The 119,061-nt window shown below is 38.4% G+C and overlaps 7 protein-coding genes and 1 pseudogene across 9 annotated transcripts; 5 read left to right on the forward strand and 3 right to left on the reverse strand.

The window, feature by feature from the left end:
• Positions 1-6,401: 6,401 nt before the first annotated feature.
• bub1bb (BUB1 mitotic checkpoint serine/threonine kinase Bb) lies at positions 6,402-12,309 on the reverse strand. The gene is made up of 9 exons (XM_088355069.1): positions 12,187-12,309; positions 10,841-11,010; positions 10,717-10,776; positions 10,498-10,642; positions 10,224-10,420; positions 9,799-9,959; positions 7,787-7,971; positions 7,608-7,708; positions 6,402-6,770 (listed from the first exon to the last, which is right to left on the reverse strand). The coding sequence occupies exons 2-9, from the start codon at positions 10,996-10,998 to the stop codon at positions 6,485-6,487; spliced, it is 1,293 nt and encodes a 430-aa protein (XP_088211195.1). The 5' UTR covers positions 10,999-11,010; positions 12,187-12,309; the 3' UTR covers positions 6,402-6,484.
• Positions 12,310-12,356: 47 nt separating this feature from the next.
• Positions 12,357-20,427, forward strand: zfyve19 (zinc finger, FYVE domain containing 19). The gene is made up of 11 exons (XM_088355059.1): positions 12,357-12,517; positions 12,601-12,722; positions 13,159-13,212; positions 13,293-13,435; positions 13,517-13,659; positions 13,737-13,845; positions 14,768-14,986; positions 16,836-16,912; positions 17,775-17,876; positions 17,967-18,136; positions 18,304-20,427. Exons 1-11 carry the CDS (start codon positions 12,464-12,466, stop codon positions 18,380-18,382), a joined length of 1,272 nt encoding a protein of 423 aa, XP_088211185.1. The 5' UTR covers positions 12,357-12,463; the 3' UTR covers positions 18,383-20,427.
• A 1,283-nt stretch (positions 20,428-21,710) lies between these two features.
• Positions 21,711-30,606, reverse strand: ppp1r14d (protein phosphatase 1 regulatory inhibitor subunit 14D). Its single transcript, XM_088354132.1, has 4 exons — positions 30,197-30,606; positions 22,661-22,741; positions 22,222-22,254; positions 21,711-22,108 (listed from the first exon to the last, which is right to left on the reverse strand). Exons 1-4 carry the CDS (start codon positions 30,503-30,505, stop codon positions 22,040-22,042), a joined length of 492 nt encoding a protein of 163 aa, XP_088210258.1. The 5' UTR covers positions 30,506-30,606; the 3' UTR covers positions 21,711-22,039.
• A 7,160-nt stretch (positions 30,607-37,766) lies between these two features.
• Positions 37,767-53,980, forward strand: spint1a (serine peptidase inhibitor, Kunitz type 1 a). Its single transcript, XM_088354531.1, has 10 exons — positions 37,767-38,534; positions 44,130-44,287; positions 44,369-44,510; positions 48,096-48,263; positions 51,003-51,047; positions 51,161-51,289; positions 51,370-51,420; positions 51,507-51,677; positions 53,130-53,189; positions 53,273-53,980. Exons 1-10 carry the CDS (start codon positions 38,147-38,149, stop codon positions 53,458-53,460), a joined length of 1,500 nt encoding a protein of 499 aa, XP_088210657.1. The 5' UTR covers positions 37,767-38,146; the 3' UTR covers positions 53,461-53,980.
• A 7,943-nt stretch (positions 53,981-61,923) lies between these two features.
• Positions 61,924-103,145, forward strand: LOC148351615 (pleckstrin homology domain-containing family G member 3). Its single transcript, XM_088354267.1, has 19 exons — positions 61,924-61,987; positions 70,451-70,518; positions 84,580-85,112; positions 90,076-90,176; positions 90,958-91,027; positions 91,103-91,149; positions 91,227-91,377; positions 91,455-91,586; positions 91,669-91,851; positions 91,978-92,070; positions 93,200-93,286; positions 93,367-93,397; positions 93,467-93,568; positions 93,642-93,674; positions 94,271-94,281; positions 95,051-95,404; positions 97,382-97,489; positions 100,327-101,596; positions 101,912-103,145. Exons 1-19 carry the CDS (start codon positions 61,971-61,973, stop codon positions 102,505-102,507), a joined length of 3,987 nt encoding a protein of 1,328 aa, XP_088210393.1. The 5' UTR covers positions 61,924-61,970; the 3' UTR covers positions 102,508-103,145.
• On the forward strand, positions 85,762-85,909 carry LOC148351616 (U2 spliceosomal RNA; annotated as a pseudogene).
• Positions 103,146-105,494: 2,349 nt separating the features above from the next.
• Positions 105,495-114,148, forward strand: xgb (x globin). Of its 2 annotated transcripts, none has more exons than XM_088354566.1 (5): positions 105,495-105,789; positions 108,549-108,656; positions 110,806-110,926; positions 110,992-111,072; positions 113,797-114,148. In XM_088354566.1, exons 1-5 carry the CDS (start codon positions 105,617-105,619, stop codon positions 113,902-113,904), a joined length of 591 nt encoding a protein of 196 aa, XP_088210692.1. In that variant the 5' UTR covers positions 105,495-105,616; the 3' UTR covers positions 113,905-114,148. The 2 variants fall into 2 exon arrangements, with proteins under 2 accessions (XP_088210692.1, XP_088210693.1); XM_088354567.1 differs by having other exon boundaries at positions 105,650-105,789; positions 108,460-108,656.
• Positions 113,942-118,352, reverse strand: srp14 (signal recognition particle 14). Of its 2 annotated transcripts, none has more exons than XM_088354569.1 (5): positions 118,192-118,352; positions 116,868-116,940; positions 116,684-116,796; positions 114,624-114,656; positions 113,942-114,556 (listed from the first exon to the last, which is right to left on the reverse strand). In XM_088354569.1, the coding sequence occupies exons 1-5, from the start codon at positions 118,213-118,215 to the stop codon at positions 114,467-114,469; spliced, it is 333 nt and encodes a 110-aa protein (XP_088210695.1). In that variant the 5' UTR covers positions 118,216-118,352; the 3' UTR covers positions 113,942-114,466. The 2 variants fall into 2 exon arrangements, with proteins under 2 accessions (XP_088210695.1, XP_088210694.1); XM_088354568.1 differs by lacking the exon at positions 118,192-118,352 and adding an exon at positions 117,433-117,520.
• Between the last annotated feature and the right edge of the window lie 709 nt (positions 118,353-119,061).

The raw sequence follows: 119,061 nt of genomic DNA on the forward strand, positions 1-119,061 counted from the left end.
AATCATACAACATACAAAAACTAGGAATTGTGTCTGTGCCGAAACCTTGCCAACTATCGTTACTTGTGATGATGGCTTATAGCAGTTTCATCAACCATTTTAATGGCCTTTTTACATCATTTTGGGAATTTTGTGCTACTTATTATGCTAGGGTTAAGTGGCAATTATAATTCCAAATAGTATTATTTTTATTATTGTGGGGTCAATTTTATGTGCTAGTAATATCGATTGCAATCTGGTATCGACTACTCCAGGTTTGAGGATTGTAATCAGTGGACTGAAAAAGACTGAAATTGAGGTCATGCATCCTTAAAGGGACAGTGTGTATTATTTAGCACCTGCTAGTGGTAGAAAAAGAACAAATAAGCAAATATACATGAAGTAACATATTAACTTGCATTTTTAAATAATTGTAAGTAAAGACTTTTTTTGCAATTATTTCCTATCACGTGAGCCTCATCAATTAGCAGGGGTCTCCAACCTTTTTCAAGCTGAGAGCTTCTCGTTGTTACTAATTAACGCAAATGGCATCCAGTTTGATGTGCAATTCTAAAACAACAAGTTATTATGTTGTTACTTTGTTATTACTAGGTTAATTATTGAAAGGGGGCTTAAATAGACTCAATCAACTACTAGAAAAAAGGATTATTAGAAAATCACAATAACCCAGTACTGGTGAGCAATTTTTGGAACAGGTCTGCGGGCAACTCAGCTGTCCTAAGGGGGCATCCTGGTGCTTGCGGGTACCACGTTGGAAGACCCCATTTTCAGAGAGATCTGACATAGTTATATATTGTTACATAACAAGCCAGTAAAGAAACATGATAAAATTGGCCTTTTTCCTTTTAATTTGAATTGATTTGTTAGCCGAAACAATTGTGTCTGCTCGAAATCTTAGGTCATATTTCTGTATTTAGGTAATTTTCGTATTTATTATGACTTGTTTTCCCCGCCTTTATTTATTTTTTGGGACTCATCTTTGTAGTACTCAGCCCAATAGTCTGGAGTTCCTCTGAGGCAAATAATTCCAAGAGTATTTTTCCCCTGCACTTTTATGAAATAGGGTTACGCGATTTCCCGAAGAGAAAAAGGGAGGGAGGGGCAAAGTGTGAGGGAAACTAGGTTAAAAGCACAACATGAATACGCTTGTCTTTGAAACTAAGAAGTCAGGATAAAAAAGCTGCATGCTCTGAGGCCCTGTGTGCACAAATGTGGCCTGCTTACCCTATTTTGCCACGCTGCAGTAAAATAAGTTGCTATGGATCAGAGGCTGCGTGCCTGCTTGCTTTCTTTCAAGGGATAAGCTTTTAATAAAATCGTAGATTATGATGTGGTTTTGGTGCGTTAGTACAATGGCAGTGCATCATGTCTCACAGACGTTTATCATAGAATTTCAGCTGCTCTGAGCTCTCCAAGCTCAAAATTCAAAGTAGACAGTTTGGCAACTCATCATCGGAAAGGATCTTGACTTGCAGCGTCGTATATCTACAATGCTGTTGTAGATACATTTTTTTAGCATTCCACGTGGGTATCGTGAGGAAGGACCTCCTAATGGGAGGATTTGACATACTAATGAGATGAGAGTCTATCCTTCGGCCATTCATCAACATCTGCTCTACAAATCGTGTGTAAAGGAGATCCCGTCATCACTGTAGATTAGCGCTACTTTAGTCAGCAGGATAAACCCTAAATGGACATCTGGCCAGATTGCTGTAATAGTTTCCATTAACCAAGCGATTTTTTTTAAACACAAGTGAGGTATAATAAAGGGAACGCCCCAAATTAAAGTAAAATAATCTGAATATGCGCGTTTCAGAATGGGGCGGTATTGCATGAAACCAAGATAAGATAAGATATTAAGACAGAATATGTTTATCATCTTGGCTGAATTTAGCCTTAAGTTGGTTGCATAAAAACAAGTTAAATTCATCTTAGTTAAAATATATCTAAAGATACATCTGGCACTTCAACTGTTAATCATGTGAAAAATGAATGGGTTTTATGAACTTTCCATGGATTTTGTTGATGTGTTACATTATTTTATCATCCTGCATTAAAATATTACAGATAAGCTATATTGTCATTTCAGTACTGAATGGTGTGATGTTGGAGGTGTCCTTAAAAAGTTAAAAGTAGAAGATTTCAGATTAGTATGTTATGTGTGTGTGAAGTGTGAAGCACATTTTAAAGCACATTGGGAGGTCTTCAGTGACTTGAAAAGTGTTATACAAATGCAGACCATTTACCATATATCATATTGTATTGTATATCATATACAGTGGTACCTCTACTTACGAAATGAAATCATTCTGGGAGTCACTTTATAACCTGAAACATTTGTAAGTAGAGGCACCTTTTGAATGTAAATACTCTAATCTGTTCCAAGCCAAGCAAGTCAAGTAATGTTTATTTGTATAGCGCTTTATCACAAGGAGTCTCAAAGGGCTGCACGGACCAGATTATTGCAAACTCATCTCATCTCATTAGCTGCACCGCTTATTCTCAGAAGGGTGGTGGGGGTGCTGGAGCCCGTCCCAGAAATCATCCGGCAGTGGGCAGGGGACACCCTGAACTGGTTGCAAGCCAATCGCAGATTATTGCAAACTGAGGACTATTATTACACCATCCCCTGTTTTAAAACCTATATGAGGGCAAGGAAAAACTCAAAACCTCAACATGAGGAGAATAAAGAAATCTGGAGAAGGGACCGCACATGAGGTAATCCCCCTTCCAGGATGACCGGGCTGCAATGGATGTTGCAATAACAAATAATACACAGATATTGTCAAAGTGAAATATAGGTCATACATTAACTGTAGAATAGAAATGTGTTTCAAGCCTAGATTTAAACACTTCGACTAAAGTTTCAAAACAAATTTCCGGGGGGTAAAGCATTCCACAACACCGAGGCCTGAATGGAGAACGCTCTCAAACCTGCGGATCTCTTCTTGGCTCATCTCGCAGAGAACCATTCTTTTTAAAATAAATCATAAAAGAGCATCAGAACATAAAACAAATACACATTAAAGTTAGAGACAACAATAATAAAACAAGAGGCACATGATGTAAAAAAAAAAAACAAAGAATAGAGGAAATAATAAAAATATCTATTTACTTTTTAACTGGCCTCTTTGTTTACTGGTGCTCAGCAGTGTTTTTTGCCTGGCATTTCTTGAAATACTGATCCAATGACGTCTGCAGACGTCATAATAATGACGCAAAATTTACTCGTTCAGGTACTTTCTAACCTAAAACTTTTAGATGTAAAGAAATTTGTAAGTAGAGGTGCCACTTTAATATAAAATATTTCTCTATTAAGTTTGTTGTAACAATGACCAACAGAGTTCAAAGAGCCCTTGTGCCTTTTTTTCCACCAAGCCTATCTGTTTTGGTCTTACTTTTAGCAAAGCTGTTCGGTGCAGAACTTTCGGTAGGAAGAATGTGGGATGGGTGTGGGGCGGGAGAGGGATGTCACGCTAGTCCCTGCATTTTTGTTTGTTATTGTAGCATTAAATGATAGCTCAGGAGGTAGAGCGCTCGTCTTAGGATCTATTCCCGACTACTCATAAAATTCCTCGATAGGCGCCTCTCACATCGGTGTGTAAATGTGTGTGGTTGGGTAAGTGTGAAGCACATTGTAAAGCGCTTTGAGAGGTCTTAAGTGACTTGAAAAAGGCTATATAAATGCAGACAATTTAACCACTGAACACACTTGTATCGTGCAAATGTTTCATCTCCATTTCCTTAATAATAGTGCTTGTGTAACCTTTTTACTTATATATATTTTTTTTTTACTTTATAAAACTTGATTAGGGGCTAATTTCCAACAGCTATAAGATAATGGGCGACACTCTTCTATTTAAGGATCTGTGGTTGATCATGCGAGTCTATTTGAGGATATTGTGGATGTGCATTTATCCTAAAGCTTGCTCTTTTGTTGCCCCTATTCATCCTGACTCAGCAACCATGCCACTGACTAAGTCAAAATGTGCCTTCCAGACTAGATCAAACTGTTCTTATTCAGTTAGCCTGGATTTATTTTTTCCTCTTTTGTGCAGTACCCAGATCTTTGGCAGCTTAATACATTTGTAAAAACTTGTATTAAAAAGTATTACAGGCACCTTACAGAGAAGAACCAAAACAATATGAAGTTTATGGAATGTAAAACATAACAAAAGAAAACTAAATTATTTAAAAATAAAATCAATCATTCCTGAATACATGGGAACAAAATAAAGGAATAAAGAATAGCAAATGATGGAGCTTTGGCTAACGCATACAATAAGATCCTTGCAAACGTTGGACAAGAGCTGGCATCTGAAATAGATGATACACAAAACAGCAAAGTCAAAGTAAATACAAACTATACAGAACATTTGCCGTAAATGTCAATGAAAGTAAAATTGTTAAAACTGTAAAGAAGTTTAATAAAAAATCAACTGAATGAAGGGATCTGGACATGACGGTTGTATAGCAAGTAATTGAGAACTTTGCAACCCCTTTAACATACATCTGTAGTTTATTATTTACCACTTGACAATTTCCAGTTTGAGTGGCCAAGATCAGCCCTAAATTTCAAATTGGACAGTCATCAGTTCACAAATAATCAGCCAATATCAATAGTTCCTCAGCTACCAAAATTTCTGGAGATGCTCTTTATCGTGTTTAAAAAGCTTCATTACAGGTATAAAATTACTAGTACAGTATAGCTTCAGAGAAAATTATACTGCAACTCTGACATTAATTGATCTGGTAGAATTTATAACACAAAGGAAAGTTATTTGGCCTTTGCATATTTTCTAAATATTTAATGAAAATTTTCGACACAAAGTCACAATTACCTACTCAAAAAAAAAAAAACCTGCACCATGGAATGAGGAATTACTCATCATATGAATCAAATAGATTTAATGCGTACACATTTACGACAACAATTTAAGATTTGATTATTAGCAACCGAATTCCTCAAGGGTCTGTGTCAGGACCTTTAATGTTTCATTGTAAATAAAAAAGACTGCTGGAAATTGTTTCAAGGAGTACATTAATCCCTCGGTTATCGCGGTTAATGGGGACCAAAACCACCCGCGAAAAGTGAAAATCCGCGAAGTAGCGACACCCATTTAAAATTGCTTAAAATTTTTTTTTTTTTTTTTTTATTATTTGGACCTACGAAGCTCTGAACCCGCGAGCGTGGAACCACGAAGTAGCGACCGCCAATCAAAGATGCTTAAAGAATAACATTTATTCATTTATTAAATTATTTTATTATTATATTTTAGACCTGTGAAGCTCTGACCAACTTGGGTGCCGAGGTGCCTAACTTGTTTGGGCAATTGGGTTGGCCATGGTCCAAAATTTTTTGTGTTTTTGCCATTTATTTCCCTTTTAATTTCTTTGTTATTGTGTGTGTCTTGCTGTCAGTCACCCCTCTTGAGGGATATGACAAAGGTAGATAGATAAATTATTTCATCTTATTATTTTTTAGACCCGCAAAGCTCTGAAGCCGCGAACGTGGAACCGCGAAGTAGCGAGATCCCACTGTAATTCAATTTAGAAAATGATTTAATTCTATCCCCGGCCACAAGGGGAAATGTGACAATCTGACTAATGTGTACAAGAGAAAAAGAATGTAGCAATGAAATACACCAGTTTTATCCATGTTGATGCTTGGGTTTTTATGAAGATTACATCACATATCTTCAGGTCTCAGGACCCACCATAACGCCGCTATGTACCATTGACTCATCGTTATACAAGCTTAGCGCAACAATAATGTCATTACGGTGGACAACCAAAAAACGGCCACCTCCTGAGGGGGAAAAAGGTTTAATATAGTATTGTTATTCCTATTTTACAAAAAGACTGTTCTGACTAGTTGGCCTCAAAACAACATATTATTGAAACTAAACAGCAATATATGCACATTAAGACAATGTGTAGGATCATAACTTCTATACCAGGGGTGGCGAACACGTGGCTCTAGAGCCGCATGCGGCTCTTTGTCTCATCATATTTTCTATATACTGTGGCTCTTTGCCTTGTTTCATGTTTATTTTTTTGTGTATTAAGGGTGGACACTTTCCTTGAAATAAACACAAGAACAATACTTGTATTGTAAAGAGAGGAGTGTGTTATGGGAAATAATGTTTTTAATTGTGTGTCTGTCTGTCATGGCAGGTCAGTGCGTGGTGTGGATCTTTGACTCTTGCAGTTAAAAATGTCAGCTCTTTATGTCAAACTTGTTCACCACCCCTGTTCTATATAGTAATGTATATAAGGCAGGCTTACTCCTACTGATGGGTCAAGTTTCAGCAGATCATTGTATTATGTCATTGATCAACATTTTAATATTGCTTTACCACGTTTCAAAATTTGGGGGATTTACAAAAAAAAAAAAAAGGTGTTAGTACCTTTTTATTTGCAATTAAAAAAACATCCCTATGACCAAAAAGTTATGTAAAAACAGTCTGTGAAGGTGCCCGACTTATTTCATTCCAGGACTGGACGCTGGGTTGTCAGGGCAGCTGACCAATTGCGAATTCTTCTTCTTGAAGTAGATTTCGGCACGGAGTTCCTCTAAGCTGAATTCAGAGGTGCCGCTAAAAAGCAGCTCTTTACAGTACATGCTCTTTTCCAGCTCTTTTCCCGAGTCGCCTTCTTTTAGCTGAGGTTGGTGATCCAGCAGCCTTTTTAGAGGAGTGTCTTCATCTCTATGGGGCTTACGTGCTGACAAAATGTTGTTCACTGACGGGATGATCTTGCATGGCATCCTGAGTGAGAGGTCATACAGCACAAAGAAAAAAACAGAAGGTTAAGTTGCAAGCACACATACATTCCAATCTTTGGAGCACAAGCTCAAAATCCATGTGTGTCAATATGTATTTGATTTATAATGATAGTAACTTTTCATGTTTGGCAGTTTACTTTTCATAGTTATGCTACTGAGGTTTTTCATTGTGCATTGTGCTCTGCAATTTGATTGGCCTTCCCCTTTGAGGCCCTTGCATCAATAACATTGGGGTACAAGTTGTATACAACAGCTTGACGAACTTGCATACATCACGTACAAATCTCTATCAATTTCGGCCGCCATGTTAACAAAACGTTCTTGACCGACAAAAGCAGAAAAGGCTGAGGAGAAGATGCTTTCTATTGCCAACAAAGTTGAATTAACGTCCACATGATGGCGAATATCACCTGAGGTGGATAGGTTTAAAACATTCAGAATAAATCTTACCATTAATTTACAATACATACTGCCCAAAAAAATGGCAAAAATATAATGAGAATCCATCATTATGTTAAAACATTAGTGCAAAGGGTTACCAAATACATTAAGACACCAAAAATCGGATGCTTGCGGACTAATAAATGCACATGGTAAATACAAAACAGGCCGTTGTAATATAGACCAAAATGTATGGTCATAAGGCTCCATTACCAAGCTTAAAAAAAGGAGATGAGATTACATTTTCAAAATACAACACTAGATAACACTAAAATGCCCTCTAATGTAATTGAGCAAAAATTACTTTGATCTCTTTAGCGCTAAACCAATGAATCAATAGACTAGGCCTTTTCATCAAATAATAAAATGGACCTCTCACATTTTTGGAGTCTCATCTGACTGATCAACAAATGGTTGGAAAGTAGGTTTTGGGGGAGGCGCAGACATCACTGTACTTCCAAATTTTGACTTCTGCCGCATCTTGGATGGTCATAAATGAAAGAAAATGTAAGAAAATATTTCAACCGTGAATGAAAACAATTACAAATTTAAACCTACCTTGACATCGCACCATTTTTCCACCCTTTTTTCATTTTCCTTTGCCCTTGCACTAGGAGGCGCCAACCAAGGCTCGAATTTTGGTTCTGAAGGACCAGCGCGTGCGCTGTTCTCGTCAAAAATCACCAGTTTACTGTTGCTTTCTTCGATGGGAGGAGCACGTAAATTCAGGCCCCTAGAGAGACCTAAATACAGTAGAAATCGATCTTTAAAAAAGTTTCAAAGCAAAAACTGTTTTTCTAAAAGGTCTACATGGGGCTGAGCAACATATCCAAATAATTTGATAAAATGTTCATATTAAAAAAATCAATTAAATATTTCGCTAGAACATGAACTTGAGGCTAGTAATTTAAGGGATTCATTTGATCCACTCAACCCTGGTGCAGATGATTAAAAGCTTTTGGACAAGTGGTATAATGCTTGATTTAGTGGTTCACTAGACACATTTACAATGAATTAGATAAATAAAACATTGTTTATTTCGAACATGAGCAAACAAAAAAAAACAAGTAAAACAAAAACAATGTTAACGTAACATGTCCGAAAAGGAATACGAAGAAGCATATGCTTGTTTTATTCTTACCCCTTTGACTTCATTAATAATTGTGTCTTACAGCTAGATCTCCTGTGTATTAACATATAACAAACACCTCACGATTGTACAAATTTAGTACTGTAATGTACAAAAAAACAGTTCTGTGGATGCACAGTCACTACTTGATCATCACTCCCACCATAACTATTTTCACTGCCATCCTCATTGCTGTCTCCATATAATTTCAGCATTCCATATAATAGGAGTGTATCTACTATAATCACAATAATTCTCGTTGGTGCTCATGGTGACAACTGACTGTTTAGTGGTGTGTGTTGTCCATCATACAAGGTATCTTTGAACGTGCTGCTACAGGGGGATCGCCCCCAAGCAGCAGGATCACCCATAGGTAAGTGACCTAATCTGTGCATTAAAAAGAAAATACAAGGGAGCTTGAGCCAGATACCTCCAGCATCTAAACTCCCACTTGTCTGCCCTAGCTATGAGTTGTGCAGGTATGCCTGTTTTGTGTTCCTAATACAAGTTATCTCCATATGATTTCAGGTTCATTTATTTAGTTTTTACCATCATCACAAACATATTTATTCACCCTATTGTTTTACTACAAAAGTAGTCATGACAACAAGTATAATAATAACTTCTGCTCCAACATGTTTTGGGATACTGATAATACTCCTACTAATAATAATAACAATGCTACAACTACTAAAAATTAATAATAATAACAAATATAGTCACATAACAGTTATAATAATCATCATAATAGTTATAACAATACCAGAATTATTATTAGTTTTAACCTATTAACTCTATAATGCTACTTATCACCAAATAACAGTCAGACACAAATAACAATGACAATAACAACAATAGTGATAATATCAGTTATGATAATAATAATTATAATAATATTAATAATAACGAGGTTAATTATTGGCTTAAAACATTATTTTGCGATATAATGGTTTCAATCTCTAAATATCATTTTCTCCCTCTCTGTACTTTGACAATACAGTTTCGTTGTATCTGGATTTGAACAGGTGAATAGTTGGAACAAATTACAGACTGAGCTCAAACAATGTCCAAAGTTTCACTCCACATACAGACACATAAATACTTTTCCTGGAGGTTCTCACCAGTTGGATCTTGAAGTTACTACATTATCCAATATATACAATACAATTGTTGAGACATAAGCTATAGTTATTTTTTTTTTGCACGATATATTAATTATAAGTTTCAAATAAGTTATTAAAATTAATTTTTTCGTTTTTCTGACTTTTTTGTTCTGAGTATGTTAAAATATTTGATGGGTTAAGTTTGCCATTTTATTTAAAATCTATCAAAATCATATTTGGCCAGAATGAGAGATGAGAATTGATGTTTAATTTTCACCCATATCACTCAAACATGAGTATACATTTGACATTGCTTTTGAATTTCTTTCTGTACTTACTTTTAATTGAAGCTCCAGTTCTAACAGTGGGCGGTGCTGCCTTTTTCCCTCGCGTTCTGAGCTCGGCAAGAGAAATTCTTTCAGGTTGTTCGTCTTCGTCATCATTGTCACTATCATCGACTTTCTTGATCGCTTGCCGGCATGCGCGAGCCTGTAGCAACCTAAGAACAAAGAGGTTAAAAACGTTTTTACATTCCACTTTATTACATCTTGACACTATAACTTAGCGAAAAACAGTACAGTACACACTTTTGAATTTGAAGGGGGTGGGGGGCTCGACTCAAACAAATAGGTTGCATTTCTAATTATGTCAATGGGAAAAATATGTGATGCAAGTGAGATGAGTTACGCATTGGTTCACAGGAAAATTGTATAACTAATGTTGAGTAACAAGTGTTTGCATATAATTAAGGTCCGAAACCCACTTGTGAAACTGCTGCAGTCTGTCAAGAGGTTGGGCAAACATATGAAGTCCCTCTTGGAAAATCGAGTCGGCTTTGAGGTATTCACCGTGGTTCTCCAGCTCCTCAGCCCAGGCGATATAAAAGGATGCCCGGGTGATCCCAATTCCCTGGGCTTTCATGTACCTGTAAATGTCCAAGCGCTCCAAGCAGTGCTCTGCCTAACAAACAGACCTCTAATATTAAATTTTGAAATTAAAAATTCATATTTACGTTACAGCTTGGCTAAAAGACGCACATATTTGATCCAGAGGTCAACGTAGCGGGGATCGTCGTAATATTTCTTTTCGTCTTTGTATCGTGTCACGGCTTGCTCTAGCAATGTGTTAAGGTTGCTCTCTTTTCCCCCCTGAGGAAACATTTGTTCTGACCATTTTATGTACCTGATCAACCAAAAACACACAATTATCATCAAATGTGTTCACATCTCTACAACATTCAATATGTTCACACTAACCTGTCCCAAACATCAAGTGGATCATCTCCATCGTACAACCGCAATTCAGACTCAAAAGCCCTATGAAATGCAATTAGTAGAATACAGTATACAAGTTCATGTCTTGGTTTAAGCATTCTCTTACTGTCTCTGTTGGAGGATGGCAGGGTTAAGGCCATCTTGGCTGTGACTGAGCGCTTGGCGCAAGGACGACATGTTTCTCCCACGTCTAAGAGGCTGAATGTTCTCTTTGCAGAGCTCCCATTGCACATCCTCCCATTCCACGTCTTCCCCTTCGGCCATCGTGGAAAGCAGCTGGACTCAAAAGTATGAACATAACACACACAAGAAATTGACTTTTAAAGAATCAGGTTATTGATCATCCTCAAAATACATGTAGTAGAATCATAGCTGTCAACCTCAGCCAATTGCTCCCTTTATGAATGATTGCAATTCCCCTTATTAATTGGCAAGACGGGATTGTCTAACAAAGAAACTAGATTTTTTTCAGTTTTTTTTCCCATACAAAAATTGTTATTAGGCGTACGGATTTTGAAATAATCAAATATATACAGGGAAATTGTAGAAGTTGACAGATATGTAAAATGTTCTTGAATACAGGCAACATAAGGTTACATGACAATAAAAAAATGCAGTGTTGTATTGTTGAACAACATTTAATTGTCTTGGTGATAGTCACAAATCAATACACCTCACTACCTTGCAGAATAAACTAAATAAAAATGAGGAGCCAGTCCCTTTTCAAAATAACACAACATAGAGGTTTGGCGGGTCCCAATTGACGTTATGTGTGAATGAGCGAGTGAATTGTGTGTCTGCGTGTGCTACAACCGGCTGGCAACCAGTTCAAGGTGTCCCCTTCCCACTGCCCGAAGACTTTATGGGCTTCTGGGCTTGCCGTACCTTCAGCTATAACACCTCGTGCTGAAGATGATTGCAGTCGTGCACAGACGCCCTAAATTTTGTATTGTTTTGTTTACTGAATGAAGGCAATAAACCGAGTGACTATGAACCCTTGTGTCGGTCATGATTGAGGGTCGTTACAATAGCAAGCTAAAATAATAATCAATGCGAGTTAGTTTCTGCAGGAAAATTGTTAAATTTGATTCATCGACTCTTAAAGAATCCGTTTGATGATCATCCACAATATACATCAAGATCCTAAAAGAAGGTTCACGTGTTAAGGCAACATAACCGTACTTAACGACTAAAAGAAGCATTTAAACAGTATTGTTGAACAAAAAAATCTCTTGGTGATGGTCACGAATCAACAAACCTCAATACCTTGGAGAATAAACGAAATTTAAAAAAAATGAAGAACCAGGGTCGCATTTTAAAATTACACGGAGTGGTTAACAGCTACCAAGCTACAATGGTATTCAAAGCGAGTTTGTTTCTTTGCAATAATGGCTACATTGAATTAAGCTCTTACTACGCTGATCATGCACTATGGAAATTTAATTTAGTTACCGCTTGAAAATGCCTTGTGCGTGTCAAATACCAAGCTTGTCTGTGGGAAGCAACGCAGATAGCAGTTACGGACCCTCAACAGTTTTAAACGAGCAGTGCCGTATATAACACTGCCCCTCATTGGTTTAATTTTGTAACCGGATATGACGCAAAATTAATACTTCCGGATGTCTTCCTGTTTAGGTTTTACAGAAAGACAGGAGCAGTAATATGAAATAAATCGAATCTTTGCCGTTTCAACCATATACATAGTTCACTCTATATTAATTGGTAACTAATGGATAACCGTTGTTATTGTTGTACCTCAAAGTTTGGTGTCTTCAAAAAGGAGGTAAGGGGTTTCAGTCTCGCCTTGTAATCACATTCATCAATGGCTTTAAGATACGTATGTTCTTTGAATGCTTTTGCTTTTAGCTTGGCTGTAAAAGCTGTGGTCGGTCTTTCTGCTCCAGCTGCTTGACTTTTAACGCTGTGGTGCCACGTTGTGGCAACACCCAGCAAAGAGTTTGCAAGCAATGCCATGGCAATCTTACAAGGTAGAGCTCAAGAATTTTATCATTAAAGGGACAGTGTGTATTATTAAGCGCCCCCTAGTGGTATAAAATAATTTTAAGAATATTGATTTAAACAATTACAGTATCAATAATGCACGAGCTATCATATAAACGTGCATTTTAAAATGCTCTTGGGTTTGAGAAATTTGCAGTTGCTTTACTTAACATAATTATCCGTCATCTTGCTGCTACAAGTGACAAAAAAAATCCCAAAGGCTGGGCAAATAAATTTGAAGAAAATTGTGTGGTTTGGCCCTTTGATTCTCCTCAGTTTGCAATATTCCCTGTGCTTATTAGTGTTCGTTTTGGGTGACACAATACTATGTAGTGGTTAAATACTAAACAATGTCCATTTAACTATCATTATTGCCAATGAATCTCTGAGTAATATTTTTTTTACTGTGCACCGTTGTTCTAGCGGGAATACTTCAAACGATACAGGAAGATGGTCTCCACCTGAAAACTACAAAAAGTAAGGATACTGCATTACCACGCTTGTGATTCTCAAAAATAATGCAATTTGGCACTCATAATAACAACTGTTAAATTCAGACGAGTTGCCGCGTTTGAAGCCAAACAGCAAGGACGTGGGGGCAGTATCCATTCTCAAGCTGGTCTTCCATCTAAAGGCCTGAGTAAAGAAGATCAACCAATTGTTGAAAGGCTTCAAAAACTAAAAGAAGATACTGCGCCAAGTATTATAATCATTTATAAGCTAGATCAGTTGAGTCACATTTTTTTTTCACTAGCTGAAGCTGCCCTTACCTCTTCTACAGAGTATATCCCTTCTGAAAAAGAAATTGAGACCCGGCTTGCTGCCCTCAAAGCTCCCAGCCAGCCAGTGCCTTCTTCTTCAGAGATGGAAGATCGGTTGGCAATTTTAAAAGGTCAAACTCCTGCTTCCCAGGCTCCTCCGCCTGTGAGTACAAAACTGACTTGTCATGTTTTGTTACAGTGATATAAAAAATATATGCCTGAGGGTCTTCATTTTAATAGGTCTACCAGCCTCCTGATAACAGGACTCAGACCGAGCAAGCCAGTGATCTTCTAACTAGGATGACAGAGGAAGTTGGCATTGATAATCAGGTTGAAAATCTCAGAGACAGTAAGAAAACACTTAAAAACGTTTTTACTGTTTGGTCTGATAGTGTCTTCCATAAAAGCAGGGCAAACAAATCCAAATGAATGCATGAAATTGATTAATCATGTGGAATATAATTTGATGCGACTGGCTTTCAACCAGTTCAGGGTGTCCCCTGCCCACTGCCCGAAGTTAGTTGGGATGGACTCCAGCACCCCCGCGACCCTACTGAGGATAAGCGGTGCAGATAATGAATGAATTAATGAATATAATTTGAATATTTTACTCGCAGTTAGCTTACATTTCAACATTGAACATTGTAACTAGTTGGGTTTTCACAAAGGTGACGGGCCCTGACTGATTTAGTAACTGTGATCCAGATAAAACAACATCTTGACATACTGTAATTCCAACATTTTTGTGACAATCAAGCCACTATTTTGATGATCTATTGTTGTTATTATCGTTGGTGCCGCAGTGATGTTTGGTTACTAGTTGCATTATGACGTTGAAGGATGGGTACTACGATGATTAGCGTATAAAATATGTGACTATTGTTATTATTATGATTATTGATATCTGACAAGTCAAGTCATGTTCATTTGTATAGCCCTTAATCACAAGGAGTCTCAAAGAGCTGTACAGACCACAAATTATTGCAAATCACAGACTATTATTACACAACACCCGATCTAAAACCTACGTAATGTGTGTATCCTTGAGATTGTGTTGTATTTAGACACAAAACAGGAGCTATCTATAGAATCTAATTAGTAGGGAAGATGAAGGGGTAGGGAAAATAAGCGTCTGCTTCTGACTACTCCTTTTCGAACATGTTATGATGTTTTTATTTGGTTATTGAGTCATCTTTTTTGTCCCGTTTTTATTTTAATGTTCGAAATGAAGTTTTCATTCATTTATTTCATCTATTATATATTTCAATCAGGTGACAGTGTACAAGAAAACGATCTTCATAAAATAGAGAATTGGACACGAGAGGACCATGTGGATGACAGCCAAGACTCGAGACAACAGCTTGAGACTGAGACTGCACGTGTGCTCGAAGAGGCTCATAAGGAGCTGAGGAAGGATCAGCAGTCTTCAGAGCAGATCCTGAACATGGCCAAAAGACTTGCGGAGCTGAAAGGCCAAGATCCAGACAAAGGTTCTAACGCATATCTGTAAATCAGCTGCTAAACATGCATGAGTTTACTTAAAAGTCAAGTCGAAAATTTTCCCTGTGATGATTCTTATATGTGATCTATTTGACCCCACAACCCTTATGGATTTTGTTTTTGTGGAATATGAACTAAAGTAGAAGTTAAACGAAAGTTTTCCTAACATTATTAGGTTGTATGGGCCTCATGAAGTCTGAACACAGCATATTGTGTTTATAGAAGATGAAATAAGCGGCAATATCCACCATTTGTTTTCAGTCTATGGAAGTAACCATGTTGAGAATGCTGTTGTGTGAAGATGACATCACACTTCCTCACCTCTCAACTAATAAAGTACCATGGCTCTGCTAAAGCAGCATCATTGGATTGATCATTAGCAGACGTCTGAATGTTATTTTCACTTCACAAAATGGCCGCCTACAAAGGATATCAAGAGAAGGAATTGTTTTTTTAAGTCTTATTCTACAAATATAGTCTTTGTAAGCATGGCGTCTTTGGTCTGTTAGGAACCCATTGGATTGTTTTTATTGAAGGTATTGTTGGATACATTAATCAAAACATGACACAAAAAGAAAAACTAATGCTGAGAGTGAGCATGGCCAAATATGGTCACCTTATGCCCCCTCCCCTAAGGAAATTTGACAGATCTGTTTCTGCCAACCTTTGCTTAAAGGTTTGCACCCTATTTGCACTAATAACCCGGTCAGACAAAAAATTCCAAATTTTTGGTATCCTGAAAGAAATAAAGTTTCCATGCAAGTTGCTGGTAGGTCTAGGCACCCGTAACTTATATTTGTGACCACGTAAACCATCAACACGACAGAACTCAAAAAATTGATCAAAAGGCACATCGATCATTCCATGCAGTACTTTGAACACAAAAATTATATCAAATCGAATTCTACGGAGCTCCAAAAAGTCCAAGTTCAGTCTTTGTAGTCTTTCCGGATATGACAAGCTGTGCATCCCAGGTATCCGCTTCGTATACCGTCGTTGAACTCCTTCCAGTAGGTTAATGTCCTTGAGTAAGTAAGGGTTCCACACAACGCTGTTATATTCTAACATAAACGCAAAACATTCGAACTAAGAATCCTGGGTTCTTGTTGTAAAAGTTTCTGTTTTTAGGAAATACTCTGAGTCCAATGTAGCTTTTGATCATTTGAAAATGTATATACTCTGTTGTATCTCTTTCAGCACATTGCCAAAATAAATTATTTCCCTTTTTTTGTTCTCAAATACAATGAGAAAATTAATCCTTAAATTAAGCATGTCGTCTTTTGTAGCGGATGCTTGAGCTTTGTACTCATTTTAACAAATCATTTTACCAGGATTAAAAAATTAATAACTAAAGAGATAGGATAATTTTTTATATTTTTGGTATACATGATCTTTTTTTTACTGGAAAGATGAGTTTAAATTTTAACATTATACTTAAGCTTAATTTTATGCCATTTTGCATTTGTATTTATTTGTTTAGTTTTGGGGGCATTTTAACTGCCATTATCCACTTGCAGCAAGCTAAAATATGATATAAAAGTTCCTACTATTTTCAGGTTATTGCCAATTGCTCTGTGTTGCCATTGACAGTCAACATATAGCAGCTAAATGTGCACCACCTAAGACTTATTAAAACATGAGTGGATTTGGGCTGGTTAAATCATACTTAACAATTGCAATATGAATGAAAAGGCTGTCTTAAGACTGAGTGCTTAGAATAACAATCAAAAATTCTGACTTGACTTCACTATGAGGTAGCTGTCTTATAATGTTAAACATCCATTTTAGTGTTTAAGATATTTATACATGCATTTTATATAAAAAAAATGTTTCTTTTAGTCAAAGCTGAAGAATTCAAACAACCCAACAGTGATGAAGAGACTGAGGATGAAGCTATAATGAGGGTTTTGAAACAGGTATTGTGGGTGTACATCCAGATTACGGTCATATACAGTGGTACCTTTACTTTCGAATGTCTACATACGAAGGTTTCAGGTTACGAAGCACCTGAAAGGCAAAATATGGCCTCTAGTTACAAAGGCATTTCAGGATATGAAATCAAATATACAGTACAGTATGCGCTGCTATTAGTTGCTTCCAGAGTTTCCCAAGCATTAACAAACTGGCTACCTCTTAAAATCTGCCTGCCACCCAAGTGCGCATGCGTGCTCCCAGCATGCTCTTCGTTTCACCGTCAGAGTTCAGAAACTAGGAGAAGAGGGGTTCCAGTAAAATAGCAGGGAGGAGGATGCAGCCATCAAGACATGAAGACATTTTAGCAAAATTCCATTAAGTGTCAGAATTTGTGGGAAGGAATTAACGGAAAAAGTGTGGATAAGTTGGGCTATGGTTCATTATGATATCTGCCTCCCACATTTCTCGACGGATTGTCAAAAGCAGATGACAGTTTTTTGAGAAACGTGAGGCAAAAAAGTAAATAAATATTTTTATGATTTCTTTTATTCTTTTTTTTTTTTTTTTACATTCTGTGCCTCTCGTTTTATTTTTAATGCACGGTAACCTAATTTCAACTTGTATTTGTTTCATGTTCTGGTGCTCTTTTATGATTTAAAAAAATATATCATACTGTACTTTTGCTGGGCTTGTAACGGATTACCGCATTTACTTTCAAAATGCGTCTCTACTTACGAAGTTCTCAGGTTACAAAACTACTCCCAGAACGAATTACATTCGTAAGTAAAGGTATCTCTGTACTGTGTTGCACACATTGATTTTTAGAGAAACAGTTCGATGCTGTATTTGTGTATTTCACTCTAGCTCTCAGAAGAAGCTGCCCTCGATGAGGCCAGCGGCTTCAACTTACCTCTAGAACCAAGTCAACCAAAAAACCCACAGAAGAAGAATGCATCAAAAAAGCCTGTACTAAACAAAAAGCTGAATCCAACCTTGTGTATTCTGTGCTGGCAATAATAACCACTAATATACTATTATTCTTGAACTGTTTCCAAGACCAAAGCTTCAGCGGCCAAGAGTAAACCTTCAGCAGCGACTACAAGAGTTGTGAATTCGCCATCAGACAGTGACGATGACGAACTGCCCTGGTGTTGCATCTGTAACCAGGATGCCACTTTACGTTGTCACACCTGTGACGGAGACCTGTACTGCAATCGCTGCTTCAGGTAATAGAAGATTGGTTTGCCATGATACCCCCCAATTTTATGGTGGGTCTTCTGCACAACCAAATAACAGACCATGACCCAGATCAATTTGACGCAAGCTGTTGCCACATTGTGGAGCAGAATGCATATAAAGTATTTAGATGTTTTGAATAATCAATCATCCGCAGGGAAGGACACGATAAATACGACCGGAAGGAGCATCGTACTGCCAATTACACTGCACCAAAAAAGAAGAGGAAGTCTTGATGGTAAAGTTGTGTTGACTGATGGCCTTGTCCGCACTGTAAAACTGCACTAAGAAAGGTACACTTAATGTTGATAAGAAATATTTACAATTCTGAAACCTGTTCTGAATGTACTTGGATAATTAATGTTATAAAGGATGAATCTCTCATCCTTACATCGAAATACTAATCTGTCATGATGGGTTTTGTTTAGGGAATCACTTGGTTTGTACTTGGCAAATCGAAGTTTCTCTAATTGTTCACATATTTGGAGAAGCTCAGAATGTTAGTATAGTGGTACCTCTTCATATGGGCTTAATTTGTTACAGGATCGTTGTCTTAGCTTGAATTGCTCGTGTGGTGTAGGAATTTTCCTGATATGAAAAGACCTAACTAATCAGTCCATTCCCGTCCAAAAAGTATTCAAGTGAACTATAAATACCGTCGCTCTAAATAAAATCTTCCTTGCCACTAACAAAACATTTAAAATCTATTTAAAGATAGAAATACAGTAATAAGATGATTTTAATGAAATAAAATACAAATTTATTTTAAGCACTTACCACAGAGGAAGTCGGCGTAACAGAGCTTTATACGAGGTGTGGAGGAAGGGGCTGTGTGTGCAGGGTTCAAGGGATGACGGAGATTGGCATACCTGTCAACTTTTATGTTTTCCCTGTATTTGATATGCTTTTTTTTTATCGTTTCAATATTTGTATGCCATATAAATAAATTTATACGGGAAAACATTTTATCGAAAAAAGGCAGATCTTGCTCATTTCGGCTCTAATCCAGCTGTTCTCGGGTCACTGGTAGTAGACGACAATTTCATTGTATATTGCCATTATTAATGCGGTATTCTACTTGGTCTGTCTTGCTGTGAGTAAATAGGTACCACTTTGTGTTTGTATGGTTTATTATCACTTAATAAGGGTAATTGTAACCATCAAAACGGGGATCAATTGGCTAAGGTTGACAGGTATGATATCGAGAGACTGTTTATGAAACATCAAAACCTACTGTAGACTTAAAATTAAAGGCACCGTAACTTTGTAGGTGCTGTCCGGAATTTGAAACTTTGTTTTGCTCTGTTGTCATCTCCTGGCTTAAAGTCTTCTGCCATTTTTCAAGAACTTGCACATCTTGGAAGTGCTTGAATCTTTTTGGGGGTTTGTGTTTGGACTGTATTTGAATCGTGTCTTTTTTTACGTTTACCATTTTAATGCTACACTAACAAAACTGGAGTTAGAGCATAAAGTCACTCTCACCAAAGCCCTCCGTCTACTCCTTTCCAGCTTCCTAATATTGTGTTGCGCGTCCCAGAACCGCAATGCAAAAAGTTAAAAAAAAGCAGATTGGCGCGGGGTAAAATAAATTGTAAAGGCTCTTTAAACTCATTTAGGCATTGTTGACACGTTCTTAATAGAGAAAATATTCTACTTTTACTTTTTACGGACACTTCAAATACAGCACCCCACCTTTAAATGAAAGTACAACCAAACATTTTTTTCAACATAATTTTTTTTCTTGTTTGTAGCAGTTTGAATGGGCAAACTGAACCCAGATGCTGCTGCCGGTGAGTGGTCTGTAGTTGTAACCTCTGGGACTGTTTGTGATCTGGATTTTCCTTCGTATAGCGAGCAAGATTTTTGTTGCAAATAAAACTCGTATATCTCTGCGACCCTTGTCAAGAAAAGCGGTGCAGAAAATGGATGGATAGAAAACTCTTATACCGAAATTCTCCTGTTTTGAAGGGCTCGTATAAAGAGGTATCACTGTCCCAGGAAAAAAAACTATAAAAGGGTGTGAGAGGGTTTTTATCCATTCAGTGCTGTCTTAGGGCCCGGTCACACAGCCTTTCACGGGCGTATCGAGGCTGAATCATGGCCAGAAATTTCTGCCCGTGAAGCAGACGCTGTTGGACGCTTTGAGATCGCCATGCAGTCGAGATACAGCCGTGCTTTACACGCGGTCAGAAATTCACACGCGGTTGGCCGCGCGAAAAAGTTTTGCGCTGCTCAAAACTTTAGACCACGGGTAACCGCGGGCGTCACACGTGGTACACACGAGGTACCGACGCGGAACGACATGCTACGGCCAGGACGTGGTTACACGCGGGTAGGACGCGAAATTTTAGCGGGTAATCGCGGGTGGAGCACGGTCATAGCACGTTTGTTCTGCGCCTGTATCGCGGTGTTATCACGTGAATTAGCGCGTGTGACGGTCAAACGCCTTTCTCCGCGTATATACAGTGCGATTTGCCGAGCACACGTCAGTTGTGCTCGAGACGTCAAGGGGTGAACATGGATCCCCGTCACCGTAGTGACCTCGTCTTAATCCATTTTTATTTCTTGACATTTCTTTTCATTTCATAACAAGATAATAAAATAAAAATGAAAAACTATTACAATAATAACATATTGGCTTCTTCTGTGTCATAGCTTGAAATCTTGATCTTCACGGGACTGTGTCTTGAGCGGTTATGATTTCTACAGCCCAGCTCGGCAGCTTTTATACCCGTGGTCCACACGCGGAAAGGACGTGGAACTGACGCGATGAGGAAGCGGAACAGTCGCCGGCGTCTGTTTTGCGGGCATACCACAGATGAACAGCGGGTTGGCCAATTTTGCGCATTTTCTACCGCAGGCAACCACGGGCAAAAAAAAATCGCAAAATTTTACCCGCGATACAGACGCAAAAGGCTGTGTGACCGGGCCCTTAGCCATACTTGGATTTCAGAAGCTTGTCAAACATAATACGTCTTCTGGCTGTTCCTTTAAGTTGACAGCTATGTTTGTCGTAGTTTTCAGACGGTAAAATCACTTTGCAGAAATGTGTTGGTCTAGAGAGAGACCTCAAGCAAATAGTTGGATAGGCTCTATAGTAGGAAATGTGACTGGTCCAAGCAAATTATTGTAATGGACCATGATGGAGCCAAAAGACCCTTGTGTGTGACAGACACCGACAGAGTGTGCAGTCTCATCAAGACACATCACCGTCTCTTCTACTGAGGAGAAACCATCATCTTGCTCCTCCGGGGGATCCATTAAGCTTTGTATGCAGGGCGTTAATGTGTTTGCCTTTTCTCGTTACGTAGTACGCAGACAGGAAATAGGAGAGGATAATGGGTTCATACTTAATGGACCTTGCTGCTGATGATTTTTGCTGTGTTTACTCCTAAACTTGACATGTCAATTTCCCGATGGCATTCTCTGATGTACTGAAAATAAAAGGCCAAAAAAGGCTTTCTGGAAATACCACTCATAGCCTTAAATGTATTGTGAAGGGGTAAATAACATCCACAAATAACAGTCAAATAACAGTCAAATGCTTCAATAAAACATGACTCAGAAATGAAAATGTCTCATTTTATTGTAATACAGCACTAGTTTAAAAAGGAAAGTATATATACATCAACAAGCAAACGGAAATTTACAATCGGGGAGAAAACAGTACTTGTGTGCTATGTTCGAGGGGACTCATTATGTTATAACAGTCAACATGTTCGAATGGAGAACTGACTTAAATTGCTTTGCTGTCCGCCTGATGCTGATTTGGGCTCGAGATGGAAAAAAAAGTCTTGGAGAATGTAGACTGCACATGTAGGCATCCAAAGGGTATACACAAGAGAGAACTATTGCCAGAAAGAATCTGTTGCAATTCCATATTTGACCTGGACCTACTTCTTCAAAGGGCCTGACATTTTACGGAGTCCCTTTATCCTGTAGAGCAGCCCATTGACAAAATCCTAAGGAATTTGCAGATACAACACACTTTTCAAGCTCAAATCTTACATTAAGACTCAATTGTGAAGGTTCACTTCCATAACAAGATAGGAATGAGACCATTTCCACTACTCACCTCTATCGGCTTCCTGCATTCCTGCATCAACTCCTAAGTGCAGCAAAAAAAGAGCACAGAACATGATAGGCCATTCACACTCTTTGCAGACAAATTCATTTTTTTAATCAGTAAATCTGGGAAATTGGCAGAGGGTGTTTTGTGTGAAAGAACTGGAGAAGCTTTACTTCAACTCCATGAAACACATTGAGTCAACTACAAAGGTCACAAAAATTTTGTCAGTTTGTTCATCAACACAGCAAGATTTTAACTCCGCTTGTATCTCACAAAACAAGCTTTTAATAAATTGAAGGAGTATAATAATTTGAATTGTCTCAGAATATTTGCCCTTTAAATTGCACCGATTTTATATTTCTTGTAAATATGAACATACCTGTACATAAAATCTACTAACAAAAATATATTGGATTTTAAACATTTCCAACATCTAGGTACGCACCTGTACCCGCATTCTCTGCCCCTCATCTGACAGTTCCAGTAGTTCGTCAATGTCAATCTCCAATTCTGGGATGTCTTCTTCCTACAAGTGCCAAAATAAAACCCCAAATAAAAACAAGTTTTTTTCTATGAGCCTATTCACTAAGAAGTGAATGACACAAAAGTTCATGTGGTCTATCCTATTGCAAAGCCCAGTGAAATTATTCTCCACACCAGTGAGCAGTCAGTGGAGTGGAAAATACTGTAAAGTAGAGCATCAGTGTTTCCACAGTGCCTGTTAACCTGAGACTTAAATGTAGAGTGACTGCTATTACTTTTGAGAAACAACTGCCGTTTGAGGCTTGAAAAGATAACTCAAAAATGTGTTATCTTGGGAATTGTATGACATTAGTGTGTCGTGAGGTATCCCAGGAGGAAAACTGACCACGAGTATGTCCCGACTCAGTGGCTGTTCGCTCAAATTTGACAGGGCAGTTTCTGTTCCCGGGGAATATTTTCCGGTTGGCAAGGTTTTATTGCCGGACAAAGATTGGGCTTGAACGGTTCTCGAGAAGACGAGGGAGCTAATCAATGTGAAGTGCTGAGTGGTGGAGTGGATGGACCCGCTTGCCAGCTCCCCCGTGCTTTCTAATTGAGAAATGTTGCCAGGATGGATCCAGCTTTATTTTGCTGAGCTTTGGGTAATGCTCCTCAATTTAGTTTGGGAGGATCTTTTGTTTTAACAGGCTGATTGCTCTTGCATTCATTGTGTTAGAATATTGAAATGTGTCGTACATTGCAATCCAGTCGTAATACAGTTTGTACATTAGGGATCGCCAACCCTTTTGAAGCTGAGAGCTGCTTTTTGTTACCGATTACAGCAAAAGGCAGTTTGATATGTATTTCTAAAATAACACGTTTTTACTATGTTGTTACTATGTAACTAACATGTTGTATTTATTAGAGTTTAAAACAGGCTCAACCAACCACTAAACATCATGCCAGTTCGAAATTAAATATCCTGGAAAACCACAATAGACCATGATATATTTCCAAAACCGGTTCGTGGGCTCCCCAGGTCTTGGGGACTACCTTGTGCCCACGGGCACCCCGTTGAAGACCCCTGGTCTACATTTTCCTAACTGGTGTTCTGATTTACTGGTGGGAGGGAGGCGTTCAGTGTTATCAAACCACCTGTAGGATTCAGTCTGGACAAAGGACTTTGTGAAGCTGGAGCCTTGGGGAAGTTTCCACTAACGTCTGTTCTGCGCTTTTAGTATACAGTATAAATGACTGTCAGCTATTTTGGAAGGACACTTGTTGAATAATTACAAGCCTTTTTCTGTACTCATAAGTCAAGATTCGGTTTTATCTATTTAACTGTAATAGAAAGATTCAAATCCTCACTCGAGCACTTGTTTTAACTTGTCTCATCTCGAAACCCAGATGTTGATTCAAACATGCAGAGGAAGAAAAAGTCTGTCCTTCATATGTAAATGTTTTTCCTTACCCTTTTTAATTATTTGGTTTGCAGCTCTTTCAACGTTGTATTATTCAACGATTGAGATCTCTTCATGAGATTTTTAACAAAAAGCTGCAGAAGTGAAGGTTTCCTCCCTTTAGCTTTTTTGGGGCATATTTTGGACACATTTTACATAGTGTAAAGCACAGGTGTCAAACAGGCGGCCTGCGGGCCAGATCAGGCCCGCTAAGGGGTTGAATCCGGCCCGCGAGACAACACTCAGGGAAGCGCAAGAGAAAAATAAGCTGCAGGTTGAAATATGTCAACTTGATGTTGCCAAAGCCGGGTGCCTCTCTAAAGGCCCGGTCACACAGCCTTTCACGGGCGTATCGAGGCTAAATCACGGCCAGAAATTTCTGCCCGTGAAGCAGACGCTGTTGGACGCTTTTGAGATCGCGATACAGACGAGATACAGCAGTGCTTTACACGCGGTAAGAAATTCACACGCGGTTGGCCACGCGGTTATCAGCGATATGGACGCGGAACAGTCGTCGGTCAATTTTGCACATTTTCCACCGCGGGCAACCACGGGCAAAAAAAATCGCAAAATTTTCCCCGCGATACAGACGCAAAAGGCAGTGTGACCGGGCCTAAAGAGACACTGTACTTGTATTTATTTCTCTCCCTCTCTCTTTCTTTTCCACCCCTTTTCTCCCACTCTGTCTCTGTCTCTTTCACTCTCTGTGTCTTTTTCTTTTCCTTTGTTGCTCTGTCTCTTTCTCTCTGTGTCTTTTAACCTATTTTGCTCTAACTTCCTTTTTCCTTTTCTCTCTTTTCTCTTTCTCTCTTCATGCCCTTTGCGCTTTCTTTTCTCTTTTTTCTCCTTCTGTCTTTCTATTTCTCTTTGGATTTCTTTCTTCCTTTCCCTTTCTTTCCCCCCCTCTCTCGCGACTTTTTATCTTTTGTTTCTCACGCTGTCTCTCTCTTTCTTTCTTTGTCCTGCCCTTTCTTTCTTTCTTTCTTTCTTTCCTTTTCCCTCCCTCTTTCTCTTATTTCTTTATCTCCCTTTTTCTTTCTCCTTAATCTACTAGTCCGGCCCCCGACAGAATGTTTGTTCTATCGTGTGGCCCCAGAGTTAAAATGAGTTTGACACCCCTGGTGTAGAGCAAGTGTCTGGAACAAACTTTTTTGCTGCAATACTTTAAAAATACAGCAAGGTGCCATTTGAAACATCGGATCTTCTAACAAAATCCTGTAAAATTATAGCTACCAAGTTTTTTTCAATGTTTCATTAAATTACAATATACATTGACATTCTTTTCAAGGTTATAGATGCAACTATTTTAAACCATCCTGTGTGTCAATAATGACCTCATTTAACTAGTAAAACCTTATGAATAAATAAGAAAAACAAACATTCAAAAATGGCACTTTCAAATGAGCGAAGATAGAGAGGCCTGGGCTCTAGGGCCACCTAGTGTCAGTATGTGCACCACTATTAGCAATACATGTACAAGGGCAAGTGGGAATTGGTTGTGCAGATCGTAAATAAAATAAATTTCTCAAAGCACAGTTGAACTAAACTCGGTCAGATATATTGGAGTGTTTTTTTAATTTATGGGTTACTTCAAAAATGATATTTTATCTGATAAAATATGTCGTACTTACCTTCAGTGTGAAAATGTATTTTAATGAGGCCTGCGGGCAGCATTCTAGTAGCACTTTTTGTGGTTGAAAGCAATAAAATAAATGTCAGAGCTATTATTAGAAATTATGAATATCAAAGATGTAAGAAGCACACATTGATAGAACATTGTTTTGTGTTCTGTTCCTTTTCCCACTCAACACAATACCTCAAATTTACAGTTGGACTGAAAACAATAAATGTCGTTTCGATTTTCTTTAAACATTGAATAAAAACATTTTACTTTTATCCAGCTGAGTGCAATACAACACTGTTCTGAATGATGAGTTAATTTGCAAAACTCCACTAAAACACTGTCAAAACATTGATTGCTTTACCCTGCAAAATTATAACTATTTGTTAACAACGCCATTAAAAACTGCTTGCTTCTCTAGACAAGCTAAACTTATTTTCCTGATGGAAAGTAGAGAAAAAATACTGAGGACTAATGAGTCCACCTTTTAAGTGATTGTACTTGAATGTCATGTCCTATAAGCAAAAAAGCGATGAAGAAATAGCATCATTTAGAGGATAATCATGAAAGGACTCTCAAGGAAATGCCAAAAAAGTATGCGTTTTTGTTTCCTTAAGATAAGGAAACCATGTTGAGGTCATAAAGTTGTCAGTTAAAATTCTATCACATCTCAACTTATTAGGCTTTTCCTGTCTTTCCTATTGGAGTTCAAGGCCATTTATATTGCAGATTTTTAGAAATTCAACCAATAATGATATAACAAGATGCCACATGATAACATAATGCCATGAATTGAGTGCAAGTGTAACTTCTAATCACTTTTTTATTAAGTTATCAACACAGCCCAGAAAATCATTGGCTGCTCTCTGCCCAGTCTGGAGAACATTCCCGGATTACGGTACTGCAGCAGAGCCAACAACAGAAAGTAGGACTCCTCTATTTGACCTGCTCCCCTATGGTAGGTGTTACAGGTCCTCAAAACAGGGCCACCACCATCCTAAACAAGTCCTCAAAATTGTTTGGTTTATTTTTTAAAAGTGGGTATACTGTATCTTATGTATCAACGTTTGGTATTTGCCTGCTGATAAATGCATTGCACTTGTGGTAAAATGCAATCACTTTTTGGGCCAGTCACCGAGCCCCTTTATCTTGACATTCTTTATATATTAGTGTTCTATTATACGTATTAAGTCTTTATCCTTGATTGCCACGTCTAATCTCATTGTAATGGATGTTCACTACTTTGTTATCAATGACAATAAAGTCCAATCTAATTCTTATGAGTTCAAACAAACTGTGGTTTAAGGGAGACGGTTTTATCAGTAGCCTACCCCTTTTATATGTATGTCAATCAATGAGCCCCTATTATTCATTTACAATTTTTATGAATGCGAAAGAAATGACCAAAGCCCCTCATCTACATAAAAAGGCTGAATTAATTCTTGATATTTCTGTTTGTCCTGTTCACACCTTCTACAAGGCTTACTACTTCTCTATAGGTGTGAGGTTGTCAAAGAGGCCAGTTCAGGCAACACTCGCATAAATAAGAGATGCGCTTAAATTATTTAGACAGCAATGCAAAGGACTGTTGGTAAAAGCTTCCAAGCGGAAGACGACCAACCCACAGAGTATGTTTCCCTTGAGGCAATGCAAAATGGATGATAAACTCGAGCCGCAAACCTGTGCATGTAGACCATCTGTGGCCTAGTTTGAATGATCAACTTGATGCGAGATTATAAATATTTACTGAGAAAAAAATATCTGACAATTTCTAAAAATGAAGCCATATCACTTAAACAATACTTAAAAGTGGGGAAATATTCTGCCATATAAGATACATAAGTGGGCGGCAGGAAAGCTGGTTGATAGCCGGGACAGGGGAGCAATGGCGGTAACGAGTCGAGAAAAAAGGTCGGCAACAAGTATCAGGCAGGAAACAGGGCAAAACAGGTCGATAGCCGGGACGGAAGAGCAGGGCAGAAACAGGTCCAGAAACAGGACGGCAATAGGTATCAGGCAGGAGAAAACAGGGGAGGAGATTGTCGGAAGGTACAGAGCTTGCCTAGCAAAAGCGTAGGTTCGCAGGACGATCTGACAGCTTCCTTTCGGAAGACGAGAGTTTAAAAGGGGTCAGGGAGCCAATCAACGACCAATAATATGTTGCTATATTGTTTTATGCAACCAAAAACGAGTGCTAAAAGGCACAAGGAAAAATACAAACTACGAAAGGCCCAAAGTGGTCAAATCACAAATTATTCTTCTCATATTTTTGCTCAGCCTTTCACACAGTTTTGGCTTTTGGGGAACCTATAGCAGCAATATGGCGCACAATCCTGTCAGCTCCCTTCTAGGTAAGCCTCATGTTATGCAAAATAAACACAAATTGTTCAACCTACGTGTATTTTTAAAAATGCACATTTATATGCTTATTATTCAAATCAGGATTGGGTTTTTTTAAACGTTTTTTAACCTCTTGGAGACGCTTAAAAATACTCAATGTCCTTATCATGAAGAAGACGTCAAAATGCCTGCATGTGCACGTTTTTTTCTTTTTTTTTTCTTTTACTCAGCCAATCAATAACACCCATCTGTGTTTGTTGTCCCGGTGTGAATTAGCTGTGATGGACATAATTGTCTTATTTCCAGTCAATTGGACACAGGCCTGCACATGCTCTCCTGTCTTAGTACATCATGTGCTGTCATCAATCCGCATCGTCATCTCGTGCTAGCAACGGACGCCCCTCTTTCCCACTATGGGAGATGAGACATCTGTTGCTATGGTTTTCCCATTGAGAGAATCCAATGCAAATCAACGTAAAGCTGCCAATGTCGTAAATAGAGTGTGGCGTGTGTCAGGATTGCATTTCCGAATGCACGGTGATTACTTGATATTTATTTCTCAATGGCGCAGAGTGAGGGCCCATAACCTCAGCAAAAACTGGGACATAGCTGAGCATCTTATTCTAAACTGTCACTTTAGAAATGCCGTACTTTACGCAGTTTAAGGCGCACCGGATGACATGGCAAACCCACAAAAAAATAATCTTTTGTCGTATTTTTTTCTTACATAACATACTGGACGATATGGTGCAGTAGATTGAGAGTACAGTAATAGCTACTGTGTGTGTTTGTGTATAACATTGGTCTGTATATATATATGTACGGTATATTTTATTATATAATGATAGATCGGAACAAGTGTCGCTGACCTAAATCACAAAAAAAATTGTATGGAATGGAAATTCAACTCAAGTAGTGACAGTGAAACTGCTGATTCTTTAACCACTTGACCACCAGTGGTAGAGGTGGTACAGGCAAAGCATTAGACCTTATCCCACCATTACACTATTTTACTCACCGATTTGCCTAGTGCATTCTGATAGTTTAAACAGTCACTCCACTTCTTCACCTCTGCGTCAATAAACCCTCAGTTCAATATGTGTGTGTAATTTAAAGAGCTTGTATAGTATTTTGTTAAAATACTTTCTCTATCATTCATTGTTGAAGAAGTTGAGAGACTGTTTAACCTATCAGAATACACTATGCAAATCAGTGTTTGTGGTACTGTGAATAAAAATAGTGTGATAATGAGATAAGGTCTACTGCCTTGTCATACATTATCATGTGACATCTATACCACTGGTGATCTATTGGTGAGACATCGGTCGTTTCACGATCACTCACCATCACTACGACTTCAGTATAATTTCTGTTCAATTAGATCAGGCCTGTGAAACTTACAGCTTGAGGGCCCATTAGATGATTTGATCTGGCCCGCCAATAATGTCTGAGTATGTCAAAACAATGAAGCAAGTCTCTCTAAATTTGATCAAAAGTTGTGATTTTTAGAAAAAAAATGCTCTCTTCAACAGATGGAGGGCAGTGTTGAGTTTTTATAGGGTGGTGAGTTGTTGCAGGTGTAGAACTTTATTCACCAAACTGTTAAAAGAAACCTGTTAACACATTCGATGTCATACATTGAAATCTTTTTCCCCATTGATTAGGAATAAATGTGCTGTGTTGGGAAAAGTCATCTGTGATTACGATATGTAGGGTAGGTTACTAATGTAGGCCGAATGATAAAGCATAATACAGAACTGAAAACACTAAACTAAAAATTATGAGTTGCCAATCTTTTACTGATCCGGCCTGTCTAAGAACAGAAAGTAGGTATCCGGCCCCAGTGCCAAACTGAGTTTGACATCCCTGATTTAAATCATTTTTTGGACAATTATTGCTTAAATGCAATGTAAAACCTTATATGTAAAACCTTGTGTGAGTTAGCCACAGCGTTCCTATAATTACTGTATGCATGTTCAATCTCAACCACAGTATTCTGTGGTTCATAAGGCGCACTGTAAAATTTCTGGTCAAAATGGGTTTTTATTAAGTGTCTGGAAAATACAATGATTGTAAAAACAATGGATCCAACCCCTACCTCGCAGTCAAAGAGCAAATGCAGCTGTTCATCTATCCACTCCTCGATATCCAGCCTCCTCTGCAGGTCCTTGCGGTTGTACTTAACAGTCAGCTTGCCGAGCTTTCGCTGACCCGGTTGTTCCACTTTGCCGGTGGACTGGAACATCACCCTGGACTGAGTGTTCGCCTCCGATGCCATGGCTTCCACGGCCTCTGTAGAGCCGTGGGACCACCCCGAACCGCAAACCCACTCAATCACGTGCACACTAGCAGGCGAGTCAGGTTTAGAGCCGCTCTTTCCCCGTGTATGAATTTTATGGTATTGCATTCAATGCCTGACTCAGGCTCCCACTGCTTGTCCCTCTCTTTTGCTTTCTCTGTGAAGCTCGCTTCCCCTTGCAACAGCCACTGCCTGCACAATGAGGACGATGTAATCAGATACGCCTCCGTGTGTGTGTGTGTGTGCGTGGCACTTATATGATAGGGTGTGTGTTTTGCTGTTTGTGTGTCTGAGTGTGGAATATAGCAGAAGTGCATAGGTCACTGTCATAAAAAGATGTAGCCAGACTAATCAGCAAAAGGGTAACAAACTATCAGGAAATATGGCAACAACATTTTTCCCTCTTCTATCCTTAGATCAGGGGTATCTAACGTAGTGCCCGGCAACCCACTAAATCCACCTGAGAAGCAAAGAGACAGTTTCTCAAATATAAAATCATAATCAAATCAAATTCATTTGTAATGTATGGCTCATTGGGATTTTCTCATAAATTTGAAATAGCACGATGTTTAGCTGTGGTAACTTGTTAGCAAAGTTCTTTAAGCAAAATGCAAAAGAAACGTTAAGAAATTTGAAGTATTTTGCGTATTCCATCTGTTGAATTTCACATTCACGATTCACTGATCCCTCAACCGCCTGGGTCCTCCGGGCACCACTGAGGACGCAACTCTAGACAGTTTTCTCCACTGATGACTAGTCCTTGCCTGAGTGGGTCGTGGCAAAGTTGGCACCAGTCCATTCCTTGATTTTGTCAACCCAGTTCTTTTTCTGTCTTAATCTCCTTCTGCTCTCTTGGACTGTGCCCTGGGGAATAATCTCGGCCAGTCCTGATGATTTTGAGACATGACCATTGCACTGCAGTTTTAATCTCCACACAGTTGACTACAGTTATTTGTATGGTCCAATGTTCCCTCTGATGGTATTTCACACTGTCTCGTTTGTCACATGGGCGATATAGCCGATGCCTAGAAGCTTCCTGTAGCCTCGCATCTCCATAGTCTGAATTTTCCTTTCAAGCTTTGCTGTGAGAGTTGATATCGCGCAAGCTTAGAGGAAGATGAAAGTAACCAGCGCTCGCATGTGTCTGATCTTTGATTCCACATACTCATACTCCTGGGGGTAAGTGGAGGTACTGCAGGAGTTATGTGAAGTTTTATAAAATATCTATCTAAATCCGCAGGCCCATCCTTATAAAAAATCTTGAGAACAATTATTTTGTAAAAAGTTAGATAGCGTCTGCAAAGATGCGGCTGCACTGATGACGGACAGCGCGTAAGGGCTCATAGCACGGATTAAAAAAGAAAATCCCGACATCAAGTGGACGCACTGTGTGACTGGTTTTATGCCTTCTGGTGGTCAACATCTTCTGTTTTTCTTTTTTTTGTACATGAAATGTTGAAGGTTGCGACTGATGTGGATGGATGATGTTATGAGTGCACTGCAGGAAAGAGGTCTAATGATAGTGGAAGCTAGAGCTCTTGCTGGTGATAGGAATGAGTGCACAGGTGTTGTAAAAGGATAGTGGGATGTTTAAACACGTTGTAAGGGACGGGCAGGGCACCCGTATGATGTGGCAGGGGTAAACCAGTGAAAGCTGTCGGGCCCTGCTGTTGAACAGATGAGTGTGTTGTATCACCCTGACCCGAGTGACATGGCCGCTTCCTTGTGTCCTGTTTCATCTGGAGGGACAAAAGCATGATCAAATTGGGTGCCGAGGTGCTTAATTTGTTTGGGTGTTTGGGCATTTGAGTTGGCCATGGTCTGTCAATGATGTTCGTTTTCTGCTCCTTTTTTTTCTTTGTTTTTGTATTTGTTTGTCTTGCTGTCGGTCACCCCTTTCGAGGGATATGACCAGGATATATGTGTGTGTGTGTATATACAGTGTATATATATATATATATATATATATATATATATATATACACACAGGACTGTCTCAGAAAATTTGAATATTGTGATAAAGTTCTTTATTTTCTGTAATGCAATTAAAAAAACAAAAATGTCATACATTCTGGATTCATTACACATCAACTGAACTATTTCAAGCCTTTTATTATTTTAATAGTGCTGAATTTGGCTTACAGCTTAAGAAAACTCAAAAATCCTATCTCAAAATATTAGAATATCATGAAAAAGTATACAAGTAGGCTATTCAACTAATCACCTGAATCATCTAATTAACTCGAAACACCTTGCGAGGGTTTCTTGAGCCTTAAAAACACTCAGCTTGGTTCAGTAAAATAAATCACAAGTATGGGGAAGACTGCTGATCTGACTGCTGTCCAGAGGACCATCATTGATACCCTCCATCAGGAGGGTAAGACACAAAAAGAAATTTCTCAAAGAGCAGGCTGTTCACAGAGTGCAGTTTCAAAGCATATCCACAAAAAGTCTGTTGGAAGGGAAAAATGTGGCCGGAAACGCTGCACAACCAAGAGAGATGACCGCAGCCTTAACAAAATTGTGAAGAAGAGCCGCTTCCAGAATTTGGGGGAGCTTCAAAGACAGTGGGCTGAAGCTGGAGTCCAGGTATCAAAAGCCACAGTTCACAGACGTGTCCGGGAAATGGGCTACAATAGCCGTATTCCCATGGTCAAGCCACTTCTGAACTCAAGACAACGGAAGAAGCGTCTGACTTGGGCTATGGAGAAGAATCAATGGACAGTTGCAGAGTGGTCCAAAGTCCTCTTTTCAGACGAAAGCAAGTTTTACATTTCATTTGAAAGTCAAGGCGCCAGAGTCTGGAGAAAGGCTGGAGATGAGCAAAATCCAAGTTGCTTTAAATCCAGTGTGAAGTTCCCACAGTCAGCAATGGTTTGGGGAGCCATGTCAGCTGCTGGTGTTGGTCCACTGTGTTTCATCAAGTCCAGAGTAAATGCAACTGTGTACCAAGAGATTTTAGAGTACTACATGCTTCCATCTGCTGAAAAGCTCTATGGAGATGAGGATTTCATTTTCCAGCATGATCTGGCACCTGCCCACAGTGCCAAAACCACCAGTAACTGGTGCACTGACCATGGCATCACTGTCCTTGATTGGCCTGCTAATTCCCCTGACCTGAACCCCATTGTGGGGTATAGTTAAGAAGAAGATGAAAGACACCAGACCTACAAATGCAAATGAGCTGAAGGCCGCTATTGAAGCATCCTGGGCATCAATAACACCTCAGCAATGCCACAGGCTGATTGCCTCCATGCCACGCCGGATTGATGCAGTAATCCGTGCAAAAGGATTCCCAACCAAGTACTGAGTGCATCAATGGACATTTTCAAATGTTTGATTTAGTTTTGCTGTTATAAAATTATTTTTTTACTTGGTCTGAGGAAATATTCTAATATTTTGAGATAGGATTTTTGAGTTTTTTTCAGCTGTAAGCCAAAATCAGCAATATTCAAATAATAAAAGGCTTGAAATAGTTCAGTTGATGTGTAATGAATCCAGAATGTATGACATTTTTGTTTTTTTAATTGCATTACAGAAAATAAAGAACTTTATCACAATATTCTAATTTTCTGAGACAGTCCTGTATATATATATATGTATATATATATATATATATATATATATATATATATATATATATATATATATATATATATACATACATACATACATACGTGTTTCCCATATGAATGTTTTTGTCAGATCCGCTGTTGTTCAGCTTGAGTAAAACTGACTTTACAGCACTGCACCTCTTTTTTCTTCTATAAATGTTTATCCCCTTTCAGGGGGTACTTGTCTAAAAACATATTTCTAAAGAGGTACATCGCTGAAAAAAGTTCGAGGACTCCTGCCTCAGAGGTTGTTGGTCATTACTTTATTTTTTTCTGTGCTGATTACCATCCCACACTGGTTTGATTCTTTGTTTAGGCGGTTTACCATATCTCTACTTATTGATTTACGGTGGCTGTATGACAAAAAGTGGATTGACAAAAAAGGCAATTTTCCCTAAACTTTCCATTAATCTGTTACAACGGGGTGCCCCATAAATACATGTGTGTTGTCTGTTGCTTTGTATCAGCGGTGGTCACACATGTACACGCCACCTGCTGATGTAGCTGAATTATTGAGGCCATTGAAGCAGCTCACCTTTCTTCCTACACATATTATTCCATCTGACATTATACTACTTTGTTTTGTGCAGATAAGGACGAGAAATGAGCCCACCTGCTCTCCATACCAGAGCAGGAGTAGTTCTTGGACTTCACAAATAGTCCCGGTGTGATAACAGAGGTTTATAGAAGCTTCGGGGTTTTATTATTTTTATTATTTCCCCCAAAGTACATATACAAGTAGTACCGGCCAATGGTGTCCAAAATAAGGTCCGCGGGCCGGATCAAGCCCGTCAACAGATTTAGTCTGGCCCGCGAGAAAACGCTGAGAGAAGCGCAAGAGAAAAAAACAGCCAAACAACCACCTGCAGTTTTAAACATGTACCATTGGTGTCGCCAAAGCCAAGCAACACTCCCAAAATAACTTTAAATGTATTATAAGCTTTCTTTCTCTTTTTTTGCTCGATCTCTATCTTACTTATTGTTTATCCCAGTATCTGTTTTTGTTTTTCTCGCTCTTTCGTTCTGTTTCTGTCACTTTTTTTCTCTCTCTTTCGGTTTTCTTCTTTTTATTGTGTTCTCTTTCTATTTCTCTTTCTCCATTTATCTTGCTCTTTTTTCTCTTACTCTCTTTATTTCTCTTTCTTGTCGCTCATTCGTTCTCTCTTCATGTCTCTCATTTTTCGTTCTGTTTTTTTCTTTCTCTCTCTTACTTTCTGTTTTTTTTTCCTACTCTCCTTTTCTTTATCTCTCTCTTTCTACCTCTTCTGTTCTCTTTTTTCCAAACTATACCCTCTTTCTCTTTTTGTCTTTTTTTTCTTTATTTCTCTGTCTCTCTGCCTCTCTCTCTCTCACTCTCTCTCTCTTTCTCTCTCTCTCTCTCTCTCTCTCTCTCTCTCTCTCTCTCTCTCTCTCTCTCTCTCTCTCTCTCTCTCTCTCTCTCTCTCTCTCTCTCTCTCTGCCTCCCTGTCTCTGTTTTTCTTGTCTCTTCTCTCTAGTCTACTACTATGGCCCCCACAAGCGTATGTTTTTCTACCATGTGGCCCCTGAGTTCAAATGAGTAATAGTCATGAGGTATAGACCCTGTATCTTTCTCAAATACATTGTCCACGCCATTGTCAAACAATACTTAAAGATGAAGAGAAGACATAGGAATAAATAAGGAAAATTAAATAGTAAAGCAAACATATTGAGGTGGAAGTCTGTTGACTGATGTTGACGTCACAGAAGGCGCGACTCTTTCCGGGTTCTTCCTCGTATGGTTTCGTGCAATGATGTAATAATCACGACTCAGAGCACGAATCAGTTCCAAACAGTAATGACGCAACGTAATTTACCATGGGAGTTTTTATGACACTTTGATGAAGAAGTGTGAAACAAAGGACGTTTGACTTTAGGTACTGTTTTCTTCTATATAATGGAGAGGTTCCATTGCCACCTTTTGGAATAAAGGAGGAAATGCATCATGGGCCGTGACAAATATGGACGACTAGACCTGAACAAAAACTTAAAATAGAAATATTTTATCAGGGAACAAAATAATAATTTGAAAAAAATAATCCAATGGAATTAGATGCCCTACCAGATATTCATTTAATTATTTAGAAAAGCTCATCGAGAATCACAGTATATTTAATATAAAGTAACCAGGAAATGTGTGATAGAAGATAAAGCCAATTGTTCCAATGAGATTTTCCTATGCACTGTTACTTTAATTGTATTTTTTAAGTGCCTCATTTGTATAATCTGAACGATGACACAAAAAAACGCTACTAAAACAGGGTTAAGGCTAATTTTGAACCGTATCCATATCATTTGTTCCACACATTTTGTTGCGGTCTGTCAAAAGACATAATCGGTTGTTTTGGGCTTGTGTAATGACCAATAACGGTTCACATGTTTTCTGAAACAGAGTGCCAGAGAAACACCAACAGGCGAAGGGAGAACATGCAAACCCCGCACAGGGAGTCTTTCATAGCTGGAATTATGACATACATTTGTCACTTTTCTTTTTTCTTTTCTTTTTGTGTCGCGTTTTTTTGTCATTTAATCATTTGAATAACGTGGGGACAAAATACACGAAACAAAACACAAAACAAAAGACATGAAAAAACAACAAAACACTCAACAAAATAGATGACAGTAACATTTCGTTGCAACCTAATATAAGTAAAAAAAATGACAAAATACACGACACAATAAATAAACATTATATACTGAAATTAAAATAACGGAATGTAGAACAAAACGTATGTATTTTGTTCTATAATAACATTTTGTTCTAACGGTATTACACGACAAAAGGAACGTTAAAAAATGACAAAATACATTACAATTTACATGACAACATAGATAAATAGTAAATATTGAAATACATGACAACAATAACTACAAAATGAATTAAAATATGAACTAATTTTATTTATGTCATATGTTTGGTTATTACGTGATTTCGGTGTGTTCATTTATTTTGTATACATTTATTTCTACATACAGGCTTGGTCTTCTATAACATTGAAAATTAGAATAGGATAAAAAAATATTTATTTTTGTGGACATCAATGTGGTGAAATAGTGTATGCTACGAGATTAGACATAGCACTCTGGGTTAAACGTGTAATAAAAGCTTTACAAATTAAAGTAAGGTTAAAGACTGTTAGTGTAAATCTCATCTCATCTCATCAGCCGTACCGCCTATCCTCATTAGGGTCGCGGGGGGACTGGAGCCCATCCCAGCAATCTTCGGGCAGTGGGCAGGGGACACCCTCAACTGGTTGCCAGCCAATCGCAGGGCACACAGGGACAGACAACTCATTCACTCATTCACACCTAGGGACAATTTGGACCGGCCAATTCACCTGAAATGCATGTTTTTGGAACGTGGGAGGAAACCGGAGTGCCCGGAGGAAACCCACGCAAGCACGGGGAGAACATACAAACTCCGCACAGGAAGTCTGGTAGCTGGATTTGAACCCACACAGGAGGTTCCCAAGACCTTAGAACTGTGCCGCACAAGCGCTAACCACTGCCCCGCCGTGCTGCCCTGTTAGTGTAAATATGTAAACATATTAACAACGTAGTGCTTAGACACTGGCCCAATAAATTAATAAAAATCCACTGTTATACCTTTCGTCAATACAAAAATAGAATATTTGGTCAAACAGATTCACAATAATGTGTAATGTTTTTCTATGTATCTATCTATTTTCTTGCATATTTTCACTTGCGTCTATGAGAAGGAGGGAAAGGAAGGGCGTGGTATTTCCACGGGTGGAACTTCACTTCCTGTCTCTCTCAACCAGGTGAGCGAAGATTGAGTCATTCGTTCGATCGAAAGCTCTTTGTGGTGTTCAAACTTCGGAGTCGCCCGATTACGAAATTGTCACCGACGCCAAGACTCAAAAGGACTTTAAATCTCCTTGGATAATTTTTTTGTTTTATAGTTTGGTGTGAAAAGGTGACACGAACCTGTATTTTTTGTTCTTTGCTCGCGGCCTGAAACCTCCCTGGAAGACATTTGTAGTTAATTATTGGCTTCGGTTTCGTTACAGGAAGCGCTCGAAATCCGACTTCATTATTGTTATTTTATTACATTACACGTTTTAAAAGTATTTAATAAGGTGTTTTTTTATTAACAATGGCTCGGTGGCACCTGGCTATGCTCCTGTTATTTTGGGGCTGCGCCTCCAGTCAGGAGACAGGCGAGGACTGTTTGGCTAAATTCAAGAAAGGTCGTCCGGATTTTGTGCTGGATGTCGACGAATCTGTGAAAGACGGGGCCATTTTTATCTCATCCCCCAAACTGGAGAACTCCAGAGACTGCGTGGTGGCCTGCTGCAAGGACCCGAACTGCAATGTGGCCTTTATGGAAGGGGGTGCTGAGGAAAACTCCATCAAATCTTGTTTTCTCTTTAACTGCCTCTACAAGAAGAAGTACGCCTGTCGCTTCGTCAGGAAGAAAGGCTACTACAACTATATTCTGGAGTCCCTCTATGACAGCTACCTTGAGTTGGATGTCCCACCAAGTAAGACTTGTCGCCCACCTGCAGTCCCCAAACGCTCATGCATGCATGCAGAAGCCATTTGTTTTTATTTACAAGCAAATAAAGCAAATTATGGTCAGTCTAAACCAGTGCTCCTCAACTGGTCTGACTTAAGGGACCCACCATTCCACCCTAAAGACAAGCTGCGACCCAAATTGGAGGAAAAAAATCCACTTCTCATATTTATTGAATGAAAGGATTGGGCCGTTTAATGCAGGGATAATAAAATATACTGTATTCGACTTTCTTTTAGAAAACAAAATTACTATCAAAACCAAAATGACTTCAAGTACTGATTGGACCCGCGTATAAGCCCACATCGCATATAAACCGACCCCCTAAAACTGCTTTAAAATAGACACATACTAAAACATACATAGCCAAATATCAATAAAACCTAAGCTAAAATTGTTATTATATAAACAGGGTTGGGTAGGGTTACTTTAACTTGATTACTTTCAATTACTTTTGGATTACTCCAATACCAAAAATGCTAATAAAAGACAAGAAACTAAATATGAATAAAATTACTAAATTTTGTGCAGGCTTGGGGAGTAACGGAATACATGGAACGGCAAAAATGATGTTGGCAAGCTGTTTGGATTTATTTTCATTTTGTTTGTCGCATTTTATGTTAGTTTTTCCGGAGATCAAAGAGATTAAAGCTAGGAGAGGAAGCTTACCACGTGTTGAGAGTCATAATTTTATTCATATTTAGTTTCTTTTGTCTTGTATTTGGTATTGGAGTAACCCAAAAGGTAATGGAAAGTAATCAGGTTAAAGTAACCCTACCCAACCCTGTATATAAATAACAAAGATTAATATACTAGTAAAAGGATACAAGTAAAACAATTCAAACCATTAACTACCTTTTGAAGCCCCAATGTGTAATATTTGAACACTGGATGGCACGGTCTTGTCTGGTACAAGTGAGGGCCAGTAATACACAAAACAGCGTGGCAGCAGATGCCGGACAAACATTACGCCGACTTAAGTGGGGATTCCACGGTGTAAATGAAATACAAATTCCTCGACCTATGATTTATTTTCTAATAAAAACATTGGTTAGAATCTTCATGTATGTTTGCCTGATATTCAAATCAATGTTTTTGTTCATTGGATAATTTTTATGTACCATTTTGGAGGCACTTACATTTACACACTGTCCCTTTAAGGCAGTGGTTCAATAGCAAACACTCATACACCATTTTTATATTTCTCAATAATTTTCTTTACATCAATTTTCAACCGTTTTTGAACCAAGGTACACTTTTATTTATAAAAAAGTTCCGAGGCACACCGTTCGTCAAATGTTTGAAAACAAAGTTATGTCAAACATTTCACTGCACCACCTCATAAGCAGATGATTAGTATAGAAAAAGAAGAAAATAATATTTAAAATAAAAAAGAATGATGTGCTTTATTTATGTTAGTTTTTTACAGTGCAATCCTAAACCACTTTGTTAAACAAATTAAGTTATTAAATGTACTGTGCTACCTCATGAGCAGATAATTAGTAAATAAAAAGTATATAAAAATCTACTGCCACCTACTGATATGGATGACTATTACAGTTCCTCGTCTGAAGATGGCAAAAATACTGAATAATGTTGGCTGCGGCTGCATCGGCTCGCTACAATGGGTCAGGTGTATCGACATTTCGTTCTGTGTACATTGTTACAAAGAATGACAATACAAAGGAAATTATTATTATCTCATCTCATCAGCCGTACCGCTTATCCTCATTAGGGTCGCGGGGGGGCTGGAGCCCATCCCAGCCATCTCCGGGCAGTGGGCAGGGGACACCCTGAATTGGTTGCCAGCCAATTGCAGGGCGCACAGGGACAGACAACTCACTCGCTCATTCACACCTATGGACAATTTGGACCGGCCAATTCACCTGGAATGCATGTTTTTGGAATTATTATTTTTTTGGAAAGAGAAAATTGGGCAAATTCCAGCGGCACACTAGACAAGGTCACACGGCACACTAGTTGAAAAACACATGATTGTTGTTGCCACTGTTTTTCGTTTTCCCCTTTTCACTAACTTTCTTCGGACCCGTATATTATGAACAAAATAAGGCAATAAAGAGCACAAAATCACACTGAAATGAGTGATGGTCGCTCTCAAACTCCTCAATTAGCTTAATTGGAAGAAGAGGTTGAGCAGGGCAGTAGTGTCATCTACTGTTAGAGTGTAATTGACCCTCAGTTTTTTTTTCTTCTTCTTGGCATTACTTTACCTAGGCAAAAGCCTGCGATCCACTTTTGGGTCACGACCTACACTTTTAGACCAGTCTTTCCCAACCCTTTTCAGACGAGGCACACTGTGTGTCAAAAATATATTTTTATAAATAGTTGGCACAGCTTTGTTTTTAATGTTGTATTTAAAGTTTAATTTATGTTGTTTAAAATTGACACTATTACGTTTTTTTTAATCATTTGTGATCGCTGTGGTTTAGTAGGTAATACAAGTTTTTTATTTTGGTCACTATTTCTACAGTATATTTTGTACTTTACATGTTTTACTATTTTTTTTAAGATTTTATTTTCTAGAAAAATAACAACAATTAAATCACCAAAATGATTAGCCAGTGGAACCTTTTTCTACTATATTCCAATTTCTTTTTCTTTTTTTTGTTAAATAAGAAAATAAAATCATTTTAATTTATTTTCATTATTTTTTTGTTATCTGACTATTCCTTTTTGCAGTGTCTTCTGAAACAAAATTGGCTATTAAATATATATTTCCCTGTACAGAACTACCTCACGAGCAGATAATAATTGCAGGACTGTCTTGGAAAATGAGAAAATTGTGATAAAGTGGTTTTCTGTAATGCAATGAAATAAAACATTCACTATGGATTCATTACAAATGAGCTGAAAAATTGCAAGCTTTTTATTTCAATATTGCTGATAATGGCTTAGAAATGTAATTCAATATCTGAAGAAAACAAAAAAAACATGATAATCCAGTTCTTGGTTTTGGCCTAAAAATGTCACAAAATGGCCATAAATGTTTTTTTTCCAAAGTAAACGTAAATTGCTTTATTCAGGCCAGACACATCCAACTCAAATGATCTCTTTCAACGACAACAGCCAATAATATGTGTAAATAAATAAATAACAGCCACATTTGGTGGACAAATGTTAAGGATTTACGAAAAAAAAAACACAATTGGCCAAGTCCTAATCAGCACTAATATATAATATTTTTTTTTTTCAAATTAAAACAAAGATAATTGATCGACTATTTTGAAAGTTGAAAAATGGCAAATATCTATTGACAAGTTGAAATTCTGAGGACGTGTACAATTTTTAAATTAACAAATTACCCAAACAACCGCCCGTGTTCAACAATATTTAATGAGATCTTGTTGCTTCAGACCACTAGTTAACCGAGATATGCTAACCCAAAATTGGAACTTGCACAGATCACAAAAATGGGAGCGCTAAATATTATTTAGCGGAAAATCATGCTCATTTTCTGCCTTCATTATTTACCACAACATGTGTCAGATGTGAAGTTGCTCAAAAACTCTTTGCCAAAGTCAAGATGAGTTTTATTTTTGTTCAATACATTTATTGGAAATCTTTGAGAAACGTCACTAATATTCCTTTTAAGGAGGCACTGCAAGTCTACTTAAAAATAAAAATCATTGTTTAGAGGAGTGATTTTCAACCAATGTGCCGCGACACACTAGTGTGCCGTGACAGATCTTCAGGTGTGCCGTGAGAAATTATTCAATGTCACTTTTTAAAATTAAAAAATTTTCAAAACGTTTATGAATCATTTTCTGCAAATATTATGTCATTGTCAAGCGTCTGTGCTGTAAAAACCTGGAGTATTATAAATTATATTGTAATTCAACATACTGTTCAGTGTCATTTTATAACATATTTGGTTAGTGGTGTGCCGCAAATATTTTCCAATGTAAAAAACATGCCCTGGCTCAAAAAAGGTTGAAAAACGCTGGTCTAGAGCCCTAAAAATTGTGTAGGGCAGCTTTCAGAAGGAGTCAATTATATTCTTTTAGATTGCTTGCTTTTTAAAAATGAAAGTCACAATGTAACTTGAGTCAAATGTGAAACTATAAAGGTGTTGTAATTCAAAAATGCAGTATTAATCTGAATGCAATATTTAGTGATAATGCAGGAGAACATTTTTGTCCCTCTCACAATGCCATTATTTATGAAAGAAATAAACGTGTAAACTACTATTTCGTTACCCAATTCTCTCCAAATGATATTTCAATTGTAACTATGAATCCATTTCAACAGTGGAATGTAATTTGATTACTGTATTTATTTGTGTAGACCAGACACTCGTATACTTGTCAAGTTATTTTTATTTGTATAGCCCTAAATCACGAAGAGTCTCAAAGGGCTTCACAGATTATTACACTATATTACACAGACTATTTTTCAGCCGACGAGAAGAGTAGGTTATTCATATGCTATGGAGTAGAAGTGAGTTTTATACTTAGATTTAAACATTTCCACCGAGTTTGCAGATCGGATCTCAGGGGGAAGAGCATTCCACAGCACCGGTGCCCGGATGGAGAACGCTCTCGAACCAGCAGAACACTTCTTTGCTCTTGGGATCACCAGTATACGAGTGTCTGATTTGGTTATTCAAAATAGTTGTAAAATTTTGTTTTACTTTTTCTTAGCCCTTAATGCAACGGAAATTAAAACCAGGTTGAGGATGTGAGAGTGCCGAATACCAACCACTGGACCATTAGTTGTATGGATGGCAAATAAAAAGACATGTCAATTTCAAGAGCATTTTACATATTACAAGGACAATAAATTTGAGTCTATTCTTCTATTGTAAGCATTGTAAGTGACTAACGGTGAATACTTTCGGCCATGATTAAAATGATTAATTGATAACATAAACTATGAACACAATGCATACATAGAATTTACTATGTTTATTAATTGTCCTTTAAAGTCTGATGGATCATATGATACACCAAAGAGTTGTTTGCCTGATTCGGGCTTTTTTCGTTTATATATTTTCGAATTACTTTGTTTTCTCCATTCGCCTCCGATCCCCCTAGTGTGATACTGAGATACTTTTCGTGTGTTTTATATAACACTGGTTTGTCTAGTGGTTAGCATTCAGTGCTCTGAGCGTCGCGACTCAGGTTTGATTCCTATTGCATCTAATGTTTTGTGATTGTGGTCAGTGATATTTTTAGACTGATATATCATTGGACAAATACAGTCACATTTTTGTATTATGTGCACCCTACCTTAGTTTATTTTAGATCAAATAGGCAAAAAAATACTGTATATTGAAAAGTGATAATGCTTTTTTTCCGTATTTAGGCTTCTGTTTGAACTCACACTATGCAGGTCACATAACTAGGATAGAAACCTCCACTTAAGCATGTTCACACATGTCAAGCCCTCACACGCCCCCTATACAGTGTTTGGTTTCTTGCCTATCACAGCTTAATTTCACTTGTAAACATTTTGTAATATGAGCTGGTAAGAAAATGTGATGGGAATCGATGTAAAATATCCTTTAGGTTTATCTAACTGTGAGCACAATGTCTCTCTCTAGAGGAAACCGACCGCCCGCCTGTGGCCAATGGAGGCCAGGACCGTGTGGTCCAGCCTCAGGATACTCTAACTCTGAACGGCGTGGAGAGCAAAGATGACGTTGGGATCACTTCCTATTTGTGGCAGATGCTCACTGACTATCCGTACGCTAATATTGAGGTGGGTAAATGTCAAAGTCTTTGTTGGCATCTGAAAAAGTGATACATCCCAGTAGTCACCAAGGTTTTTATGTTGTTCTAGAAAACCAGCTTTGAGGATCAGATCATTGTGTCCAATCTGACGTCGGGAATTTACAAATTTCAATTGACGGTCACTGACACTATTGGTCAGTCAGACTCTACTAAAGTAACTGTTCTGGTTCTTACACCTGAACAGTCGGAACGTAAGTGTGATGGAATTCTCATCTTTTGAACTACTAGTCCATTTTACATTTAATGGTGCTGTGCGGAATTTGGAACTTTTTTACTCGTTTCCGCCATCTCCTGGCTTGCGTCATCATTGCCAACACCGTCAAGCTCCTCATGTTTCTTTGAGGCGCTTTTATTACCTCCTCTTTTTTGGGGGGTTGCCTTTTCTTTCAACATTTTGTACTACACTAACGAACAAACCACGGGGATTATCATGAAATTACTCTCCAACCCCTCATTCCCTTATTCTCACTTTTTAATGTGTTTCGCCCCAAACACTTTAGCCTAAAGTAAGTCAGAAAAGCATGGTTGAAAAAAGCATAAGGGCCCTTTGAACTCAGTTGGTCATTGTTAACACATAATCAATAGAGAAAATGTTCTACGCCTAACTTTTTTTAAACACCTCACCTATAACATTTTAAACCAACATATAGAAACGCTAGCATAAAATAAAGGAATACATGCACAGCTAAGTTAGAAAATCGAGGAAAGTGAAAAAAACGTGTTAAATGAAACATGTTTTTGAGTACAACTATCTGGTTTGACTAGCAGATAATTTAGCTCAGATTAGACATATTTCCTGTTTTAAAATGTATTTTAAGAAATAGTTTTGAAAAATAATCTTGAAAGGAGCTATACTATCTGCCATATGCCAAAAAAGTTCATTTTATGTATTTTAAGTATTATTTTCCCATCAAAATATAATAAGAATAATAAATCTTAAAGGTATCCAAATTTATAAGGCAGTAAAACCGGAATTGATTAATCTGCAGTACAAACAGTTAAATACAATGAAAGGGTAAATGTTAGACTGGCTGGCAACCAGTTCAGGGTGTCCACTGCCCAAGGAGGGCTGGGATGGGCTCCAGCACCCCTGCGACCCTACTGAGGATAAGCAGTGCAAATAATGGATGGCTGGGTAAATGTTAGCGTTTTTCAGCGACTGCTACCAACGTCCATTTTTATTCAAATGTAAAGTACATGGTCAAAATGATTCATTTCATTGAATGACTGATTATTGCGTGGGAGTATGGATGTGTTTGTATCCATTAATCACTAGGGTTGTAGGGGCACTTTTTCCTGTGGTGTGTCTGGGCCAAGTACAGCCTAGCCTGGTGGCGCCCATCCCTTTCCAGGCCAACAAATATTTCCACCCGGTCTAGAACCGGGGGCCTTTCGCGTGTTAGGCTAGTGTGCTAACCACTGCACTATGGAAACACAACTGACCACAGACAAAGGTAAAAATAGAAGCGTGTTCATACATCTACTCACTTCTTGCACACAAAGGTAATTGCAGAAGTTTGTTAAACATGCCAAACAAGGGAAAAAACTGTCTTTAACTAAAAGACCGTTGAAGATTTTGGGCTAGTGTAATTTGGGTATGGGTGTGCAAAAATCTGAACAATTCTGTAATAGCCCGACAGTAAAAGTAGTACTTAACCCATCATACTGTATTTTGCTTTTTTTTAAAAAAAGTTATTTAACCACTTTTTCATGTATTAAATTTGTTTACGGAACTTGTGAGCCCCCTCAGTGGCCTGTTTGTTTCATGTTGAGACAATGCCCTTATGCTCATATAGTTTCCTCAGGGCTCTTTACATACCTACATTTTTTTCCACGATGTTAACATTTCTATTTATTCTACAAAGCATTAATCCAACCTAAACATTTGAGATGACCTTTCTATTGTGGAGCCTTTGTGTTTTGTTGTGATGGAACCTGTCAGAACATGTTGACTTAATTCCGAAAGGCTGAATGATGGAACGGTACATAGATAAGGGAACGAGAACACGTGATTCTGCCTTTTTAATCTCTACCCCCACTGTACTGAAACCACTATCAAGGTCATTTCCTCAGAATCCCGCCCATGACCTTTGACGTAAATCCTCATGTTTTGGTTCTGAGCGCTCTATAAAACGGAAGCGAGGACCGAGGAGTGTTTTTGGTGTGCTCCCACTCCCTCCACCCCCGACTCAACAAAACCCGTCCATCTGGTTTTAGCTAAGGTTTCGTAAACGGGATCACTACAATCATATGTTGTTTGGATGTCATTAAAAGCCTTATTAGGTTCATCTATATGTAATAAAGTAAAATGTTAGTATAAATAGTGTACTGTTTAGTGCAGATTGTTGGACAATGTAAAGTCTTTAAATTAAATGATTCATGAACAGTTTTGGGGGGAATTTGTGAAATCCATAGCAGCAACGGTTTAAAAAAAACATACGCATGGCAGGTTTCATTGAAGCCTTATTGAGTAAATTGTCTAAAATGGGACTTTTAACCTTACCTTTAAAACAACTAAATAAAACATATTAATCTCTTGTCAAACACTTGTAGAAGAAAACATGTTTTTTTATATTGTCAGTAAAAACAGTATTTCAAAAGTAACCCGTCATTTTTCGCTTGGTCACGTTCCCAAAGGTAAAATATATATATAGTGGGACTATGATAAATGAAATTTTTGTAGTTTTTTACAAATATTTATTATACAATGAAATACTCGACAATTAATTAAAATAAATAGCGAATGCCAATAGCCTAAAGAACACAGTGCACCATTAAAGGTGAACTGTTATAGTAGATAAAAAAAGTAATCATAACCTATACAATTTAGCTATTGCAGTATTCAACATTCTGGCCCGCAATGAACGCAAAATAAAATAAAGTTGGACGCTTTGAGTCGTTTAAGGTTGATATTCGATCGAAGAGAAGTACAAAAAGTTGTAATACTAATATGTTCACGTGGGTATACCACCAGTCATTTTTATCTGTTTAAATGGTAAATCATGCAAACACAGGGATTAGTTAGCCTAAATTCTAATGGTGTGTGGTTATTGTGTATCTGAATATTTAATACTGTAGTTGGAAGCCAAACGTCCATCGCCGAAAATGCCTGGCTAACCTCACAATGATAATTCCATTTATTCGTTTTGGTCTAACTTGTCATATTTGTTTGTTTTGTGATAATCCTTTTCGGTGGCATTTGTATTATGCATGTTTTTTGTGTTTACAAAATATGGATTTTTTTTTCCCACCAATGAAGGATTTGAGACACTTGTAGAACAATCGTTATAACTTGAACTGGTCATAGGGGATTTTCCATCTGTTTGGGTGTGTGGTCAGGTACACTACAACATTGTTGCCACTCACGACAGGTGCGATGTGTTGTCAAGGCTGTAATTTGTGCTATCATATATGATGAGAATTGTGTCTCATCAGCTACCAAAGTACTTTACGTGTCCCCACACAATACAGTCCCATGTTGTCTGACTTTTCAAAGAAGACGCCATAAATTGTTGGTATTTGGGATGGTTTATAAAAAAAGTCAGCAGATCAGGTTTTAGAGACACTGCATTTTGTTGGCTGTGTCTGGTTTTCAGTAAATGTCATTTGAGTCATACCTCGAGACAAATTTCAGAATGTTGGCTGAATTGAAATTTGTCAATTGTATGCCGAGAAGTTTGGATATTCAAAATGGAGATGTTTAAATATAACAGGTCATTTTGCATGTTTTCCAAATAATTTTAAAAGCCGTTGTAAAATGTGCTTCCTTTTCTCAGATCACTGCATGGCTCCAATGAAGATTGGCCCTTGTCGCGGGGCCTTCCGTCGGTGGCACTACAACGCTGCTTCGCAGAAGTGTGAGGAATTTGTGTATGGTGGCTGCAGAGAAAACCTGAATAATTATCTATCCAAGGATGAGTGCACCAATGCATGCTATGGCACAGGTATGTTAACTCTTATAATTATGGAGAATCATCGCTTGAATGCCATGTCAGAATTGTTAACAAATCCTAAGGGATGATTTTTATTTTGGATATAAAATCGATGTCCGCGTAAAAGGCTTGGTTCCTCTTTAAATCGTAAAACATTGTTTTTGCATATATTAAAATGATTTAAGAGCGCAGGAATCTGCAGTTTGTGGTTCGCCCAAGTTAAATGAAGGTCAATGTAGTTCTTCATTTTATAAACAAAGAAAGACTTGGATTATGTTTTCTGTTATCTGGTTGGCCACACTTTGATTCTGTTAGCGCGCATGGAACAAAATTCCCAAATCTGAGAGAGGACCCACTCTGGGGGGCATCGAGACCTCGGACCACTCAACTACAACTCTGCCCAACCTGAAGTACTAAGTCTTCTGTTGTAAAATAATGAGTTCTAAAAATTAAAAAAAGGAGAAAAATAAATAAAATAATGTACGATGCACACCAAGCAATTTATTTAGAGATAAAACATGCAAAGGGTGTTGCATGCATACCCATGTTTTAGCAGACTATTATTATTATTTTTTTTTTTTCAAACATACACTCTCACAATACCATTAAATAATCATCGACCTAAATGTAAATTTTAAGTAATCTTATAACTCTTGCTTCCGGTGTAGCATTCATGCAGGTAGAGAAATCATTTAGACCAGGGATATCGAAAGGATGGAAAGGCCAAATCAAAAATTAAGCTATAAGCCAAGGGCCAGACTGACCGAACATTTTTAAAATGAGGCATGTAGTCAAGTGAACTTAATTTAGTAGACACTTAAAATGAGGAGAGAAGACATCAATGGATTCCCCTAAGCCCTTTCTTTTGATCAAATCTCATTGGTTACAAAATTAAAGAACAGCAACATGATTGGCCGATAGTGAAAATGAGGTAAACAGTGCATAATAGTCAAAACAACGCACAACAGCGAGGTGTAATAGTCAAAATAACAACCTGGCATCCAATGTAATCTCTTTTACAGGTGTCCGAAATAAAAAACAGAATAAACTCATTGAAACTACTGAAAAGCTAACAAATATAATCAGATGAATTAAGCAACATTTTCCTAGGGTTCTGTCAATCATCTTTAATTTCAAACAGGTACAAAGACAAATTTCTTTGATATTAAAATCCGCATTTCATAAACACAAATCAAAGAAGCTGGAATTATTCAGGCACCGTCTGTATACTGTTTTTGATATTTTGGCAAAAGTGGTCTTAAATTCCTTAAAAGAAAATGTAAGTGGAATGTTTCTATCATTCACTAAACTACAAAACAATAAAGTGTAATGGATAGTGATAACAAATACAGTAAACAAGATTCCTGGTGTATCTTGCAATAATGAATCACGATCATCTGAAAGCCCAGACATGGCTCGCGGGCCTTCACTTTTACATAATTGATTCGATAATCAATATTCTCCTGTTCAGCAAAAACTAGCCCAATGCTCACTGAGGAATCGGCGTGTATGTTGTGATCCACACTGATTTTCTTTTTAATTTTATATAGCAGGCTTTAAATAAAGGATTATAATTTTCACTGGCTTTTGGCCAAGTTCCTGCTCACAGAATTTACGCATATCTATTCCACTATTTGGCTCATATGTGCATTTCTTACGGACACATCAACATTACATTTTTGGGGGATCTGGACACACGTATCAGAGCCTTAACACAACTGCATCTGAGTAGGTTGGCTGAACAGAAATTCATTACTCCACGTTCGAGGTAAGATCTTTGGCTCGGGGCTGACCCCAACATGGGCCTACAATGTAAAACAATAATTCGGGTTTTCATTGGGCTTCTCTCTTTCTGTGTTTTTTTTTTTTTTTTAATTATCCACTGCGTTCTGTCTTTCCTTTTTTGTGGAGATTTGCGCAGCAACATGCACACTTGTGGAGCGTCCGCGCGTGCTAGTACCCCTGCTACTGTAACGACCCTCAATCATGCGCCACACAAGGTTTCACAGTCACTCTGTTTATTGCCTGCATTCAGTAAACAAAACAATACAAAAGTCAGGGCATCTGTTCACGACTGCAATAATCTTCAGCGCGTTTCAAATTAGCTGACGCTACAGCAAGCAGACAACATGCGAGCACATTAATAGTGAAACTTTAATAATAACAATGAACATAACTTTCCCACGTACCTGCATTCAGTAAACAAAACAATACAAAAGTCAGGGCATCTGTTCACGACTGCAATAATCTAAAACATTAAAGATACAAAAAACGGGTCATCACTCAACAGGCCACACCTCGTGGCGTGTTTGCATCAAAACATGTTGTATCATCTATTCAAGCTGTATTACTTCTTATTTAGTGCTTTTTTAATATACATCATTTAGCACAACTTGTATATCTTTATATTCAAAAATAATTTGTGAAAGCAGCTTCTATAGCTAGCAAAATATGCATTTTTTATCCAACTGATATTGGGCACATCTTACCTTCAGCGCAATGCAAATTAGCTGAAGCTACGGCACGCGCTGAAGCCCATAAAGTGCAAAACGAAAAAGACAGTCGCAGATGCCCATGACTTTACAATTGAATGAGGTACCGGAATATTAACACTAATACAACAAAAACTCAGATTTTGTGAGAATTCAAAAAAACATTCAAAACAATCATATTTCAACTCTGTTACACCACTCTATGTCCGACATCTGTGTTTTTGTCCGATGGATACCGATGGGTTTTTTTCTTTTTCAGAGAAAAGGGGTAGTGGCAGGGGTCTCCCACTTCCAGATCAACGAGGTATGCGGAAAATGCACCTCCCGGCTGAGTTGTTTTTCCTCTGCTAAGCATTTGATTTACTACAGTTCATGATTTACTGGTGCTCTTTGTGCTGTTTCTGTTTTCCATGGCAGAAAAATGTGGCGTTCCATGTACTGCCGGGCAATTCACCTGTGCAAATGGCTGCTGTTTGGAACCAGGCTTGGAGTGCGACTCAAAAGCTCAATGCAGCGATGGTTCAGATGAACAAAAATGCAAAGATTGTAAGGTTTTTATTTTTTGTATACATTAAGCTTACTTAGCTGAAATATTGTTATTTCATACTTCTTTTGTTTCATCTTAGTGGACAACACATTTCAGATTTTGCTTAAGATCCCGGTGGATGAGCAAAAAGGTGTGTTTTCGTTACAAATACCAATTTATTTTTTTACTTAAAATTTGCAGAATTTGTCATTTAATATTATTCACGGTTGTTCTCAGTTCGCTGCACAGAGCCTCCACGAACGGGAAGCTGCAGGGATACTCTCACTAAGTGGTACTATAATCCCCTCCAGCAGGACTGCAAACGCTTCAACTACGGTGGTTGCCTAGGAAACGAAAATCGATTTGACTCAAAAGAGGCTTGCCTGAAGGTCTGCAGAGGTGTGACAGGTGGGTGGTACTTGACAAAGAAAATAAAAATAACTTTCGGCTTTTAATATTTTTGTTATTTTTAAGACACCATGTTGAACTAATTGGAGTAAACTGGAATTACAGTTTGGCCACAGAAATATTTAATATAAAACAAAATTAAAGCGGCCCATTCATATTTTTCTGTCATATTATTGACATATTAATTTTTATTATGATAACCTCAAATTCTGTAATCTTAGATTTGTTATTGTAAAAACGCTCAACTCAATTTTTGTCAATTACCATATTTTTTGCACTATAAAGCACACTGGACTTTAAGGTGCATGGAATTAAAACTACAGTAAGAGCTAGGGTTGCATAAAAAATGAATGAATACATTTACAATGAAATTAATTTTAACATAAATTAGAATTACAACATCTGGTTTCACCACTAAAAATAACAAAATTTGAAATGTTAACAAAAAGGGGTCACTTAAAGAACACTGTTTTATAAAAGGCAGAACAGTTACCGTACGCAGTATTGTCTAACAACATTTCAAACGATTATGTAATTTTGTACAAGATGTTACCATAAACCAGAATGTTAAATTAATCACAATATGTTTCATACTTATGGACAAATATTGTCCAAAGCAACAACAAAAGAGGATTTGCAATGAGCGACTGCAGCTCAGATGCCAAATTTTGAAAAAAAACATTTGCTTCTCTATGGTTTTAGCAAAAACAATTGGCAGGTTAACCACAGGAGGGCACTTGAAGACCACACTGAATGTTTCCTAAATGCAGAACAGGTACGGTATGCAGTATAATTTAATTGTAACTCAGCATTTCTAATTTTATCTATATGGCACACTTTCAAATTTCAGGTCATTTTGGCGTTTTTAGGGGCGCCTCATAGTCCAGGAAATACGGTCGTAATGGTTCAAGCGAATTTATTCATTTCTGTGTTTACTTTGTTGTACATGTTTTCACAACAAAATGTTATCCGAATGAGGGGGTAGATCGAGCTGGCTATTGGTTGACCGACAAGTGCACTGATTGTTCATCACTAATCAACCACTGTTTGAACAGCTCAGGCAACTGGGCCGCCACCTCACATGTTGTTGACAAAGTAAAAGACAAAATAGATGAGAAATAATAAAAACAGAAATAATCAAATTACAAAATGCAGAAATATATGAATACATTGCATTTATGTCATCTATTTAGGTATTAAATTATTTGAGTTCAAATATTGGTGGGTATTTATTTATATATTTATTTCTACATATGGCAAAGTGTGATAGAATAAGATTAGGTACAGATGAAAAATCTTGCTTAGGATCGCCTCCTTTTGGAGGGAAATTGTTGTTATATGCCATTCTCAAAATGTGTAACCATCAGTATTGAGGACTGAGATTTTTTTTTCAGCACTCAGATTTTTTTTTTATTCTTTTTTTAAATTATTTTGATTTCCCCCCCTTTTTAGAAAAAGATGTGTTCGCAAGAAGAGAGGAGTTTGAGCGTCAGGTGTCTGAAAGTCAGACAGGTATGCAACTATCTTTGGAGTTAAGATTCCAACAAAACATTCCAATCTGTTTCATCCAATAAACAATCAATTTTTTTAAACAGGTGTTATAGCAATAGCAGCAGTCCTGGCCATAGCAATCGCCATCCTACTAGGAATCCTCTTGTATTGCTTCATGAAGGGAAAGAAGAAGTCTCCGCAGCACCACCGTGTACCCGTCAACAACGCTCCACTCACCTCTTTGGAGGACAGGGAACATCTCGTCTACAACAGCACCACTAAGCCCATCTGACCTTGCTACAGATGAGCCATTTTCCGAATGAACTGTGATTCAAGAGATAGGCAACATGTCTTCTCACTCCACAAGTGGAACTGTTTAGTGAGTGTAAAGTTGTTAAAGGCAATATGTACAGGAAGAAGCATTTTGGAAGATGTGAGATGTTTAAATGTTTTATTTTTGTTAGGATTGTTTTAGCGTTGTCTTGTTAGCTAACAGCTTCTACTCCGTTTAACAGGGAATTATAGTCTTGTTCTTTGTTAGATTACCTCTTTATACTTAATTTACCCTAGGTTCATGAGGATCTGTTACTAACAAAGTAAAAGGATGTTGTTAAAGTTTAACTCTTCAGTTGTGTACTTACTGATGTCTCCTGTCGCAATTATAATGTCTCTCCTGGATGATCTGAATAGTAGGATTAATCCAGTCTTGATTTAAATAGATTTTAGAAGGATTTTTTTAAATTGTTTTTATAACAATTATAAAGTATTCATCCATGATAATGCATTCCTAAATAAAGAAGCCTTGTTACATGCTTAGCGTTTGATTTGAGCGTTGTAGTCCAAAACATCTTGAGTTTATATATGAAGTTACTCTTTGCTTAGTGGAATACTTGCTTAGTTTATATTTTGGGATTGTATTCCTTGTGTATCCTACTTTCCCTAATAATTAACAACCCTTTAATTAAATAGAATTTAATATTATTTAAAACGTGTAGACGGTGGGGTCATTTTTCTGTAGTATTTTGATATATCAGTATAGTATAATTTGTGTTCATCTGATGGAGTGGGCATGGCATTAGATATAAGGTTGCATGTACAGGTGCTGGAAGAAGTTGAAAGCTTTAGGTACTTGGGTTGTGATGTGGCTGCAGTTGGTGGAATGGGGTGCGAGGTATTGCACAGAGTGAATCAAGGATGCAAGGTTTTGGGTGCCCTGAGAAGAGTGATGAGCAACAAGAGTATGAGGATGGATGTTAAGAGGGGACTGTATGAGAGTGTGATTGTGCCGACTGTGTTGTATGGTGCTGAGACTTGGAGCTTGAACGCAGATTTGAGAAGGAAATTGAATGTTTTTGAGATGAAGTGTTAGAGGTGGATGTTGGGAGTGACAAGATTGGATAGATTGAGAAATGGAGTGGTAGGGGAACTGAGCAAGCGTGTGGATATTAGTGTACTCGGTTGTTTTGGACACATGTAGAGGATCTGCAGAGCAGAAGTAAACTGAAGGAGACCAAGAGGAAGGCTGCAATTGACGTGTATGGATGGTGTTATGAGTGCACTGCAGGAAAAAGGTCTAAATATAGTGGAAGCTATAGCTCTTGTTGGTAATGGGAATGAGTGGAGAGGTGTTGTAAAAGGATAGTGGGAAGTTTAGACGTGTTCGAAGGGATGTGCAGGGCACCGTATGATATGGCAGCGGTAAACCAGTGAAAGCTGTCGGGCCCTGCTGTTGAACAAAAGAGTGAGTTGTGTCACCCTGACCTGAGTGACACGGCCGCTTTCTTGTGTCCCGTTTCATCTGGAGGGACGAAAGCATGACCAACTTGGGTGCCGAGGTGCTTAACTCGTTTGGGTATTTGGGTTGGCCATGTTCTAAAAAATTTTGTTGCGTGTTTTTTCTACTTTTTCCCTTATTTGTACGTGTTTGTCTTGCTGTCGGTCACCCCTCTCGAGGGATATGACCAGGGTAGATCGATAATTTGTAGTGCTGCGACGAACTCGTTACAAAGGAGCTGGGAATTTTTTTTGTTAACAAGCACCAACATTATTATTAAAATGATGTCATTATACGGTCTTAACTACATAGGTGTTACTGATGTCCTTGGAATACTGATTATACCTGGATCATGTTTTATTTTGGTAAAACCCTCAATTTGCAAGCAAAGTCAGAAAAGGTGATCATATTTTTATTTGCTTACAAAGTACACCTGAGTACTGTCACGGCAGCTTTGTTTCAATCAAGCACAATTATATTCTCCCTACTGTATATACTCATGTCTAAGCTAAATTTACAACAATATCAAATTAAATCCCGAAATCGGGAGGTCAGCTTATTTGCGCACATTTGGTTGTGTGACACTAGTTGCGAATGGTAGGCAGCACGTGGGGAGGTGGACATGTCTTATACAGATGAACAAACCAACAGGAAATAAATGGACCAAGTGTGAACACAGAATTTATGGTAAAGTTGGGCTGAATTTGTCTTTGTAGAATATTTTTTTGCAATACACCATGAAGAAAATAAAGTCTTGGACAGTACCCAGAAATGGAAAAGGAGTTCCTCAAACTGTTTGAAGCCCAGATCGAAAATTGTTTTGCAGTGTATCATCTATGTGTTCCTTTACATGCTCTCAAGATTCTGAATATATGAAGGATCCACCGCTTCCACAGATTGGTGTACACATTTTTTTTCCCATTTATTTTACTCGGTGGCTATTTTAAAACGGGTTTAGGGATTCTGCTTTTAAGCGAGTTTTTCAAGTAATTTGCGACTAGATGGTTACCTTTAGATTAACGTATTACTTTTTGGTGTCAGTAATCTGGGGGTTAACTGATTTACGCTTTAATTGAAATAACTATCCATCCATTATTTGCACTGCCTATCCTCAGTAGGGTTGCGGGGGTGCTGGAGCCCATCCCAGCTATCCTCGGGCAGTGGGCAGGGGACACCCTGAACTGGTTGCCAGCCAGTCGTTGGGCACACAGAGACAGACAACTCATTCGGTCATTCAAACCTTGGGACAATTTGGACTGACCAAATAACCTGACATGAATGTTTTTGGGAATGTGGGAGGAAATCGGAGCGCCCGGAGGAAACCCACGCAAGCACGGGGAGAACATACAAACTCCACACAGGAGGTTCGATCTCATGATCTCAGAACTGTGCAGCACACGTGCTAACCACTGCGCTGCCGTGCTGCCCTTGTAATAACTAGTAACTGTTAAATTACTCTTAAGTATTGTGCTCAACACTGAAGTTACTTGTTTTGCAGTAGGAAAACTTGAAAATATTAAAGCGTGAAAAACACCAACGTCATACTAGCAGGGGTGTGAAACAAAATGCTAATTTCTGAAGAAGCAATGTTTTTTTATTTTAATTGATTTTATGTGTCTCAAATATTTAAGACTAATTACAACATTTGGATTATGCATTTCAGGTTGATTGGCCCATCCAAATTGTCCCTGGGTGTGAATGAGCGAGTGAGTTGTCTGTCTCTGTGTGCCCTGCGACTGGCTGGCAACCAGTTCAGGGTGTCCCTGCCCATTGCCCAAAGATAGCTGGGATGGGCTCCAGCACGCCCCGTGACCCTACTGGGGATAAGCGGTGCAGAAAATGGATGGATGGATTCTCCACAGGAAAAGCAGTAGTGTTTTTTGTTTTTATTAGTGAGCTTCAAGAATAAAATAACTAACAGCTATTAACAACAGGCATATATTTGTTATGATTTATTAGAATTTTACTGCCCATTTTGAAATATTTGATAAAGTTGGAGAACAGGTGGAAACATATGTTGACCTGCAAAACGGTGGGGGCCATCAGGCTGTACTTGCCCAAGACATACCACAGGGAATGGTGCCCCTACGACCGTAATGGTTAAGGGATCCTACCTACCTTCTACAAAAAGCACAATACAGTACTTTTACACACATTTATCTAAGCTGTTTGGTTTTTATTTTTTACGTAAAGGGTCACTTTGTAATATCTGACCACCAGGTGTTGCTGTAGGACAACTCAAGTCGTATTTTTTTGTATAGTCCTTTATCACAAAAAGTCTCTAAGTGCTGTACAGAGCACAACAACAACAAAAATAAATCGTTTTTACGCTCCGAAGATGTATTTTAAAAGTAGGAATGCTATGTTTTTTATTTATCTATTCATGAGTCTTTATATTGCATATTTTGCCAACTGGAGTGCAACTGTAATTTCGCTGGAGAAATACAATCATAACAAAGGTGATTCTGTTTCTAGTTATAGTTGTTTAGGTGGATGTTTTATGACTACGATATGTACAAATTTATTTTCGCATGTGGTTATTTTAAAGACGTTTAGGGGTGGGGAACTTATATGCGTTGTAGGCTTATTTGCCAGTACATACGGTACTTGAATTTCTTATGGTTTTGCTCTTCATTGTATTGTTTGAAATTTAAAAAAGGTGAAAATATTGTACTATATTTGTTTTTAACTGAACAATACATATGTAACCGCAGTGTACCTGTCCCACCAAAGATCCACAATTACGCTGGACTGGATGATGAGGTTTTTATTACAGTTTCTGCAAATGAAATGAATCACAACATTAGCTTCTCTGCTGGCTTTGATCTCTTTGATCTCGTTGGCTGCTCTCTCTGTAGACTGCCCAAAGCATATCAAAGAGCTTGCTTTTCAATTTACATAAAATACATTTTAGAATATCACAATACATTTTTACATCCATTTTAACAAGATACTTTTAACAAGAGATCGTATAGTGTTTTTTTAACATTTACAATGAATTCAACATATTTTTCTTTCGTCCGAATTTTAACCAACATCATCCTTTTTATATATATGAGAAAATAGAAATAAGAACAATAATGAGTATAAAACCCGATACAATTTACCTGCAAATGAAATGAGTCACAACATTAGCTTCTCTGCTGGCTTTGATCTCTATAAGGGGAATTAACATTTTAGCACAACAGAAACAAAACGAAAATAAATCCAAATAGCTTGACAACATCAATCACATTACTGTGCATGTTGAGAGATTTGTCAGCTGTGGCTATAGTGTTTAAAATTAACTTCTTTTGTGGAGCACCAAAAGATGTGTTTTACCGTTGGCAGCTCTCTCTGTAGACTGCCAACAAACCCCGCCTCCCAGTCACATGTCAGAAGCCAAAACCAAACCCTACCCCATACCAGCAGGTGGCACAGTTGGACTCATCATTGCAAGACACTTACCAAAAACTATACACATATTTCAGCAGGAATTTCAATAAAACAAAAGTTATTACACTCGTTACACATACTTTCATTTTTGTGTAGTGCAACTAAAAACAAGTGTTAAAAAGCACAGATTACAAACTGCAGAAACACAAAGTTGACAAAACCGCTCAATTTTACTCCCCATTTTTATTTTGATAGGATTACCTTTGAGGTTTTAGTGCCTTTATTCGCAAGTTAGTGGACAAATATGTCACCTCCGTTTAGGTGAGGCTCATGTCATGTAATATTAGTACAACATTTCGATCTACAAGTAGTTTAAAACATACACGTTTTATGGTAGTTCGTGTATTATTTTTTTGTGCTTATTTTTAAATCAGTATTGGGTTGTTTTTTAAGGATTTTGTTTTTTACCACTAGGAGACGCTAAATAATACACACTGTCCCTTTAAGATGATTGTGTCCTCTTGTTGGCTGTGACAAAACGTATTCATGTACGGTGTTGGTCAAAAGGTTGTCTTCAGTTGGAATAGAAATATTGACTCTCCATGGCTCATTTTGACCAGAAGATGGCTGTATTGCTCTGGGGACTGATCACAATAGCTTTAAATCGTGGTATTGAAGAAACCGTTTACTACTGCATATATTTTGAACGGTTGAATTAAAGTTACCCTCTCCTATTGTCTGCAGTTCCTCAAAAAAACATTTGCCAATGAGTATATCCCTATTGGGAAGGAGAAAAGGAAAGGGAGTGGAAGCAAAAACGCCCTATCCTATTAATATGCCTCACATAAATTATCACCCAACACAACTGTTCTGCTGAAGCCTTTTTTTGTTGGCTGGACTTTCAGATGACCAAACCCTCATAAATGTTATTGTGAGCGTTAAAATCTGTTGTGTCTCTTCGCAATCATGACAAAGACTGCCCTTTACAAAAGAGGGTTATTCAAAAGAAAAGGCAGATTTTCTACACAGTCAAATAACCAGAGTTAATTCAACATTCTGGAAATAAGCACCGTGTGTTCATTGAGGTAGTGATAGCATGAATTCTTTAAGTGTTACTTTACTACAGGGGTGTCAAACTCATTTTAACTCGGGGGCCAAGCGATAGAACAAACATTCTATCGGGGGCCGACTAGTAGATTAGAGAGAGAGAGACAGAGAAAAAGAGAAAAAAATAAGAGAGCGACAGGGAGAGAAAAATAGGGAGGGTGGGACAAAGGGAGAGAGAGAGAGAGAGAGAGAGAGAGAGAGAGAGAGAGAGAGAGAGAGAGAGAGAGAGAGAGAGAGAGAGAGAGAGAGAGAGAGAGAGAGAGAGAGAAAATAGATAAAAAGAGAAATAGTAAGGGGGGAAAGAGAGATAAATAACTAAATCCAAAGAGAAATAGAAAGAGAGGGGAGAAGAAGAGAATAGAGAACGAGAGAAGGGGAAATCAAGAGAGAGGGAAAGACAGAAAAGAGAGAGATGGAAAAAAGGAAGAGAGAATAAAAGAAGCTAAAAAGACACAGAAAGAGACAAAGAGGAACAAAGAAAGAGAGAAAGAGAGAGAGAGAGAGTTAAAGAGAGTCAGCTATAGAGTGAGCTAAAAGGGGAGGATGAGAGAGAGAGAGACAGAGAGCGAGCGAGAGAGAGAGCGAGAGAGAGAGAGAGAGAGAGAGAGAGAGAGAGAGAGAGAGAGAGAGAGAGAGAGAGAGAGAGAAATACAAATACAGCATTTGTGAGAGGCACCCGGCTTTGGCAACATCAAGTGGACATATTTCAACCTGCAGCTTGTTTTTCTCTTGCGCCTCTCTGAGCATTGTCTCGCGGGCCACCTGTTTGACACCCCTGCTTGACTATCTACACCAGGGGTCTCTAACGTGGTCCCCTGTAAGGACAGTTGAGGTGCCTGCAGACCTGTTCTGAAAATAGCTCACCAGTGCTGTGTGATTGCGATCTTCTCGTAAAATGATTTCATTTATTGGTTGGCTGAGTCTATTTAACCCTATTCTAAATAATTAACCTGGTAATAACATAGTAATAACATGAGTTGTTTTTTTTTAAAATTCAAATAAATACATTCAAGTTCATGGGCTTCATGGACAAAAAATAAAAAATCAAGTTTAAGTATTGAGCATTATTTTTAAGCAAGTATTTAAGAGAGTAGAAGGAGAGTCTATTTGTGTATTAAACTTTTTAATCTTCTATTTGATTTATTTTACAGGATATACAATAAAATAAATTCCAATTTAAGGGTTTTGTAAAGCAAATGGGCAAAGAATATGCAGTTTTTTTAGCTAGCTATTAGGGTAACTGTTGAGCTCAGTAGCTAGCTAGCCTTTAGCTATTAGCAAGCTATCTTGATAGCATTTTACAGTTTTTGCATGCTGTCTAGCTCACATTTTACCTTTCTTGCCACTTATAAAGCTAAATGTTGGCCTACTTTAAAGCTGGCTGTATAGCTTTGTTTTTTGCTTTCTATCCGGCTTTTTAAAAACTCTTTTAGCTAGTTTTCGAGCCCCCCCATTTAGTTTATTACCTCTTGACCTTTCTTACTACCTATCAAACTATCATCTAGCTAACTAGCTAATTTAGAAATTCCTATCAAACCGGGTGCCCTTTGCACTCTTGGTAACAATAAGCAGCTCTCAGCTTGACCCTTGATCTACAATATAATAACAGTTTTTTTTGATAATTATTTGATAAACAGGAACAATTGTATCTCAAATATGCATGGCAGATGGCAGGCGGTTTAACAGATTTTAATATTTTTCTCAAATTACATATTTTAATGATTGATGATTAGTAGAATAGGAAAAACACACTTAAAAGATAAAAGACATGTTTTCTAATTTCATATATTTACTCACGGCTCACAGATCCTTTAACCGGCAGTGTCATAGGGGCATGACTTTCTGTAGTGTGTATTGGGCAAGTAGAGCCTGGCGGCGCCCATGACTCTCCAGGCCTTTTTGACCGGCCTAGGGGTTTGCTCCCCCACATGAAACAGAAAGTCCTGGTTTGCTCCTGTTAACAGTAGCAGGTATATCTTCCTGATCTGACTCAGATACAGCACCTTCATCATGTGGCCACCGTTGTTTTTCGGTGTACAGCTCTTTGGAGAGCGTTCAGTGGCGTTTGTGTGACAATGCTGACACTAAACCCTAAATCTCTGGGGAAATACTATTTTATTCTGAGCATCACATTGTACAATACCAATGACATCATTTGTGGCTTTCATATTTTTGTAAACAAACTTAGGGGTGTTGACATTGCGTCCTTTGCTTTGTGACATATTAAAGGGGCAGGTCAAATCACATTTATTTGTATAGCCCCTAATCACAAAATGTCTCAAAGGACTGCAGGTAAATGTCTTTACTTCCTACACTTTTTAAATGTTTTTAATATACATTTTTAAAGATACTGTGTAATATTTGACAATTAAATGTAACTACATTGTGTCGGGCAACTGAAAACAAGTGCTACAAAGCACAAGGAAGAATACAAACTGAGGAAACTCAAAGCGACCAAACTGCATCTTTTGTCATCCTTTTTCTCCAGTCTTTCACAAGGTTTTTGGTTTTGGGGGTACCCATACGAGGAGAAATGACAGACAATCATGTCAGCTCCCCATAGGTGAGCCTCATCTTATGTAAAATACATTTTATTCTTCTAAAGAGTACTGTATTATTTTTAAATGCATGTTTATATCAGCAAGCGTGTGGTTTAGAGAGTACTTTGGTTGGTTTGGACACATGGAGAGGATGGATGAGGAGCGAATGTTGAAGAGGATCTACAGAGGAGAAGTAAATGGAAGGAGACCAAGAGGAAGAGTGCATTGATGGAAAAAAGGTCTAAATATATTGGATGCTATAGCTCTTGTTGGTACTGGGAATGAGTGGAGAGGTGTTGTAAAAGGATAGTGGGAAGATTAGACGTGTTCGAAGGGATGGGCAGGGCACCGTATGATGTGGCAGGGGTAAACCAGTGAAAGCTGTTGCGCCCTGCTGTTGAACAGAAGTGTTGTGTGTCACCCTGACCCGAGTGACATGGCCGCTTTCTTGTGTCCCGTTTCATCTGGAGGGACGAAAGCATGACCAACTTGGGTGCCGAGGTGCTTAACCTGTTTGGATGTTTGGGCATTTGGGTTGGCCATGGTCCAAAAATGTTTGTGTTTGTTGCTACTTTTTCCCTTTTTTAAAATTTTCTTTGTTTTTGTATGTTTGTCTTGCTGTCGGTCACACCTCTCGAGGGATATAGCTAGGGTAGATAGATTGATAAATGTATTTTTGCTCATATTTCAAATCCAAACTGTTTTTCAATAAATGGATCTTTGTTTTCCACTGAGAGAAGCTAAATGGTACACACAGTCCCTTTGCATAATCATTTTAAGTAGAATCACAACATTTTATTTAAACCATGCATGTTAGACAGCTGTTTATTTTGCTCATTTGAATTATTATTTTTAATTATGTCAAACTATATTTCTATGAGATTAAGACAAATAAATAAAAAATATGGTTCAATTGAGATGTAAAAATGTGAATAGTATGATAATATGAATAATATATATAATAATAATATGCACAATGTAAATGATTTTAGGGATAACCTTTTTTTTTTTTTGTTTAATAGTATGCACTTTTACGTTTTATTGCAACCCCCGAAACACAAATGTAACCCCCTCAAAAGTATAACAAATAGGAAATATAAAAAAAAACTCAACAAAAAGTATTTCGTGTCGATATATTTGGTTTCGGTCGCTATTAGTTTTGCCAGATGTTTGCAAGAACAAAATACCCAAATGTCAAAAGCAGTTATTTTGTGCTGTATTCAAAGCCCTCGGACATTTTAAAATCTCCATGGTTGAGAGACATTTTCACGCGATTACCTTTATGAAAGCGATGTAAGTATTTCTTTACGGTATTATCATCTACAATAAGGTGTATTCGGGTGAATCACCCATGGGTTATAGTTAAAACGTGTTTTTTTTACCGAACACATTCTTTCTTTTGCTAGTACTAGATTTTGCGACGGCATTTGAAGGCAGCAGCAATACTTCTCAGCGCTTGAAAAAAGATGAGGCTGTTCTTCAGGCAGTCGGAATCTGCGCCAGCGAGGGACGTACCTACCTGTTAATGTGTGTGGGACGTTAAAATGTGGATATTATGGAATTAACGGCGCGCTGGTGACATTTTCACCACGAAACTACTGATTTCAACTTTTATTCCTGGCAAAGGGTCATCGGAAGACACGACATTGGCCAATTCGGTACGTGAGCAACATTGAAAACACGGCGCAAATCTCTGCTAACTTTTCTTTCCTTTTGAGGTAAACTCATGGAAAATTACGTCCACTATAATGACGAACCGAGAATGTAAATAATGTTGCTGTTAGTAACGGATGTCGTAAGATGTCAAGTAAGAATTCTCAACCGCTTTGAACATAGTGTCAATCTTATTTATTTTTACGTGATGCTCATAAACCGGTTAAGGACATTTTCAATGTTCAAAGGTTTACGTCACCACTTCAAAGCCATTAAAGTATACTATTGATTTATTCTAACTTAAGTCAAAATGTTCCTAATCTTTACAGCAATACAGCTGTTCTCAATTTTGCCTCAGTTAAATAAAACTGTGCAGCACATTCCTGACGATCTGGTCCCCACTGTGAAACTCAAAATCATTTTCCTTTTGAATTACAGCACTAAATGGCTTTGTTTTATGTGTGTTGTTGTAATTTCACAATTGCCACGTTTCCCAGTCCTGCACGGGGGAGCGAGTATCAGTAAGATAAGCAATGTTTGTGTTTGAACTGGACACTTTCAGTTATGTGAACTTTGCCCAGTTGCTCTACTTTGGTCTTTTTTAGTTTTGATGTAGTTGGAGACACATCCCTCAACAAAAGCTAAGTTGCCTGATGCCAATAATCTTTTGCCATTTCCCCTTTCTCACCTACCCCCCATTGTGCCCACATTTAACCAAGCCAAAGCCAATTGTTCTCCTCTAATGAGTGCCCCAATGTGATTCATTGAGCTTCTTCTTTTAAAATGCAGGCAGAGCTGGGTCAATGACCAGCTGCCCAAGAATAAAGAAGCAAAAATCAATCAACAACTAGTGAAAAGTTCCATCGGCTCCCTCTTTGACCCCACTTGACCTTGCAGACTAAATATCTCAAGATAATTTCAGGCACAAATGTTGCCCCCAAAACAATTAGCAGCTAGTCTAGACCACTATCCAGGTGGTCTAGACAGGAAACTACCATAGTTGGATCGTTCCTTACATTTGGTAGTTTTTTTTATTCAGAAGCAGAACTTTGGCTGCTGCAGCTGTGGGGAAATTACCTAATATTCTAAATGTGGCCTTATGCATATAAGTTTTCTTTTTTTTTGCCTCACGTTAGTGCTTGATGTTTGAAATTGCCTGGAGTTAAAAGTGTGTTTCAATGCCCAAGATAATTTTTTTACAGAACACACTAAAAGTGGGAGAGTGTGCTGTAAGTGTTTCAGGATCCCAGTCACTAAGTGGAGGTCAAGTCTGTGTTTTCCATATCGGTACGATCTTGCCTAACCAACTTCTAGATTTGGGAAGTCTCACAAATATCCAAATGTTTAGCTGAAAACCATACAGAAGCGTTTGCTTACTTGCAAAAAATGTGGAACTTATGTATGCTGACACTACAAAAAGTTGGTAAAAGTGCATACTTTCAAAAAAAGAAAATATCACATACAAAGTACAAAGTTTGGCAAATGATTTACAATCGCACACCCTTGCAAAAAATGTAAAAAGCTGTAATATGCATGATGGGTTTGTAACGGGTGATGACACTGCAGTACATGTGCTGTAATTGTACCCGCAGCTTACGGAATCAGTATGAATGTCTTTCTCAGATGTGGGATTTGTAGAAAGAATTTATTGACAATGGCAAGTGTAAAAACCAAAACATGCTATTTAGGACTGGCCAGACGAGCAGTTAGCGTGCGCGGTATTGGCACGGAATGCATAGTGACTTTTAAATTACTAGCATTTTAGCAGCTTTGTGTGAATAGGGAACATTTACAAAAAATGTCAAGTATGCATGCCAAAACTACTTTTTGCCGAATGCATGCTTACTTGTATTTTTGGGTGAATGGAACCATGATGTTAAAATAAGTATTTGTGGTTTTCTCACATTAAGGGCTCTTTTGATCAGGTCATTTGTATACTGTTTGGGGTGTAGTATTTGCAGTGCTCTGTGGGCGTTAATTACTTTACTCAACATATGCTCCAGAAATGAAGCATATTCAAATAGGTGCCTCATTTGTTGTGGCTCTGTAGGCAGAGCTTTTGTAAAAAGTGAGGATTTGATGGAGATGAAGGTAGTGTGTCAGGGTGTATTGTTTACCCCTGTGAATAGAAAGCTGTTCGTCTCTCGAGGCCTGTGTGCAGAGGGGATCAACTCCAGGAGTAATGTGGGAAAGACAGTCCTTGCACAGAAAGAAATTTCCTTGACGGTGGGGGGCATTACGATGGGGTAAAGGAAAGGTCTCACAAGATAAACACTGCTTAAAAATATCAAATGTTATTTTGACCAGTTGTTTCTTGTTTGCCACAACAGGTTGAATTAATTTGTTTTCCACTTGTACAGACCCCGCATGTCCGTCCCCCATATTTCTGACTGAAGATCTCTCAGTGGGTGCCTATTTCATACTCAAAGTTTTGCAAGCCATTTTGGGCAGACAGCGAACGCAACATGACACACTTAGCTCATCCAAAAGAGAGAGGGAGCTCTCTGACATATTTTTAGCTTTTTACTCCCATCAATAGCCAAACATCAATCTGGGAGGCTAAACAATGATTAAATGGCTACTTGCCCAAAATTGTGTCTTTGTCACCAGAGGGAAAAGGAAGAGCAGTGTAATGTCCGCGTTGATGACTTACACTGTATACTTAATCTTTGTGAAGCAATAGATAAATAAATGTTCAGGGATCAGAATTTTCCGCGGATCCGCGGATTTCCGCTGTTTTTGAACCCCAAAGGCATTCCGACTTTTTCACTTTTTCTCTTGCGTAGCAAACAAATTCAAAATCCGACTGTCTCACTCTTTCCTTTATTGCTCTGGCGCACCCTGGCGGCCGTTAGAAAAATTGGTGGCGCTCCGCCCTGCTTTATTCCTGGACCCTGGCTATTTCAGCTGAAAATGAAAATCTCCATTCTGATCCCTGAATGTTTATGGCTTGGGTTTTGCTTAAAGTTCTGCTCTGCTGTATGTACTTAAATCATATGCTCCTTTAGGTGTAAGGTCTCTGTTTTGTGTAATTCCCCCAATCCATTCCTTAATAACCCCCGCTGAATTTAACAGGCAAGAGAAAGAGCAGTTTCATTTTGCATTTTCTCCAGCTTCCTCTGCAGACATGCTAACTCTTTTCACGTCCCCACCATCCAGACGGCCCATAAAAAGGTGAAAAATGCTCTTGATGGCCATGGCTTCTGGTGACCATGCCACCAAGTATTTTTAATTCTCGTCTCACTGCACGTTTACCTGTGTAGGCTTTTGAGAAAGGCATCTAAACAATTGATTCATGTAAAGCAAGATATTTAGAGTAAGTAAAAGAAGTGATTCCTTGGTGATCTTTTATTTAAAAGGTATTAAAAAGGCTTGACTTGCAGCTGGCTGCGATTAGGACGAAAATCGCTGACAACCTTGCTGCGGGTAATGCATTCATCAGCTGGGGGAACCAAACACCCTTTAGTCGGAAAGAATGGTCAATAGCTTAAGCACAGGTGGGTTACATGAATAATGGACGGTTTTTCACATAATTATACATTTGGACACGTTCTCCCCATAAGAAAACTATTATGGAATTGTGATGTGTCAGCAAACTGAGCAGACTGAGTTAGTATAGTTGGAATGTGTCTGTATGGGATGCACTGATTTTTAAAGGATAAATATCCTCTTATTTTAATACCTTTTATAATAATCATCAGGTGTTTGACAGTTATATCTTACCTTTGAAGTAACAGCGGTGCCCTTTTCTGTGAAAAATTTTGTTATTTTGGTGTAAAAAAAGTAAGGCATGTTAATGAAATCAGGCAAAGCAACCAGTTGCATTGTGTCCTGGAGTAACCGTGCGTTTTACTAACAACTAATAGATAAAATTGATTTAAAATCTATTCAATAAAGTGATGGCAAATAATTAGATTTAGATTTAGATTATCGATTGGTTGTATAACGTGATTTTTGAGCAACTACGTATGTTTAATCAATGCAAATAAGAGTGCACGCAATTCTGTTGTGACCCCCAGCGTTGTAGTAGCACTTTGGTCCGGCAGAGAGCGCCCAAACCGTTTTTATAAATAAATTATCTTACTTTTTTTTTTAACCTTTTTTTTAATTGAACATTCCATCATTACAAACAAAATTGGCATGGAAGTTTCAACTTTTTAGTGTTTGACTGTTTTATCATGAAACAAAGTTGAGAATTTTTGAGGGAACAGAAAATGCTCCAGAAGTACAGAGAAAAAAAAATCTGAAAATAAGTAACTAAAGTAAAATACATGAGGGGCAGATTTAAAAAAAAAAATCTACACATAAAATCTATTGCTTTTTCTCTTTTGTTTTGTATTAAAAGTACTAATATGATATCATCTTTGGATAAGGTGGTAGGAAAAAGGTATTTTACTCAATTGCAGGTGTATAGCCTATATCTGTATGTATTTTTTTACTGTCGAGTTAACTGTGAAACAATTGAATTTTTTATTGTTTTATAATATTATGTTTTGTGCTGTATTTTTTTATCTGTCCAAAACTTTAATATTTAACCAAATAGGAGGAAATTAAAAATGTTTTTAATCAATCCAATTCGATTAATTGACAAAATAATTGGCCGATTCATTGATAATCTTGAAAATAATCATTAGTCGCAGCCCTAGTTCAACAGACAAGCAAATATAACCGTGGAATATTCAAACAAGAATCGATGGCGAGTGCTATTATTTTTTAAGGTATGTTCTACGATTAAGTACGTGTTCAAAACTGTTTTTCCAATGAGGTTCTCTTGTTAAATGTGAATTAGATCACTTTACAGTCAATGGTCGAGAAAACAAATTCACAGTAAAGTGTCCCCCCAGTTGCATGTACAAATTATGTGTCCAGCTGTTTTTACAAGATGGGAGGGGGCACTGGATGGAGCGCAAAATAATGCTGTGCTGGAAGACTGGGGATTGAAACAAAACACTACGTTAACCGTCTTTGTGTGTTTTAATTGGCATAACAAAATATCCAAAAGTTAGTTTAGCCAAATATGTCAGCTTTTTACCAACAGTTTTAAAGGCAACATTTAGTCACATTTTTAATAGGGCACGGTGGAAACACAAAAAACTCACCTCTATACCCCCAAACAGAAACAAATCGCCGTTGCCGGTGGAATTATTGGGATTTTTTTTTTAGCAGGATGAGTTCAAAGCCTACTTTCTAAATAGGAAGCCAATTTGAGCTAATTACACACAGTGTACCTGTACACACTACTTCAATTTCAACTGCCCATAGTTGTACAAAAGGATATAAAAATACGCCTTATTTGTAAAGAAGGCCATTCAGACAGAGGCAATAAAGGACTGTACATCAGCATGACTATGATCAATTGTCCTGTTAGAGCCTTGAGTTTTATGCGATAATTTGCATTTTCTATTGTTGTAGTGATAACAAAATACGCACACAAATTAAACCCGAATCTAGATGCCAATATTATGGCAAAGAATCAGTTTATTTCTTTAATTCCTTTTTTTTCAGCACCACTTGTCCAGTTCTGACATTTCTCTTTGCATTCCTGCACATCTTAATTGGCCCTCCTCCTGGCATTGGGCTCACTTTAGACCCGGCTGGATAGGCTGTCAGTTCGGCACAGTGGCCAGTCAAAGCAAAAGGAACAATGCAATCCTAATCCTCGGATAATTTCTGCTTCTCTGATCTCTCTGGCTCAAGAATGTCATGTTATAAAGGCCAAAGTCCCACTTGTAATCACAAATGAACAATTTCTCATGCACAGTGATCCATGTTAATTCGCTGCAAGAAACATGAGAAGATCAGACTGCGGATTACATGTGAAGCGACACATCTCAGATTCTTTTATGAGGGACTGGAAAAATGCACAATACCAGAGCTTTTCGGCCTAAATATTAGTGTATAACAACAGTGATCTATGCATATCGTCACTAGCTGATATAAGAGCTCCTGTATTGTTTACCGTCTGAAATTTTCTTTTTGGAAAGTTGGATTTATCTTTTCTTCTTTGGGGAGGCACTGCTTAGTTTTGTTTTATGAGTGAATCTCTCCCTTTGTGACTGTTAATGAAAAATTGCTCAAGTGGAACTCTTGCAGAATATCTACATTCTTCTTATTATTTTGTTTACAGCAAAGATAAAACATTGATACGAAAAACCTCGGGAGTTGAAGTTACCTGGTTTTGTCACAGTGTGGTTCTTGTTCAAATCTGAGTTTAGCCGAAGCTTTGTTAAACGCAATTTGGGAAATGTTCAATTTTTGTAGCATTGACACAATCATAATACCTTATTTGTTATCCTTTGTAAACCTGATTTTTTTAAACAACTGAAAGCATTTTACAAATAAGCTTTATAAGTAAATATGCATATCTTTCCCTGACCAAATGACCGTGCGCACTAGTGTTTAGGAGTACGCAATGGTTTCTTCCCACTATGGTCATTGCTGTCGAGTTTCCATTCTGACATTTCTTTGCACACCCTTTCCCTCCCGATTGGCATGAGTCCATATCCAATTCCCCACCCTGCATACCTCAACCCAGGCTGCACTATACATTTCAAAGTGGTTGGCATGACTAAACCCAAAACAGTGAAGAGGGGAATGATGGGAATTTCCTTTTCTTACTTACAGTAAGGTCCAATAACTCTTTAGTCTCATTTCACTAGGCTGCTGATGCCCAACTAAAAATACAACCATAAGAATTTTTTTAAATTTTAAAACATACTGTGGAATAGATGTATACCTGGAGGGAATGCCCCTTCTGTGATGTACAGCATATGCCATAAGTCTAGACACATTTTCTATTTCTTTTTCTTTTTTGACTTTGTTTTACTTTTCAGCTCCAAAGGCCTGAGTGCCATGCCAGAGGGGGCCCATTCAGTTCTCCACCACGGCCCAATGGGGGAAGGTAAGCCCAGTGCAGCTTTACTTTTTAGGACATGCTCTTAATCTGTTCTTACACACTCTTCCAGTTCATTTAAAATCTTTAATTTGTCATTCCAGTCTTTCCCATGCGTGGGAGAGCGAAGTAAATGTTGCAAATGGAACAATTGGACAAATAGTTAAATCTTGGCTCCATATTGGGCACAGCAGTCCTCCTACAGTCCTATTTGGCTCAGAGTGTCTTTGTTAGTCTGTGGAGCTCTTGCCAACCTTTGCCATCCAGCTGCGACCTGGCAAACATCAAACCCAAGTGTGTCAAAGTGGTCGACCGCTAAAATTGTTAGTCCACCTCCTGCGCTGGTGACTTTGCACATGAGGATAAAAAAAGGGTGGAGGGGGGACTCAAATTTCATATTATTTTAGTGTTCATTATCTTTAGTGGCAGAGCCACGGCTTTGACACAGGGCCTCTTTGTATCTGTTTGCCTGCTCTGTCTCTCACCCCCACGCCTCCACTTTGCTCTACACTTGGCGCTAGGTTTCCTCTTTGGCTGAAGATTTTAAATGTGTCAGTGGTTCTCTTTTTTTTTTTTTCTTATTGCAGCTTTGGTCCAAAGCGACATTTGGCTAGAAGAAATCTGTGTCATCCTAATTAGTGCTTTTTTCCCCTTAAATGCGACATCAATCGTACTTTACTTGCTTGTTTACATTTATCTTTTTGACCCAGTTGGAAAAAAAATGTTACAGTAACTTCACCGCTGTTATTGTTGGGGAAATGACTCATGAGTGATTCTTGTCTGTTGTGTGGGGGGTTTCTTTTCTGATTGGATGAGGATGATTGGACACAAAAATGTACATAGCTAAGCCAGAATTGGAGTGTGGTCACTAGTCAGGGTAAACATTGTGATGACCTTCCAAACTCTTGCCCTGCAAGGTCAAAGGTGCACTGAGTGAACTGTGTTGATGTCCCTTTATTCCTCTACCAGCATTCCTGCAAAGCCTCTATTCGTTTCGCTAGTAAAGACGCCTGAACGCCTTTATACTAATTTTTTTAAGCAGGATATGTTCACATCTATCTTATTTAAGCATTTGTTGCCCCAGAGGATTACTTTGCCAGACTGAAAAATATCAACCATTTACTTTTCACCTCAGGGCAATTTTGCACACTGAAGAGAAATACCCTGCCTATCATATCCCGTGGTGTTAAAAGGTTGTCATACATCTCTGCTGTCATTTTGATACCTGATGATCCGACAGACATCCGTAAACCTGAGGCAGCTCCCGAAGATAAGGACTCCCACTGATCTACTTACCCCCTGGCAGGAATGTAGCTGTGTGTGCAGAATGTACAGCTTTAAAGGGCTTCTGTGGGACGAGCGGATCATCTCCATTCTTTGCAGCTTTTCCAGCCCAGTGGGTATTGGGATGTGGACTGACATAAATGACAGCACCAAAGTTTTTATGAAAATCATGGCTAGTAACTCTTTAACCTTTATCATTGATTTCTGTGTAAAACAGCACCCAAGTTTCAGTCACACGCTAGTCTATATAAGTTTATATTTGTTAAGTTACACACCATTGAGCTTTCACGTCTCACATCTCCTTTTTAATGCTTTTGCTCTGAAAACCTCACTTTATTGCCCCATGTTCTGAGTCCTCAAAAGCATTGCTTCCATTGTAAATCATTTTACCACATCCCACAATAGGGTTCTTACTACAAACGTCTTCCACTGGATTACCCCCATTGGTCACAGTCTCTCTGCTCTGGTCTCTAACGAAACACAATTATATCAATGTCGTCATTAGCTTCTCCCAGAATACTTTCATTAACTTGATGTTGTGATTTCATCCATGCATGTCATTCATTTAATCCTTAATATAACCTTCTTGGAGAGACCAATTGTTTTTGAAGAATGGGACTTTAGAATGTTCTTTTGATTTATTTCAATTCTTGACAACATAACCAAGATCAAAATAAAAATTCTATGGGAAGCCCTGTCTAATGCTAATGTATCATGGAAGCAACAAGAATTTACTACTGCCTGGCATTATTGTTCGGTGTTATTGGAGGTCAATATTGTACTGATAAAAATTGTGGGTCACTGATGTTAAATTCCTCAATGACCTGCTGTAAAGTGTAGTTAGTTTTACGGATGACTTAGCCGCTAAATAAACGACATCACACCTTTTACAACCCTGCACGTGATTAACGGCTTAGTGTGAAGTAAAGGAATCTCTTCCTCCACACTTAGCACAGCTGTCCTGCTACCAAGCCATACATTGCGGACTCTAGAGCGGCCCTAACTTGACAGCAGCGTTGTTGTAGATCATCAAACTGGTGGTAAGGTTTACAGTGGACTTGCTCCCATCAAGCCCATATGTGGAAGGAAACGTGAGTGTTGAATAAATTTGGGTGCTGGCAGAGTGCCATATGCCTGAAGCATTCTTTGTCGATGGGGGGCGCGATGTCGATGAAGGGGTTTCCGAAGTGGATCATCACATGCCTATACACTGAGGTCACTTGGCACGGCTTGATCCTTTTCAGAATACACGGGAGGTTTACAGGATTAAATGTTAGCTTTTCCTGTCAATTTGGGCCTGCCAGACTGAAAAATCAGCCTGCCCTAAAAAGGCCTGGCCTTTATCAGAACTCATACCATTTATCTGAGTGCAAACAGAGTTCCTGTAAGAAAATGGATTGGCGTGATACAATATTTATGCATTGAAATTCATACTTTTTAAAATAGTTTTTAATTAAACAGATATCTGATAAATTAATCGAGATTCGATGAGGTGCAGCATCAAATCGATCAGTGAACAACTGTTTTTTAAGGACACCTCAAACGACACACCCTACTTTTACGTAGATATTAGCCCAAAGAATGTTATGCTTTATTGGCCTCCACAAAATTAAACAAAACTCCTATTTATTCATGTCTGAAAGTGGCCATTTTGAAAATGCTGTCTTGTTAAGATGACATAACGAATATTTTAAGCTTCAACTAACGACCAATCATGTTTTAGCTGCTTACTTGAAGCAAAGCCATGATTGGTTAGTAGCTGAGGTCTAAACCATATAAATGTAATCATCTCTTGATATTGCCGGACCTTGAGATGGATAAAAACGAGTAGATCTACTGTAGCTTCTTAGATCATACCATACAAAGATAAAATGCCATGTTTTGACCAACAAGGGCCCATACAACACCTGGTTTAGAAAGTATTGACCCCTCTGAGGTTCTCATTAAAATTACATGTTTGTGGTAAATGTTTGTGGCCTAAAGCGGACAATTTCTTTATATTTTAGAAAATAATTAAACTCTGCCTATTTTCGGACACAATGAGCCAAAACGGTAACTATACAATCATCTATTTACATTTCATACAGTGATTTCTTAAAGTACTGATTTACAATCAAGGATCCAAACCAGACTTTTTAATTGATCAGAAGATAACATATCAATAGAACAACTAATTATTGTTTGTTGCGGTAAAAATAATGTAAACACTCAAATTCTCCAAAAGGTTCCCAGCCCATTTTAACCTTGAGTGTCGGTGTGGAATGCAGGTTCAATTTGTGCATGTGTGTCTTTGCCTAAGCGTACTTTGCTACCCACTGCTATTGATTTACTTGCCTTTAAGCTAATAATTAACATAAAAATCCAGTGGGTCAAATACCGGTAAAGTAGAAATACAGTAAAACATCAATCTTTAGCTTAATATTTGTAGATCAGACCACAATAAATGATTTAAATTACTCTGCTCTCGTATAGAAAGCTAATCTGGGCTTTGTGTAATTCCTGTAGATTTGGTTCCTGCTGTTTGATAATGGTCTGCAAAGACTTCAGGGTCTTATCTTAGATTGCGCACTGTGCTTGCCGCCCTTGCCATCGTGGTGGGTAGCTATTCACATTACCAGGTGGAATTGGGATTTTCCCGAGGAAATAGGGGCTATAACATTGAATCTCTTTGGTGTTGGGGGCAATGAAGTAGGAAACCAGAGGTAAGGAAGGGTCGTGTTGTAGTATTATAATGATAAAGATTGTATCCAGTGAACATGAATGTGTAAAGTGCTGTGCTCTTGGATTTGTAACACAAGTTATCAAATGATGCATTGTTGAGAACAAATATTTTAAATGTTGAGCTCAGAAGTGTAATACTAGCTAGAAAGGAAGAATGGATTTTCATATTTGTGCATGCCAAGGATAGGATTGTTTCTGTTCAAACATTCATTCCTTATATGACCAGAAACAGATGCTTTGACTGAGAAGGTTTTTTTCAAAGAGGTCAAAAAGGCATGTCTACAAGAAACATTACGTAGGACAGACCAGTTTCAGGAAACAAGATTTGACAGGGCCAAGAATGTATCAAGGACCCAGACAATGCAACCCTCATTTGAATCAGACATTTTTTCAGTACAGTCAAAATATAGAGTTAATTAACGTACTTGGTTCAGGTTGTCTGGTCAAGTGAGAATTAGGTAATCCAACTCTTTGTGTGTGCCCCTTGTGAATCAGGCAATCTGGTAAATTGAAATCCCGACATTTTAAAAAAGTAATCCAACATTATTTGATTGCAGCTTGCAAACACATAAACCAGGGTTAACGCTAGCATACACTGCAATATTTGTGTTCGGCGCTAATTTTGTCAGGCGAATTGAAACCTCTGGTCAATATGTATTTAATCAACCAACAGAGTGAACTTAGCTCTATGTTCTGTTTATTATTGAAACGTATTCCTGTTTACCTCAATTATTTGCCATACTCAGAAGGAAAAGTGGATAGCACCAAATTGAATAGTACAAAATCCTAAAGTTAGCTGGTTTAATAAAATGTAATCAAACACAGACTGTTTTGGAATATGGGGATCAGTAGCCTAGTCTTCCTGGTCACTAGGTGGGCTTTTTTCTCATTGTTAACCTCTCCATACTTCTTGTGAGTGTGTTTTTGTATGGTATTTGTGTGTTCCTGTTATTCAGAATGTCAGAAGCTCGTAGTTTTTAACACCAATTTAAAAACCTATTTCGCTGTCTGGCTTGAGTTGCGAAGCATCTAAATATCTCATTGCCCTGCATTGTACTCGTGTAGTTATTTCAAACAAACCTCAGATCTTTTTTTTCCTAATTAGGACACCAATAAGCAAAGCCACTATGAAAGCAAACGGCCAGGTAAAAAGTATTTTCATATCAGTGATCGTTATTCTGGGTCAAACAGCATGAAGTCATACAAGTTTACTTGTCTATTGAAACACGACTTGGTATTAATCAAGCAGGAGGGTTATGATTTTACAATCTGCAAGCGCAGACCTTAGTAGTTGTGCCCTAATAAGGTGGAGTTGTATCAATTAGCTTAAGAATCTCTTTTGCTTGGAAATATTGTACTCTTTTTTTTTTTTTCTTAACTCAGCTTTTTCTTATCAATGCTGTTGTTGACACCATGGAAAACAAGGACATTTTAACTACAGTGAGATGCTTTAAATATGTAATTAGCAGTGTCTTCTGTCAGAGCTTACAATAGGCCCTTAGGAGCTTGCATTGTTGTTTGACATAGCGTATTAAATAGGTCCCTGTTATGGAACACAGAGTACTTTACTTTTGTTCTGAATTAGACAGAGGCCGGGTAAATATGCAGATACGTTGCCTGCGTCAGAATTTGTACTTTTTGGTCAACACTGCTTGGGTTGTCTAAAAATTGAGTCATATCTTCTAAAGATTTTTCAACCTCTGCATAAAAAACTAATTGCATGTTGTTTTATCTTTGGGTTTGGCAGTGCTGCAATCCATAACAGCAATTATTTGCCCTGATACATCCCAAATTATTTCCAAGTACATTTTGGTTAAAACATTGACGACTCTTGTTTTTGAGGCTCTAAAGACAAAGTTAGCTACTTATTCGCACACCAGGTTATATATATATATATATATATATATATATATATATATATATATAAAAGACTGTTTCTGGGTTGAAAGCTCTAAAGAGATTATCATTATTTCTGTTATTCTGTTGACTGAGCTTGCTTGAAAGGTTAATTGCTAGGTGCTATGGATTTCCGTAGTCTGTTCATCACCGCTATGACATCAGAGCCTGTTAACCACGTGCATTATGACTTATCTGAAAGTAGAAGCTAGACTTTACATGCTTCAGACTGATTTGTCATTAAGCTTTTAGTGAGCAAATGTCTTGTCTGCTTTAAGCTTTGGACCAGACTGAAGGATTCACCCTTTTGAAAATACATCATTTTTGATCATATTTCACAATTGGGCAGAACAACGATTTTGTTGTGCAACTGCATTTGAAAGTAGTTTGTGTTGAAAGGGGGGTGAAGGGAAATTCATGCTTAAATGTTGCATTTTGCACTTTAAGTAGCAAACCTAGATGGACACATGATGACAAACAACACAGAGTGACGAATGTAGAACAAAGTATTATCTTTCATGAAGTTTTGATTCGGGTAATGTTTATATTGGAAAGCTAAGCATCGTATGATGTGGTCCTAAAAGGAATGTGGTTGAAAATATACCTTTGAAATTTTTTTGTGAAGCAGCATGGATTGAATTTCAACTAAATGTATAAGTAATGTCATATGAGCAAGTTTTGAAATGATGATCTGCATTTTTATAGCGCTTTTCAAGTCAATGACTTCCCAAAGCGCTTTACATTTCCCAATAGCGGCCGTGATCTGTGCAGCCATGTAAGGCGCTAACCTGCTTATTGGGGGTTCAGTGTCTTACCCAAGGACACTTCGGCATGTAACACGGACAAGCCGGGAATCGAACTGGGATCCCTTAATCCTAAAACGATCGCTCTACCTCCTGAGCTACTGTCGTATATAAATATTTCTTCTAGAAAATTTACACTTGCGAGAACAGAGATTAACTCAAAAGGGAATTGTAGCCTAAAAAACCTGTTATACACGTTAACTAATAATAGCTTTTTGTAAAATAGATGGGTGTAAAGCAGCATGTGCACAAGACCAAGTGCATTTTTGGTATGTTTTAGTTATCGGGACAAAGCATAATTGACATGTAGGTATTACAATTATGCCTTCTTCAGGTTTAAATTGGCTGTGAGAAGAAATTCTTTCAGTCCATTTCCTGCAAACAATCACTTTTGAATGCACAGAAGACGAAAATAATATCCTGATAAGGTTTGTCCGAGCGCATAAGAGTTTGTGCACAAACAGAAGTAAACAAACCAATGGCTGTTTAAATAGCTCGGTTTAAACCTAAATATGATACCATTTTAGTCAAACACATGATGGGAGTGACACTATAATAGGTCCGGCCTTGTCTGTATGTCAACACATCCTGCTGAAATTGCCAGCAATTGTTTGCAGATGTTAAATTTCTCAGTCAAGACTGCACCCCACCTTATCTTCACTCAAATATTCAGACGGTGAAGACCTCACCAAAGAACTCTACTGAGCTTTTTTTTTCATAATATGAACAATTAAACTACAGTACTTCGATTTGGCCTGCACTAGCTGAGTGCTGAGGTTTTGAATCTGTTGATGGGATAAATGGTGAGCAGTTTCAGTGTAGGATGATTCATGGCTCTGTAGTGGTTGATCAAAGCTGAGCTGTAATTTTAAACTGGTCCAATGATAGGTAAACAAGTAGTCGTATTACGTGCTATTAAGTAGGGGGTGGGACAAAAAATCTATTCATGTATGTATCGCGGTTTTATTTTTTGTGATTTTTAAAATTTACGTTTCTCCCTAGAATCGATTTTTTTGACGTCATACCAGGTACGTAAAAATGCGGTAAAGCAAACAGCTCTATTTTATTTTTTCATCTTACTGTGTTAAATGAAAATAGCATAATTAAAGGACCACATTTTTGTTACGTTAAAAGATTCAGTTCATGACATTTTGTGGCTGTGTTTCCGTAGTGCAGTAGTTAGCACATTCGCCTAACGCGTAAAAAGTTCGGTTCAAGACATCTGGAAACTTTTGTTGGCCTGGAGAGGGATGGGCTCCACCAAGCTGTTCTTGCCACATCACAGGAAATTTTACCCTTACGACCCTATTAGTTAGAGATCCAACCAACCAACTAACCAACCAAACCCGTTGCACAGTCTACGTGTTATGTTCTCATTGTCTCAGTTTGAATAAATGTCAGCCTCTGGACTGTCTGACACAGACTCATGTGCATTGTTTGAACATCATTCTTGGTTTATTGTGCCAGGAGTGTATCATTTAGTTTGTATGTTTTTTAGGTGAGAAAAATTAAATCACAATTACAGCGAATCACAATACTCGTAGAATCGCATTTATAGAGAATTGTGATTATAAATCAAATTAGCACCGTAGTATTGTGATGCAATTGAATTGTAACTTAAGCATATCGTCCAACCCCTACTATGGAGTATGTGTGTTAAAACTATAAGAACAATGCTGGTTCTTTGCTTGCAGTGCTGTTTGCCCCACTTTCCTGTTACATTAGAGTTTTAATACATAGGAAAATATGGGGCCGTAGGTGAATAGGAAAGAGGAAGTTGGTTTTCATAGTCAGTCATGGCACAGTTTATAAGAGAAGCTAGGCAAAGGAAGCAGATGCCTCATTTAAAAGTGGTATGTAATAGCTCAGCTCTAAACTCCTTTTTTTTGCACCGTCAACCCTTTAGTTAGACACAGGGCATGAACAGTGATCATCTCCCACTAGCTTGCTGCTCTGTTCCTTTCTTAACTATTCTGCGTAGTGAACGAAGCGTGTAAATGGAGTAACAAGACACACAACCCACTTTCATAACAGGACTGAGTCATGGAAAGTGGGACAGGGCCAGATGTGCCTGCATATGAATAAACTGGAAGGTCATCATTCAAATGTCAAACTTTTCTTCAACTTTTCTCTGCTCTCATGGGAATTTTATTGCCCTGTGTAAGTTGCTCTTGTAGGAGAAGACTGTCGTGTTTGTAGTCTTGTCAAGAGCTTATGCTGGTAAAAGTGATTCCCTTCACTACCTCCACATTTACTCCCCTGGGTAATATTTCAAATGTGGGTTTTCTTTCCATGGTGCCCATCTAAAGATAATGAACACTCATTCAAACTTGTCAGCACTGACATATTGAGTTAATTTTGAGCTGACTACATGAGCGACATCTGTGAACTATCAGCATCAAATTATCTCACCATCCCCACTTGGCAGTAAATTTGAGCGGAACCACTTCACCTTACAGTTTTACCTTAATTCAATCCAGTTATATTGTTTAGAAGTGACCATACATCCTTGGATACTTCTGTTATGTAGCATACATTGGGCTTGATACCTTTTAACCCTACAAATACTTCTTGAAAATAAACGCTTTAGAGTGGCATCTAAATAGCACTCTATCCCCCACTTACTTTTATGGCTTGGTATATTTTGGATCCTCTGTGAGGAAAAATCTTTCTTGCCTGGGCAGGATGTGAAACCGAATATGAACAGCATTTCCTTGGAATTTAAAGTAGGGGTAAAAGGCTATATAAACAAACTCCTGGTCCATTGCCTCTTTTTTCATCTCATTATGTTTACTTCATCCTGTCTTTCTTCAGTTGGTCCCAGGATTGATTTAGCAATCAGGGGAATGAGAAATTGCGTTCCTAAAAATATAACGTTTTGATATTTCTCCTTTTCAGTAATTATTTGAGTGAAGAGAAACCACTGTTAAATATTGTGGCGTTTTGGTCTAAATATAGATCCTTTATAATGAGTGCAGTTCTTCTGTAAACGGTGACATAACTTTTTTTCACAGACTACTTTACATGCACGTGCAGATGCACAAATAAAATAATTTCTATTTAACTGAGTAATAATCTAATTTAAGGTGGTAAGCACCTGGGAAAATATGGATATTAGGTCTGGTACAATATGGCCAAAAATAAAGTCAACATTTTATCAGTCAGTCTGGATGATTATGATGTTTCTATTTCATTTAAACAGTAAATCTCACACATGTATTTAGAGACCATTTCAATGATTAAAAACACATTGTGTACAAAATATTCAGTCAGGAATAAGGGATTACAAATCAGTTTTAATAGGTTGTGCACCAAAAAAATGCTACTCTTTGTGACTTTGCTTAAATGGCACTATTAACCAGTCAGTTACAATTGTTTAATAAGAAGCACCTATTTTGTTTTATTAAAATTCAACTCCTAACATTGATTTCATGATTTAGCAAACCTTAAAAATATCTGATTATAAAATTTGCAATTAATCGGATACGTTTTTTTTCTTTTACTGCCCACCGCTAATATACACACACATATGTATGTATACAAATATGTATATGGAAAGCAAAAATAAATAATTTTGAAATAAAATCATCTTCACTGTTCAGCAGTTAAATTACATTTTATTGTTTCTGATACTACAACCTTTTTCCCCACTAAATGACTAAAGGCTTTTGCGCACACACACAAAAAAAAACGTAAAACACACTAATCAAAATTAAGAGAACACACTGATCAAAATTCGAGGACAGCAATGTTTTTGGCAAGGGAAAAAAACTCTTGAGGTTACAACAGTAAGCACTTAGGAAGAAGTGTACAGGCCTCTGCTGTGAATGGAACATCTGCGACCACAGGATAGCACTACTCTCTCACTCTGCTCCGGTGTGATTTTGATCCATTCTTCCTCCAGCCTCCTCCGCAGTTTCGGAATTGTAGTTTGTTTTTTTACCATTAGTCACCCACTAATCAAAAACTGACGATGCAGGAATTAAACTTGGGCGCAGCGAAAACTCATTTAAAGGTAAATAATAGAATAATAGCTCCTCGATTTTTGTTTTTTCTTTTTTAACAATTAATAAATAAAAACTTCAAGTTTGAGCACTGCGGTTTTAGAGCCAGACTGACAAAGTAATGTTAACAGCTATTCACTCAGCCTTTCACTTTAGCGCGTTTTGTTTGCTCACTCTCAATCACAAACACACACGCTTGATTGATGAACTAATGTTGTGATAACAGCAAATATATCAGTCTCCATCTAAACCTGCTTCCCTAAAACAAGTAAACTACACTTTTTACATTATCTCTTAACCACACACACACTTTTCTACTGAGGCATGGAGTTTTAAATATCTCAATACAGTGGTACCTCTACTTAAGATTTTTTTTTTCTGGGAGTAGGTTCATAACCCAAAAACTGTATGAATGTAAATTTGCTAATCCATTCCAAGCCCCGGAAAAATGCAGTATATTATGAAGGAGCATCAGAACACAAGACAAATGCATGTTAGAATTAGGTTACCGCACATTAAACATAAAACGAGAGGCACATAATGTAAATAAACATAACATCAAATAATAATCTATCTTTTTGCCCCGCATTTCCTGAAAAACTGATCCAACGACGTCTTCTTTTGCCTTTTGACAATCGGTTGGAAATGCGCAAGGCAGACATCATAATGAACGATAGCCTGACTTGTAAACACTTTTTCTGGGTGATTCCTTTTCACAAAATCGGAGACTTCATGGAATTTTCTAAAATGTCTTTAATTTGAACTGATTGAAATAAAACTGAGTCCTCCTCCCTTCCAACTTGGTAGAACCTCCACCTCGTCTCTGAACTCTGAACTGTGACTGTGATATGAAGAGTATGCTGGGATACACGCAGCCTGTTTTTTTAATGTTCTGGTAACTCTGGGAGCACTGGTTGGCAACCACTTTAGGGTGTCCCCTGCCCACTGCCCGAAGATGGGTGGGATGGGCTCCAGCACCCTGGTGCAGAAAATGGATGGATGGAACTCTGGAAGCAGCTAATCGCGGCGCGTACTGTATTTTTTACTTCCTACCCCGAAATGCCTCTGTAATTAGAGGCAATATTTTCCTGTTCAGGTACTTTATAACCTGAAACTTTTGTTGGTAAACACATACCTAAGTAGAGGTACCACTGTATTATCAACAGATTGATTCCGGTCTGCTGCATGTGGAGTCCAGAAAACTATTGTTTCAGTGGTTCCGACCCCAGAAGCTTCTCTAATCAGAAGTCGCGGGGTGGGTAAAGAGGAGGAGGAAAGGAGGGCAAGAGCAAGTATACAAATGGCTCCGCTTCCAAGCAAAGCTCTCTCCTGCTCCTCTAACCCAGTATCAAATATATTTAATCGGCAGGTCGAATTACTAATACTGACATCCATCAAATTCCCCAATATCAATGCCTATAATCGGCCCGCCTGATAATCGGTCGACCTCTAGTCCGCACAACATGCTCCTCAGCAAAGCTCAGTCGAGCTTTTTTATTTATTTTTTATTTATTTTTTGATAATTAGAGGTTTGGTCCCTGCAGTGCGGGCTTTCAGTCCAAATGCTCTTAAACGGCAAGTCACTATGGCGAAACAGATCTTCACCATGTTCAGCACTGAACTGGCGAGCAATTCCAGCTGCAGTGTGGAAACGATTCCCCATTGACATCCTCCGCAGTGATCTGTCCTCTCTTGCATTTGTCTTCCGTGGACGACCAGCCTTCTTGGACGACTTGAATGAGTCTGTGGTTTTGTAAAGATTCAATATTTGAAACGATCAACTTGTCTTGCTATGGCTGATAAGGTCATCCCTTTTGTATTCATCTGGACAATCACCTGCCAAAGGCTTTCAGTCACTGTATAACAGCCCACCATCTTTCAAAATCAATAAAACTGGCAGTTAGAATGCCAGTTAAACAGGGGTTGAAAGAAGGTAATTATAGCCATGTGCTAGATTAGCACCATTAAGTGGGAGGCACCTGAAGGTGTTCTCTTATTTTGATCAGTGCCTTTTTTGCAAAATACTGTTTTTTTGGGTTGAAATGCCTCATTCATTTTGTGTAAAAGTGTTTTAGTAGCAAAAGTCCTTAAACTACAGCAAAAGTCACAGCAGAACAGCAAAAGCAAAAGTCCTTAAACTATTGAGCAGTGAAGATGGCATTTTTTCAGAAATATTCAATCGGTAGTAAATTATTCTCTAATTTTCAGCTCCAGTGTGTAATATATAAGAAAATAAAAATTCAATTTTCAATGTATGTAATCAATCAAGTTGCAAAGTTACACGCAACCATATTTGACAGATGCTGGTTGCATGCGCTTTTGTGCTGAAGATGTATTTTTAAATGAAAATAAAAATGATTTGTGGGAAAGTAAGAAACTTTGAGAAAGAGCGGATATGGATTTTTCAAGTTTACCATCCCCTCACCCACTCCTGCTAATGTAGAGTGGGAAACTGTTATTTACGGAATGTTGTTCTACAATGTACCTGTCAACCTCAGTCAATTGCTCCCCTTTAAAATGATTGCAATTACCCCTGTTAAGCCACAATTAAACACTGCACCTATTTACTTACAGCGAGATGGACCATGTAAAATAAAAAGAATAATTTGTGTAAACATGATTATTTTATTTACCAAATACACAACACAAACTATTCTTTAGCATCTTTCTTTGTTCTTTCCCCATACCTGCCAATCAATACATTTCTCCCGTATTTTGTAATTACTTTAAATAGTGTACGCCATATACCAATCGTACGAGAATTTAAGCAAATTATATTTTGTTTTATTCTACATAATCTGTCTTGCTGTGAGTAAATAGGTTCTTTGTCAGGTTTTTAAGGTTTATTATCGCTTGACAAGGGGACTTATAATCATTAAGAAGGTTATTGTGTAACAGAAACTGTCAGAGTATCCATTCCCATTGTCTTCCTAAACTCTACTTTGTCGTCTGCTACCAGTGACCGAGACGATCTAGATTTGACCAGAAATGGACAAGATGAGATCGGTCTAACAAAAGAGATAAAAATACCGTTCAAAAATTGATTTATAGAGCACACAATTCAAAATGATCAAAAAGAAGAAAAAAAAATACAAATTACGGGCAAAACATGTATGTTGAAAGGTATATAACCAAAATAGTGCAAAAGTCAATTTAATAACTTTAAGCATTGAAAGAAGACTCTGTCGGCTCCCTCCTAAATTCCTGGCACATATCTTTTGGTGCATAGTATACAAGGTTTTATTTGAAATATGTGGCCAAAAAAGGAAAAAAAACAAGGATTTCTCATGAATAATGTGTTTTATCAAGTCTCCCTGTTGACTTACGACATGCACCCATTTTGTATGTTCCTCTCGGTGTAGAACTTCCTCAGCTACCTTCGCCACTCTCTACTGGAGAACATGAACCAACACACACAGATTCAGAACCAGACAATTTTAAGCAACAATGCTCAGAGCCTCTGGAAGTAGAAAGAGAAGGAGAACGTCCAGTAAGTCTTGTGTCCACCTTGTCTTCTGGATCATCCCGTGACAGTCACAGCCTCTTTGAGAGCACAGTGACTCTTCCTTCCTTCTGCACACCGCCCATACCGAGCGAGGAGGATATCGATTTGGAACTGAGCCCAGCCGACAGCACTGTAGAGCAGACAAGGGACCAGAATCCTGGTATCACAGGGTCTCGCAGACTATGGAAGCCACTCTTACTGGGCAACCAGTGGAATAACAACAACGCTGCCTCCCATAGGCAGAGCACACAGATCCTTCACATCCCCGCTTCGCCTGTTGTCACAGAAACCATGGCACCCAATCCGAAACTCACCCACGTGGACCGAGTAGTCATGGAAATCATCGAGACGGAGCGCATGTACGTCAAAGATCTGCGCAGCATTGTGGAGGTAAGTAGATATTGTTTTTACTGTTTTGAAAATGCATTTGAAATTCTTTTAATGATATTACTGCATTCATTTGTGTTTAACACACTTTTTTTTTCTTACCAAAATAAGAACTTAAAAGTGGGTGCACGTCACACACGAGGTTCTAGGGAAATATGTTACAGTATTTGTGCAATAATAGATTAGTCAAAATATATCGCTGACCACAACCGCAAAACAATTGGCTGCAACTGGAATCGAACCCGGGCCATGGCGGTAAGAGCGCCAATCCAAACCACGAGAAAACTAATGATACAAATTGCATATGAATGGGCATTATGTTTTATCTTATCACACCATTTTTAGTCACAGAACCAGTGACTAATGTTGACGAACGGAAAAAACTCCAATTCTCCCAAAAAGATATAAATAAGCGCAAAACAGCACGACAAGGGAAACACTCCTTGGAATATATGATAATGAATGGGGCTTTGCGTTTATTAATATCTTTCTGGACGACTTTCTTTTCTCAATTTTCTAACATTTGTCTCCAGTACCGTGAGTAGAAATAGTGCAATAATGAGAGAAAAGCGAATGCATTTTTCTTTATTATATATATCACAAGTTGTCTGGTGGGTAGGATTTGGCGCTGTGGTTCTAAGATTGTGTACCATCTGCTTCACGTCCAGAAATTTCTGGCCGTGAGCTTGTTCTGGCCATGATCTTTGATTTTTGCGATTCGGAGATGGAATAAGAGCTTGCTCTGTCCACTCCACGTATCGGCCCGGTATTGCAGTACCTCCGGGAACGGTGCATTCGCAATGATCGCAGCAAGGCTTTAGGGCTAGGACCTTAGCTTGGCCTTTTGGCTGAGAGTAAGTGTCCCGGCTCCTAGGCTTTGTAGCGTATTATGAACTGACCGATAACGGATAATGGATAATGAATAACGAAGATAGAACAATAAGCCTTAAAAACCCCAACCCCAAACCCCTCACCACCGTGACCCAAGTTCGGTTCCCTTTGCATACAATATTTTGCGATTTTGATCTGCAATCTTTTTCGTATGATCAATATTTGCATGAATACGGTAGTATACAGTAAAATTTGGGAGTAACGCCAGGCACTTTCAAATTTCTAGCCAATTTTGGGTGCACCTGATGATATGAAAATATGGTAAATCTCTTCGTTGTGTGTTAAGTTAAAAAAAGTTGACGCAAACTCGTGTGTGTCAGCAAAGGGCAACATGTTGCATTCATGGACATTTCATAGCGAAAATTCCTAAACTTTGGAGGACTCTGCATCGTGTTTCTTTGATTATTATTTTACATAGACTGAGAAAAATCATAATGAAGGACATAACATTTTAATTTATGGTCTGGTGCATACATATTAAAGTCTTTACATGGAATGAAGTTATATCAACCAAAAAGTAAAACATAAATTAGGAAACCGTTAAATTTGGAGGAATATCAGCCACTTAATGATGTAATACGGCAATTAATGGCCTGGTCAATATTTGTATATAAACCAGTGCAGTGCGTGTGCTGAAATGTTCTGTTTAAACTGGACATAGGCACAATGCAAGCCTTTCACGGCCCAAGCTTTGCTTTTTGAAAAAAGGTCATCACTGACTTGTCTTGTCGACATCACAGACTTGAAAAATGATTTAACCTCACAGCAATGCATTCATCTCCTACCACTTTTTGTCGTCTGGAAATAACTAGCTGAAAGAGAAACTAATCATGCATGTAGCGTTTAGAAACGGGAGCACTTCACTGTCAGACAATCGCTCGCCACTCATGCTAATGTGTTTAACATATGAGGCATTTTGCAAACAGGCTGACTGCAAACCAACAAGTACCTGTCCTAATGTTCCCTCTACGGGTCTGAGTAATCACACAAAGTCTGTGAGGGTAGCTTGGAACAACTGTAGGCAACATCAATTTTGTGTGTGGCCAAAACCTGAGATCAAATTAACTTACCTTCTGCTGGCTTTCCAGCAACACTTGTTAGTTTGGGCGCCACCAGGCTGTACTTGCCCAAGACACACCATAGGAAATGGTGCCCCCACGACCTTAGTGGTTAAGGGATCCAACCAACCAATATTGGAAAGATTGCCTGGGCCAACACATGTCAACAATTTTACATAAGATTTATGTTTTTTAAAACGTATCTTTTGTTACAAATGGCAAACATTTTGTGGATTTATTTAGTTGGTTGCATAATACAGAACTGTATTTAACCACACTTTTTAGTGAAAGTACAAGGTTGGCAAAAAGTTTGCCTTGATATAGTTGCAAATTATTTGAATGTAACGAGCAATTTTTCCTTTTTTCCTTATTTTATAACCCTATTTCTTTAACTTTTCTTCATTTGTTTCTTTTTCCTAGCTTTTTAGTTCTTGTTTCTTACATCTTCTTTTGTTCTCTAGTTTCCTTTTGTATTTTATTTCCTTTTCTCCTTTTTCCCAGCTTTTTACTCTTTTTTTTTTTCTTGCTTTTTTATTTTATTTTTTTTCCTGCTGTTTTTATTTATTTTCTCTTTCCCCTTTTCTTGTTTTTTTTCCTTCTTGTTTTATCTTTTTCTTTTGTCTCTTTTTTATCTTTGTCGATTTATTTAATTTTTTGCAATTTATTTGATCTTTTTTTTGTTTGCGCATAATGTTACATAATAATTGTTAATCTGTGGATAAAAGCAACAAAAACAATCTGAAGAGCTGTTTGGGATACAACTGCATACATTATTTATAGGTGTGGGTAACTGCACGAGGTTTCATGCTATACTACCGTTTTTGTGCAAGGTTGTGGCGGTGAGAGTCCCGACACTTTGCCACTAGACCACCAATGGTACAGATGACATACGAAAAGGCATTAGAGTATCTCATTATCACACTATTTTTACTCATTGGGCAAGAATCAAATGTTATAGATTGGAGTCCTTCAACAAAGTCCGTACTATACAAGTTATTTTGCGTAGGTATACATATGAACCCGCAATGTTTTTAACACAGGTGAAGAAGGGGAGGGACTGTATAACCGATCAAAATGCAGAACAAAAATAGTGTGATAATTACAAGATAAACTCTAATACCTTATCCATACCACTGGTGGTAAAGTGTAAATGTTTTTGCGATTTTGTCGAATCAATTATTGCCCTAATATATACCGTAAGTGTTTAAAGACCCCAATATACACGTTAGATCTTACTGTGATCTCAATTTTATGCGCTTTATAGTGGGGAAAATACGGTATACTCCGTGGTCAACTGTAAAGTAAAATAGTACTTGATTATTCTCAAATGTTTGACATCAAACCAATTAAGAAACTATTTTTTGTCTTTTTTTTAAGGTTTTAACAACTGAAGTTTGTTCTTTGGAGTGGATGACTTTCATTTCATAAACGTTTGCAGGCGTAGTCTTGGATAATGCTCACAAGTTCTCTTTTATATAAATGTAAAAATGTACAAATGTTATCAAACTGTATTGGCAAGAATGTTACTTGAATCATTCCGAGGCTAGTCAGACTCTGTTTGTATCAACTGTCCGAATATTTTTTACTCTTTAAAAGTTCATGGATCACGGAGGTACTGCCAATGATAAACAAGGTCTGCTTTGCAAACGTCTTTTTATTCACAGTGTCCAGGGTAAAATGCGCCCAAACTTTAAAAAATTTGGTACACGTGCTTGATGTCGATGCCCGCTTTTCTGTATGTTATTGATTGACAGAGACGCTACTGCCTCACGCTGTTATAAAAAATGTGTCTGTCAACAATGGAATGTTGATTATTTTCAATTAGCGAGTTTTGTCGACAAACATTGTAGCATTTGCAAACATGCAAGGCTCTGACAGTTTTCAGCCCGACAATACAAAAGAGCTGCAGATTTTCCACTGGCCACAATGTGAGAACACATTCTTGTACAGATGCATCCGTTATCATGACCCTTTTGAAATTACAACGCAACCTTAAACGAATTGATCCTCGAGTTATTCCGTCACACTTGAGTTCCTATGAAGCAAAGAAGTGAGAAACTTAATCAATGACGTCATCAAAGCAAACACTCAATATGACACATAACCCAGTGACAGCTGTTAAAACTGGGTCCATCCGTTCTTTTGAGATAGTTTTATCACGTGCTCGCATACTAGTCATTCTCAACTGTCCATCCAGTGGGCGTGGAGAAAACAGCCGTTTGACCCAGAGGCTCTCTTGCAGACAATTAAATCCCACAACACCTGGTTTTCACTCTCACACATGACCTACATTGGTCGAAGGATATGAGGATCCTTTCAACGTCGCTCTTCACCTCCTAAAGCTCTGAAAATAGTATTGCAGCCTGTCGAAGTGTGAAGACTGTGTCTACTTCGTTTTGCTAAAGGTCACACGTGTGCGTGTTTTCATTGCACAGGAATCTGCATCCTAAATGCTATGCAATTCTTTCAGTTTGCAGCTGGTGTCTTTGATGGACACCATCTGGGTGTCAGAACAAATTGCTAGTGTACTCTGAGATAGTCTCTATTTGTGTACGTTTGTCTCCTGTCCACATTTCCCCGCTACTTGTTTGTATGACACGTGAGTGTCTAAGTGAGCTTGACGGCGCCTGATGTTGGCGTTTTTATCTTCTGGGGATTTGAGATAGTTTTATCTGCCCTGTAATGAAGTCAGTAGGGGAGGGGAGTGAACAGTGGATGTTTATGGTCTGGGTCAGTTATGTTGACGGCCTATAAATAAATGGACTAAATTCTGCTGTTGGATCATATTGCATTTTACATTATATTTAAGCCTGAAAAAGTATGGAAGGTGTATAATAGCATAGCACATACCAACAGGTGCTATTTTTATCTAAGTAGTCTATGAAACATGCACGTGAGCCCGAGGGACTGTTGAGATAACGGTTGGATGTTTGTGCCACCCAGTGGTATAAAAACGCAAGTGTCAGGATTATGTTCTACATATTTTTAACGTGGCCCCCATCTCTGATGCTTTCCAGGACTATCTGGCTCACATTATCGACATGAGCAACCTCCCCATACGCCCTGAGCAAGTGTGTGCTCTGTTTGGGAACATCGAAGATATTTATGAATTCAACAGGTACATACTGGTCTGTGACCACACGCATTTATAAGACTTGCAAGATTTCCTTTAGAACTCAAAATGAACTATAAAGAGAAGACAACTTATCATGAATGAATTAAACACACGCTTATTTTTTGTTCCTGCTGTTTTGCTTTCATCTTATAATTTTGAGCAGGTTCCAAGTGTTGATATTTCACCAAATGACTCCAAGCAGCCACTCAAATGCCAAATGGGATTTGCGTGACTAGTTGGTCATAGCTGACCATTTTGCTTGCCAAAACACACATTAGCATTCCTCTCATAGTGAGGCTCTACTCTGGTAATTCAACAGAACATTTGTGAGTTGATTTCTGGGTACACAGCTATGGCATTGAATTATGCTGGTTAAGTACATTGTTTGACTTTTTTTTCCCTTTTCTGGAAGAATATTCCACTTGAATCACATTTTGCATCATATCATTTTGTGTTTTACTTTTTATTTATTGTTTTTTCTACTGCCAGAATTATGTTTGATTAAAAAAACACTTCTAAGAGATGTTATTTATGTTTGGACAATTATGGTAAACATTTAAAACATAGATATTTGCATGTTCCTTTTAAAAGATTTGAAGTCATGGTTATCTTGGTTTAAGGCTTACGTTCAGACCGTTTATTTTAGTTTGCATTGCCCACTTGTGGCAAGTAAGGATATAACGTTGTATTTAATGACAACTTGACTCTTAGGTGTTCTTTATTGTCAAAAATGTGTTTTTTCTTAAGGCCTTTATCATTTTATGGTTTGCTGCATCTCTTTCAGTGAGTTATTGCAGTCGTTGGACATGTGTGACAACGATCCTGTGGCTATCGCCCAATGCTTTGTGGATAAGGTGGGTGTTTTTATCCTCTTCAGTGTTTTTCAGGAAACAGATGGAAATGTGTCATTGTTTTGTTCCATTCTTCAGAGTGAATATTTTGAAATCTACACCCAGTATTGTACCAACTATCCAAAGTAAGAGCTGCAAACGTATTGTTTAGAGATATGTTATGTTGGCATTCTGACAAAGTTCTTTTTTTTCAATCTTTTAGTTCAGTAGCAGCATTGACAGGCTGCATGAGGAGCAAAACCTTGGCAACGTTCTTTAAGGATCGTCAGGCCACTCTGAAGCGTTCTCTCCCTTTGGGGTCTTTCCTTCTCAAGCCAGTTCAGAGGATCCTAAAATATCACCTGCTGCTTCAGGTAAAGACAGTCTTCACAGTTTTTTCTTCTCCCACATTAAAATCCAAATTATGATGCGTCCTTTTTTTCTATGAAAGGAAATTGCTAAGCACTACGATCCAGATGAAGCGGGTTATGAGGTGGTCCAGGAGGCCATAGACACCATGACGGGTGTGGCCTGGTACATCAACGATATGAAGAGAAAACATGAACATGCTGTCAGAGTACAGGTTTGCTACACTAACATTTGAGAAGAATTCAGATCGTATAGTCTTCAAGTAAAATATTATTTAATTTTGTATGCATTTGCAGGAGATACAGTCCCTTTTGATCAATTGGAAAGGTCCTGATCTGACCACATATGGCGAACTGGTGCTGGAGGGCACCTTTCATGTCCTAAGGGCGAAGAACAGCCGTACACTCTTCCTGTTTGAAAAGATGCTACTCATTACTAAAAGAAGAGGAGAGCATTATGTCTACAAGACTCATATCTCAGTATGTTTTTTTTCCCGTACCATTAATACAAATGTAAACTTGCAATAGAATGAATGAACTTTCAGTTTTTTAATAATAGTTTTAGGATCATCAGAATCCTAATAAAATAACATACTGTGATTTTAGTGTTCCACTTTGATGCTACTTGACAGTGCAAAGGATCCCCTGCTTTTCAGTGTTATCCACTTCAAGCATCCAAAGCAGCCCCATACAGTGCAGGTAAATGTGAACTGTAGCAACACTTCAACAAAAATGTTTCAGTGCGTAATGTGTGTTAACAGTATGCATGGTGGCAAAAGACATCCCTCCTAAAATAGGGCTGAGGATTGGTAAATTATTACATAAATAAAACACTTCCCCAATGTGGTATTTTGGTATGACATGCCTGGAAATATTCATGAAAATAATCAACGTTTAAGGTCTTAGTGGAACAAAGTTTAGACCTAAGTCTAATACAGGAAATCTGTCAGGGCACTGGAGATGGGAGACATGCATGGGGGATGTTTTGCAGATTCAGAGAGTACACAGTGAAGGTTAGGTGAAGGTGCATTGAAGGAGCTGGGATAAGCATGACGTCACTCACCAGCACTTCCGCCACTCCCCCATTCCTCCTACCTAATGTGTTCTGCCCCGAGCAGTATGCTAAGAGCAAGATGAAGGTAGATAGGAGCAGTGGAAAATAAAGCGTAATGGCTCTTTGTTCTCAGTTGGGCATTGTTAACACATACTTAACAGAGAAAATACTTAACTTTCAACTTTTTTAAGGACACCTCAAATGATGCACCCCGCCTTTAAGAAATAGAAAATTAACGTAATAACAAAAAACTTTTCTAATTACATTTTTTGTTAATGAAATAAATACGAGTGAATTATAAACATGGATTGAATTTTTTTTTTTACCTGGCATTACATTTTTGATTTAAAAAAAAAAAAAAAGGTAACAATTGTTGTATTTTTTTACAAATATAGAATATGATCATTACACAGATGTTTTTATTTATTTATGTGTGACTGGCCTTACTAGTTTGGAAATCGGGGCTCGGTTATAACACACATTTTTTGCGACCTTGTTTGACTTAATACTCAATTATTTTTTTCTAACTAAAACGATTAATTCTGACACTGAAATTAAACCTTACAAACGAAACTAATGACCAGTATTATAACCAAAAGACTGAATGCTAACTCGTAGGCAAATAAAAGTTTTCATTTATTATATTTACATTTATTATATTGACAATTTTTTTTTTTGAAAGATCATGGTAATGTGCTTGGTTTCATTGTGTTTTGCATTGCTGTGCCAGTCATCTGTCACCTCATAAACATGGACAAGGGCTTGTTGTTGTAGGCCAGATCTGTAGAGGAGAAGCGCATCTGGGCCCATCACATCAAGAGGCTCATTCTTGAGAACCACAACGCCATTGTTCCACCAAAGGTCCACAACAATGCGCATTCACTTTATAGCTTCATGTACTTGCAACATTGTTGTGACAAAATTATGTAATCCCATTTTAGGCAAAAGAAACTGTCATGGAAAATTTGAATAGTGAGTGTCTAAACAAGTTCATTTTTTCCATTCTGTTTATTTATTAAGTAAAGATAAACTACTACTTAGGTATAGGGAAGTACCAGTGTAGTCCAGAGAGGTTGAAAAGAGCAGACTCCTACCACTCTGATGACTTTCATCTTGCAGGATGGAACGGAAGGAGGAGATCAGGTAAACATTGCACAGAAAAACCCATTTGTACTATAATTACCCTAAATAATCTTTTTTTCCCTCCATCTTTTAGAACCTGCCAAGCAAATTAAAAAAAGTACAAAAGGTCAGTATACTTGATTAATACTTTTGAAATGTATTAGAGGTTTTCTGATTGCTGTCACAGTCAAAGTTGGGTGCTAATCAGACCAAAAACTCCCTCCCACAGCAACAGCATTACCTATAATGAAGTCAATTATGTGACACTGGTGCTGCACCACAGGCGCTTCTTCAATGGGGATAATTTGGCATTGCTCTCAGATCTGCTCACATTTGTAGTAATTGTCCTTTATGTAAGGCAAAAGTGTATCATTACAACTCCACGGTTATTGTTCCTCGTGTACTGTATATTCAATTTTGCACACTGACATAATCAAAACGTAATTTTCATAGCAGCCTTCCCATCCCGGTGAGGGAGTTGCTCATAACATCTCCGATAATTTCATCATGTTCAGTTTGAGAGAAGGATGCTTCTAATTGACGTTTATCTAATCAGAAGGCCTCCTGTGAGTCTGGGCCAGACGAACCACTGGTTGGCTCACTCCGGGCTCGGGTCTCGACTCTGATCATATGATGTGCTCATTAAATATTGAGTTTGAGAAAATCCAGATATAATCATTTTTTAATATCTGCTTCTCTGTTTTCTCTATTTTTTTCTTACAGATGTCATGAAGGTAAGTTTTGAAATACATACTGTTAAATATATTCTCAAACATTTAAATCATCCCGCCGTCCATCTATTTCTGCACCGCTTATCCTCACTTAATAACGTGTTTTTAGCTAAAAGAAAATGAAAAATATACATTTTTCAACAAAAGTGTCATTCCATGACACAAAGGCAGTCACCATATTTAAAATCACATTTCATCAGAAGCCAAATACATTAATCCCTTCCTGTATGGTGGTTTACTTTTCACGGTTTAGCTGCTTTACACCCTGACTGTAAACTGTAGTTAAGAATGTGCTCTATATATACTAGACTGACCCTAGAATTCGATGATTTTGCATGTACCAAAATCTGGATTTAACCATCTGACTTTGGAACGTCACAGAACTTGTGTTTGAGTCAAATGTAGTCTCCGAGCCGAAGGTTCTCATGAAAAGAGCTACGAATGGCTTGCAAGCCTTAGGTTAGGACAACAATGAAAACAAGGCAATTTAGTTTCTTCCTGTGCGGCCTGGTACCAAACGACCCATGGCCTGGTGATTACCGACCACTATAATACAATATAGCACCAAGATTATTTTGGATGTGTAATAGAGTATTTGATGAATGAATAAATATTACTTTCTACTGAGCTAGTTAGTTTTTACTACTACGGCTACTTTTTGGTACGCAACATCGCATCATTTAGCTCCCCGTCCCCTCGAAAAACGAGGGAATCAATCATTAAAAACAAAATGTCATTGCCATTCTAAACAACATCTGTGATTTTTACACAGCACGCAGAGAGCGAGAGTGCCCTTCTGGGGGGTGTGGTCCCACCTCGGCCATCTTCTCGCCGCAGCACACAGGGCTCCAGGTTAAGCGAGCCCCTGAATGAGAGGCCCTGTGTGGAGGATGCCGTTCAGTTTCTAAGTTCCAACACAGCAAAAGTCAGCTCCTTTCCTTGCGAAGGGGGTCCGAAATCGCCGTTGACAGGACAGGGAAATCAGGAGGATGAGGAGGGAGAGAGTTACAAGGAAGATTTTCTGTTGGGGTCTGAGCAGGTAGCCGACTTTGCCAGCTCTGTGTTGGCAGCCATCTCCTGCTGGCATTCTCGAGCCAGGGCTTTGCTTTCTTCTCACTTCACAACGGTGAGGGTTTCCAGCCACCCACGGCTTTCCCACTTCCTGCTTTGTCCTCCCTGCTCGCTCCTCGCTGCTCTCGGCCCTTCTTTCCGCCCACGTTGGCCCTTGTCCCATCTTGTCTGTTATAAATTCATCCCACTAACCGTGCACAATGAATGAGTCAGGATGTATTCATGTTCCTGTGGGCTGAAGCGCTTCCACACTGCAGAGGTGCATCATGCGGGTCATATTCTTTGTTTGCACGGCGCCATCTCCGCATGCTTTTTAGTTCGTGTTTTCCTCTTCTGTCTCGTGTCAATGTCAGCATGCTGCGTTTTGTGATTACTTTTGGATGAAAATTGTGTCTTCATTTGCATTAATGGCTGTTCACTGAAAATGTGCTGCTTAACTTGGTAGGCCAAAGCAGTTATCTTAACTCATTCACTGCCAAATCTGTAAAAATAAATTACATCTATAGCCGTCAATGGCAATCAATGAGCTAAAGGGTGTATTCTGCTTTTTTTCTTCAATGAGTTCTATGTGCTAAACGTAGCATTTGGATAGTTTTAGCATTTATGAAATACAAGTAAAGCAGCAGTATCTCCCTGCCACAGTCCTTTCTCAGGTGGCCCTCCACTTATTTTTATCGATAAGGGTAAGACAGTCTGAATCCTCTGCAAAGCATTGAGTAAGGTTAAAGAGTGAGGGACACAAGCCCAATTTCATTAAATCAAAACAGGAGGGCCCTAGCCATGCCCCCTCTGCATTAGTGACCACCTGGAAGTACTCCGGTAAGGGAAAATAACCAATTATGTGTTTATGTTGAGGTGTGGAATGTAAATTCCTACACAGGGCGTTGTGAGACCAAAGAAAGGTGCGCGAGACAAAGGAAAATGAGGAAAAGGGCAAATAAATGTAAAGGGCGGAGAAAGACGGACAGGATGAAGTGGGAAAGTAAAAGAGTAAGTAAAGGGATCGAGTCGAAATCTCATGATTTTCAGTGGACAACAAGTGAATGAACGGCTGTCCCAAAGACTGATAAAAAATTAGGGGTGTCTTCATCTGATATTGATAACAAACAGAATTGGATTGTAATCGGATTGCATCCAAAATCTCTCATATTGGCCATAATGGACAAGCAGGCCATTGGGTAACATTGTTGGTCTTGTTGATAAAGTTTAGAAAAAACATATGAGCAGTAGCTAAAAAGTTAAAGCGCAGGTTCGATTCCCGGCTCCTCAGTTATTTTTTTCGAAGTGTCCTAGGGCAAGACACTGAATCCCTAATGAGCAGGTAGTTGCCTAGCATGGCTGGCGCTGCTATCGGTTAGTTAGTGCGTGTGAAGTGTGAAGCACATTGTAAAGCTTAACAGGAGGTCTTCATTGACTTGAAAAGCGCTATATAAATGCAGAACATTTATTCATTTGAAAATAAGTGCAAAAAAAAAACTAAAAAAGTGATCAAAACCAATACAGAAACCCAAATTAAACAAAACTATTGTCGCCCATATTGAATTTCAAGGGGGAAAAAAATGTATGCATAGCTCTTGCTAAAATAATGGATTAGTATGGGTAATGGCAAAACTCTGGCTCCAAGATGTATCACAATTAAAATAGTAGTATTAGGACACGCCACATAAAAAAGTGTTGAATTTTGAATTTTTGCAGCTTAACCTAGCTTCTACAAATGGCATTGTATTCAGAACAACATTTTATTACTATGTAATAATGTTTAATTTAACACATTAACTGCCATTGAAGGCATCAGATGTCAAAGATATTTTTTTACAGCGAACACATGAACAGTGCAATATTTACCTGTTCATTGACTACCCCCCCCCCTTCTAAGGTCTTATAAGGAATGTATGGTTATATATATATATACAGCCTTATATATTTCAGAAACCATTTGACCTATTGTAAAATGTTACTGACATCTTTAAAGCTTCTGCTGATCGCTGTCTGCTTTCCAATGATTTTAAAAGAAATGCACGGACAATTTCAGGATGACGAAGTCAGTGATTCCTCTCAGCTGACCAACAAACCAAGAAATGAGACTTCAGAGAAGGACAGACTTGAAGAAGAACTGAACAACGTGGTGGACACAGGACAGGTGCATTCCTCCTTTTCATACACCCTGATGAATAATTCATTTAAAGATCCAAAGAAAGGCATGGCTATTTGTCCACAAAATGGTCTATTGAAATAATGATGAGTGCTGAGTACTTTATTTGCTTCTCTATTACCGTAAATTCCGGACTCTTGAGCGCACCTGATTATAAACCGCACCCACCACATTTTAAGAGGAAAACCGATTTTGTACTTACACAAGCCGCACCTGTATATAAGCCGCATGCGCCCACATTAAAAAATGTAACACAAACACAAAATCAACCCAAACCCGACTTTAAGTCCCGCGATTGAAACTGAATGTCCTTCATTAAAGTACACAGTCCAAAAATCATAGCCGGCAAAATGAACGAAATAATGATAATGGTACTTAAGGTTTGATGCAGACCTGCAGAGTCCGGGTCCCGTTGAAAGTAATCCAAGGAAAAAAGTGTATATTTCCAAAGGTAAGGGTGGGAAAAATATATATCCACTATTGTCCGCCCCGTCAGCCTCCGTTTTTTTCGCCCCTTCTTTTTGATTCGCCCGTGCAAAACATATCAGAATAAGGCTCTAAAATAAATACATTACAAAAATATACAGTTGCAAATACATATTATACATGGTTACACATACAGGGAGTGCAGAATTATTAGGCAAATGAGTATTTTGACCACATCATCCTCTTTAAGCATGTTGTCTTACTCCAAGCTGTATAGGCTCGAAAGCCTACTACCAATTAAGCATATCAGGTGATGTGCATCTCTGTAATGAGAAGGGGTGTGGTCTAATGACATCAACACCCTATATCAGGTGTGCATAATTATTAGGCAACTTCCTTTCCTTTGGCAAAATGGGTCAGAAGAGGGACTTGACAGGCTCTGAAAAGTAAAAAATAGTGAGATATCTTGCAGAGGGATGCAGCACTCTTAAAATTGCCAAGCTTCTGAAGCGTGATCATCGAACAATCAAGCGTTACATTCAAAATAGTCAACAGGGTTGCAAGAAGCGTGTAGAAAAACCAAGGCGCAAAATAACTGCCCGTGAACTGAGAAAAGTCAAGCGTACAACTGCCAAGATGCCACTTGCCACCAGTTTTGCCATATTTCAGAGCTGCAACATCACTGGAGTGCCCAAAAGCACAAGGTGTGCAATACTCAGAGACATGGCCAAGGTAAGAAAGGCTGAAAAACGACCACCACTGAACAAGACACACAAGCTGAAACGTCAAGACTGGGCCAAGAAAAATCTCAAGACGGATTTTTCTAAGGTTTTATGGACTGATGAAATGAGAGTGAGTCTTGATGGGCCAGATGGATGGGCCCGTGGCTGGATCGGTAAAGGGCAGAGAGCTCCAGTCCGCCTCAGACGCCAGCAAGGTGGAGGTGGGGTACTGGTATGGGCTGGTATCATCAAAGATGAGCTTGTGGGGCCTTTTCGGGTTGAGGATGGACTCAAGCTCAACTCCCAGTCCTACTGCCAGTTTCTGGAAGACACCTTCTTCAAGCAGTGGTACAGGAAGAAGTCTGCATCCTTCAAGAAAAACATGATTTTCATGCAGGACAACGCTCCATCACACGCATCCAAGTACTCCACAGCGTGGCTGGCAAGAAAGGGTCTAAAAGAAGAAAAACTAATGACATGGCCTCCTTGTTCACCTGATCTGAACCCCATAGAGAACCTGTGGTCCCTCATCAAATGTGAGATTTACAAGGAGGGAAAACAGTACACCTCTCTGAACAGTGTCTGGGAGGCTGTGGTTGCTGCTGCACGCAATGTTGATCATGAACAGATCAAAGCACTGACAGAATCCATGGATGGCAGGCTTTTGAGTGTCCTTGCAAAGAAAGGTGGCTATATTGGTCACTGATTTGTTTTTGTTTTGTTTTTGAATGTCAGAAATGTATATTTGTGAATGTTGAGCTGTTATATTGGTTTCCCTGATGAAAATAAATAATTGAAATGGGTATACATTTGTTTTTTGTTAAGTTGCCTAATAATTATGCACAGTAATAGTCACCTGCACACACAGATATCCTCCTAAAATAGCTAAAACTAAAAAAGCCCCACTCCAACTTCCAAAATATTCAGCTTTGATATTAATGAGACTTTTGGGTTCATTAAGAACATGGTTGTTGTTCAATAATAAAATTAATCCTCAAAAATACAACTTGCCTAATAATTCTGCACTCCCTGTATTTACAAAGAAAGATGGTACACTGAGAGAGTTTTCAAAGCTTTAATGATAATAATATAACTTTCATCCCAAACGGTGCCTGACCGGGCAGTTAATGGTAGCACACGCTAGCAACACGCTCGCAACACAGTAAACGGGTCTGTTAAAAAAACATACCGTACTTGTAAAAATCACAGTAAACCGTCCTCATCTTCCTCCTTAGAACTGAAGCCATCAAAGTCGTCTTCCCCAGTGTCGGAAAGAAACTTTGTCATATAGACGTCGTCCGACGCTCCCATCCAGTCCTGATTCTGTGCCCTCCTCTCCTTCACGCAGCAGACAGGCTTTTCGGAACCTGTTTGTGATGGTGGATTTTCTGATGTGCCTTTCTTTTTGCATTTTGCATGATGAGGGTATGATAACGCTAATTTAATTTGTGCGCAAGCCAAGAAGTTGCAGTCTTCTTCGGCGCATATATTCCACCGGTCTAAATCTTACCTTTTGTACTCGAGCGCTGCTGGCGGCCGTTAGAAAAATTACATAAATTGGCCGCATCACTGAATAAGCCGCAGGGTTGAACGTTTGGGAAAAAAGTAGGGGCTTATAGTCCTGAATTTACGGTACTTATTTCAGCTCTTTCTGCAAACACATTTCTTGTATTTTAGATTGATTCAGATGACGCTAAAAGGGAGAACATCCACCAACTGTCCAAGTCAGAAGGATGTCACTCCCCAGCACAAGACTCTGTTGAGACTTCTGGAGAAACGGGGGACGATAGGGAGAGGAAAAGTGACTCGTCTGGTCTTCAGGTGGAGGATACAAGCATGACAATGAGCAGTGAAATCTCAGAGGAGGAAGGCGAGGAGGGGGTCGTGGCCAGGGGTAAGAGCATCCTCCCTTGCTCCGTGCTGGACCGAGCGAGCGTAATCGCAGAGCACTATATCACCAAGCGTAGCAGCCTGGTCTCCGAAGATTTCAGCACCCTGCCATGCTCCTCACCCTTGTCTCACAATAATGTTTTTAAGAAACCTTCCGCTCGCACAGACTTTGAGAAGTCTTTTCCGGAATCTCCGGGAAGCCCTGAGTCCGAGCCACATAGGCTTGAACCCGCCCCTTCTGAGGGGGAACGTCGATCCACCCTCTCCAAAAAGGATCTACTCCTCATCCACAAGATCAGGAGATACTACGAGCACGCTGAGCACCAGGATGCCAACTTCAGCATCAAACGCAGAGAAAGTCTCTCTTACATCCCGGCGGGTCTGGTCAGGCACTTGAGTCGACAGTTGAACAGTATTCCAGACCAGCAGGCGGTCCCTGCCCACAGAAAAGTACTCTCTAGGAACAGGCCCACTTCTTGGGCTGTCTTTGACCTACCGGGCTTGGAGAAGACAGTTGAGCCTCAGGGATCAAAAGAAGAAAAGGTCCGATCGCTCAGCATCACGGAGACTTCCACGACAGATGAGGAATTCCGACCTTCGTCAGAGATGGTCAGCGTCTGGCAAGATATGGAGTCGGAGGAGGAATCCCAGCAGAATACTAAGGCGGAACACACCTTTGAGTTTTTGGACTATTCCCCATCGAAACTCCTAAAGCAAACCTCCTTGATTCTTAAAGAGGAAACAGAAGCCTCACCTGATGTCCAAGCAGAAGAGACAGACTCTGCTCAGGACCCCAAGCAACTTCTAACTTCTGTCTCTCAGGGGAAGAACTTGGCCCAGCTCCCTAAAATCATCAGCTTCAGAACCTGCGTGGAGGAGGACCAGATACTGCAGGACATGGGCAAAATGAAGAACAAGGTGTTCCAACTGGCACGCCAGTACAGTCAACGCATCAAGAATAACCGGCCCATGGTCTGGCACAGGAACCGGGAAGCCTCCAGTCAACCCGCATTCAAGAACATGCCTGTTGTCATTGAGGAGAAAGTAAGGAAGAAAGGTAAATTATTATTATTATTATTTTTAAAGACTTTGTCAAGTTTACATTTGGGCAAGACTTCCACTGAGGTCAAAGATTGTATCTGATAGCAGAGCACCCCAGAGCGCCAAGGCCTGAATAGAGAACGCTCTAGATCTTGCTGATTTCTTTTCGCTATTGAAATCACTGGTACACCTGAATTTTCCGGGTGAAGGCTCCACGCAGCAACATAGGGGGCCATTAAATCAGAAAGATAAGAGACGCTTTGCTGTTATTTTCAGTCCTTTTGTTCTCCTTAATTTTCTTTTTGCATTTGTATTTATGCCTTGTGTGCAGGTAAACCCAACTTGAGACTGCCATTGAACACTTGTGAACAAATGATCATCCATGAGTCCAATACACTGAGTCCAGTCCAGACTCCGAGTTCTGCAGCCAGCTCCCGCAGCACGATGACCGATCCGCAAAGTCCGCAGGTGGAGAATTTCCACTGGCCGGATGTCCAAGAACTGCGCTCCAAGTACAACCCCCTCTCACCTGACACAGAATCCTCAAACGGATCGCTGGAATGTCCTCCGGTTAAATGCGATTGTTTCTCTCACGGGGACTCCACTCTGTGTCTCGCTGAAAGACCTGAGTCCTGGCTTAAGGACAGGGCCGACTCTGCTCGGCCCTGGTCAGAACATTCGTGCAGGACAAATTTCCTGGATTTTACCTTTGGGACTCTGCCGCTTCATGAAGTGCAGAATTTACAAGAACCCACGCGGGCCTACAGTCCCAGCAGTCTGGAAATCGAAGAAAAGCAAATGGACGACGTGTTTGAGGACGTATATTCCGGAAACTCCACCGCTGAGAGCTCGCCGAAATCGCTGGACAGCAGCAATCTGGTGAAGAGTTTACGGGAGAAGTTCCAAAGTTTAAGCACCAGCTCGTGAACGCTATATCCGTTAATGTTTATCTTTACCACCAGAGAACTTGTTTGGACCATGTAGTCTGCACAGGACTCTGGAATTGTGAAGGGATCCAATGTGGGAAAACAATGTATTTAAAAAGATGCTGCAATATTTGTTATTTTTTCCCTGACTCATTGGATGTAAATAATCCTCATTTTGGTATCAGTACTATTGTGACGAAAGCCTCCTGTTTTGCTTTTACTCAATGCCGGTAGTTAAACTATCACTGATGAAGCATAAAAGGAAGTGGGAAGATTATACCTCAACTAAAGTAACTGTACACCAAAGACTTGTTTCTCGGCCCTTAATACAAAACTCGTGTTGACAGCCGTAATTTGTCTTAACTGTTTTCATGCATCACTGGAGCTTTATCTTTTTCCGTAAATGTTTTTTTTAAACGAGTAATATTTATGAAGCTGTATTGTATTGCAAATGTTAGCATGTGGATAGCAACTGGACAAATCTTTCTATTACAGAATATGAAGTTTGCATTTGCAATTAAAAAAAAAAAATCCACATGGCCAGGGCATGAACTGTCGCTCGTTATATTTTCTGAAGCGTTTTCATTTCAGAAAGCGGCATTCATGAATAAACTGAATGTGTTTGTTTATGGTCTCGAATGGACTGATTTACTGTATGTTTGCACAAATTGACGCATCAAGGTGCTCCAGCGGCAGGCCCTGTTCTCTTTTCCACTTCAAATACTTATTATTCAGGTACATTATTTTCCTGCTACCTAATTGTCTTATTATTGTCATACCAATGATTGAAGCGATTTTTAATTGTTTTAGTTATTGGAGCATAATGCCTGGAAAATAAAGGCTTAAAAGGGAAAGTTGGGATATCCTGGCAACCAAGGGAAGCAGCTCTCTTTTAAAAGGTAATGGAACTCTTATTTTTATAGATTGAACTAAATCGGCTGAGATGTTGGTTAAATTATTATTCTGGTGATACTGTAAAATGTGCTAGAGCAAATCATTGTGCCAACTATGTTTTTAAGATGTTCAATTTGAAAGGGACAGTGTTTATTATTCGACCACTCGATGTCGCTGTTGGTGAGTGCAACAGAAAACAAGTGCTAACAAGCACAGACATCCACTGAACCGAAGCATTTCTATTTTTTTATTTTTATATCTTGATTTTTTTTGGGGGGTTGTATTTTTTGTTTACCAGTAGCAGCAAGATGGCGGACGATTATGTCAACTCTAGGTGAGGCTCGTGACTCAGAAAGTTTGTATGACTGCTTGAAATGCTTGCATTTTAATGTAACCTTTTCAAGGTTTGAACCGGGATGAATTTTGGGCCATTTGCTTGTAAATCCTTCTAATTGTTGCCCTGTTTCTCGGCAGTCTGACTTGTTATATATGAACAAAAACAAGTCAGCTTTAAAATGACACAGGCAGGGCTGTATATTGATTCACAGTGCATGTCTGATTTTAATGGTACTGGAAAAAATGGAAAATTGCCTTTTGCTTAAGAAGTGCTTGAATTGGGACGTTAAAGATGAATGCAGAATTGACGACCGAGTATTTTGAAAATACACATTTAAATCATAGTCCGTGTATCTTACTCTTTTTCAATGAATTTATTAAGCTGCGTGTGTGCGCAATTGCGCACTACCCGGAGCTTTTCCGCGCACAAGAAAATCTAGCCAGCTCACAAAAATCAGGGCTTTAAAATGCTAATTAAGAAGCGAATTAAGTCAAAGTTACAGTGCATGAAGGTAAAAATACAAGGGTTCCCCTGACGTTGTGTTCTAAATGTGGTATTTTGAAGTCAAGGTCGAAGTAGAACGAAGTTGAGTAAAGTCAGTAGAGTTTTTTGAGAACCGGCTTCTTTGGCTCGGCTCACTAAAAGAAACTGACTCTTTCGGGTCCTTCTTTCATCTCTTTATGATCAAATATTATGTAAAATTCTGCACAAAATGACTTAAAGGAAGGGGGAATAAAACAAAAAAGAAAAAATACCAAAATGAAAAAGTAGTGAAAAGCTGAGAAAAAAAAAGAAACAAAAGGGAGATAAAAAAGAAAAGAAACAAAGGAAAAAAGGTAAATAGAGAACAAAAACGAAAGGTAACAGCTCGGAAAAAATAAACACAATGAGATGTTTTTTAAAGAAAAAAAACATGGAAAAAGAAAAAGTTTGTGTTCCATTCAAATAATTTCCAATTATACCAAGTCAATCTTGTTGCCAACATTGTACTTCCACTAAAAAATGTGATTAAATACAGTTGTGTATGGTGCAACCGACTAAATGAGCCCCCAATAATGTTGATATTATGCGACAAAAAATACTAGGAAAAAAAAAGAAATGGAAATCTTGTGAAAGAATTGTTGTAAAAACAAATGACGTTTGTAGGCCGTACAACCTTTGCAATAATACATTAGCCAATTCATTCAAAAGTGAAAAAAAAATTGCATTGCCGAAAACTCAGCAAAATGTTTGATAATTAATTATCTTGCCACACTTGGGATTTCTGTTGCTCACTGTTGTTTCAAGCGTTGCTCACTGACTGTGTGAACGCGCAGACCCGTGGAAAATTAGAGGGAACATTGGTGCGAAATATCGCTAACTGTACCTTTAATGTTATATGGTGTTTTGAAAGCAGACCGTACAAAGGTGTACCGACATAAAACGTTTTGTGATTGAAACTACAATTTGCCCACATACAAATTGTTAATCGGCACACTGTAAAAGAAAAGCCTTTTCTGTTCCTTTTCGACATTTACATCGTATTGCTTTATAATGTTCGTGCACAAGTGCTTTACGACCAAATAATTATTTTGTTTTGACGTTGAAGCGGCGCTCGCCCAACAAACCAGAAACTCGTGCGTCAAATTTTCTGACGGTAAGTTGCGCTGCACCGGATGTTTGAGTGAAAAGCCCGTCACCGTAAAGGCATGTGTATTCTCTTAGTATTTGATGTATTTTATTTTGAAGTACCCACCGTTAGGCGAATGTGGAGCACGCGCAACTGCGCACTTTGTGTGCCGCTGGTTGACAGCACGGATGCTCCCGTCTAATATCCATTATTTAGAAGACTTTTTCTTGCTTTTGTTGCCGGAAAAACGGGTTGTTTTCTTTATGAACAATGGGTTGTGCGATATCTGGCTTGCCTGAAACTGCAGAATTTGGAGAAAGGAGATCTCGTGGAGAGGGAGGAGAAGGCGAACATCCCAGTCAAGAACAGATTAACATCATTAAGAAGTCTTGGAAAGTTATCAAAGACGACATCACGAAAGTTGGCATCATCATGTTTGTCAGGTAAACCTGATAGTTTTGTATTTTTTAAGTGATATAAATATCTGAACATACTTGGCAAGACCTCCGTCTGTTCCTTTAAGTCAATTCTGCTGCTATTTTTCTACATTTAGATTTATTTTCCTTCTAAATGTCATGAGAGATCGTTTGAATAATTTAAAGGGACAGTGTGTATTATTTGACCACGAGATTTCGCTGTATTGTATAGCGCAGGAGCGTCAAACTCTTTCGCTCGGGCCACAAGGTCGAAAAAACCTACTCTGACAGGGGCCAAACTAGTAAATAAATGGCATAAAAGGCGTGTCTTAGCTGGAGGGCTTGGGCTGTTTTGGAGGCTCACAATTACCGGTAAGTTAGGGTTCAGGGGTGTAGGATTCGATTATTAATGGGGGTTTTTCCCCCTCAGTAATTGTTTTCCTTTAATGATATTCAATCTCGACTGTGAATCTAAAAAGAAACAAAAAACGATTGAATAATTTTCACAACAGTTTATTGAACTGAGGAAAACTCATGCAAACTAGAAAGTAACCAAAAAAAGTCAAGTCCGCAAGTAGATCAGGCTGTCTGACCAACGGTGATTTGTTAATTTTGTGATGTGGTGTTTGATGCAGCACAATTGAAAAAAAAAATAAACTGGAAAAAATACAAACTAATTTCAGCTGCCGTTGATCACGGGGGAAGCCATAGCAAAATGAAATGAAATGATCTGCATTTATATAGCGCTTTTCAAGTCAAGACTTCCCAAGGCGCTAACTTGCTTATTGGGGGTATTAGGGGTTCAGTGTCTTACCCAAGGACATTCGGCATGTAACGGAGGAGCCGGGATTCGAACTGCTAACTCTTGATCCCAAGACGAGGTCTCATAGGTTATACTTCGACTGAAATACTAAAAATAAATACCAATACATTGTACTATAATATGAAAACCTACTAGAAAAATACAAAAATACTCCCTACAAGGGGATTACAACAGAAATGTTACAAATTACACCTATAGCGATACTAAAAAAATATCCTATAGAAATATCACAAAAATACTACCAAAATAAAACCACAGTAACACTGTACTACAAAAATACTACGTACATATAAAAAACATTCTAATATGGAAATACTACAAAATTAAACAGAGATAGAACAAACATACTAAAAAAACACTACAGTATTTTGTAGTATTACTGTAATCACAAAAGTACTTCTACAGAAATACAACAAAAAAATGTACTACCATAATACAAGAATGCTAACACAGAAATACTACAACTGAAACACCACAAAATACAACTACAGTAACAAATAGCAAAAAACTGCAATGAAAAAAATACTACTGAAATACTAAAACAATACTGCTATAGGAATACTTCAGAAATACTTCTACAGAAATACAACAAAAAATATCACTACCATAATACTGCAGTATAATACAAAAATACTACTACAGAAATACTAAGTACAGCCACAGTAATAATAAAAAACAATGATAAAAAAACTACAGAAATACGAAAATAATGCAACTATACCGGATATGACGTCAGGAAAATATATTCCGGCGGGGGAGATATATATTTTAAAAATCACCAAAAATAAAATCGTGATATACATACACGAATCGAATTTTTTTCCCCACCCTTAGTGAGACATGACTACACGATGATGCACATATTTTGTTTACTTTTAACGGCGAGTATTGATTAATTCGTGGGTGGCCAAGACCTGGGTTTATTTGATTAGCTCCGCCCATTTAATGTAGCAGCTGTGAAAACGCAATTCTCTTTGTAAACAGGAAAGCGTTCCACTCCACAATTGCAGCATTGAAGTAAGCCCTCGTATTATCGTATCGAATGGAATTTACTGTCCGAGGTCAATGTTGAAGCCGCGGCTGCTGAATGTAGAGCAAAAGGGGTCTAGGTCACTTGGCCCCGGGCCCAATTATTACTACATGACCGCATTATGACCTAAGAGTGTTAGCCTGGGAATGGAAGAGCCTCTTGCGGCCGAGCGTCGCCGCGACCGTTAGCATAAAAGTTGACTTTCATTTCCCACAAAGATGTTTTCTGGTGCAATTTGAGGTCAGATAAGAGCTATGCTTGAATATTTATGATGCCAATCTAAAGTCCAGCGATGGTTTGCTGTAGGGGTGGGGAAACCACAGCCTGCGGGCCATATACCGACTGTCAGGCTCTTTAACCCGGCCCACCCGACGTAAATGTTAAAATATCACGCGCGCGCGCACACACACACACACACATAATCTTTCTCTCGTTGTCTTTCTTTTTCCTCTGTTATCCCTTTTTTTCCCTTTCTCGCTCGCTCGCTCACTGTTTCTCTCTCCCCTCCCTGTTTTTCTTATTCTTTTTCTTTCTCCTTGTCTTTCTTTTGTTATTCTTTATACTTTCTCTTTCCTTATTTTTTCTGCCCTCCTTTTTTCCGTTCTCCCTCTATTGTGCTTTCTCTTCTCTCTTTCTCCCTTTTCTCTCTTTTCACACTCTCTATTTCTCTCTCTCATGCTCTTTTTCACTCAGTTTTTTCTCCCGTTTCTCTCCCTCTGTTTTGTCTTTCCTTTTTCGCTCTTTTCTTCTCTTTCTTACTTTGTCTCACTTCTCTTTGTACCCCCCTCTTTTCCCCTCTCTCTCTTTTCCCCCGGTCTCTTTCTTTCTCTCCTAAATCTACTAGTTTGGCCCCCGTGAATTTTGTTGTTGTAGCATCTGGCCCCCAGCTAAAATGAGTTTGAGAGCCCTGATCTACGTGGTCTTTGGTATCAGGCTCTTCGAGACCCACCCCGAATGCAAAGATGTCTTCTTCCTGTTCCGGGATGTCAAGGACCTGCAGGGCCTGCGCACCAGTCGGGAACTCAAAACACACGGATTAAGGTCAAGCACAAATTGATGTTCTGGTTCATTTTATTCATGCATGTTTTAATCCAAAATATATTGACTTATTTCTTTATTTTACATCGAACATTGTGCTAAAATATCATTTTAACAGCATTTAGCAAACGATAAATACAATGACAAGAAATGGTGACCGTAGATGTCTTTATCAATTACCAAAATTCTAAAAGACACTTTTTTTCATGATTCCGTTTTGTCCAACATGGAACATTAACGCAAACTAGTGGCAGAAAATTACTTAACCCTTAAACAGCAATATACAGTATACGTGAGAACTTCACGCTCCCGGAATCTTTTATGTTTTGGGGGTTTCACACTCCAGAGGCGTGTTCAGGAGAGTGAGCGATTGCTATCGCGAGCTATCGCTAGCTTCTGAACGGCCAGTGATTATTGAGCGCTCGCGTGCCCGAGTAATCACGGGAGAAAGACCGCTTACTTTGATTTCCAACATGGCGTCGACAGTGCAGAAGATGGAGGATCTCACCCTGACGAGTGCTGTTGGCGATGTAATATATCGTCTTACATTGCCTGGTAATGTTTGTGAACAATGCAAGACAGGTATGACCCTTCCACTGCGTTTAGGATAACCTTAACTGTGTCAATATGCGAACTGTCGCTCATATCAGCCAACTCGCTCAAAGCAAGCTGTAGAACGAAATCCATTGTACTGTCGTCGGCCATTTTGGATCAGTAAGGCAATCACAGTGAGCGATTACAAAACGTTCAGCAGTGCGCGGCAAGCGATTATCAAGAGACTACATGTCTGATCACTCTCCTGAACACGCCTCTGGTTCATATTCCTAAAGCAAGGGTGGGCAGACTTCGGCCCGTGGGCCACATGCTGCCCGCAGGCTTTTTATTCTGGCCTGCTGAATGAAAAATGCTCGAAGTATAATGACAATATATATTTTAGTGTAAATCATTAAAAAAATTTAGTTGGGTTTTTTTATGTCAGCACTGTCACCATTTTCAATTTGTGTGCCTACTACCATAATACTACTAAACTACATATCAAATTTAGTGACCTAATAATTTATTTAGCTTTCATTCTAAAAAGAAAAAAATCATGACCCTAAAAAAACTATAATACAAATGGTAAATGGTCTGTGTTTTATTTATATAGCGTTTTTCAAGTCAACAAATACCTCCCAAAGCGCTTTACAATGTGCTTCACACTTACCCATTCACACACACCAATAAGGAGTCAGTCATGCAAGGCGCCTACCTGCTTATTTGGGGCATTAGGGATTCAGTGTCTTGCCCAAGGACACGTCGACATATAACACAGAGTAGCCGGGAATCAAACCTGCAACCTATTGACCCCAAGACGAGCGCTCTACCTAGTACTAGACAAATATAACTACAGTCGTACAACAAAAAGTGTTACATTTCGTGCTTAAAATGGGGACCGAATAAGATATATTGTGCTTTTATTCTGAAAACAAAATATTACTACAATATTACTCTAAATAAATACTACAACAGAAATCCGACAAAACTGTAGATGTACTACAAAAAAATAGTAAAACGGGACTAGAACAAAAAAACATCAGTAATACGACAAAAATACTACCGAAATACTACTGTAATACTGTACTACACAACTAAATATCAAATGTAGTGCTTAAAAAAAGACTTAATATAATTTTGTTTTCATTTTGAAAACAAAATACTGCAGAAATACAACAAAATACTACTACAGTACATTAATACTATAATACAACTACAGAAATACAACTACAGTGATACTACAAAACTAAATATCACATTTAGTGCTTATAACAGGGACTTAATGTTTTGCTTTTATTCTGAAAAATGCTGCTGTACATAGTACAGAAATACTAACACTACTACACTAATACTACAATACAGGGATGCTACTACAGTAATTTTACAATAAAAACACTACAAAAAAAATACAGAAGTACTACAAAAATACTACAGGAAAACTACAAAAATGCATGTACAGTAATACTACAAAGCTAAATATCAGATTTAATTTCAGGGACCTCATATTATTTTGCTTTAATTGTGTGCCTCAAAAACAAAAAAAGCAATTTACAAAATAATGAATTCAGGTAATTGCGGCCTCCCAATGGATGAAGACATTTTTCCCTTTCTATTTTAGAGTCATGTCGTTTATTGAAAAAAGTGTGGCCCGGTTGGACCAACCGGAGCGGCTGGAGGCACTGGCCGTGGAGTTGGGAAGAAGCCACTACCACTACAATGCCCCTCCCGAATATTACAATGTAAATTGCATCCATTTCCTCCAAAGGTTTGGCTTTTAGGTAAATATTTTGCGTCCCGATTTTAGTACATCGGGGTGGAATTCCTCGGCGCCGTGCAGCCCATCTTGAAGGACAGGTGGACGTCTGAGCTGGAAGAGGCATGGAAGGTGAGATGAAGGAAAGCCAGTGGGCCTAGATGGGCGCTATGGGGAACGCCCTTAAAAACTTCAAACAGCGCCTTAAAGACAATTGAATGGCTAGCAAGAGCAAGCTTGTGCAACTAGAAAAAATAGCTAGCAGAAGAAGCGGGATAGCATAAAGTGGATTATTCGAAGGGACACTGTTGAATTTGACCACTAGATGTCACTGTATTGTATGGTGTCAAGATCTCCAACAGCTGAGAGGGCCAAAGGACTTGTTATGAAAATAGCTCACCAGTGCAGGTCATTATTTCCTAGTAAAATGTCATTTTAAGTGGTTGACCGAGCCTATTGCACCCTACTTCCAATAATTAAGCTGGTAATGACATAGTAACAACATAGTAATAACATGAGTTTTTGGAAATGCATTTAAAGGTAAATGGTCTGCATTTAAATAGTGCTTTTCAAGTCAATGAAGACCTCCCAAAGTACCTTACAATGTGCTTCACACTTTCCCTTTTACACACACTGGGGCGGCATTAGCTCAGGAGGTAGAGGTCTTGGGAGCAAGAGATTGCAGGTTCGAATTCCGGCTCCTCCGTGTTATATGTCGAAGTGTCCTTGGGCAAGACACGGAATCCCTAATGCCCCCCAATAAGCAGGTCAGCGCCTTGCATGGCTGCTATTGGTGTGTGTGTGTGAATGGGTAAGTGTGAAGCACATTGTAAAGCGCTTTGGGAGGTCTCCATTGACTTGAAAAGCGCTATATAAATGCAGACCATTTACACACTAATTAATCGATAGCAGCGTCAGCGATGCAAGGTAACTACCTGCTATCCAGGGCATTAGGGATTCGGTGTCTTGCCCAAGGACACTTCGGCATATAACATAGCAGAGCTGGGAATCGAACCTGCGATCTCTTGATCCCAAGGCAAGCGCTCTACCTCCTGAGCTAATTGTCAAGACAGGGTGCCCTGTGCACTCATTGGTAACAAAAAGAAGCTCTCGTCTTTGAAAAGGTTAAAAACCTCTGGTGTAGTGTAACCAAAAACAAGTGCTAACAAACACAAAGGATATTTCAAACTATGGCGACTCAAAGTGACCAACCTGCAACTTTTAACTTCTAATTTTTTTTTCCAGCCTTTTCAAAGTTTTTGGTTCCCCGTAGCAACAAGATGGCTGACAACAATGTCAGCTCCCTTTATAAGATATAAGGCTCACTGCCTTATGTTATGTAGAATAGATACAAATTGCTCAACCAACAAGTATTTGGAAAAAAATCACGTTTGTAATAGTTTGTATATTTTTTGATTATTATTCAATTTAGAATTGTTTTTAAAACACCAGTTTGTAATATTTGACCACCAAGTGGCTCTGTATTGTCTAATGTGAACGAAAATCAGCACCAACTTAATTACTCAATGTTAGTAGCACTCAGTGATTGTCTCTGACGTTTTGTCCCCAACTGAGATAAACTGTCTGGATTCAATTGACTTTGGCTACATCTTGAATTGGGATTTTAGGCGAATTTTACAGGATTGTTAAAGGGTTAATGGTCCTGGAGAAATTGAAAGTTTGTAAAAAGTGCTCGAGTTTGGCCACGAATAAGGTGTATGAACCCTGTTTAGGGTCTGTCACTCTAAAACTGTGAAATGTCAAAACTTTATTGGCACACCAAAATCAGTCTGAAAAGTTAGTACAGAAATGAAAGTGCCACAATTTTTTTAACCAACTATTCTGGATCAGACACCTCTGCCATAAACTCTGATCCCCCAAAAAAGTCCTCTTAACTCTGTTAGACGTAGTTAAAGAAACACATAAAAAAATATTTCAACCATTTACATGGTGTAGGCCAGAGGAGTCCAAATCCAATTTTCACCTGACATGTAAACGGCGGCCCACGCAGTTAACTTTCCTTTTTAATTTACTGTCGCCATGCTGGAAATGGGGTCGGCTAAAATTCTAATGGGAAGCCATGGGCAAGGTGGCCAAAGGGCTATTGCAATCATCTGGTAAAATTGTGAATTTTCCTTTTGTACTTTTTTCTTTACACCATCAACATTACTTGCGGGCCACATATAATATTATGATGGAGGCCACGGGCCAGTAAAAATTCGATCATTGGGCCATGCGGCTGCATCGGCTCGCTACAACGGGTCAGGTGTATCGACATTTCGTTCTGTGTACATTGTTACAAAGAATGACAATACAAAGGAAATTATTATAATTATTATTATTATAAATAGCAACGGAACTTTGGACATGCCTGGTGAAAATGAAATTCTTGAAAATATTATGAAAATGTTACTGTACTTGCTTATATATGATAAATCCAGTACAAGGTCAGGGTTGGTGCTTAGCAAAAGTTTTGCTGATTGTGAAAGTTCTGCACCTGTGGGCTGGGCTATTACACAAATATCCCACCCAGAATCATCTGAATATAGCACCCAATGACTGTTAATGTGAAGCAAACAATACCCAAAATTTCTACCACTTTATGGAAAAAGATCAAATTGTTGTAATAATACAACGTCTGGTCTCACAAGGTTACACATTCAGCTCCAACCTACAAAGGTTTATTTTCCTCTTGCTGAGATTGAGTTTTTCCTTGCCCACATGTTGGTTTAAGATCATGGGATGGTGCCATTGTAACCTGTGCAGTCCTTTCAGATATTTTGTGATTAATGGCTATACAAATGTGACGTGACTTAAAACCCAAACACATTCCCTTTTGTGTTTGCACATCCCCAGACAATGTTTAGGTACATGACCTGCCTGATGAGGCGAGGCTACGAAGACGAGGACAAACAGAACCAGGCAGCAGTTTCCCCTAAGGAACGATGCGACGAGAAGACCTAGTGTTTTGAGGCGATTTCCACCGAACCAAACACCTCAGTGGCATTTTTTTCAACAGCACTTTATTAATCAACATAAATTCTGGCGCCGACCCGGACACTCTGGATTCTCCCCCCGAAAGGTGCCTTTCAGTACATCCGTAAATGTTGAGCAATTCTTCAAAATGGCATTCGCGTTTTAGTCAGAAAATGTCCTTTCCGTTATACAAGACACTTCATTACAAAAATAAAAAGCTGAAAAAATGTCATCGTGATTTAAGTCATTCAAAACATCCCTCCTGCAAAACTGATACATTATGAAACAAAGTCTATACCGAACAAAACCTTGACTGCGTTTTAAATTCCAATTTGAACATAAATAGATTTTTTGCTCCCAAGTTCCATTTGTGAAGTACAAGAACCACAAGGACCCCCTCCCCCCAATGGCACGTCGCTATGATAAAGTAGCCAAAGCGGTCACCGGGTTTGATGAGCAGAAGCCGACTGAGGAGTAGGATACACTCGCCTTTTTCTTGGACGGCCACATAATCATCAGTTCATTTGTGTTAAGCCTTTCAGTCCACGGCTCACTGGGTGGCTTTGCTCTTCTTGCTTTTGCTCTTCTTGTCTTTCTTTTTCAGGCCGTCGATGTGCGCCCGAAGAAGATTGGAGTACGCCTGAAAAGGGTTGCCGCGGTTAGTCATTTTGCAAGGTCCGCATGACAAACTTTTGTTTCCAACGTACCATCTGAAACTTGATGACTTCTTTGGTACTGACCTGAGGAAAATGTAGAAAAAACAAATTGACTGAAAGTAATGAGACCGAGACATATGGTACATTCACATGCAGGCAATAATCGGATTGGAAATCGAATACTGACGATATTTCATGATGTAAAGCCATCCAAAGACGCACAATGTTCTAATTACCGTAGTTTCTAGACTGCAAGCCGCAACTTATGTCGCACAATTTCAATAATGCGGCTTATACAGAGGTGTGACTAATCCATGCATTTTTTTCTAATGTCCACCAGGAGCTCTAGCAGAAAAGGTGGGAGAGACTTGTGGTGTCTAGGAAAACACAAGTCACAACCAGAAATAAACACCATGGAAGAAAAGATTAACATACACTTCCTGCATAAATAAAATTGGCATAAACTGACCCTCGTCATGGGACATGCATCTCGGTCATGTTCAGGTTATGTATGTACAAAATCTTTTTTTCCTTTAAAACCGTATTGGGTGTGGCTTATTAGTCTGGATATTACGGTACTCATGCATTTGGGTCATCTAATTGTGCACATGCAGTTTTCCTCATCTAAGATATGTTTATGACTCAAAGTACTATGGTATTTGTGGTAAAGATAAGAGGAAACTCCGACTTACTTTCCTTATGTGTGTTAGTTGATGCCTCCAAGACAAGTGGTAATTTTCTGCCCCCATGGCAAAAGTGCCACAAGTGCATCGATCCATAAACATTTTTATTCCCCATTTATTTTTTCTTTTCAATCATGCTAGAACAAACCTCACATCAAAAAATAAACTAAGCATCTGAAAATAAAAGGGAAAACAGGTTGAAGCAACTTTGGACCCTTCTCCAATTAATCATTTAATGATTATAACATTGATTGAATCACGATTTATATTTGACAGTTTGTTTTTTTGGCCTACCTTTCTCTTCCTTACCGTCTGACAACAATATAAAAAACCTGAGAACAAGACATTCTCTCATGTAAATTATAAAAAGGGAAAAAAATGGTGCGTGTTCAATTGTTTTTGAATTTGTCCAGGTCTTCAACTCTCTTATTCAGCAGTGTCTTCATTTATTTGACGTATCTTTTGAGCCATTTCACCATTCTGGATAACCCAGTTGAATCCATCCATTTATGGTGTAAGTCTATGCTTTGTACGATCACATCTTGTAAGTACAGCAAGATTCATTATTGAATAAGGTGACATGAATGAAATCATCATCAATATCCAAAGATAAATGCAGGAACGGTTACAGACGCTCCCCTACTTACAACCAGTCGACTTACGAAAAATGGTAGATACGAACATTTTTTCGGGATGTCAAAAATGATCCGGAAATTGATGTCAATTAGATTTTGTATTGTGTTCACCCTTTTCCGGGTAGAGGACATTACTTTAGTGCTTCTTTCCGCCGCTAACGGCATGTGGCGCTGTGAGAGGTCACCCTGCATCCACTTCAAAGAAGAAATCCTCTTCCTAGTTCATGTGTATATACTGTACTAAGTCTTCAGCCCACGAAGAGCTTTGACATTTTTATTGTTTAATATGTCGTACATCCATTCAATATGGTTAGTGTGTAGAGTTTAAAGAGGCGAGCTGTTTCTTTTGAAATGAAAGTGGAATAAGAAAGCCGGATGTGGTTGAGAAAATGTTTGGATCGCTTTTTTGGCCATACTAACACGGAGGACCTATTGAAGGTTATCTTACAAGAATAAGTTAACTTCATTTATCTGTATAGAGCATATTTTATGAAATGTTTATTTTTTAGTACAAGACAATACAGGTTACTTATAAAAGCCTTAAACATACTTACATAAACGTTAAACATACAACATATAGCACTGAAGCACCGTACGAACAAATTCAAAGTATTTGCGTATTGACAGTGCTACAGCTTCGCCCTTGTAAATCGAATACTCAAATGCCATGCAAACGGTGCTATTTGTTGTTCTTTAGACATGTAAACAATTCATTAGGATTGCTACCGAAATCTAATATTCCCGTTGTCAGGGTACTGCCAACATGTAAATGTAGTCAATTTTTGAAACTCACCACTGTGCTAATTTTCTTCTTGCCATCAGAAGCTCTGAGAAGACATTTGTTGTCTGCGGGCTCGAATGACTCAGAGTGACCTTTCCTTGGTACTGGCTTAGTCCTCCCGTCATCTGAAGGACAAAACATCACTTGTTACAGAGTGTTGTATGGCTGGGAAGAACTACGCAATCTAGCAACTTACACTTTTTCAAAGTAATGACGACACTACCGGAGGCTCGACACTTCTGGAACAGACGGGTGAGCTCTGTGAGGAACTACAAGGACAACAAACCAGGTTTTAATGACAGACAACACAAGTAAGACGTTAAACTGCCACACACACACACAAAATTCATGAGAATAAAAAGTTGGAAAAAAAAACCACAAATTTCGCGTAAATACAAATGTAGTCTGGACCATTCTTTTTTTGAAGCTAAGCTAAACTGTTGAGCATGACTTCTTTAAATTGCCCCAATCTCTTATGCAATTCCAGGTGCTCAATGTATGTGTGCAGAAGATATCATCATTAGCAACATGAAATCATCAGCAAGATGTGACAGATTGATCTAGTTTAATTGAAACAGTGACTTGCAGAGCTTCACCTGTCATCACGGAAGAATACAATTTAAAATATATGAAATAATTACATTTATTCAGCGTTAAAATGTTTCATATAACTTAACAAATTTGGACTTCCTTTTTTAATTCACTGAATTTTCACATTGTAAATATTATTAATATACTTAGGGTGTGGTGTATTACTTAACTGAGCATCTGCAGTGAGGCATGACATTCTCTTGCCTCATTGTAGAGGGCGATAGTTAGACCAAGTATTCTGATTTGACGCACACCTAAGCCCCAAACAATGGATTTAGTGATAGTATTAGCAAGCTAAGAGTAAGTCAAGCAGTCCAATATTTATTTTCTCGTTGCAAGGACTCTTTTTAAATAATGGGGAATATCCAATCTACAGATTAATTTTTAACGGGAGCAACACATTGACGTTTATAAGTTATGGTAGACAATACAATTTTTTTTTATGCTAGTTTTATTTTTCTTGCTCAATCACTCAAATACTAAATATATAGACGTATTTGTGTATCTTATGTTAACCAATTTAATATCCATTACGGAAATGTTATATTCAAACGATTGCAAAAGAAACAATTGAGATGGGCTCATATGACGCTTAAAACGAATAGAAGGGCGCAGAATTTAAATGATACTTCCCCGTCATTGTTCCCATTTATGGGGTTCTAACTAGAAATTTTAGCAAAGTTTACACATTAAAAATAATGAAATTTTTAGATTTCTACTTTTAAACATTATGCATTAGAAAAACTATAGTTTTTGAGTGGTGTCAGGGTTTAACGAGTAAAGTTTAGTCACTAAAACTACGTATATTTATTAAACCATTCGGATATTAAGGAGGCGCGCTCCGGTGCGGAAAAGACACGTTTCCAATGAGACGCATTAAATGAATTAACAGAAACGCAAATGTTAGAGGATAAAAACAAGCCTCTTACCGAGTCGTTTTCTAGTAGCACCATGTTCGAAACCCCAACGAGACGTCGCGTTAGCACAGTGGCTGAATGCACACGTACTACTGGTGGGACACACTTCCGCCCTCTTAGTTTACACTTCCGGTAACTTCGCCCTCATTGACCACTGCGCCCACTACAGGCGCGGAGTATGCACAATAAATGCACCGCGCCAAGGTGCAGTACATCGCTTGGTCAATTTTCCATAGAGCGGAATTTTAAAAATTGATATGTTACGAAAAAAATTCGAAATACCAAATAGGAAGAGCGTCAAATTATTGACATTGGGTAATTGTAACCCCCCTATGTTGATTCCAACATGCATTTTCTTTGTTATCTTGACCTTAGGTGGAGTAATCAATAATTGGATTACCGTACTAAGCTCAAAGTAACATAACACAAGGTATGTTTGGTTCACTTTGTCCTGCTATAAACACCTAACAAAGAAAACCATAGCGAGGACAATTTTTCCTGTTATCTGCATTCAAATCAATTGGTTAATATTCAAACATTTCATACAACATTATTTGTTTATTTCTGACATACATGAAGAGTAAATGATTTAAGGAAATGTGATTTCTCCGTGGAATCAGAAATCATTGTCATTAATGTCTTGAGTTACATTATTTTCAAATTACTTTTGAGTTGTATAATTTATATATGTAGATTACTCAGTACCTTTATGCAAGACATTTTTTTCAACCCCACTTAGTAATAACATAGTAACAACATAGTATCAACATGATAATTTACTCGTTTGAAAATCCATATCAAACCGCTAGCCCTTTGCACTAATCGGTAATTTACAAAAATAGCTCCCAGCTACAACAAGGAAAACCCCTGGAAAAGATAATA

The sequence above is a fragment of the Urocampus carinirostris genome, chromosome 15 (assembly GCF_059441175.1).
Source record: "Urocampus carinirostris isolate Australia breed hairy pipefish chromosome 15, RoL_Ucar_1.0, whole genome shotgun sequence".
NCBI lineage: Eukaryota > Metazoa > Chordata > Actinopteri > Syngnathiformes > Syngnathidae > Urocampus > Urocampus carinirostris.

Coding starts and splice junctions, on each gene's coding strand:
- srp14 (XM_088354568.1), bottom strand. CDS start 117,471: ATGAGGCAAGAGAATGTCATGCCTCACTGCAGATGCTCA. Junction 116,797..116,867: donor CGTCATTACTTTGAAAAAGT/GTAAGTTGCTAG, acceptor TTTGTCCTTCAG/ATGACGGGAGGACTAAGCCA. Junction 114,657..116,683: donor AGAAGAAAATTAGCACAGTG/GTGAGTTTCAAA, acceptor CATTTTCCTCAG/GTCAGTACCAAAGAAGTCAT.
- zfyve19 (XM_088355059.1), top strand. CDS start 12,464: ATGGATAACCGTTGTTATTGTTGTACCTCAAAGTTTGGTGTCTTCAAA. Junction 16,913..17,774: donor TAATGAGGGTTTTGAAACAG/GTATTGTGGGTG, acceptor ATTTCACTCTAG/CTCTCAGAAGAAGCTGCCCT. Junction 17,877..17,966: donor AGAATGCATCAAAAAAGCCT/GTACTAAACAAA, acceptor ACTGTTTCCAAG/ACCAAAGCTTCAGCGGCCAA.
- bub1bb (XM_088355069.1), bottom strand. CDS start 10,998: ATGGCCGAAGGGGAAGACGTGGAATGGGAGGATGTGCAATGGGAGCTC. Junction 9,960..10,223: donor AGACTGCAGCAGTTTCACAA/GTGGGTTTCGGA, acceptor CTTTGTTCTTAG/GTTGCTACAGGCTCGCGCAT. Junction 7,709..7,786: donor AAAAATGGTGCGATGTCAAG/GTAGGTTTAAAT, acceptor TGACCATCCAAG/ATGCGGCAGAAGTCAAAATT.
- xgb (XM_088354566.1), top strand. CDS start 105,617: ATGGGTTGTGCGATATCTGGCTTGCCTGAAACTGCAGAATTTGGAGAA. Junction 110,927..110,991: donor CCCCTCCCGAATATTACAAT/GTAAATTGCATC, acceptor TCCCGATTTTAG/TACATCGGGGTGGAATTCCT. Junction 111,073..113,796: donor AGCTGGAAGAGGCATGGAAG/GTGAGATGAAGG, acceptor GCACATCCCCAG/ACAATGTTTAGGTACATGAC.
- ppp1r14d (XM_088354132.1), bottom strand. CDS start 30,505: ATGCAATACCATAAAATTCATACACGGGGAAAGAGCGGCTCTAAACCT. Junction 22,742..30,196: donor ATTTGCTCTTTGACTGCGAG/GTAGGGGTTGGA, acceptor TGGCACTTGTAG/GAAGAAGACATCCCAGAATT. Junction 22,255..22,660: donor GGCAGAGAATGCGGGTACAG/GTGCGTACCTAG, acceptor TGCTGCACTTAG/GAGTTGATGCAGGAATGCAG.
- LOC148351615 (XM_088354267.1), top strand. Junction 91,150..91,226: donor TATTGTACCAACTATCCAAA/GTAAGAGCTGCA, acceptor TCAATCTTTTAG/TTCAGTAGCAGCATTGACAG. Junction 91,378..91,454: donor AATATCACCTGCTGCTTCAG/GTAAAGACAGTC, acceptor TTTCTATGAAAG/GAAATTGCTAAGCACTACGA.
- spint1a (XM_088354531.1), top strand. CDS start 38,147: ATGGCTCGGTGGCACCTGGCTATGCTCCTGTTATTTTGGGGCTGCGCC. Junction 38,535..44,129: donor TGAGTTGGATGTCCCACCAA/GTAAGACTTGTC, acceptor GTCTCTCTCTAG/AGGAAACCGACCGCCCGCCT. Junction 48,264..51,002: donor CAATGCATGCTATGGCACAG/GTATGTTAACTC, acceptor TTTCTTTTTCAG/AGAAAAGGGGTAGTGGCAGG.